Source organism: Muntiacus reevesi, chromosome 2 (assembly GCF_963930625.1).
Source record: "Muntiacus reevesi chromosome 2, mMunRee1.1, whole genome shotgun sequence".
Classification (NCBI taxonomy): Eukaryota; Metazoa; Chordata; class Mammalia; order Artiodactyla; family Cervidae; genus Muntiacus; species Muntiacus reevesi.
This window is the reverse complement of record NC_089250.1, coordinates 83,002,766-83,146,944: the sequence shown is the minus strand read 5'-3', so window position 1 is coordinate 83,146,944 and position 144,179 is coordinate 83,002,766. Positions and strand designations below refer to the sequence as shown.

Sequence of the window (144,179 nt, the reverse complement as noted above, 5' to 3'; positions counted from 1 at the left end):
ATATACAGCCTTGACATACTCCTTTTCCTGTTTGGAAACAGTCTGTTGTTCCATGTCCAGTTCTAAGTGTTGTTTCCTGACCTGCATACAGGTTTCTCAAGAGGCAGGTCAGGTGGTCTGGTATGCCCATCACTTTCAGAATTTTCCACAGTTTATTATGATCCACACAGTCGAAGGCTTTGACGTAGTCAATAAAGCAGAAATAGATGTTTTTCTGGAACTCTCTTGCTTTTTCAATGATCCAGCGGATATTGACAATTTTATCTCTGGTTCCTCTGCCTTTTCTAAAACCAGCTTGAACATCTGGAAGTTCTCGGTTCATGTATTGCTGAAGCCTGGCTTGGAGAATTTTGAGCATTCCTTTGCTAGTGTGTGAGATGAGTGCAATTGTGCTGTAGTTTGAGCATTCTTTGGCATTGCCTTTCTTTGGGATTGGAATGAAAACTGACCTTTTCCAGTCCTGTGGCCACGGTTCAGGTTTCCAAATTTGCTGGCATATTGAGTGCAGCATTTTCACAGCATCATCTTTCAGGATTTGAAATAGCTCAACTGAAATTTCATCACATCCACTAGCTTTGTTCATAGTGATGCTTCCTAAGGCCCACTTGACTTCACATTCCAGGATGTCTGGCTCTAGGTGAGTGATCACACCATTGTGATTATCTGGATCATGAAGATCTTTTTTTGTACAGTTCTTCTGTGTATTCTTGCCACCTCTTCTTAATATTTTCTGCTTGTTAGGTTCATACCATTTCGGTCCTTTATCAAACCCATCTTTGCCTGAAATGTTCCCTTGGTTTCTCTAATTTTCTTGAAGAGATCTCTAGTCTCTCCCATTCTGTTGTTTTCCTCTATTTCTTTGCATTGAATGCTGAGGAAGGCTTTCTTATGTCTCCTGGCTATTCTTTGGAACTCTGCATTCAAATATGAATATCTTTCCTTTTCTCCTTTGCTTTTTGCTTCTCTTCTTTTTACAGCTATTTGTAAGGCCTCCTCAGACACCCATTTTGCCTTTTTGCATTTCTTTTCCATGGGGTTGGTCTTGATCCCTGTCCTGTACAATGTCTTGAACCCCCATCCATAGTTCATCAGGCTCTCTGTCTATCAGATCTAGTCCCTTAAATCTATTTCTCATTTCCACTGTATAGTCATAAGATATTTGATTTAGGTCATACCTGAATGGTCTATTGGTTTTCCCTACTTTCTTCTGTTTAAGTCTGAATTTGGCAATAAGGAGTTCACGATCTGAGCCACAGTCAGCTCCTGGTCTTGTTTTTGCTGACTGTATAGAGCTTCTCCATCTTTGGCTGCAAAGAATATAATCAATCTGATTTTGGTGTTGACTATCTGGTGATGTCCATGTGTAGAGTCTTCTCTTGTGTTGTTGGAAGAGGGTGTTTGCTATGACCAGTGTGTTCTCTTGGCAAAACTCTATTAGCCTTTGCCCTTCTTCATTCCATACTCCAAGGCCAAATTTGCCTGTTACTCCAGGTAATAGTAACTTGTAATTTTCCCCAGTCAAGATTTAAATCAAAGTGATTGGAAATCAGATTGAGACACTGAGAGAGTAACTTAAAAAAATATCTGGGTAGATATCCTGCATTCTCACTTCAGGGTTGTCACCATTTTCCTTCACTATCTTGTGAGCATTAATTCTTCTGAAATGATATTGAGAGATTCGTAAAGAAAGAGAAAAAAATAAAGTAGTGACTCTTATCTAGGACAAAGAAGCACTGAGTAAGTTAAGAGAGGCTGTGCAGAGGTGATTCAGATCTGTTTGGTGAATTAAACCAATCAATGTATGCACCAGAATGAAAGAATGAATTTGTTTTGTAAATGCAAAGAATTATGATCAGGGCAAAGTTTGCTGAAAGTTAAATAGCATATTTACTTTTGGCTTTAGGCTTTGTGTGGGAAACATAAGACTACTGACAGAAATGTAACTGCACACAAGTGACTAATATAGAGAAAGTCCTTTGGAGATATTCTTGGACAAACGTCCAAATTATGTCTACTTCTATGTCAAACTATGGTTTTTGAAATGTCTGTATTCGATAAATCCATTTGTGACAATGAATACAAGAATGATTCCAAATTTGTAGGTAGAAAATAGTTATTATCTTATCTTGAGCTGAAATGAAAATAGCTGCGGCCAAAATAGTGCTGATAATGTTAATTCTTAGTGTTTAGTTCAATGGAAGGAGATAGAATATGGCTTCTGAAAATCAGAAGCTCCCTCTACTCTTTTCCACTAAATTGAAATGCACACCCTGAACACTGTTCTCAACGCAAAATTATATCCTGAGGGAAGAAAATAATGCTGTGGAAAGGGGGTGGCATATTTTGATTGGAAACACTTAGAAGTCACTGTAATCTTATTTGTCTCACCTCCACTTATTTCACAGAAAATAAGCTGAGCAACTCTCTCTATGGTAGCTTAAACTCAGTGATGATTAAATCACATGAACTAGAAAAGTAAATCAAATCCTTTTCCAGTCAGAGCAAAACCATCCTGAGCAAAAGACAAATCACCTACTAATTTAACAGTGAAATTAGTTATGCCAAATTCAAAACCCTAAATTATTTAAAAGTATGACACTTTCTAAATATGAAATTAAGAGCTACTAAACTCCTAAGTGACATGGTTTTGCTCTAACTTAATTTTTGCTATTAACTTTTTAAGCTAACATAATACCTTGTTAATTTCCTTTTTCTTAATAAAAAGTTTATATTAGAAACTCTTTTATCCTAGTTCTTGTTCTAGTTCTCAACATATGGAAAGCTTTAATCTTTGACTAATAACACTTCAAAGAATGTTTCACTTTTAAAAACTTATTGCTTTTACCACTAAGACTCTTATTTTTTAAATTGTAAACATTGGTATTTGATTTCTTTTTTTCTTTTGAAATGCACTTGAAAAGAGTTTATGTAAAATGAGGTTAGAGGGATGAAGTACTCTCAATAAACTGTTTTTCAATTAACATAAAACTGAATAATGATTAGACAAGCAAATGCAATATGGTTTTCCCTATTATCTTTTTTCCTCTTAATTGTTAATGTGATTCTTTATCTAAATATAGAGTTTGTTACTAAAACTCTTCTTTCCCCTGTCTACCCCATGTCAGTCAGTTCAGTTCAGTTGCTCAGTCATGTCTGACTCTTGGCGACCCTATGGACTGCAGCACGCCAGGCTTCCCTCTCCATCACCAATGTCTGGAGCTTGCTCAAACTCATGTCCATCGAGTCAGTGATGCTATCCAACCAGCTCATCCTCTGTTATCCCCTTCTCCTCCCGCCTTCAATCTTTTCCAGCATGAAAGTCTTTTCCAGTGAATCAGTCCATCACATCATGTGGCCAAAGTATTGGAGTTTCAGTTTCAGCATCAGTCCTTCCAATGAATATTCAGGACTGATTTCCTTTAGGATGGACTGCTTGGATCTCCTTGCAGTCCAAGGGACTCTCAAGAGTCTTCTCCAACACCATAGTAATTAGGTATAATTAATATAATGTGAGGAAATTGCTCTTTCATGTTGTTTAAGAAAACTTAAAAAGTCAAATTACTAAAATGCATGCAATAAATGTCTTATTTTCCTCTTTAACCCAATATTAATTAATCTAAGAATAGTTTCTCAGTGAGATAATTACTTCTTAATTTTAAGCAAATATTCTTGATATCTCTTTACATTTATATTTTAGAAATAAATAATATTTAAAAAATAACAGAATATACATTCTTTTTCAATACAGGAACCATTCTCCAGGCTATATCACATGCACAGCCACAAAATAGGTGTCAATGAATTTAAGAAATCATATCAAGGATCTTTTCCAATTATAACATATGAGACCAGATCAACTACAAGAAGAAAAAAAATGCAAAAAAAAAAAAAAAAAAAAAACAAAAAACCAAAAAACAACCCACCCTCACAAACATGTGTAGGATAAAGAATATGCTACTAAATAGTCAATGGGTTACTGAAGAAGTCAAAGAGGAAATCAGACAATATCTAGAGACAAATGAAAACAAAAACACAATGATTCAAAATCTATGGGACACAGCCAAAGCAGCACCAGGAGGGAAGTTTGTATCAATACCTATCTACCATAAGAAACAAGAAAAATCTGAAATAAATAGCCTTATCTTATACCTAAAGTAACTAGAAAAAGAACAAACAAAACCCAAAGTTAGTAAAAGGAAAGAAATCACAAAGATCCCAGAAGAAATAAATGAAATAGAGACTATAAAAGGAATAAAGCAGAACACTATAAATCAACTGTACTTCAGTGAAAAGACACTAAAGTTTTAAAAAGTAATCAAAGAAGTCAATGAAGGAATGAAGGTATGAGTAGTTTCTTTGAAAAGATAAGCAAAATGGCTAAATACTTAGCCAGACTATTAAGAAAAACAGACAGAGGGCTCAAAACAATAAAATTAGAAATGAAAAAGGAGAAGTTATAACTGTCATCATTGAAATACAAAGTATCATGAGGGATTACTAGAATTATTCATCATAAAATGGAAAAACTAGAAGAAATGAGCAAATTATTAGAAAAGTACAATCTCTTAAGACTGAACCAGGAAGAAACAGAAAATATAATTAGACTGATTACTAGTAATGAAAGTGAATTAGTAACAAAAAATATTCCCAACAAAAAATTCAAACACCAGACAGCTTCAGAGGTAAATTATACCAAACATTAGAGAAGAATTAGCATCTATTTTTCTCAAACTATTTTAAAAAATTGCAAAGGAAGGAATCCTTCCAAATTCATCCTCCATGGTCAACATCACCCTGACACCAAACCAGAAGGTATCACACACAAAAAAGAAAATTACAGGCCAATAGCAGTGCATTGATTTACCAAGATAAGAAAGAACAGTACATGTAGAAACTAAAGACATTGGTTGTTATTGGATTATTAATTTAGGGGGTTAGATGTCAGTGGCAAAACTAGATGCATAAACAGGGCCCAGATTTTTCAAGTTCTTACAAACCACATTCAATACTTTGGGGCTATTCATAAGAGAAATGGGGCAGCTATCGAACGAAGTTTTAAACAGAATGGGTATCATCCAATCTGCACTTTAGTAAGATCCTCATGCTAGCACCAAGAGATGCTAAGACAGGAAGTAGCAAGCACATTTGTATGGTGGACAGGGATGTCTTAGCAATCCAGGTGAGATAGGATGCAGATAGAAATAAATAGTAATGCAGAAGAACTGGCAACACTTTGTGAATTGTTGTTCAGTTGCTCAGTCATATCTGACTGTTTGCGACCCTATGAATTGCAGTACACCAGGCTTCCCTGTCCTTCACCATCTCCTGGAGTTTTTTCAAAGTCATGTGCATTGAATCTGTGATGCCATCCAACTATCTGATCCCATCAGCCCCTTCTTCTCCTGTCCTCAACCTTTCCCAGCATCAGGTCTTTTCCAATGAATAGGCTCCTGGCATCAGGTGGCCAAAGTATTGGAGCTTCTACATCAGTCTTTCCAATGAATATTCAGGGTTGACTTTATGATTTTATCTCCTTGCTGTCCAAGGGACTCTCAAGAGTCTTTTCCAACACCACTATTTGAAAGCATCTGTGGCATTCAGCCTTCTTTAAGATCCAACTCTCACATCTGTACACGACTATTGGAAAAACTATAGCTTTGACTATATGGATCATTCTCAACAAAGTGATGTCTCTGCTTTTTAATACACTATCTAGGTTTGTCATAGTTTTTACAGACTCACTAGCAGGATATTATAGACATGCCAATTAACCAATACCCAAGGTCAGGTAATTTGTCTTAATTCAACTTCTGGTCACTGTCATCTAAAATGAAACCTACATTAAAAGTATTCTAAGATAAGTTCTAGAGGTGCAATGTATAGTATGGTAGAATGGTGACCAAAGCAAAAGGAGGTATTATATAAATATTTCACAGGGAAACCCTGCAAGTATTTTGAGAGAAAAATAGAGACACAGTGAGAGGTCTAGAATGTTCTCTGATAAAGAAGAAATGGATTGGAATTTCAACATATTGTTCTTACTAATCTTTTCAACCACCTATTCAATCAGAAGTTAATGCCAATCTTTTAACTCCCTAAAAAGTTATTATATTATTTTTTTATTATTTTAGTTTGTTCTAGTCACTTTTTATTCTGTTCCAAAACCATTCTGACATGGTTATTTAAATGTCTGAATCTACTCAGAATATTTCTTAAAATATTTTCTTTTAATGTTTCTTAAAATATAAGATATCTCTTTTTTAGATATAATTATTAAGTATAATATTGTATTCTGTGAGAATGTTTTGGTTTGGTAGTTCATCTTCTCACTCAAAAATCTCAAAATAACTTTTATTTGTTTTGTGGATGGGATATGTATATAGGGAGCTCAGCTGGTAAAGAATCCACCTGCAATGCAGGAGAGTTTTTTGCCTCCTGCTCCTGGAACTAGTTTTCCTTTGGTGTTCATTGTACTCATGCTATTTAGAATCTCCCTTTTCTCTATCTAAAGATTCTATTTCTGTTGATAATAATAGCTGGTCTACGGTGATTGAGGTAGGTGGATGTGGAAAGAGCTGAAGTACAGAGTGTGCCCATGGACACTTTATTGTGTGGAGCCCCACAGGCACTTCTTTTTAATCCATTCACACACCACATGCCTTGGTGTAACTGGATCAGGTTGTTTTGAGTGGGAAAAGTGGGAGTTGGGTAGATATATGTGGTGGTGGAACTAATAAGAGTTCCCCCTAATGCTTCTCTTGTCAAGGAGATATGGCATGGTTATTAGCTGAGTGTGAGGATGAGAGGTAGGGTTGGAGCTCTAAGAAGAAAAGAAACTGTTAATTTTTTTTATAAAGTACAGAGAACACAGAAATAGCAACTATAATGTGTACAGCACTGTCTATATGCAGAACACTTATAAATGCTTTTCCAGTCATAATGATTCTGTGGCGAATTCTGCTTTTATCATCCCCATTTTGAGATGAAAATATGGTATAAAAGTTGATCAGGTAGCTCAAGTAAAAGCAGAGCCTCTAACCTCAATCAATAGGTCACACTGTGGTATATTGTTGAGTATGCAGCTGAAAACTGTAGTCATGAAATTTGAGTGAGCCTTGTCAGCAGACCAGTGTTTTGTTTTTTCTCTCCAGCTGCTTTTTTTATGTGGAGGCATTCTTCAGGATTGGGTTGTTGTGCAAGTACAATGGAAATTAAGACTTTAAAATATTTGTCCTTGAATCCATGCTGGTATGTGAGGGTAAAGGGGTGTGACAGATAAGAACATGCTACTGGCTTTAATGCCCTGGATATCTCAATGAAGAAAGATTGGTTGACAGTGTGAAATGTGTCAGGATAAGAGATGGGAAATAGAAAGAAAAGATTGGAAGTCAGGATTTCAGAAGCTCATAAAGATTTACAATGATGAATCTTCATAGGAAAAAAAACAACAACTTGGTAACATCTAAAATGTTTATTTCCAGGGAGATAATTATAGAAATTTCATTATAAAAGTTTATTTGGATACTGATCACTGGAAATATATGAGACTTTAAAAAATTCTACATAATTTTAAAAATTAAAAAAAAAAAAAACCCTGAGAAGTGTGATGAGAAGGGCATTATCATAGAAAGATGATGGGAGGTTGCATTTCACATGTTTATGAAGAATCTTAAGAATTTTTGACTCAATGATATTAACAGGGATCTACTCTAAAACAATAAAGTATTTAATTTCAGAGGAAAGCCTTTTTTTATTTTTCCTTTTTTTTTTTTCTTTGAGGAAAATCTTAATGTTAAGCAATAAGAATACAAAATTGTAATATAGGACACATATTTTCTAAAAATTTACTGTTTTAATTATAGAATAGATAAAAGATAAAATATAGTCACTTAGATCAGGATAAATTATTCCAGAAGTCGAAGAAGAGGGCTTTTTGTATTGGAAGTAATTCCTTAATGAAGCTTCAGACTTCTTTTTCTCAAAATGTAGTACTTGTAGATCTCAGCCAGATCTATTGAAAATTCTCAAAGCACATTGTGCCTTAGTCCATTAAGACTCCTGTGTGAAATATGAAGAGACAGCAACTCCCCAAATTCTAATTTTACTTGACTTTTTTATTTATTAGAATATGAAATAATTCTTAATATCCTATTTTCATCCCCTAGAATATTAAGCATTGAAAATGCATTTAGTATATTAGAAGTATGGTGTAAAATTCTCTAGGTCTACACTATGACACAGTGAATGTTAATATCAATTAAGTAATATTTTGTCACAGACACTATGTGCTGTTTTGAACCTTTGTTTAAATTTGGTAATGCCTCAGTAGTATCTGTTTCAATTGTATTCACCCACCAAAAAAAAAAAAAATGTCAATTGAAATATAAATACCTTGTACGATTTTGGTTGAAAAATGTCTATATCTGAATAGATGGCTTAACCATAGCATTTTTACTATTTGTTAGGTACTTCATCACTCTTCTCTAGACTTTTAACATAGCAAAAATGATGGCAGACATGGAACAAACAAATAAGTCAATGATTCGTATTTGTTAACTGTCAGTGCTATAGCCATGGCTAAATCAGTTTGGGGCTTATTCTAGTTTGGACAGATGGATACATAGGAAGAAAATAGAGTCTGAAGTCCTGAAGTAGCTAAATATTCTAAAGACTTTTGCTACTGACTGATTATTGCTTAACAACAGAAGCAACAACAAAAACCCTTAAATTATTTTTAAAAATTTTTTTTAAAAATTGAGATATAATTGACATATAACACTATATTAGTTTTTAGGTGTACAACCTAATGATTTAATATATGTATATAATGAAAAATGATCACAAGACCAAGTTTTGTTAACATCCATCACCTTACATAACAATAATTTTTTTCTTGTGGTGAGAACTTTTAAGATTTATTTCTTTAGCATGTATAATAGCAGTTAACTATAGTCACCTTGCTGTACATTACATCTCAGGACTTAAGTTATCTTATATTTGGAAGTGTGTACGTTTTCATCACCTTTTTCCAAGTTAAAATTTTTTCTACTTAAAATAGTCCCAAATGTTTTATTATTTTCCAAAGCATCAGTGATTACAATATATTTTCAAAATCATTTAAAAATTTTTTTATTTTATTGAAGCATAGTTGATTTACAATGTTGTGCTATCTTCTGTTGTATAGCAAAGTGATTCAGTTATTTATATATACACACAGGTTTTCAGGAAATTCATTTCTAGTGGTAATATGGTATATCAAATAATTCACCAGTTCTTTCACTGAAAACAATAAAAACTGGTCAATGAAATATTTCTAAATGTTAAATCATCAAAAATCAGACAAACCTGATTAGATGAGAAATCATCATTCCTCAATGTAGGTTAGGGCTAGAGATCCTAGAAGACTAACATCACTGAACTGAATTTGCCAACCTGACATTGGGAGTTGGTGGCCTCACTGGAGACAAGTACACTTTGAGACAAATTCCATGCTTGTCCATGATGGACAGTGTCAGGAGACGCTTGTCTCCCCATCTGTTAATCCGAGAGCTACACTTTTAGGGTAAAAAGAGAGCCTAAGTTAATCTTTCTACTCATCTCATCTAGGCAACAAAAGAGAGAGTTACCTTGGCATTGGACTGGACACAGAAATAAAATCCAATCAGTTTGCCTTTATGTGACTTCATATCACCTAGATCTTTCATGGCCTTAGATGTCTGTCAGAAACAAATCCTGTCTGGAAGAATACAGATAATTTATCATCGGTCTTAAAGATATCCTAAACTTAATTGTACAAGGATCCTTGTCAGTGCAAATGCCAGTTAGGCCACCTGTGTCTGCCAGCTGAAAAACCCCAAAGTTAGGATTCTATACTCTTTTACAGAGACTGAGAGACAAAGGCCCCATCCATCCTGATTATTACATTCCAGAGAAATGACTTTCAGGTCCTATAGGACATTCTTGAATTGCAAGAGGTACAGTTCAAGGGGACAAAGGGAGAACTCACAGTTGTAAGCCCTTGGTAGAAAATGTTCTAAGAAATGTGAATAAGCTGTAAATCAAGGACAGTGTTATATATTTTACTGCGAACAAATAATGAGTTTTTAAAAAAATGAGTTTCTGACATTAAAATCCTGTTGTAATAAAAACTAAACTACATCACAAAGCATTACTAAATAGTTTTATGAAAACAATAGCTCTCACTTACTCCTGGCCAGAATTACTTGGTTTTTAGCCTCTGTTTGACTACGCTATGTGTTTTGCTTGTTTGAATGGATTTGACCTGCCTGCAGATCTCACTTATAATAATTCTGCTGCAGGTGACAAGGTGACAGAGTGGAGAATTCCCACATTTATCATTCTGTGTGCTTCCCCTGACACCTGCAACTCCTGACAATTCCAGTGCTATAAAGCAATTACAGTGAGAAACTATGTGGGGAAAATGACTTAGGTGCAATTCCAAGGAGACAGAGAAACTTGAGACGATGGACTGGAAGATCAGAGCAGAGCAGTGCAACTGGGGATGAAGCTTTGTGGATGTGATCTCTGTTATAGGCACACAGATCTTGTTAGCAATCACAGTTAAAATAACATACACAAGACAGTTTCATATTAAATGTGGAATAGTAAAATTTCTTATATCTCTGAAAATACTGTAGAGAAATTTAAAAGTATCACAGAGGGTGAGACGACCTTTGGAATAATTAGGAGATCATGAGTGCATGCTCAGTCCCTTCAGTCATGTCTGACTCGCTGTAACTCCATAGACTGTATGTACCTGTTGGGCTCCTCTGTCCATAGGATTCTCTAGGCAAGAATAGTGAAGTGGGTTGCCATGCCCTCCTCCAGGGGATCTTCCTGACTCAGGGATTGAACCTGCTGTCTCCTGCATTGAAGGCAGATTCCTTACCCACTGAGCCACCTGGGAAGCCCTAATTGGGAGATCATTGCTTCATTAATACCATCAACACTGTTCTCTTTTTACGATCTGACTTGCTAAGAGACAATAGGACTGACTCTTCATATTACTACTGTATATGGATAAACTCTATACCCCCTTAAGCCTTAATTTTATCATCAATAATAAGGTGATAAATATTTTAATAATCTAAATAAATAGCATAGTAGAGGAGTTTGCAAGTCATAAAATTCCCAAACCATAGAGCTTCCTTTTGAGTTTCTGACTCATAATATAAATGAAGTTAAATTATTAAGTTGTAGTTTCATTTTTGGAAGCAGCTCTGTAATTCACAGAATACACTCTGCTCTGTTTTACACACACACACAAATATACATCATGTATTCATAGATTTTATATTTGTAAAAGTCTTTACACTTTTAGTTATAGGCATCAACCAACACATTCTAAGGAAAATTTACCATTCTGAAAAAAATGTAATAGCCTTCTAGCTGATAAGATTTATGAAAATCAGAGATTCAAAACACCAAAGACACTAAGCAAGAATCAGTAGAAATAATAGAAGGCACCAAAACACTTCACATATTGGAATTTTGAGATATAATTTGTTTGTTTTAGTGACATGAGTTGAAGTTATAAACTTACTAATAGATGAGAAGGAAATAATAGGGAAAAGTATATATTTATAGAACATAACTATGAATTTTCCAGTTGATTTAAAAAAGGAAAAACAAACAAACAAAAAAGAACAAAAAAATGAAAAGAAACAAGCAAAATCTAAAATAGAAAAAGTATAAAGAAATCCACATGTAGAGGGGCAGTTCTAAGATGGTGGAGGAATAGCATAGGGACACTACTTTCTCCCCAGCAAATTCATCAAAAGATCATTTGAATACTGACCAACTTTCTCAGAACAACTTCTGAATGCTGGCAGAGGACACCAGGAACCCAGAAAGGCAGCCCATTCTCTTTGAAAGGAGGTAGGGCAAATTATAAAAGACAGAAAAAGAGACAGAAGAGTTAGGGACAGAGACCTGTCCTGAAGAGGGAGTCGTGAAGGAGGAGAAGTTTGCACACAGTAGGAAACCCTCTCACAAGCAGGTCTTTGGGGAGTTTTGGAATCTCAGATGGCAACATAATTGGGAGAGGAAAAAAACAAAAACAAAAACAAACCCTCAGAATATGCACCTAACAGCTACTGTCAGTGGAGAAGTAGTCCAGATGCTTGTGACCACCACCAGCCAGCGTGGGCTAGACAGGGAGGCACGGGCTGTGTAATCGGTGCTTAGGGTAAGGACCGGGCCTGAATGCCCTGAGAACAATCTAAGGGAATTAAAGTGAGAAAACAACCCAAACAGTGGGATCACCAGAGAGAATAAAGAGAACTTTCCCATGAAAGGCTCTAACGTGTAGCCTGGGCCACTAACAGAACAAACGATTGAGCAATCGATGAAAGAGACCTAGCCAGCTGCTTACCGGCCTCTCCCTGTTCTGCTTCCCGCCACCGTTGGAGGCAGAGAGGCAGGCATGAGACAGCCAGAGCCAGAAGGCAAGGGGCTGCTGCAATCTCGGCCCCGGAGACCAGCATCCTCCACAAAACTGTGAACAGGCTCCCACTTGCTAATCATGTCTCCCTGGGATCCTGGATGGTTGACATCTGCCAAGAGGTTTGCATCCCGAGATCAGGTCCCCAGAGGAGACACGTGGCACACCTGAGGCAGTGCTATAACGGCGCACCTGGGACACTGAGCAGCTCGGGGGGAGGTGATTAAGGCACTCGGCCCAGCTAGGACAGTGCGCTCACAAAGCACCTGGTCTCCTGAGCTGCTGGAAGCTGGGAAGGGCACAAAACGCATGCCTAACCAAATCTGTGCCCTTGCAGAGGACCTGAGAACCTGAGCAGCTTGTACCTAGGAAGTGCATGAAATGCAGGGCCTGCTTTGGACAGTGCCCCTGCAGAGCACCCTGGAGCCTGAGCAGTGTAGACCTGGGAAGCACATACCACCTTGAGCTGGGGCAAACCCAGTGAGGTCCATAAACTTTGAGCACTCCCTACACACACCAGCGGTATTTGTTTGCAGTGTCCCTACCTCCCCACAACACAGCTGAAAAAGTGAGCCTAAAGAAGTGACCACCTTTGTACCCTTGTGTCAGGGCAGAAATTAGACTCTGAAGAGACTTGCAAACAGAGGAAGTCAAAATAAAGAAGAGGGAACTGCTCTGGAAGTGACAAGAGCAACAGATTAAAACATTGACTAAGTAGTCAACATTGACTAAGTATTGCAGGGGGCCTAAGACCTTGAAAAAGAGTGCAAGCTAGAACAAGGAACAATCTGAAACTGAACTGACCCCACACTGCCCACAACAGCTCCAGAGAAGTTCCTAGATACATCTTCACTATCACTTTTTAATTTATTTAAGTTCTTTATTACTCCTTTTTCATTTTTATAATCTACTATTACCTTGCAAAATAAATACCCTATTTTAAAGCAGATTATATAAATATATATTTTATAATTTTTGTGATTGATTTTGTCTTGTATATTTAATGTTGTATTTTTGAGAGTTTAACTTCTACTCTACATTTTTAATCATTGCTTTTTGGTATTTGTTATCAATTTTGTCCCTTTAAGAATCCAGTCTTCAGTATCCATTTTCTCTTAGGAGTGTGATTATTGGCTTGATTGCTCTCTTCCCTTTTGACTCTCCCTTTTGTCCCCCAGTCACCTCTATCTCCTCCTGCTCCTTCTCTGCTCTACTTAATTCTGTGAATTTCTCTGGGTGTACCAGGCTGTGGATAACACTTAGGGAACTGATTACTGGTTAGATTGGTCTCTCCCTTTTTGACTCCCCTCTTCTCCTCCTGGTCACCACTATCTCCCTCCTCCCTCTTCTCTTCTCCAAGTAACTCTGTGAAACACTCTTGGTGGCCCTCACTGTGGAGAATTGTTTCACCATTAACCTAGATGTTTTATCACTTGTGCTGTATGGATGGAGATGTCTTGAGGCTACTTTAAGAATAAGACTGAAATCCAGAGGCAGGAGGTTTAACTCCAAAACTTGAGAACATCAGAGAACTCCTGATTCCAGGGAACATTAATAGACAAGAACTCACCCAATAGCCTCTGTACCTACACTGAAACCAAGACCAACCCAAGAGCCAACAAGTTCCAGAGCTAGACATACCATGCTAATTCTCCAGCAAAGCAGAATCACAGCCCTGAGCATTAAAAGACAGGCTGCCCAAAGCCATGCCAAACCCATAGATGCCCCCAAACTCACTACTGGACACTTCATTGCCCTTCAGAGAGAAGAGATCCAGTTCCACCCACCAGAACACAGACACAAGCTCCCCTAACCAGGAAACCTTGACAAGCTACTAGTACAACCCCACCCACAGAAAGCACACTCCACAGTGAAGAGGGACCATGAATTCCAGCCTACAGAAAGGGCACCCCAGACACAGCAATCCTAACAAAATGAAAAGGCAGAGATATATTCAACAGGTAAAGGAACATGATAAATGCCCACCAAACCAAACAAAAGAGGATGAGACAAGGCATCTACCTGAAAAATAATTCAGAATAATGATAGTAGAGATGATCCAAAATTTGAAAACAAAATGGAGTTACAGAAAAATATTTAGAGACAAGGATTGGGAAGATGCAAGAAATGTATAACAAGAACCTAGAAGAAATAAAGCAGAGTCAATCAATAATGAATAATGCAATAACTGAGATCAAAATCACTCTGGAGGGAACCAACATAGAATCACCAATGCAGAAGATAGGATAAGGGAGGTAGAGGATAGAATGGTGGGAATAAATGAAGCAGAGAGGAAAAAAGAAGAAAGAATTAAAAGAAATGAGGACAACCTTGGAGATCTCTGGGATAACGTTAAATGCCCCAACATTTGAATCATAAGAGACCCAGATGAAGACAAAAAGAAAGGGCATGAGAAAATACTTGAGGAGATGATAGCTGAAAACTTCCTTAAAATGAGTAAGGAAATAGCCACCCAAGTCCAAGAAACCCAGAGAGTCCCAAACAGGATAAATGCAAGGCTTGAAATACCCTAAGACACATATTAATCAAATTCATGAAGATCAAACATAAAGAGCAAATATTAAAAGCAGCAAGGGAAAAGCAACAGATAAGACACAAGGGGATTCCCATAAGGATAACAGCAGATCTTTCAACAGAAACTCTTCAAGCCAGAAGGGAATGGCAGGACATACTAAATTGATGAATGAGAAAAACCTACAATCAAGATTACTATATCCAGCAAGGATCTCATTCAAATATGAAGGAGAAACCAAAAGCTTTACAGACAAGCAAAAGCTGAGAGGATTCAGCCCCACCAAACCAGCTCTTCAACAAATGCTAAAGGATCTTCTCTAGACAGGAAACAGAGAAAAGGTTCATATACTCGAATCCAAAACAACAAAGTAAATGGCAATGGGATCATGCTTATCAATAATTACCTTAAATGTAAATGGGTTGAATGCCCTAGCCAAAAGACAAAGACTGGCTGAATGGATACAAAAACAAGATCCCTATATATGCTGTCTACAGGAGACCCACCTCAAACCAAGGGAAACAGAAAGACTGAAAGTGAAGGGCTGGAAAAAGATATTTCATACAAATGGAGACCAATAGAAAGCAGGAGTAGCAATACTCATAGACTTTGAAATAAAGGCCTTGAAAAGAGACAAGGAAGAACACTAAATAATAATCAAAGGATCAATCCAAGAAGAAGATATAACAATTGTAAATATATATGAACCCAACATGGGAGCACCTCAATACATAAGGCCAATGCTAATAAGTATGAAAAGGGAAATTAATAGTAACACAGTAATAGTGGGAGACTTTAATACCCCACTCACACCTATGGATAGATCAACCAAACAGAAAATTAGCAAGGAAACACAAACTTTAAGTGATGCAATGGATCAGTTAGACCTAATTGATATCTATAGGACATTTCACCCCAAAACAATGAATTTCACCTTTTCCCCAAGTGCACATGGAACATTCTTCAGGATAGTTCACATCCTGAGCCATAAATCTAGCCTTGGTAATTTCAAAAAAATTGAAATCATTTCAAGCATCTTTTCTGATCACAATGCAGTAAGATTAGATGTTAACCACAGGGGGGAAAATAACTATTAAAAATACAAACATATGGAGGCTAAACAACACGCTTCTGAATAACCAGCAAATCACAGAAGAAATAGAAAAAAAGAAACCAAAATATGCATAGAAACAAATGAACGTGAAAACACAACAACCCAAAACCTATGGAATTCAGTAAAAGCAGTGATAAGGGGAAGGTATATAGCAATATAAGCTTACCTCAAGAAACAAGAGAAAAACCAAATAAATAACCTAACCCTACACCTAAAGTAACTAGAAAAAGAAGAAATGAAGAACCCCAGGGTTAGTAGAAGGAAAGAAATCATAAAAATTAGGGCAGAAACAAATGAAAAAGAAACAAAAGAGACTATAGCAAAATTCATCAAAACTAAAAGCTGGTTCTTTGAGAAGGTAAATAAAATAGACAAACCATTAGCCAGAGTCATCAAGAAAAAAGGGAGAAGAATCAAATCAACAAAATTAGAAAAGAAAACGGAGAAATCACAGCAGACAACACAGAAATACAAAAGATCATAAGAGACTACTATCAACAACTATATGACAATAAAATGGACAACTTGGAAGAAATGAATGAATTCTTAGAAAAGAATAGCCTTCTAAAACTGAACCAGGAAGAAATAGAAAATCTTAACAGACCCATCATTGGCATGGAAATCAAAATGTAATAAAAAATCTTCCAACAAACAAAAGTCTAGGACCAGATGGCTTCACAGGCAAATTCTACCAAAAATTTAGAGAAGAGCTAACACCTATCCTACTTAAACTCCTCCAGAAAATTGCAGAGGAAGGTAAACTTCCAAACTCATTCTATTCTGCCACCATCACCCTAATACAAAAACCAGACAAAGATGCCACAAAAAATAAAACTACAGGACCTGATGAACATAGATGCAAAAATCCCCAACAAAATTCTAGCAGACAGAATCCAACAATATATTAAAAAGATCATGCATCATGACCAAGTGGACTTTATCCCAGGGATGCAAGGATTCTTTAATATTCACAAATCAATCAATGTGATACACCACATTAACAAATTGAAATAAAAAGCATATGATTATCTCAATAGATGCAGAGAAAACCTTTGACAAATTCCATACCCATTTATGAAAAAAACCCTTCAGAAAGAAGGCATAAAAGGAGCATACCTCAATGGCTGCTATCAAAAAGTCTACAAACAATAAATGCTGGAGAGAGTGTGGAGAAAAGGGAACCCTCTCACACTATGGTTGGGAATGCAAACTAGTACAGCCACTATGGAGAACAATGTGGAGACTCCTTAAAAAAACTGGAAATAGAACTGCCATATGACCCAGCAGTCCCACTTCTGGGCATACACACTGTAGAAACCCGAACTGAAAGAAACATGTGTACCCCAATGTTCATTGCAGCACTGTTTATAATAGCTAGGATGTGGAAGCAACCTAGATGTCCAGTGGCAGACAAATGGATAAGAAAGGTTGGTACATATACACAATGGAATATTACTCAGCTATTAAAAAGAATGCATTTGAATCAGTTCTAATGAGGTGGATGCAACTGGAGCCTATTATGCAGAGCAAAGTAAGCCAGAAAGTAAAACACCAATACAGTATAGTAACACATATATATGGAATTTAGAAAGATGGTAACGATGGCCCTATATGTGAGACAGCAAAAGAGACACACATGTAAAGAACAAACTTTTGGACTCTGTGGGAGAAGGCGAGGGTGGGATGATTTGAGAGAATGGCATTGAAATATGTATATTATGATATGTGAAATAGATGACCTGTCCAAGTTCAATGCATGAAACAGGGCACTTAAAGTTGGTGCACTGGGACAAATCAGAAGAATGGGGTGGGGAGGGAGGTGAGAGGGGGTTTTGGGGATGGGGGACACATGTACAGTCATTGGCTATTTCATGTCAATGTATGTTAAAAACCGCCACAATATTGTAAAGTAATCAGCCTCCAATTAAAATAAATTAATTAAAGAAAAGAAAGCCACAAAATAATACACAAAACACAAAAGACAATCCATATATTTTAAGATAAATCTTAGAAATAATAAAAAGTATTTTAAAAGGTATATAACTCTGAAGAGATACTAATTATAAGAACAAAATATATATATTGAACATTTATAACTTTCTTAAAACATACTGACAAAGACTCCCTCCTTGACAAAATTAGAGGCATTCTTTTAATAAGAATGATCCTACACTGACATAATAATCAAAGTCTATCGTCTAAAGATTCACTCTTGCGTAATACTCTATGGATTTTAACAAAAATATAATGATATACTCTCTCATTAATATAGCATACAGAGTATTTGGCAGACCTAAAATCCTCTGTGCTCTGTTTATGTATCTTCTCTACCCTCTGCAACCTCTGATCTTATTATTGTTATCATAGTTCTGCCATTTCCAAAATGTCATATACTTGGATTCAAAGTATATAGCGTTTTCAAATTGGCTTCATTTTGTAATACGCATTTAAGATTCTTCCATGTCTTCTCATGGCTTCATTTCATTTTAGTGTCAAATATATTCCATTGTTTGAATGTTCCACTATTTTTTTAGCCAATTCACCTACTTATAGAACATCTGATTCCAAGTTTTATAAATTATGAATAAAGTTGCTATAAACATCCATTTGTAGAGTTTATGAGGATAAGTGTTCAACTCCTTTGGGTAAATACCAAGAAGTGTGATTATTCTATCATATGGTAAGAAACTATTCTGTAAGAAACTTCCAAAACTGTCTTCCAATGTGACTGTACCATCTTGCATTCTCATCAGCAATGAATAAGAGTTCTTGTTGCTCTATATCCATGTTGCAACACTAGTAGGTATCTAATGGTATCTTGTTTTAATTTGCATTTCCCTGATGTGAAACATTTTTTCATATCCTTATTTCCCATATGTATATTTTATTTGAGGTATATATATATAGCAGCTTCAAGCTTTGGTTGCATCAAACACAGCAATTACTGATCAAGAACCTTCAAATAAATATGCAACTAGAACTGCTCATCTTGAGCATGGTAGGATCAGATCCACAAATTCATGACTTTGGGCCCCAATAGTCATGTACAGACATGAGAGTTGGACCACAAAAAAGGCTGAGTGCAGAAAAGCTGATGCTTTTGAACTGTGGTGCTGGAGAAGACTTCTGAGAGTCCCTTGGAATCAGTCAATCCTAAGGAAATCAACCCTGAATATTCATTGGAAGAACTGATGCTGAAGCTCCAATACTTTGGCCACGTTATGCAAAGAGCCAACTCATTGGAAAACACTCTGATGCTGGGAAAGATTGAAGGCAGGAGGAGAATAGGATGACAGAGCATAAGATGGTTGAATCACACCACCAAGCCAATGGGCTTGAGTTTGGGCAAGCTCTGGAAGATGGTGAAGAACAAGGAAGCCTGGCCTGCTGCAGTCCATAGGGTTGCAAAGAGTCAGACATGACTTAGCAACTGAACAACAACAAGGCACAACCACAATCCATCATGTGATGGAAATAGTACATTAGAAACTCATTCAAAAAGGTTTAAAAGGCACTGATGAGAACACAAACAGGTGTCACCTCTCCTATTGCACAGACATTTCTTCCCTAGTTCACATTTAAGTCCTTTTTGCAGGATTACAACCAGATGGTGATGAAGAAGTAAACCTGGTTTACAGAAAGGTAAGTTCTGTAGAATGATGTGAGCAAAAAATGGTTGTTACTATACTGCTACTGCTAAGTCACTTCAGTCATGTTTGACTCTGTGCGACCCTGTAGATGGCAGCCCACCAGGCTCCCCAGTCCCTGGGATCCTTCAGGCAAGAATACTGGAGTGGGTTGCCATTACCTTCTCCAATGCATGAAAGTGAAAAATGAAGTCGCTCAGTCGTGTCCGACTCTTAGTGACCCCATGGACTGCAGCCTACAAGGCTCCTCCATCCATGGGATTTTCCAGGCAAGGGTACTGGAGTGGGTTGCCATTGCCTTCTCCGGTTGTTACTATAAAACAGCCCAAATCAGAGGTGTCCCTTAGAGAAGGACGTAACAGGAAAATTCTCTTTACATGATGCAAATGGAAAAATGGTTTGAGAAAAAGAAAAATATACACTGACTCTTGGGCAGGGGTAAATTGCTTTGCCTCAATTGACCAGGGTCTGAAAGAACAAGATTGTAAGATTGGAAACAAGGAAGACAGAGTAGACATGTACATGGAGCCATGGGAGTGGGTGGAAAATGAGTGGATCTTTATACTTCCCATCAATGTCCACCAGAAAGTGTTCCCCACGGTGGAGCCACTGAACAACCACATGGATAGAATGACTTGAGTATAAAAGGTCATCCAACCTCTACCTTCAGTCAGCTTCAAACTTAGGTATTGTACCTATAAATGGTGTAACATTTGGAGGGCACAATTGGAGTCCATGATGTCAAGCGGTGCTGAAAGTTGGAAAAGAAATTTAGAACAGCTGATAGAATATGGAGATCATGGCTATTAAAATTCATTCTCAGAATCTACTGTCTTTCATATTACAAGCCATTTTTCTGGAACTTTAACAAGCCATTAATAGGAAACCTCTCAGAGAGAAATCAAGTGGACTTAGCAGGGGTCATCAATGGATCTGAGTAGTAGAAAGTGTGGGCTGTAGCAGATGCTATAGGTACTTGGCTTCTGGCCCCTCAGCACACATCTTCAATGCTGAAGGCTTGGCTGAAAACACCTGAACACAACTCTGACTGAAGTTTTTTTCTTTTTCTTTTTTTCTAGTTTTCAGGAAAAAGCTGCCCTTGAGCACAGGGGAAACCGTTAGTGCCAGAGATCTAATTCTGAAACTGGGTTTCAACTTTAAAAAGATGGTAAACTGGTTGATCAAAACTCCAGTGTCTTCATCACTCCAAGACATGAGCTCTCTTTTCCCCAGAATTCTCAGTGGTATTGAGCTCCAGTTACTCAAAGTGATACCTGACTTGACAAGTACTGCCCTTCCCTTTCCTTCTTGGGATCACTTACCAAATAAACCACTGTAATAATTTCCTCATCTCAACATCTTGGAGAATCTAACCCAAGGCACACACTTATGAACAATGTATCCTTTGCAACTTGAGAAAACATCCATTTAAAATTGTTTACAAATAACTCAGTTTCATACCTGGGTAATTCACCTATGTCCTAATTTTCCCAACTAGATTCTTTTTCTACTACTCCCCTATCAGTGACATCAAAATATGGAAGACTTGAAGTTCAAAGTAACAGTTCAAGAATGACCAAAATCACCATAGTGTGGTCAAACCTGCTGCAAGAAGAATAAAAATCATAAATATTTACATGAATATTTTTCAATTTTTCATCTTTCAAGGATTGATGTTTATGTTCAAAAAGGCCACAAGGGCTTCAAAATACTTCCTCACTCTATTGTCATGCTTAGTCATGTCTGACTCTTTGCCACCCCATGGACTTTAGCCTGCCAGCCTCCTCTGTCCTTGGAATTTTCCAGATAAGAATACTGGAGTGAGTTGCCATTCTTTTCTCCAGGGGATCTTCCTACCCAGGGGTTGAACCTGAGTCTCCAACATTGCAGGTGGATTCTTTACCTCTGAGCCACCAGGGAAGCCCTCCCTACTCTATAGCTATGTTCAGTTATAAAGTGTAGTTACTCAGTCATGTCCGACTCTTTGTGATCCCATGAATTGTAGCTCGCCAGGCTCCTCTCTTCCTGGGCTTCTCCAGGGAAGAATACTGGAGTGGATTGCCTTGCCCTTCTCCAGTTATAAGGTAATATAATTTGACTTTCTGCATGTATACAGGAATGGCTACTTGAACGTATGTATATTTACATGAAAGCTAAAAAACATTTTTTTTAAAAAAAATTGGGGGTACAGTTGCTTCACAATGTTGCTTTAGTTTCTTCTGTACAGCAAAGTAAATCAGGCACATGTACACGTATCTCCCCCCTTCCTTGGATTTCTTTTCCATTTAGGTCACCACAGGTCATTGAGTAGAGTTCCTTGTGCTATGCAGTTTGTTCTCATTACTCCTCTTGGTATTGGTATAAGATGTATGCTGAATACAAAAAGTATTCATAGGAGTTAAAATTTTCTGATCTAGTCTTCCAAACAGCATTTTAAACTCTAGAAAAATTTTCTCTTAAAAAATTTTTAAGAGAACTTCTTTTGTATTCACATGTGAGTGGCTCTTCAAGTCAGTACTTTTTAATGTGCATTTGCCCTATATAAAATGAGAAATTTACTTTACGTAGCAGTAATTAAAATGTTGAACATGTTTGTGAAACTCCTGTTTTTCATGATTTTGTGCAAAACTGGGGCTGTAATTAATTTTAGAATTGCAAAGATAAATGTCACTGTCCATTAAAACTTATAAAACCCTACCAGCTTGACAGAAACCAAGTCACCAGGGACTGGAAGTGAAGTGCTGATAACTTTCACAGAAAAGGTTTGAGAAAAGTTATGAGCTATTAATTTTACATATTTTACTAAGCAAATAGAAGTACTAATAGAGAAGAGTAAAAGTCATTGATCTTTTTGAGAGGGCAACAGGAAGGAAGGCCAGGGGTCTTCAAATGGAGGAAATAGGCTGCAAGTGTCAGACATTTTTAATCTCTCTTAAGCGGCAGGAGGAAACAAACTAGCGATACTTTTTTCCTTCTCTATACAAATTTCAAGGAGGTTTCTCTTAAAATACTGTGTTGCCATAATGACATCTGGTTTCACTTGAAGTTAACTATTCTCAAACCTTGAGTTAACCAATGCATTTTTCTTATGAGAATGTTTGTCTTAAGCTATGTTAATGTACTATGCATTTACCCCAGACTCTGTCTTCAAGTCAGTTCCGCCTAATGACTCAGAACCTACTTGACAAACCAGTATGTTATATTCAGATATTGTTCCCCGAATCTATGTAAATGAAACTATTTGTATGGTAATCTGCCCTTCTACAAGATTCAAGTCAATCATTTTATGGCCCCGGATGAATCATCTGGTGCCAAGATTATCCCAAAATGCATCTTAGGGATGAGGGGCCTGGTGCCATTCTGAGTTTTAAGACATTCCTTTCTTTTCATTAACAGACATCCAGCTGAAGACTAGCAGGGGGGTACTCTTTCTGCCCCCTTCTGATGCCTATGTCAGAAGCTTTCTCTATCTCCTTTATACTTTAATAAAACTTTATTACACAAAAGCTCTGAGTGATCCAGCATCACCTCTGGCCCCGGATTGAATTCTTCTCTGGAGGCCAAGAATCCCAGCATCTTTTCGTTCAGCAACAACCTTTTATTTTCAGCATAAGTTAGATTTTGTTAATGAAACCAGGCAAGTTCTTTGAAAAGGTAAAAAGCTTGAAATGTATATCCATCAAGTAATTCTTACATGTTCAAAATTAAAATCACTTTCTACTAACCACAGGGAGATAATTTTTCTATTGAAATAAAACATTAGCATGATAGTATTGGAAAATTTTATTTCAGATCATTTTCTGTTTGAATTTGAAAATCTGTTGTTTTTTAATGTGGAATCTATCTTGGGGATTTAAATTACATTTTTCTTTCCTATTTTCTTGTTTCTGCATTCATTTTCCACGGATTTTTCTTGCAATGGAAGGTCCGGTGGGGTCTGGCTCTTCAAATGGGTGACGTGGATTTTTACCCTCATTGACACCTACTATCTTTTCTCCATCAATCCCCACCTAATTTCATTTTCTTCTTGTAAATTATACATTTCATGATTTATAACCTCAACTACTCCCATGTCACTATTATAACTTTCTTCCATCATTGTTCCAATGACACCAGCACCTGGCAAGAAGACATCTGAGGAGAATTTAGACAGCTTACAGACTGTATCTGACAATCTGGGATTGTATCAATATCTTACATGACTTGAAAGTCTTAACATTACATTATCCATTTTTCCAAAATTTCAAGGAGCTATTTTAAACTCCCGCGTTATTGTCAAATACATCTCTGCCATCTCTATTATCATATTCAGTAGATGATTCTACATAGAACTTCACACACACACACAAAAAACAGCATTTCCATGGTAGCATTTCCATGAACTATTGAACTGTTTAACTGTACAAACTCTTCCTTTATCTTCAGTGATTCTCCTTACTTTTATTTATCAGTTTTATTTTTTTTCCTTTATCATTATTCTCTTTTTTAAGCATATCTGGTTACTAAAACCAGTTCAATGCCTAGGATTCTTTATTTTTAATATTTATTTATTTAGCCAGTTTTGGCTGTGTCAGATCTTAGTTGCAGCATGTGGGATCTTTCATTGTGGTGTGTGGGCTTTTCTCTAGTTGTGACGCACAGGCTCCAGAGCATGTGGGCATGTAGTTGTGTCACTTGGGTTCTCTAGCTGTGGTGTGCAGGCTGAGTAGTTGTGGCATGGGGGCTTAGCTGTCCTGTGGCATGAGGGATCTTCCTAGACCAGGGATCGGACCTGTGTCCCCTGTCCTGGAAGGTGGATTCTTAACCACCGTACCACCAGGGAAGTTCCATTTATCATTATTTTCATTCATCAGTTTTGTTTATTATCATTATGACTCTGGCTTTGTCACTGAGTCTTCTTTATTATCTTTTTGATTGTGCTGTCCCTTTCCTTTGTCAATCTAAACCTACCCTGCTGGCAAACTTCTTTCATTCTAAGGCTTTGTCACTTCTGGACTTAAAAACACATTTGTCTCTCCCAGACTGCAGCTGTCAGTCTTCCAGACCTGCAGCAGGTCTTTGTTGCTTGATTAACAATCAACTCAAACAACAACTGAAAGACACAGTTGGTACTGGATTCTCTTAGAAGAATGAAATGATGGGAATCACAGCATATCTGCATGTCATTTATGGGAGCCATCGCAACAGTCCCACAGTAATGCAAGGACTATTGTCTCTGAACGAATCCTTTGTAACTTTACACCTGGTTCAGTTTACTAGTTGTATGTCCTAGGGGGTTATTCACTTTGTCTAAGTTCCATCATTAGAAACATCAAGGTAAAATCATACTTCACGTGGGAGAGTTTTCCCAGGAACTAAATGAGGTAAGATCATGTAGAAGAGCCTTAGTAAGTGTATGTGTGTGCTCAGTCCCTGAATCATGGCCAACTCTTCATGACACCATGGACTGTAGCCCATCAAACTCCTTTGTCATGGGATTTTTCTTGGCCAGAATACTTCAGTGGTTTGCCATTTCCTTCTCCAGTGGATCTTTCCTACCCAGGGATTGAATCCATGTCTCCCACATTGGCGGGCAGATTCTTTACCACCTGGGAAGTAAGCATACAACAGGCATTGTTAAAATTATTGGGCTGTACTACTTACAATGAACTTTTCACTATTTTGCCTTTACTCATGCTAAATCCTTTCCTCTAGGTCTATGTGAAAGGTTGCTTTCTCTGTAGCTTTTCCTGATGGCCTCTTCAATTTTATTTTGACAGTTCATAACCACATCCTGACTCTATCATTTTTTTAACTGTTTTGTTTATTTTTAATATGCATACACTCACTCAAAATGACTAGCTCCTAAAGGTTTTTGTGGACTTTAGAAGCTAGTGGCTTTTAAGTGAGTGTTTGCATATAAAAAAGAAACATGTATGATAATAGTTTATACATTGTATATGAAAGGAACTAAATAAATATTTCCAAATAAGCTAACTTTAACTCAAGAATCCCTTTTCAAAGCTGTGTCAAATGAAAAAATAAGTAGAGAGAAAACTATTGATTTTGAGAAATATAATAGAATCTGTACAGAGTAAACATTTAGAACCTGCCTGTAATGCAGGAGAGCCGGGTTTGATCCCTGGGTTAGGAAGATTCCCTGAAGGAGGCATGACCCACTTCAGTATTCTTGCCTGGAGAATTCCATGGACAGAGGAGCCCAGCTGGCTTCAGTCCATGGGATGGCAAAGTCAGACACAACTGAGTGACTGACACTTTCACTTTCATAGAACTGTTAGTTACTTGGAGGGCAAATGACCAATTCATAGGCACAACATGAAATTTTTAAAAGTATATAATATTTTGTATATAGAATGTTCTTATAATGAAGTCTTGTTCGAACTTAAAAAAAAAAAAAGTGTCTATTATGGCAACCACTAGCCGAACGTGGCTCTTGAGAACTTGAAATATCACTAGCAGCCCAAATTGAAGTATTCTATGAATGTAAAATAGACCATGAAGTTAGAAGATATATCAGGAATATAAAATATCTCATTAATAAAATTTTGTATTGATTATATATTCAAACTATGTTTTAAATACACTGAATTAAATATTATGCAATTAAGATTAATTTCAATTTGTCCCTTTTCCTTTACACCATGTTACCAGTAGAAAATATATCATTTCATACACAGTTTGCATTATATTACTATTGGGAAGTCTAAAAACAGCGAATCAGAAGTAAAGAGGAAATTGAGTTGATTTCCAGTAGTACAGGAATGTAAAAGGATTTAATTGTAAATATGGTATAAAAAAGAATTCAGACTTGTGCCCTCTTATTCATTAATTTTTTAAAACGTTTGAAGTGTCTATTAATCTTCTGTTTGTTAATTGATTTGGACTCTATTTTATTATCAAATTGCACATTTAAAAAGTTGGTTTCTTCGTCTTCATTTTCCAGTTTTTTTTGTTTCTTCGTGCCATCAAGTAAACAAAATATGGGTTGTGTTCTGTAGGAAAGTAAACTGTTCTAAACTATTTTGCTAGTGTAGTGTCTTAACGGTTCACACACTGTAAGCATTGAAAGTGAAAAAGTGAAAGTATTACTTGCTCAGTCATGTCCTACTCTTTGTGATTCCATAGACTGTAGCTCACCAGGCCCCTCTGTCTATGCTATTCTCCATGAAAGAATACTGGAGTGGTTAGCCATTCCCTTCTCCAAGGGATCTTCCCCATCCAGGGATCAAACCCAGGTCTTCCACATTGCAGGCAGATTCTTTACCATCTGAGCCACCAGGGAAGCCCTATATATTAACAAAAAAAACTTACAACACATTTGTTCACATTACCCTAGCAAAAATTATGGACTTCCCTGATAGCTCAATTGGTGAAGAATCCACCTGCAATGCAGGAGACCCCGGTTGGATCTCTGGGTTGGGAAGATGTCCTGGAGAGGGGAAAGTCTACCCATTCCAGTATTTTGGCCTGGAGAATTGCAAAATGTTAGACACAAATGATCAACTTTATTTTCAGTTTCACTTTAGGAAAAATTAGTTGAATTGTAACTGAGTTGTAAATGAGATGGTTGGATGGCATCACTGACTCAATGGACATGAGTTTGAGCAAGCTCCAGGATATGGTGAAGCACAGGGAAGATTGGTGTGCTGCAGTCCATGGGTTTGCAAGAGTTGGACACGACTGAGTGACTTTCTGTTCTCTAAGTATCACTAATTTAGGAAAATTTGAAACTCGTTTGAAAATATCATCAACAGTTTAACATGATTTTCTCTATATGTTGGAACTTGAGATCAGATATCACTATGCCATTTTAACTTTATTTTTGTTTACTATTCTTCTTTTTGGTACTGTTTTGTTGTTGTTCAGTCACTCAGTCATGTCCGACTCTGCAACCCCATGGGCTATACAGTCCATGGAATTCTCCAGGCCTGAATAGTTAAGAGTGGGTAGCCTTTCCCCTTTTCAGGGAATGTTTCCAACCCAGGGATTGAACCTGGGTCTCCCACATTGAAGGCATATTCTTTACCAGCTAAGCTACCAGAAAAGCCCTAGTGATACCTAAGAATATTGTCCTTTTTTTTTTTTTTTTCAATTACAGATGACTTCTCCTGCAAGGTGAATTCATATGCTTGGTTTTCAGAATTTTTAAATTACTTTAATAGAGATGATAACTGAAAAAAATGCTACAAAAATTTCAAACAAAAATCTCAGCTATGAAAAATCAGATAAATGCATGTATTTTTAGGTATATAATACCTGTACCATAAAATGTATCCATTTCCAATGTATACACTCATGTAACTGCCATAAAAAATGCAAAATATTACCATCACTTTAAAAAGTTTTTCTGTCCCCTTGAAGCCACTTTCCCTAAGTGCATGGTGTAGATAGCCAACACATTACTTTCTGCCGTTATAAATTCTACATCCTCTAGAATTTCACATAATGGTTACTTATGGAATAAAAAAGAGAAAAAAATCCAAAAGAATCTACAGAACAAGTCAAATCATAGAATAATGAATTTTTTTTTTTTTTTTTTTTTTTTTGAGTCACTGCTCTAGTGTTCTTTCCCTTGCTGGGAGTCATAGTCCACCTCATCTCCCTTGTATGCTCTCCAACACTGTGCTGATCTCTGGACATGTTTTGGGGCAGCTCAGATTCTAACCTGGTCCTACTCCTGTGTGTTCTTGCCTCCAATGTCCACAGCTATCAGAACTAGTGGGTTTTCTTTTGTGGGAGCTCTCAATGTCCTTTTATATATTCAATAGACAGTCTGCCTAGTAGATCATATGGATTGAATCTGCACCTTGTACAGCTGGTGGGAAAGTTTTGGGTCTTCTTTCTTAGCCACATTGCCCCTGGGTTTCAATTGTGGTTTTATTTCCACCTCCACATGTGGGTTGTCTACTGGGGTTTGCTCCTGAGTCTGCCCTAGAGGACTTGGGTTTACCCCTATGAGGACCAGGTGTGGAGGTGGTGCAGTTGCTTGGGTTTCAGGGCTTCTGGCAGCACCAGGTGCTCAGGGGAGTTGACAGCTAGGACAGCAGGAAATATAGTGCTCTTGAAGGGTATGACAACCAGTATTGGCAAATAGACTCCCTTATTCTTGCCTGGAGAAAATCCCTTACAGAGAAGCCTGGCAGACCACAGTCTACAGGGTTGAAAATAGTTGGACAGGGCTGAAGCAACTCTGTATGCATAGATGCAAGATTATTATTATTATTATTATTATTGCCTATGGCAGCTCTGCCTCAGTAAGAGTTGAGTGTGAAGGTGTCACGGCTACTTGGCTTGCAGGGATCCTGGTGGCACAAAGTGTGCAGGGACACAGACTGCCTCTTCCCCATGAGTTATGACCCCAGCAGAGTCTTTTTCTTTCGATCCTCTTGTAGCTGGCGATCAGAAGGCTTCTTTGGCCAGTCTTTCCTTGTAGCTCCGCCCATTCAGGCACTTAGAGGGCTCCTTGCCTAGGGTCCTTCTCTGTTGTTTGGCATGTCAGGCACATAGAGGGGACCCCCTGGCTGGGGTCCTACTGTAGACTGGCACTTCAGGCACTTAAAGGAGCACCCTGGGTGGGGTCCTGCTCTGTAGTTCAGTGCATCAGGTGTTTGATGGGCCAGCCTCTCTGTTGTTCAGCTCCCCGTGCTGATGTGTGGGGGCAGAGAGGCTATGGTATTGGCTCCACCCCCTACGCATGACTCAGCAGTATCGCCTTGCTTCCATGGCTGCCCAGTTTTCCTCCACTGACATATCACACCATAATCTCCTCCCTCACATCCCCTTGATTCATCTCTCTGCAGTCAAAAGCAGCCCTCATCCTGGGATTGCTCCACGATCCCTAAACTCTAGCTCCCAGCTGCTGCGCCTTCCAGGGGACCTGCATACCTGTCTGGGGCATGTATGAGAGCTGCAAGGACTGTCTGATTCTCATTCCATTTAGGCTGCCACAGATCAGTTGTTTTATTCTCAGTCTTAAAAGTTTCTCCTCTGATTCAGACAATTGACTGATGTGGGGATCAGACCCTGCTTCAGTTCCACTACCCACCAAGGGCAGGCCCAGTCCTACTAACACTCCTGTTTTTTCCCCTAGTTCCTTCATCCTACCGAGTTTTACATGGTTCTATATGTTCTTTTCCACTGGTCAGATACTCCTGTCCGCTCTCAGCTGGTGTTCTGCATGCATTTCTGTGTCTAAAGGTATATTCCTGATGTATCCATGGAGAGAGATGTACACCACGTCCACCTACTCCTCTGCCATCTTGTTCTCACATAATTTGTTTCTTATAGTCCTTATTTTAGACATAATAACAAATTTTATATTTTTGAATTTTAGTCATTCTAATAGGTGAGTATCTTACACATCTATTATAAATTAAAAGTTAAATTTTTATTTCTGAAATCACTTATTATGTAGTTATTTTCTTTTGAGTTCCAGGCTGATTGTAATTTTTTTTTTCTTCCACTGGGAACAAGTGAAACAACTAAAAATGAGATCAATAGGTGCCAGTTCACAGTTCACGGGAGGTGAGCAGCACTCCAAGCTGAATCCTGTTTCTACTGAGGGAGAGCTAACTAGAGAACAGTAAGCATTTCGATGGGAGTTGGAAAATGAAAAAAATATAGTGTGGCTTCTATAATGTCCTTGAATATCTGAAACATTTAATAAAGCAATATTTTTATTTATATCAGCATATGAATGTTAGAGATATCAATTTATTTTCTTAGGCCACAAATCACATGGCTTAAGAAACCACTGGAGAAAATCTAAACAGACATTTATCCAAAGACATACAGATAGCCAAAAAGCACATGAAAAGATGTTCAATATCACTAATTAATAGAGAAATACAAATCAAAACTACAATGATGTATCACCTCACACCAGTCAGAATGGCCATCACCAAAAATTCTACCAAAAAATAAATAAATAAATAAATAAATAAAATGCTGGAGAGGATTGGAAAAAAAGGGCCCCTCTTACACTTTTGGTAGGAATGCAAATTGGCACAGCCACTATGGAGAATATTATAAAGGTTCCTTAAAGAACAAAAAATAGAGCTACAGTATGATCCTGCAACCCCACTTCTGGGCATATATCTGAAGAAAACCATAATTTGAAAAGATACATACATTTCAATGCTTAATGAAGCAGTATTTATAATAGCCAAGACATGGAACCTAAATGTTCACTGACAGATGAATGTATAAAGATGTCATATGTGTGTGTGTGTGTGTGTGTGTGTGTGTATACACAATAGAGTATTACTCAGCCATAAAAAAAGAATTTCCCACAACACAGATGGGCCTAGAGATTGTCAAACTAAGTGACGTAAGTCAGACAGGGAAAGACAAATATATTGATCCACTACTCATCTATCTTAAGCTATCTTGTGCTTGCTCTGCTAAAAGTGAAGTCATTTAATGTTTCCAAATCTTTCCCCAATTTTCACCAAATGAAATGGACCATAAATGGACCATAAATACTAAAAAATGATTGATGAATGAATGCATATGACATACAAGATTGAAAGGATTTCACAAATTTTGGTTCAAAATCTTCCTACATAATATGAGGTATGAGAACCTGGATAATTTTGAGGTAATAACATCATGAGTACTACATGGGTTTATGGGCTTCCTGGTGACTCAGTGGCAAAGAATCCACCTGCAATGCAGGAGAGCAGGAGACATGGATTTGATCCCTGGGTCAGGAAGTTTCCCTGGAGGAGGGCATGGCAACCCACTCCAGTTTTCTTGTTTGCAGAATTTCGTGAACAGAGGAGACTGAAAGTCTATGGTCCATGGGGTGACAAAGTGTCAGGCATGACTGAAGCGAACTTAGCATGGCACAGAACATGAGTTTACAGTGCAGACATGAAGAAAACCTTACCTATGTTTAAAAAAACTTTGATTAATTTTATATTAATTTTTTGATTAATTATTTTTTTTTATTTTGGGGAGTATGGGCAATTAACAGTTATGTAAAACATTGTCTGTTTTACTTTGAATAAAACTCTAAGAGGCTGAATGCTGGGAAAAAAACATTGCTCCTCTGACTGAGCAACCTCGTTCTTCCTTTGAAGATATATAGATACCTTGTATAGGCAGAAAAAATGGTTATCTTGGAACTGAAGGAAAGAATCTAGGAAGATCAGCAAGCGTAATTTGATGCTAATTTGTGGTATGAGATTCTTAGAAGTTTTAGACAAACAATGGAAGGCACAATATGATTGAAAGCCCTTATTTTCTCCTCTTTAGTATCTGAAGGTCTTTGAATTGCATAGGAATCCAGATAAATTTGGAGCTAGGTAAAGATTTGATCTTGGAGTCCACAATGCTCAGCCATAATTTACTGCTTCTGAATTGAAAACCCTCCCTCCATGTAGGGACAGTGTGTGTGTGTGTGTGTGTGTGTGTGTGTGTGTGTGTGTGTGTGTGTGTGTGTGTGTATGCGCACACGGACAACTCAGGAAGACCCTTATTCTGCTATGAGTATAATCCTACTCTCATGAATTGCCTTCACAATCCCCATTTTCTATTTTAGTGTTAAACTTCACCTCAGAAGCTCTCACAAAGTAATCCTACCAGGTAATCTATAGGAACAATAAATTTCTATTGGTATATTTTCCAAATTTCAAGCTTACTTAGAAATATATATTCATTTTAAAATTTCATTTTTATAACTTTTTCTCCATTATTAAGTTAAAATAAATATTTGCATATTCTTCCTGTAATTTTCTGGGTCCTGGTTTCTGAATTTGGGAATAATTGCCCCACAAAGAATACAGTGATGGTGATACTCTGTCCAAAAATGATATTCAGAAGCAACTTTTGCATCATTAAAGTGACAGATTTTGCAGTCTCTACCATAGTAATTATATTTTAACAATTTTGAAGCTAAGTGTCAATCAAGTCCCTTCATTCCTCCAAAGATTTGGCAAGAAGAATGGCTTTTATAAGCAAAGATTCTAGGAATAAGATCTCATCCCTGAATGATATCAATGGAAAATCATCTTTTCCTCCTCTCACTTTTGTGAGAAAAGTGAGGCTCAGAGAATTTAAACTATTTACCAACGATCATAAGAATGGTGGAAGTGGGATTCAAAACCAGGTAACTCTTATTCCAGGGCCATCCACACTGCCTTATGTAAGGTAAGGCAATACTAAATGTAACTTCCCCTTAGCAACTTAAACCAGAAGTTCTACAGTCTCTGTGTGCAGGGAACTATGGTTTTTCATGGCTTTCAGATAAGTTATCTCAGTCCATTCACATACAGTTCAGTCCATTTATTGATCTCTTATTGGTTTCCAGTACTAGCTGCTGGTTATTTAGAGATGAGCTGGAGAAACAGAAGTGCTTTGGAGTGAGGGTAGAGGGATTATTTATTATTTCCCCTGACTCAGAGAGTGTGTCTCTTTCACATGACAGTTTTCCTGTAACCTGGTATAACTTTGAAATTTAGTAAAGCAGAAGTGACAGCCCTGTGACTCACAAGCTCCACTGAGACTGCTCTGGTATGACAACCTTGTCTCAGCTGTCTGTATATAAACTAGGAATTCCTAAAGCTTTCAATATGAAAGTTGCTATGAACTGCTTTGTTTCAAACAAAAGCCATTGAAATGATAATTAGAAAGCATTCTTTTGCCAAACTTTAAATGAATTTTGGGGAAAGTAAACCCATTTACTCTATTTAAAGTTTTTACTGGGAAGGTGTCTCCATTCTTCTTGTGAGAGGAGAATAGACATTTTTGTGAACTACTATAGGACTTGATAAATACATTTTAGAAGTCACTTTAAATCTTAGGATCTGACAGATAAAATTTTATACTGCATATATATACATATTCATTTATTGTCATATAGTTGACATAATATATTATATTTTAATGGAAAACCATAAATACAAATACATTTAAGGAAGAATTTAAAGATATTGGATGCCAGGTATTTATAAAGGGGAAGTAAAAAACATAAAATTATCATTTTAATTATTATCTTTTTTTTTTTCTGAGAATCTCAACCAACCCAAGATAGAAAATACTTATCCCTTTGGGAAAAGAAATAAATGTAATCTTCCTAAGGACGCACTCAATCTTGTTGCTATGCTTTTAATTCTTGTTTTTTCCCCACTACAGAATGTTTCTTTTTGTTTTGTTAATTGAAGTGTGAGTGACTATTGTGTGTGCATGTGTGCAAGTGTGCATGCATGTATAGCAGGGAGCCGTATGTTCTGGAGAATCTCTTGGAGATTTGTTTTTAAATCATGGCATGTTTCTAGGGTTGCTGCTGTTGTTGTTTAGTCATTAAGTCCTATCCAACTCTTTGCAGTCCTGTGGACAGCAGCACATCAGGCTTCCCTGTCCTTTACTATCTCCCATAGTTTCCATGTCCACTGAGTTGGTGATGCTGTCCAACTGTCTCATCCTCTGTCACCCAATTCTCCTGACCTCAATCTTTCCCAGTATCATGGAGTCAAACATTACCCAATTTTGAGTGTGGCAGCAACATGGCCATCTTCTCTCAAATCTACATCTATTCTACTTATGATCTTGCAATGGCATAAGTAAACAATTGTAAAATTCGAAGACACAGGAATCATTTAAAATTTTTTATCATAAATTCTCCAAACTCCTTCTCAGTCCAGTTAACCAAGTAAAGGTCCACTTAGTCTTAATAATATCTCCAAGTATCAAACATTTTCATTTACACTGATATATTTTATGATATATAATCTGCATATAATTTTACCATATCATTTTTTATCACATTGTACATAAAATATGTGCAATATGATATATATATATATAAATGTCTATTTAATATTATATATAAGGGGTTTTTATTTTGCTATATGGGTATTTGCTGTATTAGTATATGAAGCAGAAAAGGAAAGAAGGAAAAATAATTTTTATAATAATTATACTTTAGCATTCACTATTATAAACTGCTATGTATACAAAAGTATCTAACTAATACTTATTTTTTTCTGTACACATGGAAAACACAAACACATTACAACATTATGATAAGCCATAGAAAATGATAATAAAGGCTGCCTTTGTGTAAAATAGTGAGAGGAATTGAGAGAAAACAGTATTAAGAAAAAAATCAAATTTACATACATAACATGTATTTACATAAAAAAATTTGTTTCCTGTTAAATATATTGAATCAAATGCTCTATTTAATCTGAACAACTAATACAAAAGATAATTCAATTAATAGTGAAACAATGACATTTTGGGGAAAGTTAAAGTTGCTGCTTAGATCTAAATTTATAAAAGTAAATGCTTTATTGTAGTAGGGAAGATGGCCGACTAGGAGGTGGATGTAGAGTACATCTCTCTCCATGGATACATCTGGAATACACCTTCAGACACAGAGGTGCATGCAGAACACCAGCTGAGAGCAGACAGAAGTACCCGGCCAGCAGAAAACAATATATAAAACCACACAAAATTTGAGATCAAGCCCTGAGATTTGGGAGTGGGAGCACTGACTCCAAGACCCTAGGCTACCAGAGAACTACCCCTAGGGAGTATCAAATAGCAAGAACTCACACAAAGGAAACCACTTGGACACAAGTCCTGGCATCACTCAACCACCAGTAGCACACTGTGCAGGATGCCTCGTCTAAGCAACAAACAAAACAAAAATACAAACCCAACCTTCAGCAGATAGGATTAACACCTATGGTGTTAATCCTTGCCCATCAGAGGAAAAACAAACAAACAAAAAAAAAAAAAAAAAAAAGCATTACCACAAATCTCACCCTATATGAAGCTTACACAAACCACTGGACCAAACTTAGGAGGGCAGAAGCCAAAAGGAAGAAAGAATTCAGCCTCGAAGCCTGGGAGAAGGAGACCTCAAACACAGTAAGTTAAAAAACAATGTAATGAAAAGGCGGAGAAATACTACACAAATGAAGGAACAAATTAGAAACACAGAAGTTCAAATAAATGAAGATCAAATAGGCAAACTGCCTGGAAAAGAATTCAGAATAATGATAGTAAAGATGATCAGAAACCTTGAAAAAAGAATGGAGAAAATGCAAGGATCAATTAACAATTAACAAAGAAGAATTAAAAAATAAACACACAGAGACAAACAACTGAAATTAAAAATACTCTGGAAGGAATCAATAGCAGAACACCTGAAACAGAAGAACGAATCAGTGAGCGGGAAGATAAAATAATGGAACTAACTTCTGAAGAGCAGAATAAAGTAAACAAAATGAAAAGAACTGAGGGTAGTCTCAGAAACCTCTGGGACAATATCAAATGCACCAACCTTTGAATTATAGGGGTCCCAGAAGAAGAAGGGAAAAAGAAAGAAAATGAGAAAATTTTTGGAGAGATTATAGTTGAAAATGTCCCCAACATGGAAAAGGAAATAGTCAATCAAGTCCAAGAGAAACAGAGTCCCATACAGGATAAATCCAAGGAGAAACACGCCAAGACACATACTAATCAAACTAACAAAGACTAAACACCAAGAAAGAATATTAAAAGCCACAAGGGAAAAGCAACAGGTAACAGACAAGGGAAACCTCATATGTTTAACAGCTGATCTTTCAGCAGAAACTCTGCAGGCCAGAAGGGAATGGCAGGGTATATTTAAAGTACTGAAAGGGAAAAATCTACAACCAAGATCACTGTAGCCAACAAGGATCTCATTCAAAATTGATGGAGAAATAAAAAACTTTTCAGACAAGCAAAAGTTAAAGGAACTCAATACCACCAAACCAGCTCCGCAACAAATGTTAAAGGGACTTATATAGTCAAGAAACACACGAGAAGAGAAAGATCTACAAATCAATCCCAAACAATTAAGAAAATGGCAGTAAGAACATATGTATCAATAATTACTTTAAATGTAAATGGATTAAATGCTCCAACCAAAAGACACAGCCTGACTGAATGGACACAAAAACCAGACCCATATATGTGCTGTCTAGAAGAAACCCATTTCAGACCTAAAGACACATATAGACTGAAAGTGAGAGGATGGAAAAAATACATTCCATGCAAATGGGAAGCGAAAGAAGGCTGAAGTAGCAATCCTCATATCAGAAAAGATAGACCTTAAAATAAAGATTACAGGAGATTAGGAAGTGAGAGAGTCAAATCCTAGGCAGATTGATAAGAAGTCCAGGGGTCCCCACGGAGAGAGGGGTCTGGAATTCTCAAGGAGGAAGAAAGGACAAATTTTTTGTCCCTCTGCATTCCTTAGGATTATGTAGCAATAACGCATCCTGCCTGAGGACAGTCTCTGGAAAAGAGACTCCTGGCTGTCCCTGTTATCTTAAGGTGTGAATTATGGGGGCAGGCCTAGTGAGGTCTTACAGCCTCCAGACATCCTTTTGATTCACTGTAATAACTAATTAGAAGGTATATAACTTCATGGCTAACACTAGCAAGGGGGTACTCTTTCTGCCCCCTTCTGATATCTACCTCAGAAGCGTGCTCTATCTCCTTTATACTTCAATAAAACCTTTTTACACAAAAGCTCTTAGCGACCAAGCCTCGTCTCTGGCCCCGGATTGAATTCTTTTCCTCTGGAGGCCAAGAATCCCAGCGTCTATGCGTGGTTCAGCAGCAACCTTTCAGAAGGACACTACATAATGATCAAAGGAACAATCCAAGAGGAGGACCTAACAATTCTAAATATCTATGAACCCAACATAGGAGTACCTCAATACATAAGACAAACACTAGCAGACATAAAAGGAGATACTGACAGTAACACAATCATAGTAGGAGAGTTTAGCACCACACTCGTACCAATGGACAGATCACCAAGACGCAGGGTTAATAAGGGAACACAAGTCTTAAATGATACATTAGATGAAATGGATCTCATTGATATCCTCGGAACAGTCCATTCAAATGCAGAAGAACACACCTTTTTCTCAAGTGCACATGGAACATTCTCCAGGATAGACCACATCTTGGGTCTCAAATCAAACCTCAGTAAACTTGAGAGAGTTGAAATTGTATCAGACATCTTTTTCAAACACAACACTATAGGCCTGGATATCAATTACAAGAAGGGAAGTGTAGAAAACACAAACACGTGGAGATTAGACAATACCTTTCTAAATAACAAACAGGTTGCTGAAGAAATCAAAAGGGAAATCAAGAAGTTTCTAGAAACAAATGACAATGAAAATATGACAACTCAGGACCTGTGGGATGTGGCAGGGACAGTTCTGGGAGGGAGATTTATAGCAGTGCAATTCTACCTCAAGAAACAACATAAACATTGAATGGACAGCCTGGCTTTGCACCTGGATCAAGTGGGGAAAGGACAGCAACAACAACAACAACAACAACAAACAAAATTAATAGAGGGAGGGAGATCATGAGGATGAGAGCAGAGATAAATGAAAGAGAGATGAAAGAAACAATAAACAATAGTAAGGATTAATGAATGGAGCTAGAGGCTGGTTCTTTGAGAGGATGGACAGAATTGACGGGCCTCTGGTTAGACTCATCGGGAAGAAGGGAGAGGAAACGAAATCAACAGGATTGGAAATGAGGGAGGAGAGGTTGCAACAGAGAATGCAGACATGCGGAGGATTATGGGAGACTATTGTGAACAACTATATGGCAATAAAATGGATAACCTGGAAGAAATGGACAGATTATCCTAGAAAAGTTCAATCTTCCAAGACTGAACCGGGAAGAAATAGAAATTATGAACAACCCACTTAACAAGCACTGAAATTGAAGCTGTGATTAAAAAATCTCCCCAAAAAACAAAAGCCCAGGACCAGATGGCTTCACAGGAGAATTCTATCAAACATTTAGAGAAGAGCTAATGCCTATTCTTCTAAAACTCTTTCAAAAATTTGCAGAGGAAGGAACACTCTCGAACTCATTCTATGAGGCCACCACCACCCTGATACCAAAACCAGACAAAGACAACACAAAAAGAGATAACTATAGTCCAATATCACTGACGAACATAGATGCAAAAATCCTCAACAAAATTTTAGCCAAGAGAATTCAGCAACACCTCAAAAAGCTCATATACCATGATCAAGTTGGGTTCATTCCAAGAATGCAAGGATTCTTCAATATATGCAAAGCAATCAGTGTGATACAGCATATTAAAAAATTGAAAGATAAAAACCATATGATTATCTCAACAGATGCAGAAAAAGCCTTTGACAAAATTCAGCACCCATTTATGATTAAAACTCTTCAAAAAATGGGCATAGAAGAAACCTACCTCAACATAGTAAAGGCCATATATGATAAGCCTACAGTAAACAGTATCCTCAAGGGTGAAAAGCTGAAAGCATTCCCCCTAAGATCAGGAACAAGACAAGGCTGTCCACTTTCACCACTTATTATTCAGCATAGTATGGGAAGTCCTAGCTGCAGCAATCAAAGAAAACCAGAAATAAAAGAAATCCAGATCGGAAAAGAAGAAGTAAAGATGTCACTGTTTGCAAGTGACATGATACTGTACGTAGAGAACCCTAAAGATAGTATCAGAAAATTACTAGAGCTAAGCATTGAATTTAGCAAAGTTGCAGGATACACAATCAATACACAAAAATCACTTGTATTTCTACATACTAACAATGAAAAATCAGAATGAGGAATTAGGGAATCAATTGCACTCACCACTGCAGCAAAAAGAATAAAATATCTAGGAAGAAACTCACCTAAGGAGATAAAAGAACTGCACACAGAAAATTATAAGACACTGATGAAAGAGATCAAAGATGACATAAACGGATGGAGAGATATTCCATGTTCCTGGGCAGGAAGAATCAATCTTTTGAAAATGATAATACTACAAAATGCAATCTACAGATTCAATGAGATCCCTATCAAATTACCAATGGCATTTTTCACCAAACTAGAACAAAAAGTTTCACCATTCATATGGAAACACAAAAGACCCCAAATAGCCAGAATAGTTTTGAGAAAGAAGATTGAAACCAGAGTAATGAACCTTCCCAACTTCAGATTATACTACAAAGCTACAGTCATCAAGACAGTATGGCACTGGCACAAAAAGAGAAATATTTGCCAATGGAACAAGATAGAGATCCCAGAAATAAACCCATGCACCTATGGGTACCTTCATTTGACCAAGGAAGCAAGAATATACAATGGGGCAAAGGCAGCTTCTTCAATAAATGGTGCTGGGAAAACTGGAGAGCTACATGCAAAAGAATGAAATTAGAACACTTCCAAACACCATACAAAAAGATGAACTCAAAATGGACTAAAGACCTAAATGTACCCAGAAACTATAAAACTCTTAGAGGAAAACATAGGGAGAATACTCGGTTACATTAGTCAAAGCAAGATCCTCTATGATCCACCACCTAGAGTAATGGAAATAAAAACAGAAGTAAACAAGTGGGACCTGATTAAACTTAAACGTTTTTGCACAGCAAAGGAAACTAGAAGCAAAGTGAAGAGAAAATCCTCAGTGTGGGAGAAAATAAGAACAAATGAAACAACTGACGAAGGATTAACTTCCAAAATGGACAAGCAGCTCATACAACTCAATACCAGAAAAGTGAAAAACCCAATCAAAAAGTGGGGAAAAGACCTAAACAGACACTTCTCCAAAGAAGACATACAGATGGCGAACAAACACATGTAAAGATGCTCAACATCGCTAATTATTAGAGAAATGTAAATCAGAACTACAATGAGTTATCACCTCACACTGGTCAGAACGGCCACCATCAAATAGTCTACAAACAAATTGCTGGAGAGGGTGTGGAGAAAAGGGAGCACTCTTGCACTGTTGGTGGGAATGTAAATTGATACAGCCACTCTGGAAGACGGTATAGAGATTCCTTTAACAAACTAGGATTAAAACCACCATATGTTCCAGCAATTCCACTCCTAGGCGTATAATCTGAGGAAACTAAAATTGAAAAAGACACATGTATCCCATTGTTTATTGCCGCACTGTTTGCAATGGCTAGAACACAGAATCAACATAAATGTCCATCTACATATGAATGGGTGAAGAGGTTGTGGTGTGTATACAGAATATAACATTACTCAGACATCAAAAGCAACATATTTGAGTCAGTTCTAATGAGGTGGATGAACCTAGACCCTATTATACGGAGTGAAGTAAGTCAGAAAGGGAAAGGTAAATATCATATTCAAACACATATATATTGAACCTAGAAAAATGGTATGGAAAAATTCATTTTCAGGGCAACAGTGGGGAACCAGACATAGTGAATATACTTATGGACATGGGGAGAGGGGAGGAGAGTGTGAGATGTATGGAAAGAGTAACATGGAAACTTACATTACCATATTTAAAATAGATAGCCAAAGGGAATTTGCTCTATGACTCAGGAAACTCAAACAGAGGGCTCTGTATCCATCTCGAGGGGTGGGATGGGGAGGGCGATGGGAGGGAAGTTCAAAAGGGAGGGGATATATGTATACCTATGGCTGATTCACGTTGAGGTTTAACAGAAAGCAACAAAATTCTGTGAAGGCTAAATGAGGCCATTAGGGCAGATCCTAATCCATTTTGACAGATGTCTATATAAAACTTGAAGAGAGAAGACCATTTAGCCTTCAATTTAAAAAAATCAATAAATTTATATTAAAAAGGTAAATGCTTTCTAGGTATGAGTTGGAGTCTCTTCTTATACAGATAAATAATTTGACCATGTCTTGGTTTATGTGCTTTCATTTTGCTCATTTGGTTGGTGTTTTCTTTTATTATTTTTTAAAAATTTACATCTGGTAAGGAATTTGGAATCTGTAATTTTGATGTATATGCTTCTCCCAATTTGAGATTTAAAAATATTCCAAAATAAATTATATCTGTACAGAAGTTTGAATTCAGTGATTTTGTCTGGTTGGTGTTAAGTTCATTGTTAACTAAATAAAATATAAATAAATTAATAGGGCTATTTTATAAAGAAAATGACTTTCATGCAAGGTTACTTCTAGTAATTAATATATAAAACTAAATATAATTTTTTATGATAAAATATCATTTAAAATAGACTGCCATTTTTCATTATTAATTACCATTGGCATACATGATCTGGTAAAGAAGAAAAATTTTAAATGTTGATTTGGCATTCTAGTTGTGGAAAAAAGAAAATTCTTAGCTTTGCATAGAATACTAATACTTTTTTGTTTAAATGTAGTATAAAATTCAGTGATTTATTCTAACATTCCAACATTCTTTTATATTCATTCATCAACATTCATTTATTCATTATATTTTTCTTTCATGACACATGATTGTTAATATTTATGTTATTTAGCTCTGTATTCCTTTAGATCTTATTAAAATTGCCTTTATTTTTGAGCAAATATGTAATTTTATTTGAAACTATTATAATTTTATTTTTAAATTAGTTATAATATTGGTATGCTAGGGCTGCCATAACAAAATACCACAGAGTGGGTGAGATAAACAAGAGAAATATATTTGCTCCTAGTCTGGAGACTAGAAAATTAAGATCAAGATATGGATAGGTTTGCTGTTTTCTGAGGCTTCTCTTTTTCCTTGCAAATGACCACCTTCTCTATTTTCCCACACAATTGTCTTCTCTCTTCATGTTTTATATAGACATCTGTCATATTGGATTAGAATCTGCCCTAATGGCCTCATTTAGCCTTAATTATCTCTTTAAAAACCCTATCTCCCAATACAAATCACATTGTGAGTTACTGAGAGTTAGGACTTCAACATATGAATTTGAGTGAGTGAGTGAGTGAGGAGTGAAAGTCGTTCAGTCGTGTCTGACTCTTTGCAACCCCATGGATTATACAGTCCATGGAATTCTCCAGACTGGAACACTGGAATAGCTAGCCTTTCCCTTCCCCACGGGATCTTCCCAACCCAGGAATCCAAGCTGGGTCTCCTGCATTACAGGTGAATTCTGTACCAACTGAGCAAGAATTTGGAGGGCCACAATTCAGCCCAAAGCAGTAATGATAATGTAATTGCTTTAGAAAATAAAAGTTCTTAGCAGCAGCATCTACTAGATTTCTTCTCCAGTCATTTAAGATATATCCCTGGAATCCTCCTGCAATGCAGGAGATCTGGATTTGATCCCTGGGTTGGAAAGATCCCCTGAAGAAGAAAACAGCTACCCACTCCAGTATTCTGACCTGAAGAAGTTCATAGACAGATGAGCCCAGTAGGCTACAGTACATGGGGTCACAAAGAGTGAGCGACTATCACTTTTAACTAGGTACTCATTTTTTAAAAAATCACTGTTTTATTGAGTCTGTTCTTTTATCCTTAGAAGCTCTCAGAATGACTTTCTATCCTTAATGTCCCTAAATATCATTATAATTCATCTAAACACACAGATAATTTTTATTAAAAACAATCTTGCTAATTACATGGTGGTGGTGGTAATTTAGTTGCTAAGTCGTGTTAGACTTTTGCGACCCCATGGACTGTATCCTGCCAGTCTTCTCTGTCCATGGGATTCTTCAGGCAAGAATACTGGAGTGGACTGCCATTTCCTTCTCCAGGGGATCTTCCTGACCCAGGAATTGAACCCTGGTCTCCTGCACTGCAGGCAGATTCTTTACCAACTGAGCTACGAGAGGAGCACAATTACCTAGTAGATAATCTAATTTACTGAGTTTTCATCAATGTGTATCTTTCCTCCATTAACTCATTTGTCCTAGACTACCTAAAAGAAATCTGCCCAAGTTTGGGATCTTACCTCCAAACTTTTAAAGTTTATATTTGCTATTCTTATTTACATTTTATTGTTTTCTGTTCATGAAGAATTCCTCACCCAGCTAATTTGTATTTCTTTTTGTACATTTTGTAAATCAGTCCATATATTGAAATCTTTTAAACCTAACAACCATAATTTTATCTTTAGTGAAATCATAGTAATGCTGTTTGATGAATCTAAGACTTATTTTAAAGTCTTCTGCTTATCCTGTTAAAATTTTCATAGGATGTTATGTCACCTGCTTTACTGGGGTGTCTTTTTTTAAAATTATGTCCTTATTCTTCTTAGAAAGTAATTTGGGGAATTATACATCCATTTAGAGAAGGTGCCATATACATGTATTCTCTGTATTCCATCCTATTTGATGAGAATGAGATGGAATCTTCTATTCCACCCTATTTTAATAAGAATGAGCACATATCTGAGAGTGTTTGCTTAGGATCTGGCTTGGTACCTTGGTTTCTAGAGCTCAATCTCTCTCTCCTGGGTGCTACCAAGTATAAGGAGAACTGCCCGATCTGTCTAACTTAAGCTCATATACACACCCCCTGTAACTGCCTGGAGGTAGAACATCCTGCTAGTTAGTTGGACAAGTCGGATCCAAGTATATGGTGTGAGTTCTGGAGATAGGGTGATTACTTATTTGCAGTTTCTCTTGCCTTTCAGCTAATCATCTGCCATCTGTTTCAATTCTTTCCTTTTTCCTTTCTCTCTGGTACTTCTGGGTGCATGAAGCACATATATAAGTACTCTAACTGCCATTCCTTGTTTACCACCAATATTTTCCAATGGGAAACTAGTTTAAGGCTCAATTCCTTAATCTCTTCTGATATCAATTTTCCAGGTATATCTCAAAATTTCTCAGTCTTGATACTTCTGTTCTTTTTACCCAGCTTGTTTAGAAGGTTTTATTATTATTATTATATTGTTTAGGAGTGTTGTGTATGTTTAGTGTGTATATGCTTAATTTATTATTATTTGTTGTGGGATGAGAGACAGTATAAACTTAGTTTACAGACTATACCTAGAAAATCTACTTTTAATTAAAAAGCATAATTAGGACAGGCTTCTCTGGTAGTTCAGTGGTAAAGAATCTGCCTGCCCATGCAGGAGACCTAGGTTCAATCCCTGGGTCAAGAGACCTCCTGTAGAAAGAAATGAAAATCCACTCCATTATTCTTGCCTGGGAAATCCCATGGACAGAGAAGCCTGGCGCTCTGCAGTCCTTGGGGTGGCAAAAGAGTCTGACATGACTTAGCGACTGAAGGACAGCAACAATAATTGGGATACCTACATGGAGACAACAAGGTGAAAACATTATGTGAAGAATATTTTTATGTATGTGGTTCTAAAAGGATCATGTTGACATTTGTCTGAGTTTACAGCTGTCTGGCTAACTAGCTTATCACAGTATAAATCTTTCAACACTGAGGGATAAATGGTTAACAAATCCTGGAACTTTAAGTGACAGTATTTTGTTTTAGCATGTAAAATATTTTTCCAAAGAAAATTATATACAGCATCTCAATATCTGGGACCTTAACGCAGAGTACTCTGGTTTAAGTTGGAGAAGGTGATGCAAACCCTGCTAGATGGTCTTCTCATTTCTAACATAACATCACACCCTGAGGCTACCCTGAGGAATCCCTGGGCTCCAAAGGGCACTGTTTGAAAGACTTTGCTGTAGACCATCCAAGATGATTAAAATGAAAATAGTTTTTTTTTGGAAAATATACAAGCATTCAAAAATGAACCAGAAATATTTTAATTCCAGAATTCTTTTACTGAATATTGCAAAATACTTTACACTTGTATTGCTTTTAGTTTTTACGAGGTCAAAACTTATATAGAGAATGAGAGTCTAATCTTTTCCCTTTGAACTTCTTTGCAGGTGTTCTCAACCTTACTAACAAGACCACAAGAGACAAGACTGCCCAAGGAAACATATAGAGTGCTAGTTAAAAACAGCAGTGTTGTATTCTTACCATAATGGATGAATACTTTTTGAGTAGCCAAACATGGGAAGAAGTTTCCTAGGCATTTTAAATGTTCCTGGTAAAAACTAGTAAAGATCTAGAGTAAAAGATATTGATTTACACTAAACTAAGTTAATGTAGCCATGATTTTGAAATTTGAATACTACTTTTGAAGCTGAATTGGCAATCCTTGAATAACTGATAAATAGATTACTTCAAAAATTTTTTAGGCAAAGCATATTTGAGCTATCAAATCAGCCAGCAGTGTCAATACATTAATTATTATAATTATTAACATTGTTTAAAGAACATAGTTCTTAAGAAATAGTAATATTCCAATTGCACTTTATTCTTTATTATTTTTATAATTTCCAATCTAATTCTGCCATTGCCACTTAATGTTTACACAAGCTCACCCATGAACCAATGCAAATGACAAGGACATCATCTTAGTTTATAGACTCCATATCAACCTAGGAAATCTTTCAACAACCAAAAAATGCTGGAACGTTTATATGGAAACAATAACTTAGAAGTTAGCACACTTTTTCTGTAAAAGACGAAACAGTCAAAATTTCCAGGCATTGCAAAATATATGGTCTCCGTCTCAGTTAGTCAACTCTGCTGTAGTAGCAATAAAGGAACCATAGACAATACACACATCAGTGACCAGAACTGTGTATCAGCAAAACTTTGTTACACAGCAGAAGGTATGTAGAATTTGACCTGAACACCATGTTTTGCTGATCCCTGATGCAAAGTATTTATTCATTTTGCACGTATTCATTCAACAAACATCTATTGAACACCTATTATATGCCAGAATAGGAATTAGATCCTAAAGAGAAGAAAATGATGAAAATATGTGAAACATTTCAAATTTTAAGTTGATTACGTGTTGGTATAAAATACATAGGTAAGGTTAAACACCTGTGATTAGGGTTTTCCCTGGTGGCTGAGAAGATAAAGTGTCTACCTGCAATGCCGGAGACCTGGGTTTGATCCCTGGGTCGGGAAGATCCCCTGGAGAAGAAAATGGCAACCCACTCCAGTACTCTTTCCTAGAAAATTCCATGGATAGAAGAGCCTGGTGGGCTATAGTCCATGGGGTCACCAAGAGTCGGACACGACTGAGCGACTTCACTTCACTTCAAGATTAAACAATAGATAAAGAAGAGAGTGATGAAGTCCAGGATACAGACTTGCACAGGGAGGAAACAGCTTCTAGCCATCTTCTGTATGATGAAATCAACTGGTCAGAAGATGAGGAGAGGGACAAAGATATTTTCAAGCCCTGTGACAAGTTAATAGAATCTGTGTGTGTGTGCTCAGTGGGTCAGTCGTGTCTGACTCTTTGAGAACCCCATGGACTGAAACCCGGCAGTCTCCTCTGCCTATGGCATTTCCCAGACAAGAATCAAGTTGTCCTTTCCTACTCTAGGGGATCTTCCTGACTCAGGGATCAAACCTTCATCTCTTGCATCTCCTATATTGGCAGACAGATTCTTTACCATTGCTGCTGCTGCTGCTGCTAAGTCGCTTCAGTCGTGTCTGACTCTGTGCGACCCCATAGACGGCAGCCTACAGGCTCCTCCATCCCTGGGATTCTCCAGACAAGAACACTAGAGTGGGCTGACATTTCCTTCTCCAATGAAGAAAATGAAAAGTGAAAGTGAAGTCACTCAGTCGTGTCCGACTCTTAGCGACCCCATGGACGGCAGCCTACCAGGCTCCTCCTTGGTAGGAGGAGCACTGCAGTGGGTTATCATTGCCCTCTCCACTTTACCATTGCACCAACTGGGAAAGTCAATAGGTAAACCTACCCTCTCTATATTTCCACTTGACTTAAAAACCTAGTATATAGTATGAGAATCCACTCAGGCAATGCAGCTACAAAATATCAGCATGTGTGTGTAGACTATACAAACAACCCCTTAGATACGATTTCTAGACTCATAATGAACTACATTTAAATGAAATTCTCCCTTTAGTTACAATCCCTAAACTTAGAGTAGTTGCTTGTTATTTAGTAACTGAAGACATAGTATTTTTTGCTTTGGAATTATCTTTTTGTATATTTTACTTTTGTGTGTAAAATAGTCTTTTTTACACCTTATTTCTATTTATCCTATGGCAGTTACCACATAAATTATGACTTATTGTTTTACATATTTGTCTTTCCTTCAACTTGGATCTTTCCTTCTCCAAAAGACCGTTATGTCATTGGTTATAAGGTCTAGTAAGTTCTAAATAACAACAACAACAACAAAAAACCAACTCTCAAACTTGTGTAATAAAAGGGAAAATTTAGTGGAATATGACCTTCTATTTTTCAAAATTGAAAATAGAGACTGAGAGACCTCTGGTTCTCTTAAGGACTGGGACCAGGGCTGGGGCTCCACGAACCAAGACATATCTACCTCTAGAACCATAGGCTTGCTTCTCTTTGCTTGCCTATACTTTACTATGATATCTTCTGCAAACTGATGTATCAGATATTCTGTGGTCATACATGGTATTAAAGAGTTGCCTTGATCCATGTTCCAACAGACCTTACAAGAAATCACTCTGTCCTATATCTGGGTTCCTGGGACTGAGGGTTTGTTTCCCAGTGAGGTTAAGACTCCAGCCCCGCGCCCTTCTTCCTTGCCCAAAGCAGCAGGGTTATACATAGTACAAACATAATTATAGACTCATTCCTCTTGACATGAGATTTAAGAGTATAGGCTCTTATGCAAGGTGGAGACCTTAAAATATGAATTCTATGGTGATCTTCTTGAGGGCCAGAACAACAGTTTTAACCATTTGTTTTTATCTCCAGGGCTTTGTACAATGCCTGGAAGACTGTAGAAATGCAGATTAGAAACAACTGTCTCAGCTAAGGCAGTGGCAGTGAAGATGGCTAGTAGGGGATTGGCTAATAAATATTCAAAGGCAGAGTAATAGAATTTCATGATGAATAGGAATGTGGACAGTGAATAAGACCAATGAATGAGAGAGCACTTGCATTTTGTAGAGTCAACAAACAAAAAACCCCATTAAAAGAAGTAAGTTTACATGAATTGCTCACTAGGAGATGGAATCTTAAATTTTGTTAAGTATTTCCCTAGTGGGTGAGATAAATGTACTGTGTAATATAGTCTGACATGCACTCTATTCTCAGGTGATCAGACTGAGTACAAGCTCCTTCTCTACCACTGTTCCTGCCTTCTTCTGGTACAATTTCACTCAGCAAAGGAAATTTCCCCCTCTAGATGCTCATGCTGTCAGAAATGGTACTATACAGAAAAACTTATCAGGAGAAATGTGAGCCACTATAGTTAAGCAAAGTAGGGGACTTAAGTGCTAGCACACTTGCACACCATACACTGGTATGTACGGTAGTAGCTAAATATCTTTCTTGATTTGACTGATAAGTGTCTGCTGCAAAAGCAATATTTAAATTTCTATAAGAACAGAAGAACAATTTTCATTGGAAAAGTTGTAGTTGTTGTTATTGTTGATGTTGCAGTTGTTGTTGTGCATGTATAGCTTGCCTGTGCAATACTGTAGGGTATACTTGACACTGATCCCTTTCTCCCAATTCAAATTTACAGGGTAGGACAATGTAAGATCTCTCACCAGGGCTCAGATCAGATCCATAGTGATCAAGTGTGGATAAAATCTTAGACATCAATGACCCGGCTGCAGCTTCCTACACATCATCCATGTACATAGTCTGTTGGGTCCCCTGGGAAAGTTAGGAGGTTGATTGCTCTAAGAGACCTTCATGGACACTCTCATGAGCATCAGCAAGGAGAGGCTGTTGAATATCTGAGGCCAACCTGGAAGTGAACTCAGGAATCCCTTTTTAATTTATCTCTCTAGATCACAGCTTAAGTTAGTTCTGCTGCAACATAATTGGGCATCTTCCCAACAAGAGATCATCTATAGTGTATTAGGAAGAATAGATGATATGCTTTTACATTAGAAGGAAAAATTAAATCTCCTAGGGCCTACTGCTTGGGAAAAAAAACATCCAAATGGCCCAGACTACTTGTCTCTGCCATATTTAGCTACATAAATTTCAATTCCTAATGTCCAAATTCAAGCATGTCATTTATGTATTTGTGTATCTATTCAACACATACAAAGTTTGGACAGATTTCAGAAGAAGCTATAATGCCAAAGGCATGATGAATTTTTTTTTGTAATTTCATAAAAGCATGTCATTACACATTAGTACACAAATCAAGGAATGAATCCATACATCTCCATGTGTATAGCTTCATGCGTCCTCTTTATAATGGTATATGATGCTGAGAAAATAAGACATAGAAGCATTTTCTCTTTTTAAATATTTCTGGAACATAGGTAAAGTTTCAGCAATATTACATACATTTATTTGCCTGAGTTAAAAATAGTTAAACAAGTCTCAGGCTATTTAAGCTAAATGAAACCTAAGCTAGAGTCAATTTTTCTAAATGCCTTAAGGTTAAGAAGTCAAAACTTAAGAAGAACTCATCGAACTAATCATAAACAGCCAACTAGATTTTCCCAAGTAAGGCAATTGCTGAAGTTAGAGCCAACCTAATAATTCCCTTGCTTTGCTTCCCAGTCTGATTTATTTTAAAAAGCTTTTCATGTATCCCCTACTCATGGAGCATCTCAACCACTTTTGAATTGGCTGTGTCCAGATCATGCTGATGTTTGCTCAAATAGACTCTTCAAAAATTTAATGTACCTCAGTTTATCTTTTAGCATCTGTAAAGGAAAGACTCTCTTCTGTGCAATTCCTCTACTTCCACTTATCCTATTCACTTCTGATTACCAAATGTGTGAGGATTTTCCCAGTACAAAGCAATTCTGCAACACTAGCTGGGTGTCAAATCAATTTGGTTCTGATTCAGTCTACCTAGGGATAATATCAGATCCCATAGTTGAACGGTTTAGTCCCACAGACTACTACCCGCCAATCCTCATCTAAGCCCTCTCCCCAAACCAGTCCCTTTGTTTCCTTTTAATTTTTCTGAAGGATGTACACCACATATCCCATGGGTAATAAAATTCATTCAATGTGTCTCATAAGCCAATCATTTTGTTTAAGCAAATACAAGTACAAAGTACAATAAAACCACAAAATAACAAACTGTGCTTATTATTTTTGCCAGTGGCCAGCAGTCAAGTCCAATTTTTTACCTATATCTCTGATTCACCAATTATAAATTGGAGGTTCCTACACTTGCTTCTAATCATGGATTATTTGTTAAAGTAGCTCATAAAACTGCTGATGGAAGAGATGTAGAGGGCAAGGTATGTGGAAAAGGGAACACAGCTTCTATACCCTTTCTGAGTTTCACTCTCCCAGCTCCTCCAAGTGTCCATGAACTCAGAAGGTCCCTGAACCCCATTCTTGTGGGGTTTTTTGGAGTCTTCATTACGTGGGCAAGTTGATTTAATCATTGGCTTTGGTGGTTGACTCAATCTGTAGTGCCTTTCTCCTCCCTAGAGGTCAGGGGATCAGGAGATGGGATGTTCCCATCCTCTAATACAGTTGGTTCCCCTGGCAACCAATCCCCATCTTTAGGGAATATCTAAAAGTCACCTTATTCACATAAACTCAAGTGCAGTTGAAGGGGCTTATTATGAATAACCAAAGAAAATTTTATGGCTCTTATCACTTAGGAAATTTCAAGAGTTTTTAGAGTTCTGTCCCAGAAGGGGATGAAGACTGAATGTATATTTCCTATTATAAAACACAATATCATATTACCCTTTTCTAAAATTTAGTATTTCATGCATATTAATAGTTTGTATGGGTATTCTATTTTTGTAACAGCAGCTCCTGGAGACTGATCCAATTTATTTAAATTTTTCAATTAGCTGATAATGGCAAGTTTTTATGGAAATAATAGTAATTATATTCTCTAAATGGACCTATTCTAAATTCAAATTAAGATAAAATCTGAGTGAGAACGACTTACTGAAAAAAAAACTATCTTGCATTCCAGAGCCTCAGTAACAAATTCATTTCACATTCAAAATTCATAGATAATATGGTGCTACTTAAATATTTTCTTTTATAATTTATGCTTCTATCATGATATAGATGTGTAAATTTAATAATGATGTACTAATTTTTGCTGCTAAGTCAGCCTGAAATAATTAGAAAAATCTGAATTAGGGAATGATTTTACATATATGATAAATTGCTTTCAAAATAACAGACTATTGAGAAGTAAAAGTGTGCTTTTCATAAAAAGATAAGGTACACAAATGCAAGAGTGATAGAAAACTTGTACTTAAAATTGTGGAAAAATTCTAATGATTTTTGACACACTCATTATATTTTAGGTCAATTATTTTGAATTTATAGTATGCAAATTTGTCTTTGGTAGGGAAGTGGAGAAGGCAATGGCACCCCACTCCAGTACTCTTGCCTGGATAATCCCAGGGATGGGGGAGCCTGGTGGGCTGCCATCTATGGGGTCGCACAGAGTGGGACATGACTGAAGTGACTTAGCAGCAGCAGCAGCAGGGAAGTAGTCAAACATAAATTATATTTTTAAATGTTTCTGAAACACGTGAGGATGTTGAGCAATAATAGTGTAATGTGTGGACTCCTGGGAAGAGAGCAAGTCTACAAATTAAAAATGCTGGAAAGAGTGGAAAGAAAAGGGAATCTTCTTATACTGTTGGTGGGAATTTAAATTTGTACAGACTCTATGGGAACAGTATGGAGGTTTCTTAAAAACTAAAAATAGAGGTATTATATGATTCTGCAGTCCTACTCCTGGGCATATATCTGGAAAAATTATAATTAAAAAAAATACATGCACCCCTGTGCTAATAGAAGCCTTATTTACAATAGTCAAGATATGAAAGCAACCTAAATATTTATAGAGAGAAGAATGGATAAAGAGCATTGTGTGTGTATATGTATATACATATACACTCTGGAATGCAATATTACTCAGCCATAAACAATGAAATAATGCCATTTGCAGCAGCATTGATGGATCTAGAGATGATCATACTAAGTGAAGTCAGACAGACAGAAAAAGGCAAATATTATATGATAGAGATTATATGTGAAAAATGAAATTATTTACAATAGAGAAAGAGACTCACAGACATAAAAAGCAAACTACAGTTACCAAAGGGGAAAGGAGGGAAGGGACCAATCGAGATGTTTGTCACTGATAGTTCAGCAGTAAAGAATCTGTCTGCCAATGCAGGAAATGCAGTTTCAATTCCTAGGTCAGGAAGATCCCTTGGAGAAGGAAATGGCAATCCACTCCAGTATTCTTGCCTGGAAAATCCCATGGACAGAGGAGCCTAGTGGCCTACAGTCTGTGGGTTCACAAAGAGTCAGACATGCCTTACAGGTTACAACATATATAAAATAACATATATAACAACAACATATACACCAACAACAATATATAAAATAGCTGGTCAAGAAGGACCTATTGTATAGCACAGAGAACTGTATTCAGTATTTTGCAATAAACTATAAAGGAAAAGATTCTGAAAAAGAATAAATATATATATATGTATGTAAACTGAATATACATATGTAAACATATATATATGCAAACTGAATCATGTATTATATGTGTACATATATATATGTGTGTGGGTTGTGTGTGTGTGTGTGTGTGTGTGTGTGTGTGTGTGTGTGTGCTTAGTCGCTTCAGTTGTGTCCAACTCTCTGCGACCCTATGGACAATGGCCTTCCATCTCCTCTGTCCATGGGATTCTCCAGGCAAGTATACTGGAGTGGGTTGCCATTTCCTTCTCCAATATATATATATGTGAACAGGTGTTTGGCTCTATACCTTAAACTAACATGTCATTGTAAATAAATTGTAATTTAAGAAAAAAATACTAATAAAAATAAATAAATGGTAGGCAATAATGGTAAGACAATCATTATAATAATGGTTTGGCAGATAAGCATAGTTGAAAAGAAGAAGAAAGAGAAGCAACTAAAATATTGGGTGTTTTTAATGTGCCAGACACTTTTTTAAGCTCTAAGTATTATATACATTATTTAATTTGAAAAGCAAATATGCATACAAAGAAGCAGAAAATATCCTTGTGGTATGGTTATACTTTTTACAACTATATTTTTACTCTTCCCTTCATAAGTGTATACTGGAAGAATAGTCCAAGTAAATTGAACATCCATTAAACTTTGTCAAAACACAACCAAGATGCATATTTCCTTGTGATCCAAACAAAATTCTTTAGTCAACATGTGCTGTTAGTTAAATGTTTTGAGAGATATTGAGATAATCACATGCATTGTTGGATTTCCAAGAAATGATGGCTGATGTTGCAGTGAAAAAGAAAAAAAAAAATGAGGAATGGAGTTTTTTTGTTCCCTTTCCTGAGAACAAAGAAGATAAAGAGAACAGTGAGCAGGTCTGAACATTCCTAGTTTTTTTTTTTTTTTTTTTTTTTTAACTTTAACTGCTCATAGCGCTGAATATCTGTAACTAAGTTTGCTTTTTGCCCCCTACCTCTGCATGGGCTGCACTTGGCACCTATTTCCCTTTGACTCTATGCTAAATACATCCTGTAGCTGGTGATTACCCTTACAACACTCTTCCCCTCATAGTTCTTCTTTTTACAGATCAGAAAGAAGGGCACAGAACTGCCAAACTGCCAGACTCAATTACTGGGTTACTGATGCCAGCCTATGACAATGCAATTGGAAGAAATCAAGATCCTAACGCTTTTGTTTCTCATCACCAACTCCTGACTGTGAGCCCTCATCTGATATAAGTCCCTCGACTCCTCATCAGTTCTTGTGGCATATGCCTATTGTGGCCCTCTCTTCGCAGGCTGAGAATTAAAGCCACATTTCTGTTTTCTCCAAATTTTGTCTCTGAAATTTTTATTTGACTTTGATGGGCAAAGAAAGCCAAGTTTTGGGCCAGCAACAGTGATGAGGTCTTTTGAAACAAGCACTAGACTGAGTGGGGATTCTACTCTACCACCAAGTAAGCAACCTTGGGCAAGTACTGGGACAGTATTGTTCCCTTACTGGCCTAATATCTAAGAGGTCTTCTACGTGTAAGAGACTATAATGGCAGAATTACGTAAGTGAACAATTGGTACTTTGCAAAATCTTACAAAATCATTTCCAGGCCTGACATTTACAAGGTTGGTTTTTTGTTTGTTTGTTTTGTATTGTCACAAGATCTTAGTCAAATTTTCACAGTGAAATGACAGTCAGTGACACTTGGCAGTTTTTAAACAAAAATAAAATGAAGCAAGGAACACCTATTACTGAATCTGTCTGTCATGGTTCAGAATGAAAATGGTCTGAGTTTGCTGATTTCCCTGGGTAAAGAACTGATAATTTTGAGTTTCAAGAAGCTTCACTGTCCTCAAAAAAGGTTGGGATGAATGCCAAGTTTTGCAGATGGGTCACATTTTTACATGCTAAAACAGAAAGCAGCTGTGTGCTTTAATAGAATAATTTCAGATAATTTTCCTCTAAAAAGATGCAAAAGAGTCAGGTGCCCACCACTTCGTGCTTTTGCCATTGATTTTTAACCACGGTCTGATAATGTGAGAAAAAAAAAAAAAAAAAGCAGGCTACTGATGTTTACCAGACAACAGTTGGGAGTTAATACTTAAGTTTTTGCCATTATTATTAAGTATGTGCCATATAGACATACTTACCAAAATGTTTTACAATATTTTTCATACTGATAGATTTCATATTTGACAATCTATGATCTCAAACTATTTTCTTCCTATAAATTATCTACTCATTACATTATAATAAAGTAATTGAAGGTATGCAAATAATATTAATAAATTTAACCTAATATCATGCAGAGTGTCACACTTAAGGGGAATTTATATATACTACAACAAAAGAGAAAAGAATCTTACTTAAAAATTCTTCTGTGTTCTAAGAAAACTACTATTGATGGAATAATTGAAGCAAATATTTTCCAGGTGCTGAATCTTACCTCCTTAAGCTTTAGTGTTCCAGTCAGATAGATGATCATCTGAAAGCACACTTGAAATAAACACATTCACAGGCACAGAATAACCACAGGTTTCCAATTCAGTGCTTTGTTGCAAATGTGACTGCCCTGCTATGGGGGCTTGGGTTTCCTGAACAGCTCTCTTCCCGTCACAGCACCGTCCACTGGCGAGTGCCGAGTCAATGAAGAAATGCAACACTGTCCGGAGGTGGTATCTGACTCTGTGGAGTGGCACCCAAGTTTAGGTTTGTGTGTGTTTACTTGGAGGTTACCAGCACCACGTAAGCCTTCACAATCTTTAAATCTCCACCTCCACTTTTCCGAATTCTTGTTTTCTTCCTCCACCAGGCATAATCCACCTGGGAGAACAGGATGGATAATTAAAAGGTATTTTAATGTTTCTCTCCACCAGAAAGGAAAGTATCAATACCAGATACAGTAGAATAAAGATCAATGAGATTTACTTATAAATATGATGAAGAAATATAATACACTGACAATACTGAGAACAATTCAAACTGCTTAATTAAATGTAAAACTGCTACATAAACAGATATGACATTAACTTTTACTTTGATAATAATGAATCTTGTGGTTACATTTTGTACTTATACAAATTTCATTTTTATATATAAAGACTTTATTGAAATGGGTATATTTCCATTTAAACTTCTAAAAGTCATATTTTTGTCTTAAGTAGGGAAAGCATCATTTCAAAAATAGCATCTATAGTATAATATAAATATATATAGAAATATTAAATTAACTTTAAATTTAAAATATTTTAAAACCATTTTTTTAGACTTTTTTTTTAAAGAACAACTTTGGGTTCAAGCAAAATGAGAAGGTAAGTTTTTCCACACACCCCTCACCTATACATGTGCATCAGTTCAGTTCAGTTCAGTCACTCAGTTGTGCCCGACTCTTTGTGACCCCTTATACTGAAGCACGCCAGGCCTCCCTGTCCATCTCTAACTCCCGAGTTTACTCAAACTCATGTCCATTGAGTCAGCAATACCATCCAATCATCTCATCCTCTGTCATCCCCTTCTCCTCCCACCTTCAATCTTTCCCAGCAGCATCAGGGTCTTTTCAAATGAGTCAGTTCTTTGCATCAGGTGGCCAAAGTATTGGAGTTTCAACTTTAGCATCAATCCTTCCAATGAATATTCAGGACTGATTTCCTTTAGGATGGACTGGTTGGATCTCCTTGCAGTCCAAGGGACTCTCAAGAGTCTTCTCCAACACCACAGTTCAAATGCATCAATTCTTTGGCACTCAGCTTTCTTTATTGTCCAACTCTCACATCCATACATGACTACTGGAAAAACCACAGCCTTGATTAGACAGACCTTTGTTGGCAAAGTATAAATATGCATAGTCCTTTTGATTTCAAGATCCCCCTCCAGAGTGTTACATTTTCTAAAATTTATGAGCCTATATTGATGTACTGTGATCACTCAAAAGCATAGTTTAAATCAGGTTCCCCCCTTGGTTTTGAATATTCTCTGGGTTGAAACAAATTTATACTGACATGTATTCACCATTATAGTATCATTCAGAATATTTCCATTTCCCTAAAAATTCTATGTGCTCTGTGTATTCATTCTCTCTCCCTCTTAACTCCTCGCAACTAGTCATCTTTTTGCTGTCTCCATAGTTTTGCCTATTAATCTTTTTCTTTTAATAGGACATAACTTCAGCATAAGGTGCAAAATTTGGATAAATTTTCTCTCACACTTGGTATAACCAAAGTATGTGCATTGTGTATGAAATCTCCAAGTAACAAAGGAAATATGCTGGTGGAAAGAAGAACTGAAAATCTTTTTTTTTAAAAAATATTACCCAGTATTTTCCCACTGTGGTATAGTATTTGTTTCATATATTTACTTCAAGATCTCAGCTGACACTTGCAAAAATTTTATGAATCAATTGGTCTTATTTCTTATTATCATATTAACATGGAGGAAATTTTATTAATTGATTTTAAAATATATTTATATTCTGCATTGTTAGAAAAAATATATTTTTTTTCTGAAATTCTTCAGGGATTATCATTTAAGAGGGATTTTCAAACAAACAATTTTTCTATTAAGATACTGATTTGTTTTGAAATGAACTTTTGCATTAAATTGGGAAAGAGGGTACTATTTGGGTGGTGACCTCTCAGCAGGGCAATTAATTTGTCCCATATAGGCTTACCTGGTGGCTCAGAGGGTAAAGAATCCACCTGCAATGTTGGAGACCTGGGTTTGATTCCTGGGTCGGGAAGATCCTCTGGAGAAGGGAATAATTACCCACTCCAGTATTCTGTGAGAACTGCATGGACAGAGGAGGCTGGCAGAGGTCATAAGACTTGACACAACTGAGTGACTTTCAAATTCACTAACTAAGAAATGCATGTGAGGTGAAATACAATTTTTTACTTCAAGTAAACTGTACTTAGGAATTATGTGTATAACCATTGATGTTTCATAGCTTTGTTGTCATTAAACTGGGTTTCTGTTCAGTCACACAGTCATGTCTGACTCTGCAACCCCATGGACTACAGCAAGCCAGGCTTCCCTGTCCTTCACCATATCCTGGAGCTTGCTCAAACTCATGTCCATTGAGTTGGTTATGCCATCCAGCTATCTCATCCTATGTCATACCCTTCTCCTCCTGCCTTCAATCTTTCCCAGCCTTTGGGTCTTTTCCTATGAGTCAGCTCTTCCCATCAGATGGCCAAATGATTGGAGCTTCAGTTTCTGCATCAGTCCTTACAGTAAATATTCAAGATTGATTTACTTTAGGATTGACTGGTTTGATTTCCTTGCAGCCCAAGAGGCTTTCAAGAGTCTTCTCCAACACTACAGTTCAAAAACATCAATTCTTCAGCACTCAGCTCTCTTCATGGTATGACTCTCACATCCATACATGACTACTGGAAAAACGATAGCTTTGACTATATAGACCTTTGTAAGCAAAGTATGGTCTCTGCTTTTTAATATGCTGTCTAGGTTTGTCTTAGCTTTTCTTCTAAGGAGCAAGCATCTTTTCATGGCTGCAGTTACCATCTGCAGTGATTTTGGAGCTCAAGAAAATAAAGTCTCCCGCTGTTTCCATTGTTTTTCCATCTATTTGCCATGAAGTGATGGGACCATTTGCCATGATCTTCATTTTTGAATGTTGAGTTTTATGTCAGCTTTTTCACTCTCCTCTTTCACTTTCTTCAAAAGGCTCTTCCTCTTTACGTTCTGCTATAAGGGTGATGTCATCTGCATAGCTAAAGTGGTTGATATTTTTCCTGGTAATCTTGATTCCAGCTTGTGATGTATCCATCTGGGCATTTCCCATGATGTAGTTTGCATATAAGTTAAATAAGCAGGGTGATGATATACAGCCTTGACCTACTCCTTTCCCAATTATGAAACAGTCCCTTATTCCATGTCTGGTTCTAACTATTGCTTCTTCATCTTCATACAGGTTTCCAAGGAGGCAGGTATGATGGTCTGGGAGTTCCATCTCTTTAAGAATTTTCCACAGTTTGTTGGGATCCACACAGTCAAAGGCTTTAGTGTAGTCAATGAAGGAGATGTTTTTATGGAATTATCTTGGTTTTTCTATGATCCAGTGAATGTTGGCAATTTGATCTCTGGTTGCTCTGCTTTTTCTAAATCTAATTTGAACATCTGGAACTTCTCAGTTCATGTACTGTTGGAGCCTGGTTTGGAGAATTTTGAGCATTACTTTGCTTGCATATGAAGTGAGAACAATTGTGCTGTAGTTTGAACATTCTTTGGCATTGCCTTTCTTTGGGGTTTGAATGAAAACTGATCTTTTCTAGTCCTACGGCCCCTTCTGAGTTTTCCAAATTTGCTGGCATATTGAGTGCAGCATTTTCACAGCATCAACTTTTAGGATTTGAAATAACTCAGCTGGAATTCCATCATGTCCACTAGCTTTGTTTGTTGTGATGCTTCCCAAGACCCACTTGACTTCACATTCTGGAATGTCTGGCTCCAGGTGAGTGATCACATCGTCATGGTTATCTGGGTCATGAAGATCTTTTTTGTAGAATTTTTCTGTGTATTCTTGCCACCTCTTCTTAATATATTTTGCTTCTGTTAGGTCCATACCACTTCTGTCCTTTATTGTGCCCATCTTCACATGAAATGTTCCCCTGGCATCTCTAGTTTTCTTAAAGAAATCTCTATTCTTTACCATTCTATTGTTTTCATCTATTTCTTTGCATTTATCACCTAGGAAGGCTTTCTTATCTCTCCTTGCTATTCTTTGGAACTCTGCATTCCTTTTCTCCTTGCCTTTCACTTCTCTTTTCTCAGCTATTTGTAAGTCCTCCTCAGACAACTGTTTTGCCTTTTTGCACTTCTTTTTACTGGGGATGGTTTTGATCACTGTCTCCTGTACAATGTTATGAACCTCTGTCCATAGTTCCTCATGCACACTATCAGATCTAATCCCTTGAATCTATTTGTCACTTCCACTATATAGTCATAAGGGATTTAGTTTATACCTGAATGGCCTGGTTGTTTTCCCTATTTTTTTCAATTTAAGTCTGAATTTGGCAATAAAGAGTTCATGATCTGAGCCACAGTCAGCTCCTGGTCTCATTTTGCTGATTGTATAGAACTTCTTCATCTGTGGCTGCAATGAATATGATCAATCTGATTTTAGTATTGACCACCTGGTGATGTGCACGTATAGAGTTGTCTCTTGTGTGGTTGGACGAGTGTGTTTGGTGTGACCAGTGTGTTCTCTTGGCAAAACCCTGTTAGCCTTTGCCCTGCTTCATTTTGTCCAAAAAGGACATCTTTTTTTGGTGTGAGTTCTAGAAGGTCTGTGTGTCTTCACAGAACTATTAAGCTTCTTCATCATTAATGGTTGTGGCATAGACTTGGATTACTGTGATATTGAATGGTTTTCCTTGGAAATGAACAGAGATCATTCTGTAGCTTTTAAATTGCACCCAAGTGCATTTCAGACTCTTTTGTTGACTCTGAAGGCTGTTTCATTTCTTCTAAGGGATTTTTGTGTACAGTAGTAGATATTATGGTCATCTGAATTAAATTCACCACTTCCAATCCATTTTAGTTCATTCTCTCCTAAAATGTCAGTGCTCACTCTTGCCATCTCCTTTTGACCACTTCCAATTTGCCTTGATTCATGGACCTAACATTCCAGGTTCCTATTCAATACTGTTCTTTATAGCACTGGACTTTGCTTCCACAACCAGACATGTTTACAAATGGGCATTGTTTTCAGTTTGGCTTAACCTCTTCATCCCACCTGGAGCTACTTCTCTGCCCCCTTCCAGTGGCATATTGGGCACCTACAAACCTGGGTAGTTCTTCTTTCAGAGTCATATAATTTTCATATTGTTTATGGGGTTCTCAAGGCAAGAATACTGAAATAGTTTGCCATTCCCTTCTCCAGTAGACCTCATTTTGTCAGACTTTGAGAAACTAGATCATCAGTAAACAATCCCTGAGACTAGCATCTGTCCATCATGAAAAAACCACCAGACAAAACAGGAGTACAGTGTTCAGTCAGTGTACTTTTATATTTTAATTCAAAACCTAAGATATGGGTAAAGGAAATAACCCAAATTTTGATCTGACTATCCTGACCACCTGAGGCCAACCAAAAGAACTGAAGACCTTGTTCTCCACCAGGAACTAGTTGTGAAGAAATACCATAGTGGGTAATTCCAAGATCATGTGCTTTTCCACTATGCAGACACATCATTTTAAACAGGGTAGAAAATAAAAATAATGAAACAATGATTCTCCTAATCACTTACTACATTTGAAGAGCCCTTTTAGATAGACACTCAGAAGTGGAATAGCTGGATAATATGGTAGCTTGAATCTTAAATTTTTGAAGAATCTCCATATCTTTTCCCCATAGTGACTGTATCAATTTATATTCCTACTGACAGCACATGAGGATTTGTTTTTTTTTCCACATCCTCGCCAACACTTGTTATTTGTTTTCTTTTTGATAACAGCCATTCTACATGCCTGAGATAACATGTCATTGTGGTTTTGATTCACAATTCCCTGATGATTAGTTTTGTTGGGCATCTTTTAACATGCCTTCTGGTCATCTGTACATCTTTGGAGAAATGTCTATTCAGCTCCTTTGTCCAATTTTTACTCAGGTTATTTGTTTATTTGTTGGAGAGATGAATTCTTTGTGTGTTTTGTATATTAACCCCTTATTAAATATATGATCTGAAAATATATTTTCCCATTTAACAGGTTGTCTTTTCATTTTGTTGATGGTTTCCTTTTTGATGCAGAAAGGATAAATTTGGAATTGGAAGAGAAAAGTAGAAGGAAGACTAGAACTACAAATATATGCAATGAAGCTGTTGTTGAAGGAGATGAACTAGAATAAAAGCCTAGGTCTTGGGGAAGAAACTCAGTTATGGAGCTGAGGCAGTGAATATGGAATGGGATCCTGGCCAAAGTAGTCTGAAAACTAAATATTCAAATATACATGTGAAGCTAATATTTCAAAACTAACTTGGGGAAGAGTGGTGAATAAGTAACATTTATTTGACTTATTATTTCTTCCTTAGCTATGCTAGGCTAATGAAACTAATAAATTTAACCTTAATTGCTTTTATATTAAGCATGAAAGTGACCCTAATTAGTGCCAAAACAGAAAGAGAGAACAGAAATAAATATATGCAGGGTTAAACATGCAAAATATGATTTTTTTCATAAAAATAATAAAATGTATTTTATGCAGATTATTTCAAACAATGGAAGGTAGCACTTCATTTTACATTTTTACCCATCAAAGAGGAAAAAAACAATGAACTGATCCATCTCTTTATAATGTTTTCACCTTGTAAAAATCATTAGTGAATGAATTAGCTATCCTCTTTGGTTTAAAGTTTTTACTGATTTATTTCCATTATAAGTTTGTATAATTAATCTGTTCATATTTAAAAGCATTTTAACAGTTGAGAATTTGTTGGTATTTATTTTAATACACCTAATTAATTTTCCTCATTTCCCTTTGTCCACAGTAATTCTCACATGGAGTCTTGACACAATTAAAGTTAATTTGATGGTAACATTATAAGTAACAAAATTCCAGAAAAACATAAAAGTATTTCAAAAATTTCATGAACAATTAAAGCTCATTTATCCCAGATTCAAAATAATAATTTTTGAAATATAATTGATACAAATGAGAGTTTATGAAATACGTATATCTGCCTTATTCAGAGACTGATACTCGATATTGTCACATATCTTTCATTTTTGCCAGTCTGGTATGTATTAAGTATTATTTCATCATGATTTTAGAATTTTACTTCCTTAATTACTAATTGCATATAGATTCATTTGACAGATAGTGTCTGTAACATAACAGTTAACTAACTTTGCCAATTTTTTTTGCATGTTTGTAATTTTCTCTTTGATTTACAAATGATTTTACTTTTAAAAAATTTGTGGTTTTTTTTTTTTTGGCTGTGAAGCTCATCTTGTGGGATCTCAATACCAAAACCAGGGATCAAACCTGCATTGCAAGTGTGGAGTCTTAACAACTGGACTTCCAGGGAAATCCCTACAAGTGATCTTTAAAACTGCTATAATACAAGAAATATTTATTGAACCTCTGCTATGTTCCAGGCAATGATTCAAGTTCAACAGGTATACACCAGGAAATAATGCAGAAAAAATATCAGTGGCCTCACAAACTTACATTCCAATGCAGGAAGAGACAAAAATCATCACAGTAAGTATAATGACAAATCAGATGGTGCAAAGTGGAAAATGAAACAAGGGTAAAGGTTCTTCTGAAGGGTAAGGTGATGTCTTTTGCAATTTTGCAATAGATGTCGGGGGAAACTTCACTGAAGAGGTGTCATTTCTTAGAAGATTCGAAGGAGTAGTTCAGAAGTAATCTCTGGAGAAGATTTCCCAGAGTGAGGAACTGTACAGTGCAAACCCCAGCAATGACTGAGTGTTTGGTGCATTCAATATAAGTAGGTCCATGGGAGTGGAACTGAAAGTACAATGGTAGGAGTTGTTGGCCATGAAGAAGAGGTGATGGAGGAGCCATCTCACACTAGGAAGAAGAGGACATTGTGGAGACTTTGCTTTTACTCTGAAGAGAATGAAGAGTCTTAGAAGATTTTAAGCAAAAGAATGCTGCCATTTGCATTTTTTTCCCATCCTGATTTTGAGGAAGGTTGTAGAGGACCAGAGAGGAGGAAGCATGGAGACCAGTTAGGGGTGACAGAAAGATCCAAAGGAGAGCTGCTGGTGGTTCATAACAGGATGGAAGCAAGAACAGTGTTGGGCAATTGTCGTGCAGAGGAGCAAAACGTTCCTCTCCAAAATGTCTCTTTGCCATGTGGATTGTTTTTTTTTTTTAAAACATTCAAGTCCAAATATACTCAAGAAGAAACTTTGACCTTTCCCTTAAATACCTAAAAGAATTGGGTAGATGAGCTATTCCCAAAATAGAGCTATCACCAGAGGAATCTGCATAGAATTTGGGCCTAGAGATAACAATCTGTGCTCCAGTCTGCATGACCCAGCAGACATTTGTTTACCAACCACTTCCTTTCCATCTCCATGTAAATTTCCTTCCTTCCCTTTTAAGTCACAGACTACTTCCCAACATTCTCCTTTGACTTTAACTGAAGGTAATATTTAACTAAGGGTTTCACCATTTTGGTGAAATACTCTTTTCTCCTGAGGCTTTCCTGTGTACACATGATTTTAAACTTCTGTTATATTTTCTCCTGTTAAATTATCTTCATTGTTATTCAGTCACTCAGTTGTGTCTGACTCTTTGTGGCCTCATGGACTGCAGCATGTCAGGCTTCCCTGTCCTTCACTATCTCCTAGAATTTGCTCAAACTCTTGTCCATTGAGTCGGTGATGCCATCCAACCATCTTGTACTCAGTCAGCCCTTTCTCCTCCTACATTAGGCTCTTTTCCAATGAGTTGACTCTTCACATCAGGTGGCCAAAGTATTAGAGCTTCAGCTTCAACATAGGCCTTCTAATGACTATTCAGGTGTGATTTCCTTTAGGATTTACTGGTTTGATCTCCTTGCAGTCCGAGGAATTCTCAAGAGTCTCCTCCAACACCAAAGTTCTGTCAGTTTAATTCTTAGACCAATCAGAAGAACTTAGATGTGCAGAGAAAAAGTTTTTCCATGTCTGGAAGAAATTTACAAGAACTTAGATATGAGAGGAAAATTTTCTTTCTTCTTTTCCTAATAACCTGTACATATTTGGAGGAAGAGCTTTCCCAAGATTGGATGTAGTGTGTGAGCAAGAGGAGACTACAAAGTTTTTACCTGCCAGAGTAACTGTGAAAGGGACAGAGTAGAGATTAAATAGTTAATCCCACTGGGGGGTTGGAAGCAAAGAAAAAAGGTATGAGGAAGTTAATGATCAATCAAGAGAGCAGGTTTGCTTAACCACAAAACCAAGCAGATTTGCTTAGCCACAAAACCATGCAATAGAAGCATGAAACATGCCCCCAAATCAATAAAACAGTGGTGGCATGCTACCCACATCCTATTGAGTGAGCTGAGTAAACTAATGATCCTAGGACATGCTACTCTAGAAAAGGAAAAGTTAATTTTTTGTTTATCTGTTTTTTTCATTTATGTACAGTTTTTTTAAAAATTTTATTTGGTTTATCAGCCATGGATGTTAATGTGTTCCCCATCCTAAACTTCCCTCCCACCTCCCTCCCCATCCCATTCCTCAGGGTCATCCCAGTGCACCAGCCCTGAGCACCCTGTCTCATGCATCAAACCTGGACTGGCAATCTATTTCACATATGATAATATACATGTTTCAATGCTATTCACTCAAATCATCCCACCCTCTTCTTCTCCCACAGAGTCCAAAAGTCTGTTCTTTATGTCTGTGTCTCTTTTGCGGTCTTGCATATAGGGTCTTGCATTACCATTTTTCCAAATTCCATACATATGTGTTAATATACTGTACATATTGTATATATATTCACTATGTTGAGTCTTCTGATCAATGAACATGGTATATATTTCTCCATCTAGTTGTGTCATCTTCTATTTCTTTCATCAGTGTTTTATTGTTTTCTATATATAGGTCTTTTGCTTCTTTCAGTTCAGTTCAGTTCAGTTCAGTCGCTCAGTCGTGTCCAACTCATTGTGACATGATGAACCGCAGCACGCCAGGCCTCTCTGTCCATCACCAACTCCCGGAGTCCACTCAAACTCATGTCCATCGAGTTGGTGATACCATCCAACCATCTCATCCCCTGTTGTCCCCTTCTCCTCCTGCCCTCAATCTTTCCCAACATCAGGATCTTTTCCAGTGAGTCAACTCTTCGCATGAGGTGGCCAAAGTATTGGAGTTTCAGCTTCAACATCAGTCCTTCCAATGAACCCTCAGGACTGATCTCTTTTAGGATGGACTGGTTGGATCTCCTTGCTGTCAGAGGGACTCTCAAGAGTCTTCTCCAACACCACAGTTTGCTTCTTTAGGTAGATATATTCCTAAGTATTTTATTCTTTTTGTCACAATGGTGAATGGAATTCTATCCTTAATTTCTTTTTCTGTTTTCTCATTGTTAGTGTATAGGAATGCAAGGGATTTCTGAGTGTTAATTTTATATCTTGCAACTTTACTATATTCACTGATTAGCTCTAGTAATTTTCTGGTGGTGTGTTTAAGGTTTTTTATGTAGAGCATCATATCATCTACAAACAGGGAGAGTTTTGCTTCTTCTTTTCCAATCTGGATTCCTTTTATTTCCTTTTCTTCTCTGATTGCTGTGGCTAAAACCTCCAAAACTATGTTGAATATTAGTGCTGAGAGTGGGCACCCTTGTCTTATTCCTGATTTTAGGGGAAATGCTTTCAATTTTTCACCATTGAGGATAATGTTTACAGTGGGTTTATCATATATGGCTTTTATTATATTAAGGTATTTTCCTTCTGTGCCTGCTTTGTGGTGGGTTTTTATCATAAATGGATGTTGAATTTTGTCAAAGGCTTTCTCTGAATCTATTGAGACAATCATATGGCTTTTATCTTTCAATTTGTTAATGTGGTGTATCACATTGATTGATTTGCAAATATTGCAGAATCCTTGCATCCCTGGGATAAAGGTCACTTGACCATGATGTATGATATTTTTAATATGTTGTTGGATTCTGTTTGCTAGAATTTTGTTGGGAATTTTTGCATCTATGTTCATCAGTGGTACTGACCTATAGTTTTCCTTTTTTGTGGCATATTTGTCTAGTTTTGGTACTAGGATGGTGGTGGCCTCATAGATTAAGTTTGGAAGCTTACCATTCTCTGCAAATTTCTGGAAGAGTTTGAGTAGGATAGGTGTTCATGCTTCTCTAAATTTTTGGTAGAATTCACCTGTGAAGCCAAATCATCCTGGACTTTTGTTTGCTGGAAGGTTTCTGATCACAGTTTTGATTTCTGTGCTTGTTATGGGCCTGTTAAGATTTTCTATTTCTTCCTGGTTCAGTTTTGGAAAGTTATATTTTTCTAAGAATTTGTCCATTTCTTCCAAGTTGTCCATTTTAATGGCATATAGTTGCTGATAGTAGTATCTTATGACCCTTTGTATTTCTGTGTTATCTGTTGTGATTCCTCCATTTTCATTTCTAATTTTCTTGATTTGATTCTTCTCCCTTTTTTTTTCTTGATGAGTCTGACTAAATGGTTTGTCTGTTTTATTTATCTTCTCAAAGAACCAGCTTTTAACTTTGTTGATTTTTGCTATGTTTTTTTTTTTTCATTTATTTCTGCCCTAATTTTTATGATTTCTTTCCTTCTAACCCTGGGGTTCTTCATTTCTTCCTTTTCTAGTTGCTTTAGGTGTAGAGTTAGGTTATTTATTTTATTTTTCTCTTGTTTCTTGAGGTAAGCTTGTATTGCTCTAAATCATCCCCTTAGCACTGATTTTACTGTATCCCATAGGTTTTGGATGGTCATGTTTTCATTTTCATTTGTTTCTATGCATATTTTGATATCTTTTCTTGATTTCTTCTGTGATTTGTTGGTTGTTCAGAAGCATGTTGTTTCCTGTAGTTGACATCTAATCTTACTGCACTGTGATCAGAAAGATGCTTGGAATGATTTCAATTTTTTTGAATTATCAAGGCTAGATTTATGGCCCAGGATGTGATCTACCCTGGAGAAGGTTCCGTGTATGCTTAAGAAAAAGGTGAAAATCATTGATTTGGGGTGAAATGTCCTATAGATATCAATTAGGTCTAACTGGTCTATTTTATCATTTAAAGTTTGTGTTTCCTTGCTAATTTTCTGTTTAGTTGATCTGTCCATAGGTGTGAGTGGGGTATTGAAGTCTCCCACTATTGCATTACTGTTATTTTCCCCTTTCATTCTTGCTAGAATTTGCCTTACATATCACGGTGCTCCTATGTTGGGGGCATATGCGTTTATAATTGTTAAATCTTCTTCTTGGATTGGTCCTTATATCATTATGTAGTGTCCTCTTTGTCTCTTTTCATGGCCTTTATTTCAAAGTCCACTTTATCTGAAATGAGTATTGCTGCTCTTGATTTCTTTTGGTCTCCATTTGTGTGAAATATCTTTTTCCAGCCCTTCACTTTCAGTCTGTATGTGTCTCTTGTTTTGAGGTGGGTCCCTTGTTGACAGCATATATAGAGGTCTTGTTTTTGCATCCATTCAGTCAGACTTTGTCTTTTGGTTGGGGCATTAACCCATTTGCATTTAAGATAATTATTGATAAATATGATCCAGTGGCCATTTACTTTGTTGTTTTGGGTTCAAGTTTATATACCTTTTCTGTGTTTCCTGTCTGGAGAAGATCCTTTAATATTTGTTGAAGAGCTGGTTTGGTGGTGCTGATTTCTCTCAGCTTTTGCTTGTCTGTAAAGCTTTTGATTTCTCTTTCATATTTGAATGAGATCCTTGCTGGGTACAGTATTCTGGGTTGTAGGTTTTTCTCTTTCATCACTTTAAGTATGTCCTGCCTTTCCTTTCTGGTCTGAAGAGTTTCTCTTGAAAGATCAGCTATTATCCTTATGGGAATCCCATTGTGTATTATTTGTTGTTAAATTTTACATAACCTCCTTCTCCTTCTGTCTCTGTAGCTCAGTTTGCCCCTTGCAAAGCCTAGATCATGTAGGTCACATAGTCTCAGAAAGTGGGCTCTTGCAATACTAGGAACTGGAGTTTATCTCACTCACTCTTGTCCTGCTCTTGGCAATCTCACAGCACCTGCAAACCTGTTAATCATGCCTTTCATGGCCAGGCACCCCCAATCCCATTTTGACTGCTATTCCTGCACTCGCAAACCCCTTAGTTTAAACCAGCCTATTAACAACTAGTGTTGCCCACTACAGTCTGTCTATAAAAAGGCTGTAATCCCTTTGTTCAGGGCTCAGAGCTTGGAGTGTTAACTCCTCTGGGCACACCGGCATAATAAAGCTGAATTCTCCAACTCTCTAAGTGTGGTGCTTGGTTTCTTGAGTACTGGTTTCTGAAACACTCTGAGCACACTGAAAACAAAAGCATAAGGAAAAGGTGATATTATACTGAAATATGAGATGATTTACCATTTTTAGTATATATTACCACATTTTTGCTCATTTCCATCATGCCTTGACAGTCCTGGCTTGACCATATAAAGCCAAAATACTTCCCCACCCAGTGTAAAGGAGGAACTGATGATGGAAACTTGATGTCTACCCAAGAACGAGGGAGAACATGTCTTCCCTCCTCTCCACTTTTCCTTTGATTATAAAACTGTAGCCCACTAAGTTCTCAGGCCACAGCACCCTCTCGCCCACTCACTTAGCTTCACAAGCATCCTATTCTAATAAATCACTTCTTATCTATCACTTCGCCTCTTTTTGAATTCTTTCTTCACTGAGACACAAAAGACCAGAGCTCCTCAGAACCCCCTGAAAGGCAACCTAGCAGTTTCAACTGAAGGATTGAAGTTGCAGCTATGAAGTCTGATAGAGCTATAGCTGACAAACCTATGCATGAACACAGTGTTACTTCTACTTATAATATTATGAGATATTTGTGGTTGGATTTAAAAAATAAAACAGAAATAGTAGAAAAGCTTACATGCTAGTTAATGTAACTAAAAGATTTATATGGTTATCACACAATTATATAATAATCTAGCAAATTAGTAAAATTAATGTTGTTTAGTTGCTAAGTCATGTTTCACTTTTTTTGCAACCCCATGGATGTAACCCACTGGCTCCTCTGTCCATGGGATTTTCCAAGCAAGAATACTGGTATGGGTTGTCATTTCCTTCTCTAGGGTATCTTCCCAACTCAGAGATGGAACTGTATCTCCTGCATTGGCAGTCAAATTCTTCACCACTGAGCCACCTGGGAAGTGAAGTCGCTCAGTTGTGTCCTACTGTTTGTGACCCCATGGACTGTAGCCCACCAGGCTCTTCGGTCCTTTAGACTTTCCAGGCATTCATACTGGAGTGGGTTACATTTCCTTCTCCAATACAGAAACAGAAAGTCTATATAGACCTGGGAAACCCAGTAAAATTAATAAAACCGTATAAATACTTCTCATTAGCTTTCCAAAATGGTGTAAGGAAAATATTTGTATTCAGGATTGTACCATGTCTTTTTTCTCAATTTATCATTGTACTACACTTAACGACCTTATCTGTATCATAGAACCCACAGTAGTCCTTTTCAGAATCATTCAGTGAGTATATGCAAATGAGTCACAATTTTCCTTCTTTAATTTTTCAACTAACACACTTTTATTGCAACACCATCAATTCTGCTTGGAAAAAGGTTGCTTTTTCTCTGATATTATTTGCAATTATTTGTGTGTATAGGATGAACATCTTTATATTTCTGCAAGACAGTTGTGCATTACTCTTTTTCTCAAGCATTCTCTGTGCTCCAAATGAAATAAAATTATTCCTTACTCTAATCTTGGGAAGGAGGAAGCAGTTTTTGGTTTGTAACTCAAATTTAGCTCGCCTACTGAATTCTATGAGAATCCCATAAACATTACTGAGCAGCACTTATCAATAATTTACTGTTTAATCATGTTGTGCAAACATTCATAAAATTTCATCATAGCTATTTAGATAAAGAAAACAAAATGAGTAATAATAGTGATCTAAGGAAATGAATTGACTAGTTCTGCAGGTATAGAAGGCTTCCCTTGTGGAGCTAGTGGAAAAGAACATTCACGCCAATACAGAAGATGTAAGAGATGCAGTTCAACCCCTGAATGGAGAAGATCCCTTGGAGAAAGAAATGACAACCCACTGGAGCATTCTTGCTTGGAGAATTTTGTGGACAGAAGAGCCTGGTGGCTAGAGTCCATAGGGTCACACAGAGTCGGACACGACTGAAGTGATAGCACGCTCTTATGCAGGTAAACGAAGCCTAGCATTTGCTTTTATAAAAGATACTCAGCAAGGGCTTTGGGGTTTCTCGAGAAATATGTTTTGCCTGTGCATAATTCTATCTAAAAATTATGTATTCACATATTCCCAAGTGTTTCTTATATGTCTATTTTTGTATAAGGATGAACCTGTTTTTTATAATATTACTAAGCATCTTTCTGTTGTTATAATCATAACATTTGTGCCTTTACCATTTTTTTCTGGAATTGATACTGATTTTGCTGCAATGCAATAGTTTCTTGTTGATTTTTACTGGAAACGTTGTCCTCCTGTGGATTGAAATATCTTACATCTCTGTGTTTTCACTTGCTGCTTTCCTTTGCCACTTATGCTTCCTGGCTTCACAGCGAGTGTTTCCGGAATCACAGTTTAGTAAATTGCTGCTCACAAAAATGAAACTGTCAAAGTAAAAAATGCTTTTCAAGAAAGAATCTAAAACTGTGGTGGAATAGCAGCAGACAAAGTTGTTCAACAAATACTGCTATAACCTTTCTTTCATTTTGCCTTTTACTTTAAAAATGGTTTGCAGAACCTTGCTTTCTTTGATTCATTCATATTTATTCTTAGCACCTATGTTTCCAGTTACCCATCTAGTAAATTACTAGAAATTAACCAATATTAGAAAATGTTTATTCTTTTTCTGCTATCTCTTTATTCCCTCTTCATCTTTTTAATTTGATTATTAATAGGCATAATACATTTTGAAGAGATATTGGTAATACATAACACATACTTCAGAAAAGAGCATATGTATTATGTTAATAATCTGATTTCTTAAAATATGTTCTAAGAAAATAATCAAGCAAATTTCAGCATATTCATTAGTAAGTGGTTTATAATTAGCTTCTTCTACCTCCACCTCCTCCATCATGAAGAAAACAATCCAAATGTTGATGAATATAAAATAAATTTTAACTTTAAAAGTTATGGTGTGTGCAAATAATATGCAAATCATTTGCTTTAAAATTTGTGATACAGATATATAAATACACACATACACATATGCACAAAGATGTACAATCTGTAGGGTTGGTTGTGGTGCTTTAGTAGCTAAGTCATGACCAACTCACGGTGACCTCATGGACTGTAGCACACCAGGCTCCTCAGTCCATAGGACTTCTCAGACAAGAATACTGGAGTGGGTTGCCATTTCCTTCTCCAGGCTATTTTCTTAACCCAGGGAACAAATACAGGTCTCCTGCATTGCAGATGGATTCTTTACCAACTGAGCCACCAGGGAAGCCCAGTAGAGAATGGTTTACAAAAATCTATTTATATTACACTGTTGTTTAAAAATATAGTATATGTATATGACATATACATATATAAATGTATACACAAATAATTATATAGAGTGTATCATTATATCTTTTAACATATATACATATGTAATGAAGATAGAAAACAACACAGTATTATATGTATTATTATTGTGCTGAACTTTCTTCTATTATTAAGACTGCAAGAGAATAGATTTTTTTTTTCAGGTAGCTGCAATAAGGTCAATATTCAAATACAGAATGAGGAATTAAAGGTGATTTATAGGAGGCAGAAATAAAAGTATAGATTATCAACAGTAAATTTGGTTGACAGACCAGAGAGGTACTGCAAAGTTCTTTTGCTTTATGATTTTAGCCATTTCAGTCAGTTATATTCTGTTTTCAGAATTGCTGATTCAAAGAAGACATTTAGTAAGAGTGGGTTAGTCCTTAAAAACATGGAGCAAGTGTGTCAATGTAAACTTAGAGAAGCAGGAAATCTGATAGTTTTCCACATGTATGTTAGTGAGTTATAAGAATATAGGTAATTTTTGCTATCTGATTGACATTTTCTAATTTCCTAAAAAAATTTAAAATTAAACTATATATTCTATAATAAAATATTTTAATAAAATTATGCATACATTATTTTCTCTGGAAAAATTTATCATGAAAACAAATTGGGCACATTAAGCACTGAAAATAAATGGTTAGTCCAATGAAATGTGTATGGGCTGGCCATTCTGAAGTTATTACTGTAAAATATTGAAACCTTAAAAGTAACATGCTTTTTTCAAATAAAAGGACAATTTCTGTAGATTTATTTTCATTTTGCAAGTCATAGCATGACTGTGGGAGTGTATATATGTCTGTGTGAGTATATGGATGTTAGAAAAAACTTTGATTTAAAACCAAAATTCAACTTCACCATTATCTTTCACTAAAGTTTCCATCAATGCTTGATTCAGATATAAATTAATTTTAAGAATGAGTATTTACATACATATGGTCAACAGGTACATGAAAAGATGCTCCAGATCACTAACTATTCAGTTCAGTTCAGTCGCTCAGTCGTGTCCAACTCTTTGTGACCCCATGAGCCACAGAATGCCAGGCCTCCCCGTCCATCACCAACTCCTGGAGTCCACCCAAACCCATGTTCATCAAGTCGATGATGCCATCCAACCATCTCATCCTCTGTTGTACCCTTCTCCTCCCACCCTCAATCTTTCCCAGCATCAGGGTCTTTTCCAATGAGTCAACTCTTCGCATGAGGTGGCCAAAGTATTGGAGTTTCAGCTTCAACATCAGTCCTTCCAATGAACACCCAGGACTGATCTCCTTTAGGATGGACAGGTTGGATCTCCTTGCAGCCCAAGGGACTCTCAAGAGTCTTCTCCAACACCACAGCTCAAAAGCATCAATTCTTTGGTGCTCAGCTTTCTTTATAGTCCAACTCTCACATCCATACGTGACCACTGGAAAAACCATAGCCTTGACTAGATAGACCTTTGTTGACAACGTAATGTCTCTGCTTTTTAATATGCTATCCAGGTTGGTCATAACTTTCCTTCCAAGGAGTAAATGTCTTTTAATTTCATTGCTGCAATCACCATCTACACTGATTTTGGAGACCAGAAAAATAAAGTCAACCACTGTTTCCACTGTTTCCCCATCTATCTGCGATGAAGTGATGGGACCAGATACCATGATCTTAGCTTTCTGAATGTTGAGCTTTAAGCCAACTTTTTCACTCTCCTCTTTCTCTTTCATCAAGAGGCTTTTTAGTTCCTCTTCATTTTCTGCCATAAGGGTGGTGTCATCTGCATATCTGAGATTATTGATATTTCTCCCGGCAATCTTGATTCCAGCTTGTGCTTCCTCCAGCCCAGCATTTCTCACGATGCACTCTGCATATAAGTTAAATAAGCAGGATGTCAATATATAGCCTGACGTACTCCTAGAGAGATGCAAATCAAAACCAAACCACCTCACATCAGTCAGAATGGTCATTACTAAAATGTCTACAAAGAACAAATGCTGGAGAGGATGTGGAGAAAAAGGCACCTTCCTACACTGTTGGTAGGAATGTAAGTTGTCACAGCCACTATGCAAAACAGTATGGCAGTTCCTCAAGAAACTAAAACTAGAGTTCCCATAGGAGTCAATAATTCTGCTCCTGCACATATATCCAGAGAGAGAGAGAGAAAAAAAAAAACAAAAAACAAAACCCCTCTATTTCAGAAAGATATATGCACCACTATATTCATAGCAGCACTAGTCACAATAGCCTGGACATGGAAGCAGTCTAAATTTCCATCAACAGATGAATGTGTACATATATATATATATATAAATAAATGATATATATGTATAAATATATATAATATTTATATAATATATATAAATATAGAAGCTTTAACCCTGGAGGATGGACAAGGACACCTGTTAAGGTCAAACCCTTGAGACACATGTCCACAGTTTGTGTCTATGACTGAAGTTACTCAGAATTTCAGGGAATGCTTATCCTCTCTCACCTTCAATATCATACTAACAAGCCTCCCCTCAAATGACAAAGGAATACAGTTGAAGAGAAGCAAAAAAAGACTCTGAGGATTAAAACAAAGTAAAGACCCAAATCAAGCAAGGAAACAAACATGAAGTACCGCTATAGGGGTTTGAAGTCTCTGGTGCTCTTAGCAACAAGTGCTATCTCTGGTAACCACAGCACAACAAAAGTCAAATACGTACAAAATCCTGACAAGGTTGACACAAACTTCATACTAAAGCCCTAGTAGAAGGAAGTCTACTCATCTCCAAATCTAAAATACACTACCTCAGTATTCATGTTCACAAATATTATATAAAATTTCAACAAGAAAAAAATCCAAGCATAGCATAACAAAAAAACAACATACAATGTAGCTAAAAGAAATAAACTATCACTGGAACTACTCTCAAATAATGACTTGACAATTCTAAATATGCACTTTATAATTATAATTATAATAAATATGCTAAAAACTTTAATGGAATAGGTAGATAGCATGCAATATTAGATAGATAAATTTGATTCAAAGTTAGAAATTATAAGAAAGAGTCAAACAGAAATACTGAAACTAGAACAAAGTAACTGCTTATTTAACTTATATGGAGAGTACATCATGTGAAATGTTTGGCTGGAGGAAGCACAAGCTGGAATCAAGATTGCTGGGAGAAATATCAATAACCTCAGATATGCAAACACCACCCTTATGGCAGAAAGTAAAGAGGAACTGAAGAACCTCTTGATGAAGGTGAAAAAGTAGAGTTAAAAAGCTTGCATAAAACTCAACACTCAAAAAACTAAGATCATGGCATCCAGTCCCATCACTTCATGGCAAATAGACAGGGAAACAATGGAAATAGTGATATACTTTATTTTTTGGGGCTCCACAATCACTGCAGATGGTGACTGCATCCATGGAGTTCAAAGATGCTTGCTTCTTGCAAGAAAAGCTATGACCAACCTAGGCAGCATGTTAAAAAGCAGAGAGATTACATTGTCAACAAAGGTCCATATAGTCAAAGCTGTGTTTTTTCCAGTAGTTTGTATGGTTGTGAGATTTGGGCCACAAAGAAGGCTGAGGGCTGAGGAATTGATGCTTCAATTTGCAGTGTTGGAGAAGACTCTTGATAGTCCCTTGGACAGCAAGTAAATCAAACCAGTCAAGCCTAACGGAAATAAACCCTGAATATTCATTTGAAGGACGGATGCTAAAGCTGAAGCTCTAATATTTTGACCACCGTATGTGAAGAGCTGACTCATTAGAAAAGACCCTGATGCTGGGAAAGATTGAAGGTGGGGGAGAAGTGGACAATAGAGGACAAGATTGTGGGATGGCATCACTGACTCAATGGATATGAGTTTAAGCAAGCTCTGGGAGATAGTGAAGAACAGGGAAGTCTGCCATGTTGCAGTCCATGGGGTTGCAGAGAGTAGGACTCACATGAACAACTGAACAACAGAAATGAAGAATGTTTTTGACAAGCACATCAGTAGACATTGTCATGGAAAGAATTAATTAATTTGAAGATAAGCTGAAAGAAATTACAAAGAGAGAAATGGTCGGTGGGGGGGAAGGGGAAGGAAAGAGACCAGAGCATTCAAGACCTGTGGGTGATATCAAACATTCTAACAGGGACATAATTGGACTCTCAAAATGAGAAAAAAGAGAGTAGGACAGAGGAAATATTTAGAGAAAGAGTGTTAGAAATTTACACTGAGAGTGTCTAGAAGAAATTACACCTCAGCAATATGCCGGCAAATTTGGAAAACTCAGCAGTGGCCACAGGACTGGAAAAGGTCAGTTTTCATTCCAATCCCTAAGAAAGGCAATCCTAAAGAATGCTCAAACTACCGCACAATTGCACTCATCTCACACGCTAGTAAAGTAATGCTCAAAATTCTCCAAGCCAGGCTTCAGCAATATGTGAACCGAGAACTTCCAGATGTTTAAGATGGTTTTTAAAAAGGCAGAAGAACCAAAGATCAAATTGCCAATATCCGCTGGATCATTGAAAAAGCAAAAGAGTTCCAGAAAAACATCTATTTCTGCTTTATTGACTACGTGAAAGCCCTAGACTGTGTGGATCACAACTGTGGAAAATTCTGAAAGAGATGGGAATACCAGACCACCTGACCTGCTTCTTGAGAAACCTGTGTGCAGGTCAGGAAGCAACAGTTAGAACTAGACATGGAACAACAGACTGGTTCCAAATAGGAAAAGGAGCATGTCAAGGCTGTATATTGTCACCCTGCTTATTTAACTTATATGCAGAGTACATCAGGAGAGACGCTGGGCTGGAAGAAGCACAGGCTGGAATCAAGATTGCCGGGAGAAATATCAATAACCTCAGATATGCAGATGACACCACACTTATGGCAGAAAGTGAAGAGGAACTAAAAAGCCTCTTGATGAAACTGACAGAGGAGAGTGAAAAAGTGGGCTTAAAGCTTCGCATTCAGAAAACTAAGATCATGGCATTTGGTCCCATCACCTCATGGGAAATAGATGGGGAGACAGTGGAAACAGTGTCAGATTTTATTTTATTTTTTTTGTTCCAAACTCACTGCAGGTGGTGACTGCAGCCATGAAATTAAAATATGCTTACTCCTTGGAAGGAAAGTTATGACCAACCTGGATAGCATATTAAAAAGCAGAGACATTACGTTGTCAACAAAGGTCTGTCAGGTGAAGGCTACGGTTTTTCTAGTGGTCACGTATGGATGTGAGAGTTGGACTGTGAAGAAAGCTGAGTGCTGAAAAATTGATGTTTTTGAACTATGGTGTTGGAGAAGACTCTTGAGAGTCCCTTGGGCTGCAAGGAGATCCAACCAGTCCATCCTGAAGGAGATCAGTCCTGGGTGTTCATTGGAAGGACTGATGCTGAACCTGAAACTCCGATACTTTGGCCACCTCATGTGAAGTGTTGACTCATTGGGCAAGACCCTGATGCTGGGAGGGATTGAGGGCAGGAGGAGAAGGGGACGACAAGGATGAGATGGATGGATGGCCTCGATGGGCATGAGCTTTTGAGTAAACTCCGGTAGTTGGTGATGGACAGGGAGGCCTGGAGTGCTGTGATTCATGGGGTCGCAAAGAGTCGGACAGGACTGAGTGGCTGAACTGAACTGAACTGAATAAGCATAACTGGCATCTAGGTCTTGATTTTTAAATACCATTGTACAACAAAAGGAATCTTGGAAAGGTCACAGAAGCCAAAGTAAAAGAGATTCCAATAATCAAACCTAGGCAATTTGGGTAAAAAAAAATGTTATAACTCAAAACATAAAATATACATGAGTCCATAGTGAAACAAATGATTAAATAAAAAAGTGAAAGAGAGAAAACAAATTTTCCTTAAATTATAATTCTAGTTAATATTTACAGAGACCCTCCTCTAAGAAGGAGAGCGTAATCCACTCTCTTGCACCCTTCAAGTGTATGCTGTATTTAGTGGCTTACTTCTAACCAATAAAATATAGAAAGGGAAGGAAACAGGAGAAATTTGACAAGCACTGCCTTAATGAATGGAGAAGGCAATGGCAACCCACTCCAGTACTCTTGCCTGGAGGATCCCAGGGACGGCGGAGCCTGATGGACTGCCGTCTATGGGGTCGCACAGAGTCGGACAAGACTGAAGGAACTGAGCAGCAGCAGCAGCAGTCTTAATAAAGTATCAAAATCAACATTAGAAAGATGTCATGATGACATTACACACCCTGGGTGTGATATGATAATGAGATGTGTAGTCTTTCTGTTAATTTTTCTCAAAACTCAATCTAATCTAATCATGAGAAAGTATTAGAAAAACTCAGATTAAATGAATTTATGCAAAACACCTGACCAGTACTCTTAAGGTTGTGAAAAATGAGAAAAGACTGAGAAACTGTCATGGACCACAGAAGGCATAGCAATTAAAAGCAATATGGTATCCTTCTTGGGTCTAGAATAGGAAAAAAGGCATTGTAAAAACTAATGATATCTAAATAAAGCCTGTAGTTTAGCTAAATAACCAATATTAAGATCTTAGTTTGACAAATGTAACAAGGACATGTAAGGTATAAACATTAAGGGAAACTATATGGATGATCAGAACTGAGTAATATCTAGCTGTACTGTCTCTGGCACTTTTCTGTAAAGCTAAAATTATTCCAAAATAAAATAAGTTGCTTAAAAATTAAGTGGATCAAAATATATACATATATTATGTGATCCAGGAAAAATATAGCTGCCAGTAGTTGTTGAATTATTGAGATATAACTTATTTTTTCTTACTATAAGGTACAAAGTTACCCATCTCTTGGTAGCTGATTTAATTATTTCCCAATAAACAAGACTGATTTCAAACAATTTTATGGAAGACATCCGAGTTCTAAAACAACCTCAGAGGAAATGGCACTATTGCTTTGAGAATGAGCATTTCTTGCAAATTGAAATGTGTGAAATCTGATTTATTCTTTAAAAGTATAAGTTAAACAAGATATGTGGTGTTTTAAATATTAGAAACTGTATTTCATGCTCTGCTCAAACATAATGCCATTAGAAAAAGACAGTGACTTTGGAATTATTGTTTTGGTTAATGAATTACCTCTTGAATGTGTTTTAGAATTTTAAAATTTGTGGCTATTGAGTTATAACATTGTTTCATAGGACCATTAACAATTATTAGGAAGAAAACCTAATTTATTGAGAGCATTTTTCAGAGATTACTAGGAATTATGTGAGGCTCTTTAAATCCCTCAGATTATCAGATCAAGTTAAAAAGAAGTGTGTAAAAGTTCAAAAAATAAAAACTAGGAAAAAAGAAACTTAAAAAAATAAATAGAGCTTCAGGCATCTCTTGGACAGTAACAAAATATCCAATATTGTTAACACTCACATACCAGAAGGAGGGAAGAAAGAAAATAAAATGAAAATATTTGAGGAATTAATAACTAAAAGATATTCAACTTCATGAAAGATACAAACCTACATGTCCAAAAAATTATCTCCAACCAAATAAGATTAACTCAAAGAAATCCTACCAAGGCACATCAGAATTAAACTTATGAAAACTAAAAACAAATAAAAACACCCTATGCCTTTGAAATCACTAATAGTTAAACCAGCTCTGTTTTGCCCAACCAGACTTTTATAAGACTGATAACTAGGTTTATATCTTACATGAGACACATTATTTGAAAATGTCAGTCATTTCTAGCCAAAACTATTTCTAACATACCAGGCCAGAAAAACAAACCTAGGACTGGACTTCAAAAGAAGAAGAATGAAAAATGGTACCTCTGTTCAGAAACTTACATTTCAGAATTTTGTAGAGTTTTCATGTTATTCTCAAATATTTTCCTAGAATGTCTCATTCTTCAGATTCCCTGTGAATAGGAAATAGGATAAATTCACTCTTATGTCCTTGTAAGTGAATAGCAACTGCTATTATTTGGGGAAAAACTGAATGGCACATCTTCCACCAATTAAAAAATAATGCATTGATTATAAGAACAAATGTTAATTTGTAGATAAATTCAGTTTTCTGCATAACTTTGGGACAATGACATTAACTACAAAAAATGGTCCTGTCTATTACTCTCAAATTGTAAAATGGATTGTGTGTGAAAAAACAAAGCAAAGCAGGGACAAAGTACGCCAAGCTTGCAGAGCTAGAAAGTTCAAAATTGTAGATTCTTGAAGAATGTCAGAACATAATGTAAATCAAGCCTCATTAACTCTAATTAGGCTTCCTGCACAGACCTAAATTTCATTGCAGGAGGCTTCTTAGGTGGCTGATTCTTTGCAGTAAATGACTGTTCAGAGTTTCTTAACAAAACAGACTAAATTTTGAGAAGTCTAGTATATTCTGTCTTATTGAAATCTTTCAACACTGTATTTTTTTGATCCAGCAGCTTTACCTTCATAAAGTATGCATGACTCACAAAGGCAGAAATCAGCTATATAGTCTTCCTTATCAAATATTTTTTCTACATTTTACCTCTTACACAGTTCAACAAATCAAGCAAGGTTGGTTAATTTCATTGGTGCAATAAAAAATGGCATAATTAATTTAAATTATTTACTAGAATCAAATCACCATTACCAAATATGTGAGGTTTCCTTGTACAGTCTTAGCCTTTATTCTGTTCTGATTTATGGTTGAATTACTTGTTGATTTTCCTCATTAGGGTGTAAATTCCTTGAGGATAAGAGAATTTCTCTCTCATATTTTTCTTATTTCTTCAGTACCTTGATCACTGTTTTACACACTGAATTCCAAACTAAATCAACCTTTAAAAAGCAGGAGTGAAATTAAAAATGAAGAAAAAAAACCCACCATCGCACATTGAGTAACTTGCAAATCCTCTAAGTACAGCTTATCACTGAGCCAGACTAATGCTGCTCACTCTTTTGTTCCCTTTTCAATAAAGGAAGAAAAATATACAGCTCATGGAGGCTGAACTAGCATGGATAAGTGTGAGAGCACTGCATCTTTAGAGTCAGTGTCCTTTGGGACCTATCAATGTCTGAGCTATGCCAAGTGGTCAATATTAGACTATAACTTCTTCAGTTTATTCTACAAAATCCAATAAGGCAATGCTGAACAGCTCACTGGCGAAGATTAACTTGATGCTTATACTAATATTTATACATTGTACATTTCTAAATGGTCAGTACTTGGCTAGAAGACAACTAAAAGATAACAAAATTAAAAGTGTTTAAGTAGTAAAGCTACTTAAAGCTATGAAGCACAAACTTTATTTCTATCTTTCTCAGGCCATGTGGTAGAAAGTGGCTTTATCACACAGCTCTGATGTTAACAGCTCTGTTGAAGGGAGCAGAAAAACCAAGTCTAGTTTATTGCAGTCTAATCTCAAAGTTGGAGAGTCTTTGATTCAGGGGCCTATCCTGGGATCCATCACTTGTGCCCAGTTAGTAGGTTCATGATATATGGTATGATTACTTCTGCTGAAACCCTGAGAAGTGGGTAGGAGACAGGATCCCAGAAAGTGATGACACAATCTACAGAAAAGGACAAAGCTTTCTGAAAACAATAAAGGAGATGCCCTACATGATGGATATTTGGGTATATATGCCAATCTTCCACCCTCAAACAAGAAGTCCTCCTTTTACCCGGAAGAAGAATTACATAGGAGTGCATCCAGCTCATTTATCAAGGAAAACCAGATTGATCCAAAATATAATTTTTCAGAGGAGAGTCTGATATTAATGTAAGGATGATCTCAAAACATCTTTCTTGACTTAATTTTACCTTTTCACTTGGCTGAAGTTGACAGCTAATAAATGAATGTAAATATATAATTTAATTAATTCAATTAGCAAATTTAAATTAAATTAAGTTTCATGGAGAGAAAGGCAATAGATATGTTATACTTATATGCATGCACACAAACTCGGACATCTAAGACATCATCTGGAACAATAAGAAAAGTGTTGATTCCAGAATCAAGGTAATCCTTTAATTAAAAATGGACTATTTTGTTCTAAATTTGTAAAGCAAATGAATAGATGCTGAAAAGCCCATGACCTTCTTTTTATTACATCCTCATTACTTTGTTTCTTTCTGACTCTTAGCAAGTAAGTTTGAAGTATTATCAAGAAGAAGTAGCATTTTAGCAATGTTCAAAAGATTGGTTTTCAATTCTAGTTGATAATGCCAGCTCCCAATACACGGCTGTTACATCTTTCAGTTAATTCCTTTTGTAATACACCCCATCATAGTTTTCTTTTAAAGCACAAATCCAATTTTCTTTTTAGCAACACCAGAATTACCTAAATGAAGATAAACATTTTCAAATGAATTAAGATATCAGAAAGATGATATTTTCAGAAAGTTATATTTTTTTGTTCAGATTTGAGCTAAAATGACAACTCTTTTTGGAATATAAGCTTGGAATGAAACTATTTTTTTCTTAACACTAAAAGATATTTGAAATAGATTCTGTAGGGAATTGGTTTTAACAACTAATGTTTTTAAGAGAAAGAGACATGAATAAGAATGTGTTTTTAACTAATGCTATTCTACTTATAAATAGCTTTTTTTGTCAATATATGCTTTTGAGTCTAGATTTCTTATATGAAATAGAAAATCAGTGCTGTCTTAGGTTAGTAACAATATGATATTCTTTCATTAATACATTGGGAAAACTCAGAAATTTACCATTAGCAAATATTTCAACTTGCAGCTTATACCTAGCTTAACTTTTCTGGCTTTGTTTCCATCTCCATGTTCTTTGCTGTTGCATTTGTGGATTGTTTCTTAAGAACACCATGGACCGGATTGATCTGAGATGCTTTTTGACAGTACGGATTCCTGGACCCTACCTCAGGCATCCTATCCTACAATATTAGAATTCCTGGGGCTAAAACTTGGATGGGAATTTTAACAAACTTCCAAGCTGATTTTCTGAAAAGTGAATTGGAGTGATTGTACTTACAGATAGAGTCTAAGTGTTAAAGCTTTATGAACTTGAAGGATCTATGAAAATATATTGAATTTAATCAAATTCCCACCTGGTAGGTTTTACTAATCAGTGGCATTCATCTAATTTAATTCATGGTTTCACTTATTTAAGGATTTGATTATTTGGCTCTCAGAGTAGTACTAAGATTAGTTTTATATTAGTATTGTAATACATTGGAGGACTGGGTATTTTCCTTTGAGAAGTGAGTTGATTATATAGCTCAGTTGTCTGTATTAAATTTTGTTACTTACTTGCTTTTGCTTCATGTTTTTGTTTTTGACCCTAAATTATGTGAGATCTTAGCTCCCTAACCAGGGATTGAACCTGCACCCCCTGCACTGGAAGGCAAAGTCTTTTAACCACTGGACAAGCAGGAAAATACCCTGTATTGGTCAATATTTATTGCAGAAATATTCTCAAACTTACCCTAATAATTGTGCGAGTACCTCTATTTCAACATTTTTCTCAAAAGCAAAGATGTGAACTATTTCACATCCTCTGGGGTTGTCCCCTGATCCAAATAAAGATATCTGGAGAATTAACAATAACAATTTGAAAACCAACAAAAATCCTCCCTGAACACTCTTAAATGCTGCAAAGAATTGAGATGATCATCCAGCTCTTTTTTCATTCTGGTGTTTGAACTTCCTCTCTGAATGCTTTCAATCTGCTTACTCATGAAATCTTTGCAGCTATGAAGGTCCCTTTTCAAGTCACTCTAATCATTGTCTAGATATTCCTCCTGTTGAGTTCAGTCTTTCTCTCTTTAGCTTCTATATATTAAAACAAGTTTTCAAATCCAAAGAACATGAAACAAATGCAGTGTTTATTTTATATAATGGCTTTTATATGTATCATTAGAAATTTTTCCCTCTTGATTTTTGCTTCTTCAAATGCATATGAGTATCTTTTTTCACTCTGCATTTTATAACCCTAAGATCTGCATGTATTTGATCACATGGTATGAACTTCAGTTTTTCATATTCCTCTTAAAGCATGTCTTACTGAAAACATTTTATCAGAAAAAGAAAACTGTGTTTATTGTATCATTTAACCTATAATTTATACCTCAGTTAAGACAATCTAAGACAGATATTTAAAAATTTATTTGCTCTTTTTTGAAATTGTTGTTACAGTTTATTTTTATTTTCCTAGTGGCTATATCACACTAATTTACTAATTTTTGCCTTTACAGTCAAAGAAAATGGAATCATTTTGCTGTTATTTGTATAACTGTATATTTGTATTAGTGGTGTTATGGACCTACTGAAATGATTAAATGTATCTTATTGATCTGACCACATCTTTCTTGCCAAAATTTACTTATTCAGTGCTTATTTATGAATAGCACTTTATTATTATCATTGAAATAAGCAAGTTATATATGAAAAAATTCCAGACTGACAAAGATTTATGTTAAAATGAAGGAATACAATTTCATGTGATATACAAATATGAGAAAAGGAGAAACCATGTGATAAATACTCTAGTAGATTTCCAAGCAGATTCCATTGGGGACACAATGGAAAGAGCAGTTCACAGAATGAAGACAATGAGGAGGAATTTTGAAAAGACTTCAAGTTCAAAGAAACTATACACACAATAGTTTAGAAATATATAATATTTAACTGAAGTATAAAATTTGGTTTGTCTTTGGTCTTCTTCCACCTCCCAATAACCCCATGACCACCAAAGGGGAAAATCATAGGCCAGCAAAATCTGGTTAATTGATCCTTTGCAAGCACTCCAGAGGAACCAAGGGGCATCTCACTAAACAAAGGATCAAGATAGAAGTTTTGTAGGATTTTAGGTTGTTTAAATAAATCAGAGTTTTTAAAAAAGAAAACATTTGTTTGACAGACTCAGAATAAAGTTCAGGCTTTGTAATGACATCTGTACCAGATCTGGACTGCAAAGTGAAGTTAGTTTCCCGTTTCCCTGGAAACTGCAAAGTTACAATAGGTATGGAAGTATGTGTGCAGAGACCTCATTATCTGAAGCATCTGGGTTGGAGATAGAATCACTTTTATGTGTCAAATAGACTTAGATCTTCTAGTCACGCCAAAGTTTCTGATGGCCCATGACTTCAGAGAACTAAGTTATGTGATAAGAAAGCAATGATTAGGCAACAAAGGGTTTATCGTGGTACTTTATATTAATACATGTGGTATGTATTTAAAAGCAATATGTTTCCTATCAGCTTTGCTACTGGCTTTGCTACTGGCTTTATCTTTGTTAAGTATTCCTATCTGGTGATAGACTAAGCAGATCTTTACTTCCTCCATCTGAGCTAATTTTTGCTCTTTTATAACATATTCCCAATCCCACCTATGCTATGACAGTCCTAAACACCAAGCCATTTCAAACCTTCTTGATTCTGCATCATCTGTCTTCATTTGTTGTGTGGACTACAACTCATTTTCCTGGTTTTGGTTAAGCATCTCCTGTTCTGTGAACACTTTCTGAACTCCCTCCCCACCACCTCTCCTGCCCTCTGGCCATCTAATCTGATAGTGTCATCCTTGGTATTTTGACCATTTTTGCTGATTACTCTCCTTTCACAGTTCAGATCCAGTTCAGATCTTACTTTTTTTTTTTTAAGAAAAAGTTTGATAGTGTGAGCAAGACTAAATTGACATCACTTTCCCATTATATGATGAAACTTTTTTTCATCTCTTCTATACTCAGTACACAACTTCTTTCAGCTGAAATCAATTAAGGACAAGAACAAATGAAATCAAATAGCACAAGTACTGACACAATTAACAAGCTGTTTGGATTGTTTTTTCTTTGTCTCCTGACCCTTTTTTTTTCATTTGTTGCCCTGATGCTTGTTCTATGAGGCTGATCTGACTTAACTTGATTAACTCTACTGCTCTTTAGATTACAGTTTGACTCACACCATTTTGAATTATGTCTTCTTACCTTTCTGATTATAGCTTTAGTTGAGTGGTTATTCTTTGTTAGCTCAAATTCACAGGGAGCTCTTCTTGATATTTCAAGCTGAGAGTCCCTAAGAGTTGTCTGCTGTTGCTAATTCCTGTGAATGTCACCATCCCTTAATGGTTCCGCTAAATATGCTCACATCACCTTAAGTGGCACCTTTATTAAATCATTGTAATTAACTTTTCTGAGTATGCCATTTGTTTCCTACTGTGATTCCAACTGACATACCTCACTTCAGCATATATTACTGATCTCACTGTTCAGTGTTACTCATATGGTTATCTATTTCCATGAGTATTTTGAGGCCTTGATGATAGTAAGAACAGAGATTTGACCTGACCTATGCAGAATGCTTAACATGTTGAAAGAGCTAGAGCAATATTATTGAATGAATGGCTAAGTGAATGAATAAAGTACAGTTGGCATGTTCATCAATGTCATTGAAACTGCAGAGAGTCTTTACGGATGTTATGACAGATGAATTCTAACACTGACCATTATCTTTTGGTCTGGTGATTTAATCAGTTATTAGGTATAATTCAGTTGTTAGATTCTAGCATGTTTTTCTATCTGATTTTCAAGACTCTTATGAGAGAATTTATAAATATATGCATATTTCAGATTCACTAGGACATGAAGATAATCTGGCATGATTTCCCTTTTTGTGAATGCCCACACCATTCACAGAGTCTATTTAGAACCATGCCCTGGTTCTAAACTCACCTGTCACTGATATTCAGAATCTACCTGTGGTGACTGAGATTATTCTTTCACTACCTCGGTTCCATAAAAATACCAGGCTACTGCTTTTTTGAAATCAAGTTGAACGTGAATCCATGATCCTATCTTAGTGAGTCAGCAGGAAATTCAATCACAATCATTATTTAGACTCACTACCCCACACCTGGAAAAGTCATGCAATGGTGGTAAAGACCTTGTATAGCAACATGGTATCTAACCATCTGAGTACACTGGGTTTCCTGAAATGTCCTTTGTCCAAAGCTATAAATCACTTTACGGTGGGGGATTCTGTTGCCTCTGCTCTACATGTGGCACAGAATATTTTGCCAGGACTGGAAGCAGTCAGACTTAGAGTTCAAGCTCTCTATATGAACCCTCTATTTCCCTTCTAGACACAAAATTTCTTCATTGCCAGGTTCAAAGAAATGAGCCTCCCTTCCCTCCCTGCACCATAATCCAGTCAAATAGCTCAAGATTAATTTGAAAAATCAAGATATTAAGATTGATTGTCTGCAATTAGAGTCTGAATTTAGTTTTGCATACCAAAGTTCCTCTGAGTAGAAGGAGGGAGCATAAGGAAACTTGGTATCCTGGAATGGAAAAAGATCACAAAGAGAGATAAATGCATGATAAAGGGTTTAACTCAAAGCATAATGATATGTCGTGAACTGGTTGATAGGTATACTTGTATGTTCTTTGTAGATTCAAAGTTACCCCAGTAGTTTACAAATAAGCAAATGATTAATATACTAATAAATCAAATTGCCAATATCCCCTGGATCATCGAAAAAGCAAAAGAGTTCCAGAAAAACATCTATTTCTGCTTTATTGACTACACAAAAGCCTTTAACTGTGTGGATCACAATAAATTGTGGAAAATTCTGAAATAGATGGGAATACCTTACCATCTGACCTGCCTCTTGAGAAACCTGTGTGCAGGTCAGGAAGCAACAGTTAGAACTGGACATGGAACAACAGACTGGTTCCAAATAGGGAAAGGAGTATGTCAAGGCTGTATATTGTCACCCTGCTTATTTAACTTATATGCAGAGTACATCATGAGAAACGCTGGGCTGGAAGAAGCACAAGCTGGAATCAAGATTGCCGGGGGAAATATCAATAACCTCAGATATGCAGATGACACCACCCTTATGGCAGAAAGTGAAGAGGAACTAAAAAGCCTCTTGATGAAACTGACAGAGGAGAGTGAAAAAGTTGGCTTAAAGCTCAACATTCAGAAAACTAAGATCATGGCATCTTGTCCCATCACTTCATGGCAAATACATGGGGAGACAGTGGAAACAGTGCCAGACTTTATTTTTTAGGGCTCCAAAATCATTGCAGATGGTGACTGCAGCCATGAAATTAAAAGACGCTTACTCCTTAGAAGGAAAGTTATGACCAACCTGGATAGCATATTAAAAAGCAGAGACATTACGTTGTCAACAAAGGTCTGTCTAGTCAAGGCTATGGTTTTTCCAGTGGTCACGTATGGATGTGAGAGTTGGACTGTGAAGAAAGCTGAGCGCCGAAAAGTTGATGCTTTTGAACTATGGTGTTGGAGAAGACTCTTGAGAGTAGTCCCTTGGACTGCAAGGAGATCCAACCAGTCCATCCTAAAGGAGATCAGCCCTGGGTGTTCACTGGAAGGACTGACGCTGAAGCTGAAACTCCATACTTTGGCCACCTCATGCGAAGAATTGACTCACTGGAAAAGACCCTGATGCTGCAAGGGGTTGGGGGCAGGAGGAGAAGGGGACGACAGAGGATGAGATGGCTGGATGGCATCACCGCCTTGATGGGCATGAGTTTGAGTAAACTCCGGGAGCTGGTAATGGACAGGGAGGCCTGACGTGCTGCGATTCATGGGGTAGCAAAGAGTCGGACACAACTGAGGGACTGAACTGAACTGAACTGAAATGTGTGATTAATGAATGAAATGAAATAAAGCAAACAAAGGACAAATAGCAGATTATATCATAGGCTTTATTGCTTTTGTTTTGCGTTTATGAAAATGTATCATGCAGAAAATGTGTGTATAGTGATAAAAATGTATGTAAATATTTGGTATTGTATAAACTAGATAATAGTTATTTTTGCTTTGCATAGTTGTTTGTGTGTTTTTTCCTTTTGTATTTTATATTTTGACATATAACTGACTTAAAGTACTGTTACTTGCTGAAATGTATACATAAAATACATTTACATTACAAAGAGCATGAATAATATATTGTTCTTTTATTATGTATTTAGATATATCCAACATTTTGGAATTACATTAGAGATAGATTTCAAATTTTGACAGTTAAAGTTTTAGAGGCAATATAAATTTAAATACACTAAAATTTACTTCAAATGTTTATTTTTTAGAACCCTCTTGAATTATTAACAAAAATTATTTTCAAAAAGTACTTGTAAACTGTATGTGTGTATATGGATTAGGAAAAATTAATATAAGAAAATATAGCTGATTATACTGATAATGTTTTAGTAAATGAGGATTTGTTAAGGATGTCTCAAATATAATCAAGATAATATGATGAAGGACAGATATTTTATAAAATTGAAAATTTCAGCTTGTCATGAATGTCCTAAAATGAATATAACAAAAATTGATTAATAAATACGCTATATAAATGCCTTTTCAAATCAATAAGAAAAAAATGAACCTCTGTAGCATCAGATTGAACATAAACACAGATAGATAATCTATAAAAGGCGTACAGATCCTTGATATTAATTTCTCATTTTTATATTAATTTCTCATTCAAATGCTTTCCTCTCTGCAATTGCCCTCTGTGTTTTTTCAATCTTTTAACCTTTGTGAGGCTTTCAATGGTCAAGTCAAAGATCTCTCTTTTAAATGTCACATTGCACTTGAAAATATGTGGGTTATTTTAAAATATCTCTTGACACTGATTTCTAACATAATTCCACAGTGATAAGAGAACAGACTCTATGATTTCAATACCTTTAGACCATGAATTCCTTAACTTTGTTTTATGTCCCTGGATATATTCCCATGTCTCCAGGTTTATAGTCTGTGGAACTTGAATAGAATTTGTACCCTCTGTTGTGTGAAAATTGTATAAATCTTAACTATGCTGAATTGGTTGATAGGGCTTTTCAGGTCTACTTTTCTGTCTATTCATTCTATTAATTTTTGAGACTTTGATATTGAAACTCCAACTAAAAATCTTATCTACTTAAAAATAATTGTAATATGTAGTGGCATTATATGTAACACTGTTCTGTATTTTCCAACTCCTATAAATGTGTTATCATCCTTTCATAATTTAAAAAATAAAAAACTAAAAAACAGATACAGAAATCCTCAATATGTATATAAAAATGCTCATCTTGTAGGCATTCACAGTAATATAAATAAAAATAATAATGCAAAACTGTCTGTCTTCTATCACCTTGGTAAAGATGAAAAAACTAAATATTTAAAATTGCATATGGCAACTATAGAAAAACACATTCACATTGATTAAAATGTGATTTTTTAAAAATTATTTTTGTGAGAAGTTAATTTCTGCCATTAGTATTTTGCATATCACATGCCTTCCAAGTATAAATATAATTTACATAATACCCACCTAGAAATTGAGACCTTGAGAATTTAAAGTTTTAAAGTTTTTATTTTGTATTGAGGTATAGCCAGTTAATGTTCTGATAATTTCAAGTGAACAGGGAAGGGACTCAGTCATATGTGAACATGTATCCATTCTCCCCCAAACTCCCCTCCCATCCAAGGTGCCAGGGTAACATTCAGCAGAGTTTCCTTGTGCTATACAGTCTAGACTGTGAGAATATAGAGACACAAGAATAAAGAAAAAATAACTTGAGCTTTCTTCTGCGCACAAGTAACTCTAGACAAATTTTTGAACAGTTAATTCCTTGTAAAATTTTATAGTGAGAAAAAAATACATATGAGACAGGCCTGAGACCTGGGATGCTTTGCTGCAGAGCTTCAATGCTTGCACCTGGACACATCTATTCTTCAGCAACAAAATACAAAGAAACTATATGGGACTAAAAATAACTGGGTACATAAGCAGCTGGGGCAAAATCTGAACCCTAAAGATACTGCTGCTGCTGATAAGTCACTTCAGTCTTGTCCGACTCTGTGAGACCCCATAGACGGCAGCCCACCAGGCTCCTCCGTCCCTGGGATTCTCCAGGCAAGAACACTGGAGTGGGTTGCCATTTCCTTCTCCAGTGCATGAAAGTGAAAAGTGAAAGTGAAGTCGCTCAGTCTTGTCTGACTCCTAGCGACCCCACCGGCTGTAGCCTACCAGGCTCCTCCTTCCATGGGATTCTCCAGGCAAGAGTTCTAGAGGGTTGCCATTTCCTTCTCCAACCTAAAGATAAAAAGAGACAAAAAACCCAACTGCCTCTTTTGAAGAGCCTGGAGCAAAAGCAGGGGTTTGGAAGCCAAAACAGAGTACTGACCTTGCTTCCTGCATACAATCCACCTAAGTGCTGAGCAAAACACCTAAACCACGCCTCTGGCCTTATCCCTGGACACATCCTTACCCTCACTCTCTATATAGAACAAGCTTGCACCCCTCAGGGAACAAGCAAAGCCTGGGAACCTGTTTTATGTTCTCATCGTCCCCCTCACCCCACTCCATACATCAGGAGTTCCAATAAAGCTTTGCATGAATTACTGGCCTCTAGTCAATTCCTATTAATTGGGGAAGGTCAAGAACCTTGGTGGTAACATAAATATATATTAATATATATGTAAGTGGATGTAGGTATGTGTATGTACATTTGTGCATGTATTATTTCCAAAATTTTCTCTATCACCTTTAAGTTTAATATCCTCAATTACCAAAATCCTAGTTATCCTCATGTCCCATTAAGAATCCAGATATGAATTGTTCAGTATTATAATATGCTTTAAGTTACAATATCAGCTGTTTAGTGCTGTTTATCTCAATCAGGAGAAAAAAGAATATGCTGTAGTTAATTCAGTACTTAAGACATGGCTGGAACCTTTTATTATTTCAACAATTAAGTTAAAAATATTATATGATTTATGATCTTCTAGATACTAGGATTTTAGGCATAATAGCACAAAGTAAAGAAAGATGTCTTGTGACATAAGAAGCTACTCTTTGAGAGGAAAACACAATCCCTTCAATAAATGGTACTGGGAAAAGTGGATATCCACATACAAATGAATGAAATTGAACCTTTATCTTATACATACAAAAAATCAATTCAAAATGGATTAAAACATTAAGCATAAGATACGAAATAATAAAAATTCTAAGAAGAAAACATAAGTGCAAAGACCCTTGACACTGACCTTGTAAAGAATGTTTTTGGATTTGACACCAAAACTACAGACAACAAAAGCTAAAATAAATAACCGGGACTATCAGTTTAAAAGGACTCTGCATGGCAAAAGAAACTATGAAATGTTCATCACGTTTGTAACATATCAACAAAACATTTGTCACATTTTAGTTTCTTTTTTTTTTTTTTTTTTTTGCCTTGTCAAAATCTCTTTGGAAGCAAAAGAGATAGGGAAGGAGAAGTAAATAAATCAATAAATCAATTAGGAAACTAACGTCTCCATTTCCTGGGTGACTAAGGGCAAAGTATCCACCTGTCAATGCAAGAGATCTGGGTTCCATCCCTGTGTCAGGAAGATGCCCTAGAGAAAGAAATGGCAACCCACTCCAGTATTCTTGCCTGGGAAATCCCAAGGACAGAGGAGCCTGGTAGGTTATAGTCTGAGGGGTCGCAAAAGGGTTGGATATGACTCAGCAATTAAACACACACACGTACACACAGGACATGACTCAACAACTGAATAACAACAACTAGTGTCTGAAAGTTGGGAAATGTCCTCACAGAGAAAATTTATAAATCAATAAGATTTAAGTGAATTTCAACTATGTTTCGCCACATTGGAATTCAATACAGAGTTTAAGGGTAATTCCACAGTGTTTAGCAACACTGGTGCCTTTCTAATTGACTTTAATTTCATTGGTTGTCACATAAAATGTGCTAGTCCTAAATATCATTGATAAATTTGTTTAAAAATTTACTAAAAATTGTGAATTGGATATTTAGAAAAATTTCCATATTTTTTTTTCAAAAGTCTGAGATATCAAACATTTTAATATTTTATAGTTATAATTAGAAGTACAACATATAGGAAAGATAAATTTTAATTTAAAACAAGTCCTGTTTTTAAAAATTATGTATAACTCATATCTCTATGATTCAACAGATTCTACAAAAATTAGACTAATTTTAAAATCTATTTAAAAGCTCTGGAGAAGATAAAATAATCAGAAATTTTGAAAAGCAAAATTCAATATAAGTGCACACTCAGTCATGTCTGACTGTGACCCTTGGGACTATAATACATTAGGGTCCTCTGTCCATGGGATTTTTCAGGCAAGAATACTGGAGTGGGTTGCTATTTCCTCCTCCAGAGGTTCAAATCCCCAGGATTGAACCCTTGTCTCCTACATATTCTGCATTGCAGGCATATTCTTTAACAAAATGCAATATACACTTATGCAAATAATTGAAAATATATAGGCATGCTTGAGGGAAGAACCAGCAGAAGACTCGCAATTAATATACGTCATTGGCAACTGAATGCACTTTTGATTTCAACTCAGCTATATTACTTTTTCCTCAGCTTTTCTATATCCTAGAACCTGTTGGAGCTTTCTCTATGATGCTTAGTTGAAGCATTGGTGAACTATTTTTAGTTCACATATCAGGTAATTGCTTAAATGAAAGGTAAATCCACTAAGAACAAAAAGGAATGGTGAGACTCTTGTGAAACAATGAATGGAATGCCAGGATATAAATACTCTGTGTAGAGTATGTGTGTATGTGCATGTTCAGAGGGGCAATAGTGCTCAATTCCATGTAATTAATAATCTGTTTAGAACTAGTATATCCGAAAAAACACCATGACTTATTTTTGTCACAATTTAAGTCTGTGTGATATAAGAACTATATCAAATATTAGATGTAATTGAGAGTTTTCTCCCTTAATTTTAACCTTCTTTCATAAAATCTCACTGGCTGAAAATGTATATGTGAATATTCTCTCTGATCTTGAAAGAAATGGAAATCTTATCCTAACATTTACTTGATGGAGAAGGAAATGGCAACCCACTCCAGTATTCTTGCCTGGAGAATTCCAGGGACAGAGGAACTTGGCGGGCTACAGTCTGTGGGGTCGCAAGAGTCAGACACAACTTAGCAACTAAAGTACTACTACTAAAATTCACATTGGAGAAGGAAATGGCAGCCCACTCCAGTATTCTTGCCTGAAGAATTCCATGAACAGAGGAGCCTGACGAGCTGCAGTCCATGGGGTCACAGAGAGTTGGACACGATTGAGTGACTAACACACACACACACACAAAACTTACTTGAAGAAGGAAATGGCAACTCACTCCAGTATTCTTGCCTGGAGAATTCCATGAACAGAGGAGCCTGACGAGCTGCAGTCCATGGGGTCACAGAGAGTTGGACACGACTGAGTGACTAACACACACACACACACAACACTTACTTGAAGAAGGAAATGGCAACTCACTCCAGTATTCTTGCCTGGAGAATTCCAGGGACAGAAGAGACTTGTGGACTACAGTCTTTGGGATCATGAAGAGTCAGACACGACTGACTGACTAACACTAACCCTTACTAGTAAACTGAAATGAGATGGTGCCTCTCATAGTAGGAACAAAGATTCTTATTTCACCTCTAAATTATTTTCATAAAATTTCACTGGTAAAAAATACATATATTTTTCTCAGTCTAAATTTAAGATCTATGGAAGTTTAAGAAGATCAATGGTTGGCCATGACTCTAGGAAATTATGAAAAAACTGTCTTGAGCCTTTAGCATTTCCAATCTTGGTGCAATCATGTCATTCTACAAAAATATTTCAGTATATGAAAGCCTATTAATTTATAGCTTAGGAGAGCATGTAAAAGTGGAAACAAAAATAAATTTAACCTTTCATTATCTCCAATAATTGGCAAGTTTCTTGGTTTCCCTCCCATTGGGCAAAATTCACAGTGGAAACTACAATACTTAAAAAGGAACAAGTGATAGTAATTCATAAAAAATATGACCATTTTCAAGGCTAATTAGTACTACTGAAGTTAGTTCCAGTAGAACTTAAGTAGTCAGTGAAATAAATTTAACATTTAATAGTTTGAAAGAAATGATAATTGAGGGGTTTTAAAGTGTCTTAATTTGGATTAAGATTAAAGAAATATTTTCCTACATACACAAAGGTCTCTAAGGGGAGAATATCATGAATTATTTTTGATGATGCTTAAATTTCAGTTAGAATTTTAAAAGTTCATTTTTGTATTGGTTAAGATGCTAGAACATGTCTCTCTTAAGCATCAGTGTCTTCAATTTCTACAAGTGCTCAAAGAAAGTTTTTCACCTTTACCTTAGTCTTTGGTTATAATTCCTGAATTTTATGTGATACATACCTAGACTCTGTGTATATATTGTTAATATGTCTTCTTAATATTATTTCAAAACCAAAAATAAACCCCCAAAAACAAAACGCCTTGTTATGTGTATTTCAACTTAGGATATATTTCTTAAAGCAAGACACATGATTGAATTCATCAAGGTTTTATGATCTTTTTGCAAAGCATGACTTAGTCAAAGAGAATTACTTTTCAAGCCCAAGTATAGTCCATTCCTCCATTGGCTCTGGACTTATCATTGGGACTATCTATGAACAAATGGCAAATGAGAAAATATGAGAAAAAGTGGAAGTTATATTAGGGCTTGTGAACTGGTCTTAATCTCTTAAAATACTGCCAATAGACAACTATTTAAAGAAACCCAATCAAACCTACTGAAAGTTAAGAGATCACAAGAACTGAGGTGCTCAGTCCAATAGCCAGAAACAAAAGCCAGCCTCAGTTGTGAGTAAAAGTCTGGATGAGAAAATAAAAGAAAACTGCCTTTTAAAGCCCAACCCTGAATTTCCAGAATCATAAGTAAATGAATGAATGTTACTTAGAGTCAGTAAGTTTTAGAATTTTTTTTTTTTGTACCTCAATAGATAACTTGTGTAGATCCATATTTTCCTAACTTATGTTCCATCTTTCATGTCAATTACTCTAGTTGGATAGTCTGGCTATGCAGTTCATTTTCTTTCCTGGCTCATAATGGGAAAGAGATTCAAGGCATAAATGTTGGGAAAGAGGAAATGTAATATATGTAGCAGTAAGACTAAAAGCCTGAGTCATATACAACCTAATAAACTCAGAGACAATTCAAGACCAGGTAATGAGTTACAAAGGATACTAATCTAAGAATCCATGGAGCACAAATCCTGTGTATCTCTCACTACATCACATTATCTAAGAGACTTCTACTTTATCTCTCAATAAATAAATGATTTAGTTCCCCCTTTTTCTGCCACTGAAACCCTTTTATACTGTAGAATCATTCCATGGATTCTTATTGATATCTATTTTATGCTTCAAATTTATTTTGTAGTTGTAATATGTAAGCTGATTTTGTATAAGTAGTGAATCACATCTGCTTATGAAATGTTAAATGTCAGGAAATAATTATCTTAGAATGCCCTTCCACAACTAATTTGCATCTTATATAACTCTGCATATTGTAAAAATATAATGAGACTAAATCAGTAATATTTTAATTCAGTAATTTAATTCAATCAAGCTAAGATCACGGCATATGGCTTCTGAGATCAGGTAGAATTTGTGTAGGATTTTTTCATGATTTATTAAGAAATAAATGTGAGTACTTAGAGATATGATGAAAACTCTGGAAAAACTATTAAAAGAAATCAGCACTGATTCTTCTCCTACTTCTTTTTTGACAAGTTCAAAATTTCCCCCTTACAACTACCTACTGGTAGAAATGGATAGAAAGAAAGAAATTTATTTCCTTCAAATTAATGGAAAAAAAAAATCATCTCTAGTTTAGTTACTAAATCCCTTGCCTAATTTTAGCTAACACTTTATCACTCATTCACTGGTAGTTTTCTGATTTGGAAGGAAGAATAACTAGAGTAATGTGTGTCAGTAGGCTCTGATAAGGATTAATTCATTCATTCAACAATGTTTTTGAATGTCTGTAATTTCTCACCACTGCTCTATATCCCAAAGATACAGGATTGCACAAAGTGTCCAAATCTCTAATCTTAAAGAGCTAATATTTTAATTGTAATCCAAATAATAAATTGTCTTACAGTTGCTCCAAATTCTAATTATATTTCAAATAACAAATTCTAATTTTATTCTAAATAAGAAACTGTCTTACAGTTGCCCCATAGAAGGGAGGATTAATAATCCTCAGCCCAAAATTGGTTGAAATGCTAAAACTGATAACCCTGTATCTACACCATGAAATAGAAGAGATTACTCATATGTTGAGATTTTTCAGTTAGATCGGGAAAGGCTTTCCAGCTTGTAAAAAATGCTTCGAGTGAAGGGAGAAGAATGACTAGTTTTGGTCACAGTGAAGGGGTGAGGCTGGTGTGAAGTCTCATCATACCATGGGTTTCAGCTTTCCTAGTGTTCAGAAAAGGAGCACATGAAATTTCTTACTGGCTTCCCTGGATTCGGAGTAAAAAATATAAAGGAAGGTTGGAGTCTGAAAGTTTTCAGAACTCAAACATAAAATATAGAGTCAGAGTCTGTTAAAATTCACCCCTGATATTTAAGTGATGTGTAAAATATGTGATGTTTAATTGTATTTGAACTCATTTAAATAAACCATTATGATGCTCTAAAAAGCTCAGGACCTAAAGCTGATGAAGAAGGTAAAAATTCTATATAATGCTTCATTCTCCAGTCGATGGGCTTCCCTGGTGGCTCAGACAGTAAAGAGTCTGCCTGCAATGCAGGAGACCTTGGTTCAATCCCTGAATCGGAAGGATCCTTGGAGAAGAGAATGGCTACTCACTTCCACATTCTTGCCTGGAAAACCCCATGGACAGAGGAGCCTGGTAGGCTACAGTCCATGGGGCTGTAAAGAGTCAGACATGACTGAGCAACTAATAACACAGAATCAACATTGTGCCTTGAATATTTTGAGAAGTAAAGTGGTGGATTTCCCCTCTGGTTCAGTCGTTAAGAATCTGCCTTGTAATGCAAGGGACACGATTTCAATCCCTGGCTGAGGAGCTAAGATTTTATATGCCAGGGAGCAATGTGCTGCAAATACTGAAGCCTGTATATTCTGGAGCCCCCACACCACAGCTAGATCGTCCATTCATTGCAACAAAATCCCACATGATGCAATTGAGACCCAACACAAGCAAATAAATAAATAAATAAATAAAATATTAAAGAGAGAGAGAGAGAGAAGTATAATGGATTCCTTGGTCACATTAAAAAATGTCTAGAACTTTAAAAAGATTAAGTATCTGGTGAAGCCTTGAATTGCATCTTTGGTATCTCAGAGATATATGTGATTTTTTTTTTTTTTTTTTGGTATCTGTGAGAATATTCTCAGAATTCTTTACTGTAAATAGGGCATCTTTGGATAACGAAGTGCTGTGATTGGTTGGACCCAACAGCCAGACCACAGGCACTGTCTCAAGAGCCTGAAAATGTGCAGATGGGGTTGTTTTCTGGCCAAGCCATTTTCTAGTACTAAATGACTGCTTGAAATTTGGCCAACTGTGCTGATCATGAGATATTTCTCTTGGGCATGGGCATCATTTTAGAGATGGACAACAAACAAACCTCTTGTGATTCCATCACATGCAATGGTGACACTATTCAGTAAAGTATACAGATTACTTTTTCTGGTCACTCAGTTGATCCCAAGAGGCTCTCCAGGTGACCAGTTAGTCAAGGAGAGAGGTGACCTCCTCCAACACCACTGCATCTGACAAGAGACTGAGGACAAAGGAAGCCACTTCTTCCTGTAAGTAGGATATGGCAGAGACAATTCTGTGAGTATCATTTTCATGTCAATAAGAAGCCTTTTGTGATTGCACTACATCTGTGGTATTCTGTATCTATGTCCTAAAGCATAATAGGCACCTGGGTCCTAAAATTCATCAGTTAGGACCAGTTAACTTCATCTCCCAAAAGTTCAGGATGCAAACTACAACATTTGGGTTAGTGGAATATATCTGGGGCCAAAGAAGGCAGTACTTTGCACCAGAAGCCCATGATCAACTAATGGTCATCATGACTAACCCAGAGACTCCAGGGTGCTTGAGAGGAAGTTGCTATATCCTCTACAGTGAAGGAATGTCTGAGGAGTGCTAATGGGAACTCTTTATATCTTTTTTTTTTTTTTTTTATTGGAGTATAGTTGCCTTGGGTCTTCCCAGGCGGTCTTAGTGGTAAAGAACGCAGTTGCCAATGTAAGAGATGTAAGAAACGAGTGTTCAGTCCCTTGGTTAGGAAGATCCTCTGGAAGAGGGCATGGCAACACACTCCAGTACTCTTGCTTGGAGAATCCCATGAACAGAGGAGCCTGGCAAGCTACAGTCCATGGAGTTGCAGAGTCAGACATGACTGAATGACTTCATTTTCCTTTCCTTTCTATTTTTATTAGGTTTGATCATTGGCAACTTTGGACTTTTCAATGGGAAAGTAGTAGGAAAATGATTCCTTCCTTTAGTTCGACTTTAGTCACTCAATCGTGTCTGACTCTTTGTTACTCCATGAATTGCAGCATGACAGGCCTCCCTGTCCATCACCAACTCCTGGAGCTTGCTCAAACTCATGTCCATTGAGTCAGTGATGCCATCCAACCATCTCATCCTCTGTCATTCCCTTCTCCTCCTGCCCCCAATCCCTCCCATCATCAGGGTCTTTTCCAATGAGTCAACTCTTCGCATGAGGTGGTCAAAGTATGGAGTTTCAGCTTCAGCGTCAGTCCTTCCAGTGAACACCCAGGACTGATCTCCTTTAGGATGGACTGGTTGGATCTCCTTGCAGTCCAAGGGACTACTCTCAAGAGTCTTCTCCAACACCATAGTTCAAAAGCATCAATTTTTCGGCGCTCAGCTTTCTTCACAGTCCAACTCTCACATCTATACATGACCACTGGAAAAACCATAGCCTTGACTAGACGGACCTTTGTTGACAACGTAATGTCTCTGCTTTATAATATGCTATCCAGGTTGGTCATAACTTTCCTTCCAAGGAGTAAGCGTTTTTTAATTTCACAGCTGCAATCACCATCTGCAGTGATTTTGGAGCTCCCCAAAATTAAGTCGGACACTGCTTCCACTGTTTCCCCATCTATCTGTGATGAAGTGATGGGACCAGATACCATGATCTTAGTTTTCTGAATGTTGAACTTTAAGTCAACTTTTTCACTCTCCTCTGTCAGTTTCATCAAGAGGCCTTTTAGTTCCTTTTCACTTTCTGCCATAAGGGTGGTGTCATCTGCATATCTGAGGTTATTGATATTTCTCCCAGCAATCTTGTTTCCAGCTTGTGCTTCTTCCAGCCCAGCATCTCTCATGATGTACACTCCATATAAGCTAAATAAGCAGGGTGACAATATACAGTTTTGACACACTCCTTTTCCTATTTGGAACCAGTCTGTTGTTCCATGTCCAGTTCTAACTGTTGCTTCTGGACCTGCATATAGGTTTCTCAAGAGGAGGGTCATGTGGTCTGGTATTCCCTTGTCTTTCATAATTTTCCAGTTTATTGTGATCCACAGAGTCCAAGGCTTTGGCATAGTCAATAAAGCAGAAATAGATGTTTTTCTGGAACTCTCTTGCTTTTTCAATGATCCAGCGGATTCTTGCAATTTGATCTCTGGTTACTCTGCTTGAACATCTGGAAGTTCACGGTTCATGTATTGCTGAAGCCTTGCTTGAAGAATTTTGAGAATAATTGGTTCTTATATTATTGATTTTGATTTTGGTATACCTTGTTTTAATCTATGTTCAGGCATGTTAAGTAATTTTTTTATTTGCAAAAGTGGGTTTGACATTAAATGGATGTAAACTACTCCTCTGGGAGCTTATTTATGGCCATACAATAAGGACAGTTTTAATATTTCAGGTGATCTAAATCATTGTTCTGTTTTAAAGATAGAATAATGTGGTGAGAAAGTATAGGAAAATAATAAAACGTGGGGTAATAAATGGAACAGATGGACAATTCAAATACAATTATTCACCTGTGCAGAGGAACAGAAATGATAACCCATTAAATAGTGTATTTCTTTCCCTGACATATTTAAGGAAAACTTGGCAGAGATGTACTTGCAGTATATATTTAAAATTTTTTATTGTAGTATAATTGTTTTACAATATTGTGTTAGTTTCTACTGTACAGCAAAGGGAATCAGTTTTTTGTTGGATCCAAGTCTTCATGATGCCATGGACTGTGTCCTGCTAGGCTCTTCTATCCATGGGATTTTGTAGGCAAGAGTACTGGATGATCCAGAGGATCTTCCTGACCCAGGGACTGAATCCCAATCTCCTGTAATACAAGCAGATTCTTTAGCACTGAGCCACCAGGGACTTAATTCTTGAATTGGCTATATGTATATATATATATTCCCTTTCTTTTGGATTTCCTTCCCATTTGGGTCACCACAGAGTGCTGAGTAGAATTCTCTGAGCTACACAGTAGGGTCTCATTAGTTATTTATTTTATTCATCAATAGTGTATATATGTCAATCCCAATATCCCAGTTCATCCCACCCTCTCTGCCCCACCTTGTTATTCATATGCTTGTTCTCCATATCTGTGTTTCTGTTTCTACTTTGCAAATAAGATCAGCTATACCATATTTCTGGGCTTCCCAGGTGGCGCTAATGGTATAGATCCTGCCTTCCAATGCAGGAAAGATAACAGATTAGGGTTTGATCCCTGGGTCAGGAAGATTCCCTGGAGGAGGGCATGGCAATCCACTCCAGTACTCTTGCCTGGAGAATCCCATGGACAGAGGAGCCTGGCAGGCTACAGTCCATGGGGTCGCAAAGAGTCAAACACAACTGCAAGGAGTTAGCATGCACACACACATACCATTTTTCTAGATTTCACATATATGTCTTGTAAGATATCTTAATGTAGTCACGTTTTTACATTTCTTGGGAGCTCATTAGTAGAGGACCTGATTTCAGCCCAGTGTTCTAAATATTAGGCCTAATATCCTTATGCCTCAGTATTAATAATTAAGAAACAGTACAAGACATCTTAATATTTACCTCTTTGATTTTTCACCACCAAAGAAAAACTTATAATTTCTTATTTTCTTATTCTAGTTCCCATGTTGTAAAGGAGTTATATTGTTAATAAAGTGTACAATATAATATCAACACATCTCAAACTTACTTACTTACTACTCTTGTTAATTAATTTTTAAAACCCTTGGTATTCTTCATTGTGTTTCTTTTACCTCTAAATTCCCAGAGGTGAAATGTTCCACAGAGTTCCCAGTGTTGCTAGATATTTGTAATTATTCATTGTAAAAATATGAGGACATATAGTCCTCATTCTTATGAATTGTAATCTTGGGGAAAAGAAAATCCTATTGTTTGAAGACCTACTATGTGTCAAGTATTGTGCAAGATATAAACCGTTTAAACAAAAGTGCCACAAGACAACTGTTGTAGAATCAGGGAACTGAGGCTCAAAGAAAGTAAATACTTAGGACAGAATATGCAGCTAGTAAGCAGGAAAACAGGCTTTGGAGCCTAGGTTTGAATGATTCCACATCACCTCTTCTTTCATTTTCAGAGTGCTGCCTCCACTGTCAGTGAATCACTGTCATATTGCTGAAAGATAACTGAAGTTCACTAATAGCATATAGAGTGATCTGTCAAATTATTTGGAATTTTATTTTGCCACTATAATTACTCATACTCTGAGTTATGTCAAGAGATATTTGACAAATATAATCAAAGATTAGTCAGGAAAAAATCCACAATGCAAAAGCAATTATCTTGTAATAGGAATATATAAATCATAGTCTTGCCTGTACTGCTAGCCTCTAACTTATTGGATCCCTGTTCTGTTACAGTTCTGAAGTAACTTACTGCCTGCCTGAAAATTCTGATTTCTTATCAAAAGTTTACTAGACTTATCAATGATTACTTAGTGAAGTAAACTTATAAACTAACTTGCTTGACCTTTTTTTGAAGTATATTCAAGAACTTAATGTTTTTATATCTATTCATTGTGTTAATTTAAAAAAATACAACTTGCTTTTTATTGGCTTTTAGGTGGGAAAAAAAAATTGGCCCAAATCAAGAAGGTACTTTCAACTTTTCAACTCAGATTGTTACCTACCTCTGGGTTAAGTTCTTTTTGAATTTCTTGGTTGTCACATTGTCAGATAAGGAAAAACTAATGCTTTGGAAAGAGCAGTGCCCCACAAGGTTGAAACCCCAAAATTTAGAGATAGGTCAGAAATCCCATGTTCTGAAATTGAGAGAAGTAAATAGAAAATGAAAGAAATATAATTCTTAGTAGATTGCCTCCAATCAGATAAAGTGGTGAGTCATAGATGTATCTGTATCTGAAGATAATGAATTTTTAAAATTTAGTACTTGGAAAGATGAATGCATAAAAATATTATTTTAAATATTGGAATCACTTTGATTTTAACATGGGCAAAGTGAAGTAACATTATGAGGACAAAAACTATTGATTACTATTGCATTAAACATCATCAATAATTTTATATACAACACATTTTAACATAGAATTTCCAAAATCAGCTAATTGTGTTTATAAGGACCAGTGGGAGTTGAAACTATAATTTCTAACAGCACAAGCTATGCAAGGTTGTCACTTAAGTCTTTCTGACAGATATGGATCAAACTACTATAATTTTTAACACTGTTCCTTAAAAGCAGTCATATTCCATTTATTTGTATTCTATGTTAACTAAGGGATTTTCTCACAGCAATTTGATCTCCTAAGTAGATTTTTCTATTACTTGGTAATTTTGCTGATGAGCTCACTTAAGTATTCCAACCTGCTCGGCAGTTGTAACTCTTGAAATGAAACACTGGCTCACCATTTAATAGCAATTTATTCTCCATTGTTTTAGCATTCTGAGTTCACAAATAAAAGCAAACTCATCTCCAGTTGTAGACTTCCATTGATAATGTTCCAGAAAAAGTGTTAGCTTCCTTCTGTTTATGCAAATTACAACTTTTCAAAGACTGAAATGAAAAGATACTTACTCCTTGGAAGGAAAGTTATGACCAATCTGCTGCTGCTGCTAAGTCCCGTCAGTCACGTCCGACTCTGTGCGACCCTGCAGACAACAGCCCACCAGGCTCCTCTGTCCCTGGGATTCTCCAGGCAAGAATACTGGCGTGAGTTATGACCAAACTAGAGAGCAGATTGAAAAGCAAAGGCATTACTTTGCCAACAAAGGCCCATCTAGTCAAAGCTGTGGTTTTTCTAGTAGTCATGTATGGATGTGAGAGCTGGACTATAAAGAAAGCTGAGTGCCGAAAAATTGATGCTTTTGAGATGTGGTGTTGGATAAGACTTTTGAGAGTCCCTTGGACTGCAAGAAGATCCAACCAGTCCATCCTAAAGGAGATTAGTCCTGGTTGTTCATTGGAAGGACTGATGTTGAAGCTGAAACTCCAATACTTTGGCTACCTGATGTGAAGAGCTGACTCATTTAAAAATACCCTGATGTTAGGAAAGATTGAGGGCAGGAAGAGAAGGGGACAACAGAGGATGAGATGGTTGGATGGCATCATCAACTCAATGGACATGGGTTTGGGTGGATTCCAGGAGTTGGTGATGGGCAGGGAGGGCTGGCGTGCTGCGGTTCATGGGGTCGCAAAGAGTCAGACACGACTGAGCAACTGAACTGAACTTCTGAGAAGTCTGTAATTTTTTTTTCACATATAGTCTCTGTCCTTTACCTCCTTCAACCCATATTCTTCCATTATAAAGGAAAGTTGTGTGAGAAAGTTGATGAGTTAATTTTATAAACCTACAAATTAATTATTATCCAAGCTAGGCGAGAGAAGAAGATGAAAGATGGAAGTAGATGAAAGTAAATTGATTCTGTATGACATATCATGACTCAACTGGTCTGAATGGTTTAACTGCACTTCAGTTTTTCTTGTGAGAAGAAAAGCCCTTTCCCAAACATCACCAACTCAATGGATGTGAGTTTGAGCAAACTCTGGGAAATAGAGAAGGACAGGGAATCCCGGCATGCTGCAGTCCATGGGGTTGCAAAGAGTTGGATACGACTGAGTGACTGAACAACAACAGTGACTATCACTGGAAGGAGCAGAGTGGGTAAAGCAGCAATTCAATAGCAATTGTCTTAATAAAGAGGCAGTAAATATTTGACAGGTAGCTTAGGTACTGTTTAAACTAGAGTTGTAATTATGTAAACTTTACTTATTCAATATATCATTAATTTTAATCAGACATATTTGTTGTCATCTCTACTAGAGGGAAGAAACAATATAATTACATTTTAATGCAATATTTACATATATATCTGCATAAGACCAGATGCAGTGTTATTCTTCTGAAATACCAATCTTTCTGACAATCTGATAATGAAATGATCTAATATTGACTGACTTGATACACAAAACTGCTGTAGATGCATATTTATATACTGATGTTGTTATATTAAATTGCAAGTCACTTTTCTCTTAAGATACACTGAGAGTGCACACATCAAGCCTGTTTTGAGTCAAAATGGAAAAAGATATTTCATTCATATATCTGAATTATGACAAAATTCTCATAGCTCTAATAAAACAAAACAAGTTGGGAGAATGTTTAGGTGAAAAATAACATTAATAATTTTGTACTAAGATGACACATTAACCTGTAGAAATATGTAAAATAATCAATACAAATTAATTCTTCTTTATTAGCTTTTAGTTGAGATATAATTGTCATACTGCGTTATATTAGTTTCATGTGTGCAATGTAACCACTTGATATTTGTATGTATTGTGGAATGATCACCACAGTATGCTTAGTTTAACATTCATTAATTCTAAAATAAGTGTTCTTACTGAAATTGACCAAATTCTGCTATTAAAAAAAAGGATACTTTTCTCAAAGTTAAAATTTAGAAAATTCTATTTTTGCTGCTACTGTTGCTCATACTACCAATAAAATAGAGGATTTTTATCATTAATTTGAATTATAAAGATACTCCTTTCTGGGATAACACATAACATTTTGAGGCTGGAGAAACCGTATGGTATATGTGTGCATGCCCATTTAAACACACACTGCACGCATACACACTGCAAACACACTAAATGTTTCAACTTCATTGTTATCAAATAATACTTATAATTTTTATCCCCACCCAATTCAGAATTCATATCTCAACACTATTCTTGAGACTAACTCTGTACTTAATAGTTTTCCACTTCCCTGACCCTCCTTCTCAAGCCATTCTTGACTCTACCCTGTCTATCCATAAGCTGTAACCCATTATTTTCATATTCCTGGGAACTGAGTTAGAGAGATGATGTTTAAAACTTGAGTTGTGGGATGCTGCTTAGTTGGAGACAGCAAAGAAAGATCAGGAAAGTGTAATGGGTTGATTTTTAGGGGACCTGAAACTGGCCCAGACTGTACAACTAATGAAGCTAAAGAAGGAAGTACACATCTAAGCCAGATATGATGTGTGGATGGGGTAAGGTAGCAATTATTTTTATTGTTAGTAAAAATAACAATACATTGCTGATATGTGTAGGTACTTGTCAAGGTTGACTATTTGTCAAGCACTGTGCTAAGCAACATAATTGCATCATTGCATTCAAACCTTACAAAGCACATGAAAGGTAGTGCCACACAGAAAGTCCATGAGTTCAGGAACCAAATTACCTGAGTCCAATTCTAGCTTTACTACATGCTGAATATGTGACCTTGGGCTACTGTTTTAGACAAATAGAAACAGATAGACTTCTGACCATGTAGATCAGTGCTCCCCAAATGTTTTGGCACCATGCTATGTGGAAGACAATTTTTCCATGGACAGATGGATGTGAGAGGATGGTTTGGGGATAATTCTCATAAGGACTGAGCATCTTAGACCCCTTCCATGCACATTTCATGGTAGCATTCACAACCTATGAAAATCTAATGCCATTGCTGACTTGACAGGAGGCAGACCTCAGGTGGTAATGCAAATGATGAGCAGCAGCTGTAAATACAGATGAAGCTATGCTCACTTGCCTGTTGCTCAGCTCCTGCTGTACAGATCAGTTCCTAACAGGCCATGGGCTGGTAACAGTCTGTGGCCTCGTTGTTGGGGACCCCTGATGTAGATTACTTTCAATGAGGGTAATATTCAGTGTGTTCACTATTACTGTTGCTGTTATTAAATTCGTTTCTCAGATGAGGATAGTGAAGCTTAGAAATGCTCTGAATCAGCAAAGCTTATTTTCTCAGTATAAGGAAGTTTTGGCTGAGCCATAGAGTTTTGAAATAGTCATGACTAGAAAATAGGAAAGATAATGGACTTGAGATATGGAGAAGAATTTCTACTTGGTTAATGTAGAGACCATGAGTACATTTTAATACACAAAACAATTTTCAGGATATTATAATTCTTACAGTTACTTAGGCCAAATCCTTAGACTTATCCTTGATTATTGGTCACATTTCATAATCCATCAGCAAACTCTGCTGGTTGTGAATATAAAATACATTTACAATTTGGCTATGTTTTTTAATTTCCACAATCACCAGATGAGTTCAAGTTTATAATGATTCCACTGTGTTACTGTAATAGCCTTTCCCTTTTGCTCTCCTGTCATATTTCATGCTCTTTTCTCTTCTTTGTACACACCAAGGGCACTCCTACCACAAAGCCTGTCCACTTGTCAGGTGTCTTTATGGTTCAATCCATCACTGCAGTTAGTTGTCCTCTCAAATGCCACTTGACTTTACTTGATTGCAATATATCATATGGTACACACACCATTGACATTTTTTGCCTTTTGTTATTTATTTTGGATTGACAAATTTATTTAGCTGTTTCTTTGTGAACTGTCATTCATTTCTACTAGAATACAGGCTCTACCAAAGAAGGGTCTTTGTTTTATTCAGTGCCATTTCCTATTCTTAGCACCAGTGCAGTGCCCAGGTATAACAAATCATCAATATTAAAAAAAAATTATGAGTGAATGAAAGGTAAATTGGTGCAGTTATCTTGAGCTCTATTCAATTTATTAAGTGTGGCAGCACAGAAACAGATTGAATCACATTTTTTTCCTTTTCTGTTTCAAATTATACAAGAGAAGACCAAATATCTTGGGGATTGGTAATAAGTGTAGTTGGTAAGTTGAAGAGATGAATCATTCATTCTAAGTCAATAAAATTGAAGAGTGGATGAGATTAATAGCTTTGAGGACATAGATGAGCCTCAACAGGACTGAAAATACTTTGTAGGAAAACACTAAGAATTTTGTAGCAAAGAGATTGTATTTAGAACAAAGTGGGGGGAAAATTGTTCTTGTCAACACATGTACAGTATTTAATAGAAATTATTCATATGGAGTTAAAGCTCAATTTCTAAGCTTCTAAGCTTTAGGAATTGTTTAAATGTGCTGGATAATTTCTATATCCTTCAATCAAGCTGAATGTGTCCAGAAATTCTCTAGTTAGGTACTAAATATCTCACTGAACATAGGAGGAATTTGATGCTTGGGTTTCCTCAGTTCTGCTGAGGGCTCCATATGCTCTCACTGACTGTAGACATTTGGATTAGCTAATGTGGTTCAGGTCTTAGTGCACAGTCTTACTATTTTGATGGACACCAGTCATATGTTGCTATTTAAATTAAAATTCATATGTGCTTCTGTGAGGGTTAAGTTGCTTCAGTCATGTCTGACTCTGTGTGACCATATGGACTGTAGCCTGCCAGGCTTCTCTGTCCATGGGATTCTCCAGGCAAGAATACTGGAGTAGTCTGCTATGCCCTCCTCCAGGGGATATTCCCATTCCCAACACAGAGATCAAAGCCATGTCTCTTATGTCTCTTGCATTTGCAGGCGGGTGCTTTACCATTAGTGCCACCTGGGAAGCCCCTAAAATTCATATTCATTACAATTGGTGAAATAAAAATCCGATTCCTGAATCCAACTAGGTACATTTTAAGTGCTCAAGAACCTCATGTAGCTAGCAGCTACCATATTGAGCAGTGCAGATATAGAATATTTTCTTATTTCAGAAAGTACTATTGGAGAGTGCTAGTGGAGTAGTTGATTAACAAGACTCTGTGGGAGCACAGGAGAGGTAAGAAATTTCTATATCTATAGAAATAGATATCTATTCTATTCTATACCATTTCTATACCTATATTCCTAATATAAATAACCTTTTAGTCTGCTAATTTTGACATACTAGTTAGTAAGTTTATTCACTTGCATGACAAATAAATAGCCATCATCTCACCCAAAAGGTAGCAGCTGTATGCTTGAATAAATTGATAAACGATATGGTAATTATTAGGTATACTGAAGATCTCTGGACAGATATATTCCCCTGGACTCTAGTAACTGACTAATTAAAAAAAAGAAACAAAAACAGTTGACTAATTTTCCCCATAACAGAAAAGAGAGACATTCTTGGTACTTGATCATTTCATACTAGAAATGAAACTTAGTAAACAATTCCATGTCTTAATTTCAACTGAACAATATTTTATTCCTGTAATTTTCAGATGGTTTTGAAACAAAATGAGTCACTAAAAATATATCAGAGAATAGTATATTCAAAGATCAACATTATTGGGCAAATATATTTGCAGTGAATATTCACTGCAAAGTGTGAGGATGTTCAGTAGGAAGAATTTGGACCACAGGAGTATGATCTTGCCTGCATATATTCAAAGGCAGTAGTTATAAGATTGCCCTCTTACATCTCAATTTATGCTGCATTGTCATTCCTGGAATATATTTGAGTTGATAGGTGATTAGCAAATAATGCCCAATAAGATGAATGTTCATGAGAAAAGAGTCACAGGATCAGCGACCAGAGGGATTTAGAGGGGTTTAGAGAAGAGCCACTTTCCCAAAACATTCATAAGACATAACTGAGGGTGTACCTAGGTGCCCACATCTCTTATTGAGAGAAATGACTGATATCAGTGGATTACAACCAGTACTTCCTATACTTACAAGCTAGGTTTCATTAGGGAAGACTTCATGGGCTAATGAAACTGAGAAGTGTTAGTTCCTCAGTTGTGTCTGACTCTTCGCAATCCCATGTACAGTAGCTGGCCAGATTCCTCTGTCCATAGGATTCTCCAGGAAAGAATACTGGAGTGGGTAGCCATTCCCTTCTTCAGGGGACCTTCTCAACCCAGGGATCGAAGCCAGATCTCCTTTGCAGGTGGATTCTTTGCTGTCTGAGCCACCAGCAAAGCCCTCTCATGGGCTAGTAAAGATATGTGAATAATTGGATTTTTTTTCATTTATTTTTATTAGTTGGAGGCTAATTACTTTACAATATTGTAGTGGCTTTTGTCATACATTGACATGAATCAGCCATAGATTTACAAGTATTCCCCATCACAATCCCCCCTCCCACCTCCCTCTCCACCCAAATCCTTTGGGTCTTCCCGGTGCACCAGGCCCGAGCACTTGTCTCATGCATCCAGCCTGGGCTGGTGATCTGTTTCACCCTAGATAATAAACATGTTTCAATGCTGTTCTCTCAAAACATCCCACCCTCGTCTTTTCCCACAGAGCCCAAAATTCTGTTCTGTACATCTGTGTCTCTTTTTCTGTTTTGCATATAGGGTTATCATTACCATCTTTCTAAATTCCATATATATGTGTTAGTATACTGTATTGGTCTTTATCTTTCTGGCTTACTTCACTCTGTATAATGGGCTCCAGTTTCATCTATCTCATTAGAACTGATTCGAATGAATTCTTTTTAATGGCTGAGTAATATTCCATGGTGTATATGTACTACAGCTTCCTTATCCATTCATCTGCTGATGGGCATCCTGGCTATTATAAACAGTGCTGCAATGAACACTGGGGTGTCTCTTTCAGATCTGGTTTCCTCAGTGTGTATGCCCAGAAGTGGTATTGCTGGGTCATATGGCAGTACCATTTCCAGTTTTTTAAAGAAATTTCCACACTGTTTTCCATAGTGGCTGTACTAGTTTGCATTCCCACCAACAGTGTAAGAGGGTTCCCTTTTCTCCACACCCTCTCCAGCATTGATTGCTTGTAGACTTTTGGATAGCAGCCATCCTGACTGGCGTGTAATGGTACCTCATTGTGGTTTTGATTTGCATTTCTCTAATAATGAGTGATGTTGAGCATCTTTTCATGTGTTTGTTAGCCATTTGTATGTCTTCTTTGGAGAAATGTCTGTTTAGTTCTTTGGCCCATTTTTTCATTGGGTCATTTATTTTTTTTGGAATTGAGCTTCAGGAGTTGCTTGTATATTTTTGAGATTAATCCTTTGTCTATTGCTTTGTTTACTATTATTTTCTCCCAATCTGACGGCTGTCTTTTCACCTTGCTTATAGTTTCCTTTGTTGTGCAAAAGTTTTTAAGTTTCATTAGGTCCCATTTGTTTATTCTTGCTTTTATTTCCAATATTCTGGGAGGTGGATCATAGAGAATCCTGCTGTGATTTATGTCAGAGAGTGCTTTGCCTATGTTCTCCTCTAGGAGTTTTATAGTTTCTGGTCTTACATTTAGATCTTTAATCCATTTCGAGTTTATTTTTGTGTATGGTGTTAGAAAGTGTTTGAGTTTCATTCTTTTACAAGTGGATGATCAGTTTTCCCAGCACCACTTGTTAAAGAGGTTGTCTTTTTTCCATTGTATATTCTTATCTCCTGTGTCGAAGATAAGGTGTCCATAGGTTCATGGATTTATCTTTGGGCTTTCTATTCTGTTCCATTGATCTATATTTCTGTCTTTGTGCCAGTACCATACGGTCTTGATGACTGTGGCTTTATAGTATAGTCTGAAGTCAGGCAAGTTGATTCCTCCAATTCCATTCTTCTTTCTCAAGATTACTTTGGCTATTTGAGGTTTTTTGTATTTCCATACAAATTGTGAAATGATTTGTTCTAGTTCTGTGTAAAATACCATTGGTAGCTTGATAGGGATTGCATTGAATCTATAGACTGCTTTGGGTAGTATAGCCATTTTGACAATATTGATTTTTCCAATCCATGAACACAATATATTTCTCCATCTGTTTGTGTCCTCTTTGATTTCTTTAATCAATGTTTTATAGTCTTCTATGTATAGGTCTTTTGTTTCTTTAGGTAGATATACTCCTAAGTATTTTATTCTTTTTGTTGCAATGGTGAATGGTATTGTTTCCTTAATTTCCCTTTCTGTTTTCTCATTGTTAGTGTATAGGAATGCAAAGGATTTCTGTGTGTTAATTTTATATCCTGCAAGTTTACTATATTCATTGGTTAGCTCTAGTAATTTTCTGGTAGAATCTTTAGGGTTTTCTATATAGAGGATCATGTCATCTGTGAACAGCGAGAGTTTCACTTCTTCTTTTCCTATCTGGATTCCTTTTGCTTCTTTTTCTGTTCTGATTGCTGTGGCCAAAACTTCCAACACTATGTTGAATAGTAGTGGTGAGAGTGGGCACCCCTGTCTTGTTCCTGATTTCAGGGTAAATACTTTCAATTTTTCACCATTGAGGATAATGCTTGCTGTGGGTTTGTCATATATAGCTTTTATTATGTTGAGGTATGTTCCTTCCATTCCTGTTTTCTGGAGAGTTTTAATCATAAATGGATGCTGTATTTTGTCAAAGGCTTTTTCTGCATCTATTGAGATAATCATATGGTTTTTATCTTTCAATTTTGTTAATGTGGTGTAATACATTGATTGATTTGTGAATATTAAAGAATCCTTGCATTCCTGGGATAAAGCCCACTTGGTCATGATGCATGATTTTTTTAATATGTTGTTGAATTCTGTTTGCTAGAATTTTGTTAAGGATTTTTGCATCTATGTTCATCAGTGATATTGGCCTGTAGTTTTCTTTTTTTGTGGCATCTTTGTCTGGTTTTGGAATTAGGGTGATGGTGGCCTCATAGAATGAGCTTGAAAGTTTACCTTCTTCTGAAATTTTCTCGAAGAGTTTGAGTAAGATAGGTGTTAGCTCTTCTCTAAATTTTTGGTAGAATTCAGCTATGAAGCCATCTGGTCCTGGGCTTTTGTTTGCTGGAAGATTTCTGATTACAGTTTCGATTTCCTTGCTTGTGATGGGTCTGTTAAGATCTTCTATTTCTTCCTGGTTCAGTTTTGGAAAGCTATACTTTTTTAAGAATTTGTCCATTTCTTCCAAGTTGTCCATTTTATTGGCATAGAGCTGCTGGTAGTAGTCTCATATGATCCTTTGTATTTCAGTGTTGTCTGTCGTGATCTCTCCATTTTCATCTCTAATTTTGTTAATTTGGTTCTTCTCCCTTTGTTTCTTAATGAGTCTTGCTAATGGTTTGTCAATTTTGTTTATTTTTTTCAAAAAACCAGCTTTTAGCTTTGTTGATTTTTGCTATGGTTTCTTCAGTTTCTTTTGCATTTATTTCTGCCCTAATTTTAAATATTTCTTTCCCTCTACTAACCCTGGGGTTCTTAATTTCTTCCTTCCCTAGTTGCTTTATGTGTAGAGTTAGGTTATTTATTTGACTTTTTTCTTGTTTCTTGAGGTAAGCCTGTAATGCTATGAACCTTCCCTTAGCACTGCTTTTACAGTGTCCTATAGGTTTCGGGTTGCTGTGTTTTCATTTTCATTCGTTTCTATGCATATTTTGATTTCTTTTTTGATTTCTTCAATGATTTGTTGGTTATTCAGAAGCGTGTTATTTAGCCTCCATATGTTTGAATTTTTAATAATTTTTTTCCTGTAATTGAGATCTAATCTTACCACACTGTGGTCAGAAAAGATGACTGGAATGATTTCAATTTTTTTGAATTTACCAAGGCTAGATTTATGGCCAAGGATGTGATCTATTCTGGAGAAGGTTCTGTGTGCACTTGAGAAAAGGGTGAAGTTGATTGTTTTGGGGTGAAATGTCCTATAGATATCAATTAGGTCTAGCTGGTCCATTGTGTCATTTAAAGTGTGTGTTTCCTTGTTAATTATCTGTTTAGTTGATCTATCCATAGCTGTGAGTGGGGTATTAAAGTCTCCCACTATTATTGTGTTGCTATTAATTTCCTCTTTCATACTCATTAGTGTTTGCCCTACATATTGTGGTGCTCCTATGTTGGGTGCATATATATTTATAATTGTTATATCTTCTTCTTTGATTGATCCTTTGATCATTATGTAGTGTCCTTTGTCTCTTTTCACAGCCTTTACTTTAAAGTCTATTTTATCTGATATGAGTATTGCGACTCCTGCTTTTTTTTGGTCTCCGTTTGCGTGAAATATTTTTTTCTAGCCCTTCACTTGTAGTCTATATGTGTCCCTTGTTTTGACCTGGGTCTCTTGTAGACAGCATGTATAGGGGTCTTGTTTTTGTATCCATTCAGCCAGTCTTTGTCTTTTGGTTGGGGCATTCAACCCATTTACATTTAAGGTAATTATTGATAGGTATGGTCCCGTTGCCATTTACTTTGTTGTTTTGGGTTCTCATTTACACAGCCTTTCTGTGTTTCCTGTCTGGAGAAGATCCTTTAGCATTTGTTGAAGAGCTGGTTTGATGGTGCTGAATTCTCTCAGCTTTTGCTTGTCTGTAAATCTTTTGCATTCTCCTTCATATCTTAATGAGATCCTTGCTGGGTACAGTAATCTAGTTTGTAGGTTATTCTCTTTCATTACTTGAAGGATGTCCTGCCATTCCCTTTCGGCCTTAAGGATTTGTATTGATAGATCAGCTGTTATCCTTATGGGAATCCCTTTGTGTGTTATTTGTTGTTTCTCCCTTGCTGCTTTTAATATTTGTTCTTTATATTTGATCTTTGTTAATTTGATTAATATGTGTCTTGGGGTGTTTCGCCTTGGGTTTATCCTGTTTGGGGCTCTCTGGGTTTCTTGGACTTGGGTGGCTATTTCCTTCCCCATTTTAGGGAAGTTTTCAGCTATTATATCCTCTAGTATTTTCTCATGGCCTTTCTTTTTGTCTTCTTCTGGGACTCCTATGATTTGAATGTTGGGGCATTTCACATTGTCCCAGAGGTCCCTGAGGTTGTCCTCATTTCTTTTGATTCTTTTTTCTTTTTTCCTCTCTGCTTCATTTATTTCCACCATTTTATCTTCTACCTCACTTATCCTATCTTCTGTCTCCATTATTCTACTCTTGGTTCCCTCCAGAATGTTTTTGATCTCATTTATTGCATTATTCATGTTTAATTGACTCTTTTTTTATTTCTTCTAGGTCCTTATTAAACATTTCTTGCATCTTCTCAATCTTTGTCTCCAGGCTATTTATCTGTAATTCCATTTTGTTTTCAAGATTTTGGATCATTTTTATTATCATTATTCTAAATTCCTTTTCAGGTAGATTCCCTATCTCCTCCTCTTTTGTTTGACTTGGTGGGCATTTTTCATGTTCCTTTACCTGTTGGGTATTTCTCTGCCTTTTCATCTTGTTTAGATTGCTGTGTCTGGAGTGGGCTTTCTGTATTCTGGTGGTCTGTGGTTCCTTTTTAATATGGAGGTTTCCCTCAATGGGTGGGGTTTGACAATTGGCTTGTGAAGGTTTCCTGGTTAGGGAAGCTTGCATCGGTGTTCTGGTGCGTGGAACTGGATTTCTTCTCTCTGGAGTGCAATGGAGTGTCCAGTAATGAGTTTTGAGATGGGTCTATGTGTTAGGTGTGACTTTGGGCAGCCTGTATGTTGACGCTCAGGGCTACATTCCTGTGTTGCTGGAGAATTTGAGTGGTATGTCTTGCTCTGGAACTTATTGGCTCTTGGGTGGTGGTTGGGTTCAATGTAGGTATGGAGGATTTTGGATGGTCTCCTTTTCCTTAATGTTCCATGTAGTCAGGAGTTTTCTGGTGTCTCAGATTTTGGGCTTAAGTCTCCTGCCTCTGGATTTCAGTTTTATTCATCCAGTAGTCTCAAGACTTCTCCAACTATACAGCACTGATAATAAAACTTCTAGATTAATGGTAAAAAGATTCTCCACCATGAGGGACACCCAGAGAGGTTCACAGAGTTACATGAAGAAGAGGAGAGGGAGGAGGGAGATAGAGATGAGCAGGAGGAGAAAAAGGGGGACTCAAGAGGAGAGAGACAGATCTACACAGTTCTCTGTTCCCAAAGTGTTCTCCATAGCCCAGACAGTCACAGAGATTCACAGAATTGGATTGGGAAGAGAAGGGTAAGTGAGGTGATAGAGGTGTTCTGAGGTCGAAAACGGAGAGTCAAAAGTGGGAGAGAGTAATCAACACACTCCTGAGTAAAAATAGGTACTGAATATTGGATTCTTAAATGTCCAAAACTGATATCAAATACTGAAAAACAAAGATTAAAAATCTAGAGTAGAGGTTAGACTCTTAAAAATACAATATTAAAAACAAAAATAAAAATACAAAAAATTTTAGAAATATATATGAAGTTTGGTTTAAAAATAGGCCTTCTCCTTTTATTTTTTTGCAAGGTTATTGTGAAATGAAAAGGAAAATTAAGGAGTAATAGAGGAGTAATAGAGGACTTTAAAAGAAAATAAGAGAAAAAAAATATAACACACAAAAAAATTTTGTTCCTAATTAAAAAAATAGTAAAAATATATGAAAATTAAAATGAAAGTTAAGGAGTAATGGGGGAGTAATAGGGGATTTTAAAAGAAAATAAAAGAGAAAAAATAATAAAAGAAAAGAAAAGAAAAAAATTTAATTAAAAAAAAAAGTAAAAATATATATAGGAATTTCTCTGGAGCTGTTGTTGTCGTGTGGATTTCGTTCAGTTTCAGATAGCTCTTCGTTCCAGCTAACATTTCTCGATACCTATAGGCCCCTTTCCGTGTAGTTGGTGCTATCTACAGGGATTTTAATCTGTTGCACCCGTCCATTCTGAAGCGGTTCCCTTTGTTTATTTGGCTTCTGTTTGCAGATCTCTTCAGTGTCTAATTTCTGCCCTGACACAGGCGGGCAGAGCTGGTCTCTTGTTTAGGTTTGCTTGTTCAGTCGTGCTGCGGGGAGGAAGGGGCGCTGCAGACAGATATCGCTGTGTGTGGGTAGCACTCACAGTGCTCTGGCCACACTGGGTTTGCCCTCGCTCACGGGTGTGTGCTCTCCCCGTCTACACTGCTCAGGCTCCCGGCTGCTCTATATGGAGCAGGCCCTGCGTTGCGTGCGGTTCCAGTTTTCGGGTACTACACAAAAGTGCAGATTCGGTTGGGCCTGTGTTTTGTGCCTTACCTGGCCGGAGCAGCTCAGGCAGCCAGGAGCTTGATGGGCGCACTCTCCCTGGGTGCGGTGTGCCTTCTCCTCTCCGCGGTCCCAGCCTCAATTTCCACGTGCACCAGTCGGGTGCGTGCAGCTGGTGTCTATTCTCGGGAGCTGGCCTCTAGCTGTGACCCTCCCGGCAGATATCGACCATCCAGAATCTCAGGAAGTCTTTGGTTAGAAACTGGAGGCCTTTTGCAGTTTGCTAGGGGGTGCTGTCTCCGGGGCCGAGTTTGCCCCTTTCCCCTCCCCCCTGCCTCCTGCCTCCAGCGGGGATGGTGGGGATGGCCGGTCTGCCGCAGGCTAGCTCTTCTCTGGAATTGCTCATTCCCTTTGTTCTGCGAATGGCCGGCAGGTTAATTTTCTCTCTCTCACTTGCTATCCCACAGTTTAAGTTGTTATCTCAGGTTAGCTCCCTCTGACTGCCCTTAGGGCATTCGGGCCCGGTCCTTACCCTAAGCAATGCAGGGCTCCTCTCCGTTCCGCCCTCACTTGCTGGTGGCGGATGCGGGCGTCTGGGGTGCTTTTCTGCTGGGAGTTGCTTTTAGGCATGTAATCTGTGAGTTTTATTTATTTTTCCTCCCAGTTAGGTTGCCCTTCGAGATTTGAAAACTTCCCCCAGACCCGCCCGTGAGAGGGTTTCCTGGTGTTTGGAAACTTCCTCTATTATGATTCCCTTCCTGGAACGGGTCTCCGTCCTTAGCTCTTTTGTCTCTCTTTTTATCTTTTATATTTTGTCCTACCTCCTTTCGAAGACGATGGTCTGCTTTTCTGGGTGCCTGATATCTTCTGCTAGTGGTCAGAAGTTGTTTTGTGAAGTTTGCTCAGTGTTCAAATGTTCTTTTGATGAATTTGCAGGGGAGAAAGTGGTCTCCCCGTCCTAATCCTCCACCATCTTGGCTCCTCCTCCATAATTGGATTTTAACTGATCATTTATAATACTGAGGGCAAGGATCTGTCTCTGTCAGACTTATAGCTCTGTGTGCCACCCAGGGATGTAGAGAATAGTTAATAAAAACGCCACAAGTACAAGGCAGCATAAATTTGAAACAGTATTGAAAAGTAGGAGGAACAGCTGACAATTTTTTGTTCCATCAGTATTTTACTTAAGAATGAACTATATATGTGGAATCTAAAAAAATGGTACAGATGAACATATTTGTAGGATAGGTAGGATGCAGACTTACAGAATAGACATGTGACATGAGAACAGGAGAGTGGGATGAATTGGGAGATTAGGATTGACATAAATACACTGCTATGTGTAAAATAGATAGCTAGTGGGAAATTACTGTATAGCACAGGGAGCTCAGATCAGTGTTGTGTGATGGTCTAGAGGGGTGAGATGGATGGGAAGGGAGGGAGATCTGAGAGGGAGGGTGATATATGTATATGTATATATATATGTGTGTGTGTGTATATAATATATATATATGTATATATATATATATTATAATACACACACACACACACACACACACACACACACACATACAGCTGATTTGGGCTTCCCTCATGACTCAGACAGTAAAGAATCTGCCTGAAATGCAGGAGATACAGGTTCAATCCCTGGGTTGGGAAGATCCTCTGGGGAAGGGAATGGTTACCCACTCCAGTATTCTTGCCTGGAGAATTCCATGGACAGAGGAGCCTAATGGGCTACAGTCCATGGGGTAGCAAAGAGTTGGACACATCTGAGTGAATAACACTTTCACTTTCATGGCTTCCAGCCCTGCTCTGGCCAGAGTCCAATGGCAGCAGCAGCACTGAGGGACCCGCCTCAGGGTGGTGTGACCTTTGAGGCCATTGCCCTGTCCTTCACCTGGAAGGAATCGAAGCTTCTTGATGTGGCTCAGAGATGCCTGTACTGTGATGTGATGCTGGAGAACTTATATCCTCACTGGGTTTCTGCAGTGGAGAGGAGAAATTGAGGCTTCCTTTGAACAGAGTGTTTCTGTGGGAGTGTCACAGGCCAGGACTTGCAAGAAGCCTTCATCTTCTCAGAACATTCACCCCCTGAGAAGTGTGTGGTCCAGTCATGAGAGGCATTATCCATTTGGCTGAGAAGCAGGGAACACAACACAGCAAGAAACTACTGATTTGTAGGGCATGTGCAAATGATTTTATTTCAGTGCAGACCCTCAACAGCACCAGGAGCAGCACATGTAAGATAAACCATTAATAATCAGTATGAACAGGCTTTCATTTTTGAAGAGCTCCAATTTCCATGTGTAAGAGGAACCTTTAACCAGCAAGAAATTTAGGGATGACTTCTGAGCCACTTCAGAACATCTGAAGGAACAGGTCAGTCACATTGGGGAGAAGCCAAATACAGTCACCCACTGCATGGAAACTTTACAAAGCAAAAAAATCATTGTACCAGGGAAGAATGCAAGAAAGTCTTCAGCCCAAACACACACTTGTTCAGGACCAGACTGCCTACACTGAAAGACAATGTTTTGTGTGCAGTAAATGTGGGGGGAAACTCAAGTATAGATCATCATTTATTGTGCACCAAAAAGTCCACACTGGTGACAGGCTTTATGAGTGTGGTGACTGTGAAAATCTTTTAGAGGAAGTTCAGCCCTCATTCAAAATCAAAGAATTCATACTAGGGCAAGGCAGTACAAGTGCAGCAAGTGTGGGAAATCCTTTAGCCTAGAATTTTTCCTCATTTATCCTCAGAGGAGTAACACTGGAGAAAATTGCCATGGTTGCTATCATTGTGCACAATCTTCTGGCCATAGCTCCATCTTTATTCAGCAATGGACAGTTCACACTGGAGAAATGAGTTATGAATGCCCTGAATGTAGAAAGTCATTTAAATGAAAATCTGATGTAATTGAACATTTGAGGGTTCATACAAGAGAAAGGCCTTATGAGTGCAGTGATTGTGGGAAATCTTTTACTTCTAGCTCTGCCCTCCATTATCGTCAGAGAGTTCACACTAGAGAGAAGACTCATAAATGTGGGGAATGTGGAAAGTCTTTTACCTCTAGCTCTGGCCTGCATTATCATCAGAGAATTTACACAGGAGAAAGGCCATATGAGTGTACTGATTGTGGGAGGTCTTTTACCCAAATAAATGACCTCATTATATACCGAAGAATTCACACAGGAGAAAGGTCTTATGAGTGCAGTGAATGTGGGAAATCCTTTAGCCATAAGTCTTTCCTATCTCAACACCAGAAAGTTCACACTGGAGAAAGGGCCTTTGAATGTAGTGAATGTGGGAAATCTTTTACCTGTGGTTCTTCCCTCTGTTATCATCAGAGAGTTCATACACGAGAAAAACCTTATGAGTGCAGTGACTGTGGGAAATCCTTTATCAATGGACCAATACTCATTGACACTGTAGAGTTAACACAGGAGAAAGGCCTTATGAGTGCAGCAAATGTTTTACCTCTAACTCTTGATGCTTTTGGACTGTGGTGTTGGAGAAGACTCTTGAGAGTCCCTTGGACTGCAAGGAGATCCAACTAGTCCATCCTAAAGGAGATCAGTCCTGGGTGTTCATTGGAAGGATTGATGCTGAAGCTGAAACTCCAATATTTTGGCCACCTCATGCGAAGAGTTGACTCATTGGAAAAGACCCTGATGCTGGGAGGGATTGGGGGCAGGAGGAGAGGAGGAAGACAGAGGATGAGATAGCTGGATGGCATCATTGACTCGATGGACATGAGTTTGGGTAAATTCTGGGAGTCAGTGATGAACAGGGAGGCCTGGCGTGCTGTGATTCATGGGGACACAAAGAGTCAGAAACGACTGAGTGACTGAACTGAACGGAACTACCCTCCATTGTCATCAGAGAGTTCACACAGTAGAAAGGACATTTTACTGAAGTGAATGTGGGAAATCTTGTAGGGATAGTTCCCAACTGAATAACACCTGAGAGTTCACACTGGAGAAAAGCCTTATGAATGTACTGATTGTGGGAGATCCTTTAGCCAGAGTTCATACCTCTCTAAACACTAGAGAGTTCACACTGGAGAAAGGCCTTATGAGTACAGTGAATGTGAGATGTCTTTTACTTTTGTCTCTGCCCTTGGCTGTCATCAGAGGGTAGACAATGGAGAATGGCCTTATAAGTGCAGTGACTGTGGGAAATCTTTTACCAATAGCTCAGTACTCATTCGACATTGGAGAGTTCATACAGGAGTAAGGCCTCATGAATGTAGTGACTGTGGGAAATCCTTTACTCAAAGAATTCACCTCATTATTCATCAGAGAGTTCACACAGAAGAAAGGCCTTATGAATGCAGTGAATGTGGGAAGTCTTTTACCTCTCATTCCACCCTTCATTATCATCAGAGAGTTCATACCAGAGAAAAGCTATATGACTGCCTCAGATGTAGGAATTCTTTTAGCCAAAAATCTCTCAGCACGAGAGAATTCACACTGGCAAAAGGCCTTAGATATATAAGAAATGTATAGTTTCCTTGTTCAGTGTAATGACACTGGACAAAACCGCGAGACATTAGTTGCCTCATAAATCCAAACACCAAGAGTAAAGAGATTCTTCATAATTACATGAAGCACATGTAACTGTGTTGCACACTAATCTGCTCTTAATAGATTAACATCACTTGCAGTTTCTGTCACCAAATTCATTTCACCTCTAACCTGGCAGGTCTCCACAGTATCCATCAGTCAGTACCCCAGCAAGTTCAGGGAACTCCACCCTGTTCTCTCATATGTTGGAGGAAATTAGGATTAGCCTGAATCCTTGGAATGTCTTCCTTCCCTTTCTGAACAGTTTTTGCATTGGCCTGATGCAGTATTGGCCCAGAGAACATCAGGAGTTCATCTGGGAACATGCAGAGAAGGACCACAATTTCCAGGGACATGTTGGTATGAAGATACTTGTGATGAATTTTTCTAGCCTCTGAGTCACCAATTAAGAATTGCCAGGCATTGCTGGCAAATCTGCCTGACCATTGCTTTGGTTTGTACAATAACAAAGACTCTACTGTTTAAGTCCTCCTTAATCTTGGACATTCCATTTACCATGTAGTGTGTTTTATAAACTGAATTGGGCTCTACAAGCATGAAGAGGTGTGAAAATTTCATGTGGGTATCAAGCTTTCTGTGCCTCAGAGGAGTAAACCCAGAGGCAGAAATTAGCTTACTAGTTTTTGCCAAATTTGCATTTCTTCCCATGGCCTCCTGTGAAAGACTGCATAGCTTTCTTGTCCTCATTTCAGACCTGGATGCTATGATGAGTTTCAGGAGACTTAGATCACCCTGAGGAGGGGTCAGATGTGACAACATAACTGTTTCTGGGAACAGCATAAATATTTTCTTTTGTTCACAGGGGATGTCAGCAGTGCTGAGGGGAATTCCCACCCCCCACCCCCACCCCCAGATCCTACCAAGAGTGCGGCAGGTAGAAAAGAATAAAGATAGAGAAAAGGAGAATCTATTCCACAAATGTATCTGTGACCCAGGTCACATTCCTGTTGATTCAGGTGGAAGGTCCTTCATTGCTCACTCTATTTGCTATCTTTGAGGTAAAACTGATCCACAAAGGGCCTGAGAAAGTGGAATGAATGTAGGATTGCCAAACCTACTTTCCAGAAAGTTGGACATAGAGGTTTTTTTGTTTTTTTGTTTGTTTTAAAATTGTGGATAATTTCAAAAGCTATCTGATGAGTTCTGAAATACTTATGGAAGTAAAACCATTATCACAGTCATGGTAATGGCTATGTTACTGTATGTTTATTTCATGACCTTTTATACTCTCTCTCCTTGCCCTCCACAGCCCTCCATGTAACCATTGATTTATGTTCCATTATAACAGATCATGTTGCATTTTCTAGAATTCATATGATGGGAATCAAAGTATTCACTCTTTCTCCTGCTTTTATTTATGCTGCATAAATACTTGAAGAGTCATCAATAATGTATGAGTGGCTCAGACTTTTTTTTCTAAGAAATATTCTTGCTTTTGGATATACCACTATTATCCATTCATTTGCTTATGGACATTTTCAGTTTTCCTAATTTTTGACTATTGAAAAAAAAAGCTGGTAAAACATTTGTGTATAATTCTTTATGTGGATATATGTTTCATTTATCTTTTCTTCAATAACTCAGAGTGCAAGGTGTGAGTCATAAGATAGGTGAGTGTTAACTTTAACAAATTAGCAAATTATGGTCTGAACTAATTATACCTTTTCTTTCTTTCTTTCTTTTTTTTTTTTTTTTTTTTGCCACACTGCATGGCTTGTGGGATCTTAATTTCCTAACTAGGGATTGAACCTGGGCCCTGAGCAGTGAACAGCTGGGGTCCTAGCCACTGGACTGCTTGGGAATTTTTTTTTTTTTTTTCATTATTCCCAGCAGTGTTTGAGAGGTCCATTTCCTCCTGTATCCTAGTGAATACTTCACTTGGTCAATCTTTTTTTTTTTTTTTTTTAAGGAAGCTGTCACTTTAATATATGGTGCATATATGTATTTACATAAATAGGGTAGAGGATAAACTTCCAGGATATTAGTTTTTATTAGGAATATGCTTATCTTTTTAAAAAATTATTATTTTTCCTCTGATCCATTATTCTTAATTTCGATCCTTTTGATAAGTTTGTCATGCTATCTCACTGTTGTTTTATTTTCATTTCCCTAAGGATTCATGATCATTTTTTCAGATGTGTATTTACTATCTCTATATCTTTAGTGAAATGTTTATATTTGCCACCTAGTCTACGACTTAGGGCTATTTTCTTCCTTTCAGAAAAGAACAGTGAAACAGACAAATCATATAGGAATTTCACTCATTTTGTGACTTTTTAACTTATGCAGTATTTTAATACCAGAGTAATGTGTTCTATTTTTTTCAGTTTTTTAATGCTATGTCCAGTGTATTGGACATCATCACTTTTAATCTGTTATTAATGTACTCTCCATCACTTTCTAAAGTCCAGGCATTTAACAAAACCAAAAATCTTTCCTTAAAAAAACAAACAAACAAGCAAAAACACTAATGACAAGTGTTACCTGAAAATATCCTATAAACCTGCACTGCCCAATACAGAGCTGTTAACCACTGTCCCTACTGAGCACTTGAAATGTGACTGATCCAACCTGAGATATACTCTCAGAGTAAAATGCACTGTAATCCAAAAGTAGGATAACAAGATGTAAAACATGTCCTAGTAATATTCCATTAATTACATGTTAACATAATAAAGATTTGGATATGTAGATGTGCTGGTGAGGGACTGATTTGATCAATAAATTATTTTCTATCCAATTTGATCAGTAATTTCTTTTCTATTCAATTATACCAATGCCTATCCTAATTGGCCCACTGCAAAATGTAGCCAATTATATCACTACTGGTAAAAAATAAAAGTCCAGTTGTTATTACAACATAGTGCATTAAGATCTAGCTTGACTCTGAAAGGTTTACTTTTCCTGTATATTAATGACTTTACTTTGATTTTAAATAATAAAGAATAAGTGCTTTTAGATAAAAGTTGGATAAGAATCCATATACCGAAATGTGAGTGGGAAATTAATGCCTAATACTTAAAGTTCTGCCCACTGGGCAGGGGGAGGGGGTGGGGTGGGGGACTTCCAGAGACACTGCCCAGCAATCTGTGAATTAACAAGCCTTCTGGGTTTCTCTGACATCTACTAATTTTTGAAAACCTCTGCCCTCAAAGTAATTTGAAATCATTTCTTCTGGAAGAAGAATCCCAACCTTGTAGAAATGGCTGGATAATTTGATGATTGTTTTACCAGAGATTTCCATCTCAGTAGTTTCCTTTTAACAAATTGGGGGTGTGTGTGGGAGAGGAGGTTGGCCCCAAGATGGCAGAGGAATAGGACAGGGAGACCACTTTCTCCACCACAAATTCATCAGAAGATCATTTGAATGCTGAGAAGCTTCCAAAAAACAACTTCTGAATGCTGGCAGAGGACACCAGACATCCAGAAAAGCAGCCCATTCTCTTCGAAAAGAAGTAGAACAAAATATAAAAGACAAAAAGAGAGACATTCTGGGGAAGGAGTTGTGAAGGAGGAGAAGTTTCCAAACAGCAGGAAGTCCTCTCACCAGTGGGTCTTTAGGGAGTTTTGGAATCTCAGAGGGAAACATAACTGGGAGAAAAAACAAAAAAAAACAAAAACAAATTGCCTAACTGAAACCCAGCAGAGAAGTAGCCCAGACGCTGTCTTCCACCACCAGCCAGCTGGGGCTGGACAGGGAGGCGTGGGTTGTGTACTGAGGGTAAGGACTGGGACTGAATGCCCTGAGGGCAATCTGAGGGAGCTAACGTGAAGTAGCAGCCCAAACTGTGGATAGCCAGAGAGAGAGGAAAAAGAGAGAGAGAACTTTCCCATGAAAGACTCTAACCTAATACACAGCCTGGCTCACTCACAGAACAAAGGATTGAGTGAATATGAAAGGAGAGCTGGTCAACTGCATACAGGCCACTCCCCCATCACCCAAGGCAGAGAGGCAGGCATGCAACAGCCAGAGCTGGAAGACAAGGGCAATCTCGTCCCCAGAGACTGGCATCCTCAACCCAACTGTGATCAGGCTCCCAGTTGCTAACCACGTCTTCCTGGGATCCTGAATTGTTGACAACTGCCAGGAGAGTCTAAACCTGAGATCAGCCCCCCAGAGGAGACACATGGCACACCTGGAACAGTGTGCTTGCCAAGCACCTGGTCATCTGAGCGGCTCAGACCTGGGAAGGTCAAAGAATGCACACCCAACCGAGTCTGTGCACTTGAGGAGTACATGAGAACCTGAACCTGAGCAGCTCAGACCTGGAATGTGCATGAAACGCAGGGTCCATTTTGGGCAGTACTCCTGTAGAGCACCCTGGAGCCTGAGCAGTGTAAACTAGGAAAACACACGCTGCCATGACCCAAGGAAAACCCAGTGTGGTCCATACAGGGTGAGCACTCTTGGTACACACCAGTGATATTCGTTTGCAGTGTTCCTCCCTCCCCACAGCACAACTGAATAAGTGAGCCTAAATAAGTGAACACCTTTGCCCCCTTGTGTTAGGGTGAAAATTAGACTCTGAAGAGACTTGCAAACAGAGGAATCCAAAATAAACACAGAAGAGGGAACCGCTCTGGAAGTGACAGGTGCAACAGATTAAAACCCTGTAGTTAACACTGACTAAGAATTGGAAGGGGCCTATAGAACTTGAGAACAACTACAAGCTGGAACAAGGAACTATCTGAAACTGAACTGACCCCACAATGCCCACAACAGTTCCAGAGAAATTCCTAGATATATTTTTACTATTTTAATTTTTTTATATTTAAGTTCTTTATTACTCCTTTAATTTTAATTTTATAACCTACTATTGCAAAATAGTAGACCCTATTTTTAGTAGGGTCTATTTTTAGTAGTTTATTTTTGCAAGTAGACAACCTTGCAAAGTAAAGCCCAAATTTTAAAGCAAATTTCATACACACACACACACACACACACACACACACACACACACACATTATAATTTTCATGATTGATTTTGTTTTGTATTTTTAATATTGGACTTTTGAGAGTGTAACCTCTACTCTAGATTTTTAATCTTTGCTTTTTGTATTTGTGATCAATTTTGTACCTTTAGGAATCCAATCTTCAGTACCCATTTTTACTTAGGGGTGTGCTTACTGTCTTGATTGCTCTCTCCCCTTTTGATTCTGCCTCCCCCCACCAACCCTGGTTGCCCCATCTCCTCCCTCCTTCTCTTCTCTTCTTAACTCTGTGAATCGCTCTGGGTGATCCAGTCTGTGGAGAATACTTAGGGAACTGATTACTGGCTAGATTGGTCTCTCTCCTTTCGATTCCCCTCTTCTCCTTCTGATCACCTCTATCTCTCTCCTCCTTCCTCTCTTCTCCATGTAACTTTGTGAATCCCTCCTGGTGGCCCTCGCTGTGGAGAATTGTTTCACCATTAACCTAGATGTTTTATCATCTGTGCTGTATGGATGGAGATGTCTTGAGGCCACTGTAAGAATAAGACTGAAACCCAGAGGCAGGAGTTTAACTTCAAAACTTGAGAACATCAGAGAATTCCTGATTCCAGGGAACATTAATAGACAAGAGCTCACCCAGAAGTCTCCAAACCTACACTGAAACCAAGACCAACCCAAGAACCAACTAGTTCCAGAGCAAGACATACCATGGTAATTCCCCAGCAAAGCAGGAACATAGCCCTGAGCATTAAAAGACAGGCTGCCCAAAGCCAGGCCAAACTCATAGATGCCCCAAAACTCACTACTGGACACTTCATTGCACTTCAGAGAGAAGAGATCCAGCTCCACCCACCAGAACACAGACACAAGCTCCCCAAACCAGGAAACCTTGAAAAACCACTAGTACAACCCCACCCACAGGGAGCAATCTCCACAGTAAAGAGGAACCATGAACTTCCAACCTACAGAAAGGGCACTCCAGACACAGCAATCCTAATGAAATGAAAAGGCAGAGAAATATTCAGCAGGTAAGGGAACATGATAAATGCCCACCCAACCAAACAGAAGAGGAGGAGACAAGAAGTCTACCTGAAAAAGATTCAGAGTAGTAAAGATGATCCAAAATTTTGAAAACAATATGGAGTTACAGATAAATAGACTAGAGAAAAAGATTGAGAAGTTGCAAGAAATATGTAACAAGGACCTAGAGGAAATAAAGAAGAGTCAATCAATAATGAATAATGCAATAACTGAGATCAGCATCACTCTGGAGGGAACCAACATAGAATAACAAGGCAGAGTATAAGATAAGTAAGGGGGTAGATAGAATGGTGGAAATAAATGAAGCAAAGAGGGAAAAAGAAAAAAAGAATTAAAAGAAATGAGGACAACCTCAGAAACCTCTGGGATAATGTTAAGTGCCCCAACATTCAAATCATAGGAGTCCCAGAAGAAGAAGACAAAAAGAAAGGGCATGAGAAAATACTTGAGGAGATAATAGTTGAAAACTTCCCTAAGTTGGGTAAGGAAATAGCCACCCAAGTCCAAGAAACCCAGAGGGTCCCAAACAGGGTAAACCCAAGGCAAAACACTTCAAGAACACATTAATCAAATTAACAAAGATCAAACACAAAGAGAAAATATTAAAAGCAAAAAGGGAAAAGCAACATATAACACACAAGGGGATTCCCATAAGGGTAACAGCTGATCTTTCAATAGAAACTCTTCACACCAGAAGGGAAAGGCAGAACATACATAAAGTAATGAAAAGAAAAACCTACAACCCATATTATTATGCCCAGCAAGGGTCTCATTCAAACATGAAGGAGAAATCAAAAGCTTTACAGGCAAGGAAAAGCTGAGAGAATTCAGCACCACCAAACCAGCTCTTCAACAAATGCTAAAGGATCCTCTCTACAACACAGAAACACAGAAAAGGTTTATAAACTTGAACCCAAAACAACAAAGGAAATGACAATGGGATCATACTTATCAATAAGTACCCTAAATGTAAATCAGTTGAATGCCCCAATGAAAAGAAAAAGACTGGCTAAATGGATACAAAAAGAAGACCCCTATATATACTGTCTACAAGAGGCCCACCTCAAAACAAGAGATACATACAGACTGAAAGTGAAGGGCTATATAAAGATATTTCATGCAAATGGAGTTCAAAGGAAAGCAGGAGTAGCAATGCTCATATCAGGTAAAATAGATATTGAAATAAAGGCCATGAAAAGAGACAAAGAAGGACACTACCTAATGATCAAAGGATCAATCCAAGAAGAAGATATAACAATTATAAACATATGCACCCAACATAGGGGCACCATGATATGTAAGGCAAATGCCAGCAATAATAAAGGGGAAATTAACAGTAATACAATAATAGTGGGGGACTACAATACCCAACTCACACCTATGGATAGATCACCTATACAGAAAATTAGAAAGGAAACACAAACTTTAAATGATAAAATAGATCAGTTAGACCTAATTGATATCTATAGGACATTTTACCACAAATCAATTAATTTCAGCTTTTTCTCAAGTGCACACAGAACCTTCTCCAGGATAGATCGCATCCTGGGCCATAAATCTAGCCTTGGTAAATTCCAGAAAACTGAAATCATTTCAAGCATCTTTTCTGATCACAATGTGATAAGATTAGATATCAACTACACACACACACACACACACACACACACACACACACACACATTATTAAAAGTACAAACATGTGGAGGCTAAAAAACACTTCTGAATAACCAACAAATCACAGAAGAAACAAACAAACAAAAAAGAATAAAAATATGCAAAGAAACAAATGAATATGAAAACACAAGAACTCAAAACCTATGGGATTCAGTAAAAGCAGTGCTAAGGGGAAGATTTAGAGCAATACAGCTTACCTCAAGAAACAAGAGAAAAATAAAATAAATAACCTAACTTTATACCCAAAGCAACTAGGAAAAAAAAAAAGAAGAAATGAAGAACCCCATGGTTAGTAGAAGGAAAGAAACCATAAAAATTAGGGCAGAAATAAATGAAAAAGAACCAAAGGAGACTATAGCAAAAATCAACAAAGCTAAAAGCTGGTTATTTGAGAGGATAAATAAAATCGACAAACCATTAGCCAGACTCATCAAGAAACAAAGGGAGAAGAATCAAATCAACAAAATTATAAATTAAAACGGAGAAATCACAACAGACAACACAGAAATACAAAGGGTCATAAGAAACTACTACCAGCAATGATATCCCAATAAAAATGGCAACTTAGAAGAAATGGACGAATTCTTAGAAAAGTATAACCTTTCAAAACTGAACCAGGAAAAGATAGAAAATCTTAACAGACTAATCACAAGCATGGAAATCAAAACTGTAATAAAAAATCTTACAGCAAACAAAAGCCCAGGATCCGATGGCTTTACAGGTGAATTCTTCCAAAAATTTAGAGAAGAGATAAAACCTAACCTACTCAAACCCTTCCAGAAATTGCAGGGTAAGGTAAACTCACAAACTCATTCTATGGCCACCACCAGCCTAATACCAAAACTAGACAGGGATGCCACACACACACACAAACATACACACACACACAAATAAATAAATAAAAAGAAAGAAAAGAAAAAAGAAAACTACAGGCCAATATCACTGATGAACATAGATGCAAAAATCCCCATAAAATTCTAGCAAACAGAATCCAAAAACATATTAAAAAGATCATACATCATGATCAAGTGAGCTTTATCCCAGGGATGCAAGGATTCTTCGATATTTGCAAATAAATCAATGTGATACACCACATTAACAAATTGAAAGATAAAAGCTATATGATTATCTCAATAGATTTAGAGAAAGCCTTTGGCAAAATTCAACATCCATTTATGATACCCCCACCCCTCCCAACAAAGCAGGCATAGAAGGAACATACCTCAACATAGTAAAAGCCATATATGGTAAACCCACAGCAAACACTATCCCCAATGGTGAAAAATTGTAAGCATTTCTCCTAAAGTCAGGAAAAAGACAGGGGTGCCAACTCTCATCATTACTATTCAACATAGTTTTGGAAGTTTTAGCCACAGCAATCAGAGAAGAAACAGAAATAAAAGGAATCCAGATGGAAAAGAAGAAGTAAAACATCCTCTGTTTGCAGATGACATGATGCTCTACATAGAAAACCCAAAAGACACCACCAGAAAATTACTAGAGCTAATCAACAAATAATGTAAAATTGCAGGATATAAAATCAACACACAGAAATCCTTTACATTCCTATGCACTAACAATGAGAAAACAGAAATTAAGGAAGCAATTCCATTCACCATTGTGATGAAAAGAATAAAATACTTAGGATAAATCTATCTAAGGAAACAAAAGATTTATGTATAGAAAACTATAAAACACTGATGAAAGAAATCAAAGATGACACAAATAGATAAATATACCATGTTCATGTATGGTTCATGGATCAGAAGACTCAACATAGTGAAAATGAATATATTACCCAAAGCAATCTGTAGATTCGATGTAATCCTTATTAAGCTACCAACAGTATTTTTCAGAGAACTAGAACAAAGAATTTCACAATTTGTATGGGAATACAAAAAACCTCGAATAGCCAAAGCAATCTTGAGAAAGAAGAATGGAACTGGTGGAATCAACCTGCCTGACTTCAGGCTATACAACAAAGCTCCAGTCATCAAGACAGTATGGTACTGGCACAAACACAGAAATATAGGTCAATGGAACAGAATAGAAAGCCTAGAGATAAATCCATGCACCTATGGACACCTTATCTCTGACAAGGGAGGAAAGAATATACAATGGAGAAAAGACAATCTCTTTAACAAATGGTGCTGGGAAAACTGGTCACCCACTTGTAAAAGAATGAAATTAGAACACTTTCTAACATCATACACAAAAACTCAAAATGGATTATTGATCTAAATTTAAGACCAGAAACTAAAACTCTTAGAGGAAAACATAGGCAAAACACTCTCTGACAAAATCACAGCAGGATCCTCTATAACCCACATCCCAGGGTAACGGAAATAAAAGCAAAAATAAACAAATGGAACCTAATTGAGCTTCAAAGCTTTTGCACAACAAAGGAAACTATAAGCAAGGTGAAAAGATAGCCCTCAGAATGGGAGAAAATAATAGCAAATGAAGCAATTGACAAATAATTGATCTCAAAAGTATACAAATAGCACCTATAGCTCAATTCCAGAAAAACAAACGACCCAATAAAAAAATGGGCCAAAGAACTAAACAGACATTTCTCCAGAGAAGACATACATATGGCTAACAAACACATGAAAAGAGGCTCCACATCACTCATTATCAGAGAAATGAAAATCACAACCACAGTGAGGTACCATTTCACGTTGGTCAGAATGGCTGCTATCAAAAAGTCTACAAACAATAAATGCTGGAGAGGGTGTGGAGAAAAGGGAACCCTCTTACACTCTTGGTGGGAATGCAAGCTAGTGCAGCCACTGTGGAGAACAGTGTGGAGATTCCTTAAAAACCTGGAAATAGAACTGCCATATGACCCAGCAATCCCACTGCTGGGCATACACACCAAGGAAACCAGAATTGAAAGAGACACATTTACCCTAATGTTCATCGCAGAACTGTTTACAATAGCTAGGGCATGGAAGTAACCTAGATGTCCATCAGCAGATGAATGGGTTAGAAAGCTGTGGTACATATACAGATTGGAATATTACTCAGCTTTTAAAAAGAATGCATTTGAATCAGTTCTCCTGAGGTGTATGAAACTGGAGTCTATTATGCAGAGAAAAGTAAGTCAGAAACACACACACACACACACACACACACACACACACACACCCACCAATATATATTAACACATATATATGGAATTTAGAAAGATGTTCATCATGACCCTATCTGCGAGACAGCTATAGAGACACAAATGTAAAGAACAGATTTTTGGACTCTGTGGGAGAAGGCAAGGGTGGAATGATTTGAGAGAATAACACTGAAACATCTATATTACCATATGTGAAACAGATTTCCAATCCAGGTTTGATGCATGAGATAGGATGCTCAGGGCCTTTGCACTGGGATTGCCCTGAGGGTTGGGAAGGGTAGGGAGGTGGAAGTGGTGTTCTGGATTGGGGACACCTGTACACCCATGACAGATTCATTTCAATGTATGGCAAAAACAACTACAATATTGTAAAGTCATTAGCCTCCAATTTAATTAAATAAATTAATAAAAAAAGAAAAACACCTATACAGTGTATATATATATATGGAATTTAGAAAGATGGTAATGGTGACCCTATATGTGAGACAGTGAAAGATGTACAGATATAAATAACAGACTTTTGGACTCTGTGGGAGAAGGTGAGGGTGGGATGATTTGAGAGAACAGAACTGAAATGTGTATATCATGACATGTGAAATAGATGACCAGTTCAGGTTTTATGTATGAGGTAGGGTGCTCAGGGCTGGCACACTGGGACAGCCCTGACTAATGGTATGTGGAGGGAGCTGGGAGAGGGGTTCAGGATGGGGGACACATGTACACCCATGACTGATTCATGTCAGTGTATGGCAGAAACCACTACAATATTGTAAAGTATTATGCCTCCAATTAAAGTAAATTAATTAATTTAATAAATTACACAGAGGCCATCATGGGAAAGAGGAGTTAAGGAAATGATATTCATAATCTGATGTTCTCCCAAACCAGTTCTGAGCATTTCCACTTAGAAGTCCATCACTAGGGGTATGGAGAGACTGTGGTGGCCACTGCAGAAAGTTTGAATGGCAATGTGAGATTAAGAATGTCCTGTGCTTGTTCATGAAATACTCCCTCACATCTAGTCTTATGTTAGAGGTATTTGTGGACTGGGTAGGTATTATTGTCCTTAATTATTAGCAGCAAGATGTTTTATAATTCTGTCATTTAGTTGAGGAGCACTTCTAATTGGAAAGAACATATTGGATAACCAAAACTTCCAATATTCTCTGAAAAACATTATTTGTATATCTCGATATCATCTTTAAGATGAATGTTTCTTGTTAAAATGATCATACTTAGCTATTTACTGTTATTACTGTCACCTGAATCTCACACATGAGGTAATATTTCTCAAATTTCAATGTTCATGAAAATCACCTGGGGAATTTGTTAATGCAGATTCTGAAACAGTAGATCTGAATTTTTGTGTTTCTAACAAGCTCCTGGGTAATGCTGGTCTATTGACTACACTTTGAATAGTAAAGCACCTCCATGCAGATCTTGGGAATCTAAATCTGTATTTTTAACAAGATGTTGAAATGTTGTTGCTGAACCATGAAAGCCGGGATTCTTGGCCTCCAGAGGAGAAGAATTCAATCCGGAGCCAGAGATGAGGCTTGATCACTCAGAGCTTTTGAGTAATAAAGTTTTATTAAAGTATAAAAGAAATAGAGAAAGCTTCTGACATAGACATCATAAGGGGGCAGAAAGAATACCCGCCGGCTAGTCTTTAGCTGGATGTTATAGAGTTACTAGCAGTCTGTTAATGAAAGAAAGGAAAGTCTCAAAACTCAGAGAATGGCACAGGACCCTCACACAAAAGATGCATTTTGAGATAATCTTGTCACCAGGTGAGTTATCCAGGGCCATAAAACGATTGACTTGAATCTTGTACAAAGGCAGATTACCATACAAATAGCTCCATTTACATGGATTAGGAGAACAATATATGAGAATAAGATACTGGTTTGTCAAGTCAGTTCTGAGCCTTTAGGCAGAATGGACTTGAAGACAGAGTTTGGGGTAAATACATAGTACATTAACATATCTTAAGACAAACATTTCCATAAGAAAAATGCCTTGGCTAGCTCAAGGTTTGAGGAAAGCTAGGGGTTGCAGTGAGGAGATACCCCTAGTTCAAGGTAAGGAGCAGCCGCTAAGCTTTGCTGGAGCAGCCGTAAAGAGATACACCACGTCCAAGGTAAGAGAAACCCAAATAAGATGGTAGGTAATGCAAGAGGGCATCAGAGGGCAGACACACTAAAACCATAATCAGAGAAAACTAGCCCGTCTGATCACACGGAACACAGTGTTGTCTAACTCAATGAAACTAAGCCATGCTTTATGGGGCCACCCAAGACCGATGGGTCATGGTGGAGAGGTCTGACAGAATGTGGTCCACTGGAGAAGGGAATAGCAAACCACTTCAGTATTCTTGCCTTAAGAACCCCATGAACAGTATGAAAAGGCAAAATGATAGGATACTGAAAGGAACTCCCCAGGTCGGTAGGTGCCCAATATGCTACTGGAGATCGGTGGAGAAATAACTCCAGAAATAATGAAGGGATGGAGCCAAAGCAAAAACAATACCCAGTTGTGGATGTGACTGGTGATAGAAGCAAGGTCCGATGCTGTAAAGAGCAATATTACATTGGAATCTGGACTGTCAGGTCAATGAATCAAGGCAAATTGAAAGTGGTCAAACAGGAGATGGCAAGAGTGAATGTTGACATTCTAGGAATCAGCAAGCTAAAATGGACTGGAATGGGTGAATTTAACTCAGATGACCATTATACCTACTACTGTGGGCAGGAATCCTTTAGAAGAAATTGAGTAGCCAGCATGGTTAACCAAAGACTCCAAAATGCAGTACTTGGATGCAATCTCAAAAATGACAGAATGATCTCTGTTCGTTTCCAAGGAAAACCATTCAATATCATGGTAATCCAAGCCTAGGCCGCAACCAGTAATGCTGAAGAAGCTGAAGTTGAACGGTTCTGTGACGACCTACAAGACCTTTTAGAACTAACACCCAAAAAAGATGTCCTTTTCATTATAGAGGACTGGAATACAAAAGTAGGAAGTCAAGAAATACCTGGACGAACAGGCAAATTTGGCATTGGAGTACAGAATGAAGCAGGGCAAAGGCTAATAGAGTTTTGCCAAGAAAACGCACTGGTCATAGCAAACACCCTCTTCTAACAGCACAAGAGAAGACTCTACACATGGACATCACCAGATGGTCAACACCAAAATCAAATTGATTATATTCTTTGCAGCCAAAGATGGAGAAGCTCTATACAGTCAGCAAAAGCAAGACCAGGAGCAGACTGTGGCTCAGATCATGAACTCGTTATTGCCAAACTTAAACTTGAAGAAAGTAGGGAAAACCACTACACCATTCAGGTATGACCTAAATCAAGTCCCTTATTACTATACAGTGGAAGTGAGAAATAGATTTATGGGACTAGATCTGATAGACAGAGTGCCTGATGAACTATGGACAGAGGTTCATGGCATTGTACAGGAGACAGGGATCAAGACCATCCCCACGAAAAAGAAATGCAAAAAGGCAAAATGGCTGTCTGAGGAGGCCTTACAAATAGCTGTGAAAAGTAGAGAAGTGAAAAGCAAAGGAGAAAGGGAAAGATATTCCCATTTGAATGCAGAGTTCCAAAGAAAAGCAAGGAGCGAAAACAAAGCCTTCCTCAGCGATCAATGCAAAGAAATAGAGGTAAACAACAGAATGGGAAAGACTAGAGATCTCTTCAAGAAAATTAGGGATACCAAGGGAACATTTCATGCACAGATGAGATCAATAAAGGACAGAAATGGTATGGACCTAACAGAAGCAGAAGGTATTAAGAAGAGGTAGCAAGAATACACAGAAGAACTGTACAAAAAAGATCTTAAGACCCAAATAATCATGATGGTGTGATCGCTCACCTAGAGCCAGACAACCTGGAATGTGAAGTCAAGTGGGCCTTAGAAAGCATCACTATGAACAAAGCTAGTGGAGGTGATGGAATTCCAGTTGAGTTATTTCAAATCCTGAAAGATGATGCTGTGAAAGTGCTGCACTCAATATGCCAGCAAATTTGGAAAACTCAGCAGTGACCACAGGACTGGAAAAGGTCAGTTTTCATTCCAATATCAAAGAAAGACAACCCCAATCAAAGAAAGAATGCTCAAACTACTGTACAATTGCACTCATCTCACACACTAGTAAAGTAAAGCTCAAAATTCTCCAAGCCAGGCTTCAGCAATACGTGAACCGAGAACTTCCAGATGTTTAAGCTGGTTTTAGAAAAAGCAGAGGAACAAGAGATCAAATTGCCAACATCTGCTGGATCATCAAAAAAGCAAGAAAGTTCCAGAAGAACATCTATTTCTGCTTTATTGACTATGTCAAATCCTTTGACTGAGTAGATCACATTAAACTGTGGAAAACTCTGAAAGAGATGGGAAACCAGACCACCTGACCTGCCTCTTGAGAAACCTATATGCAGGTTAGGAAACAACAGTTAGAACTGGACATGGACTAACCGACTGGTTCCAAATAGGAAAAGGAGTACGTCATGACTGTGTATTGTCACCCTGCTTATTTAACTTATATGCAGAGTGCATCATGAGAAATGCTGGACTGGAAGAAGCACAAGCTGGAATCAAGATTGCTGGGAGAAATATCAATAACCTCAGATATGCAGATGACACCACCCTTATGGCAGAAAGTGAAGAGGAACTAAAAAGCCTCTTGATGAAAGTGAAAGAAGAAAGTGAAAAAGTTGGCTTAAAGCTCAACATTCAGAAAACTAAGATCATGGCATCTGGTCCCATCACTTCATTGCAGATAGATGGGGAAACAGTGGAAACGGTGGCTGTCTTAATTTCTTGGGGCTCCAAATCACAGCAGATTGTGATTACAGCTATGAACTTAAATACACTTACTCCTTGGAAGGAAAGTTATGACCAACCTAGAGAGCATATAAAAAAGCAGACACATTTCTTTGCCAAGAAAGGTCCTTCTAGTCAAGGCTATGGTTTTTCCAGTGGTCATGTATGCATGTGAGAGTTGGACTGTGAAGAAAGCTGAGCACCGAAAAATTGATGCTTTTGAACTATGATTTTGGAGAAGACTCTTGAGAGTCCCTTGGACTGCAAGGAGATCCAACCAGCCCATCCTAAAGGAGATTAGTCCTGGGTGTTCATTGGAAGGACTGATGCTGAAGCTGAAACTCCAATACTTTGGCCACCTCATGCGAAGAGTTGACTCATTGGAAAAGACCCTGATGCTGGGAGAGATTGAGAGTGGGAGGAGAAGGGGACGACAGAGGATGAAATGGTTGGATGGCATCACCACCTCGATGGGCATGAGTTTGAGTAATCTCCAGGAGTTGGTGATGGACAGGAAGGCCTGTCGTGCTGCGATTCATGGGGTCACAAAGAGTCAGACACGACTGAGCCACTGAACTGAACTGAAGTTCAGGTGGAATCAGGTGTCATTATGGCAACACAGTATTTTAAGAGAAACATTTTTTTAAATTTGTATAGAGAAGGGGAAAATTATATCATTAGTTTGTTTTCTCCTGCAGCTTAAGAGAAAGGGAACCAAAAAATCTGTGACACTTCCAGCCTATTTCCTCCGTTTGGAGACCCCTGGCCTTCCTGTTATTTACCCTGTCAATGTGTGTGTGATTCTCAGGCACACATAAAATTCTGAGAACCACTGATAGCAATGATCTACTGTGATTCACAACTCTGGCTATAGTTTTAATCACTTAGAAAGCTTGAATAAAATCTACTTTTTTTGGGGGGGGGGGGGAGGACGATTAGCCTAGAACAAATAAATTAGAAATTGTGGGATATAATCTAAGTAACCATATATTTTCAAAAGTTCCTCAAATAATAACCTCTTGAATATATTCACGTCCTAACTCTTGGAACCTGTGATTACCTTATGTGGAGACAGTGACATTGCAGATATGACTAATGTTAAAGGGGTTTTAAAATAGACAGTCCATTCTGGATTATCTAGGTGCATTCACAAGAGTACCCTGGATTCTTGATAGCACAAGAGTTTGTAAAAGCAGAGAATGATTCCCAGTAATGGTCAGAGAGACTTCATGACAGAAAAAGGGAGCTAGAGGTGCATGCGAAAAGGTCTCTACCAATTCATTCTTGCAGACTTTGAAAATGGATAGATGTGGCCATCAACCAAGGAATGAAGGCAGTTTCTAGAAGCTGAAAAAGACAAGGAAGTGGATTCTCTCCTAGAGACTCCAGAAAAGGATTCAGCTATGTCAACAGCATAATTTTATCCCTGTGATACACCTATCAGATTTCTGCCCTGCAGAATTGCAAGAAGATCCAACAAGTCCATCCTAAAGGAGATTAGTCCTGGGTGTTCATTGGAAGGACTGATGCTGAAGCTGAAACTCCAATATTTTGGCCACCTCATGCGAAGAGTTGACTCAGTGGAAAAGACCCTGATGCTGGGAGGGATTGGGGGCAGGAGGAGAAGGGGATGACAGAGGATGAGATGGCTTGATGGCATCACCGACTGGATGGACATGAGTTTGAGTAAACACCAAGAGTTGGTGATGGACAGGGAGGCCTGACGTGCTGTGATTCATGGGGTCACAGAGAGTCAAACACGACTGAGCAACTGAACTGAACTGAACTGAACTGAATTGTAAGATAATACATTTTAAGACACTCTGCCTGTGATAATTTATTACAGCATGATAGATACATTGGTAACACTAATACACAGTCACTGCACTAGTGGTCTAGGAAGAAGCCAGCAGATGGTTTTTGGAGTTCCCTGTATAAAATAAATGTTCCTTAAGACTGAGAGGTCTTAAGCTTCCAAGAATTTCATGACCAGCCTAACCACTCAGATCAATGTTTGCCATACAGCAATCTTTGAAGGACTGGGGAACCTTGAAATTAAATACAGATTTCTAATGTTGATACATTCTTTTCTTTTTTATGCACAACACACTACACAGATCAAGTTGTTTTTTTTTTTAAGACAGTGTTGCAGCCACGCATTTTGGGAAGCAAACTCACTCAGAAGGACAATGCAGATAGTAGAGTGTAGTTTATTGGGCCCAAGGCAGAGTCTCCTCTTCACCAAGGACCCTAATCAGGTTTTGTGAAAACCTTATATACCATAAGTGTATAAGGGTCCCTGAAACTCGTCTGAACAAAGGAGAAAGAAAGATACAATCAAAGTTAACCCACGATCATATCCCTTAAGCCTAGGTAGTTAACAGTGGACAATTATCAATAGTCTTGTGGTCATACCCCCATAAGCATAATAAAATGTATGATTCTATTACACAGATAATTAGGGTATTCTTTTAGGCATCAGAGAGCCCTGGGGCTCTTCCTTCTGGAGGCCTAGTTTTCCAGTTGGTATGTCTTTTCCATAGATACTGGGCATATAGTTAAAAGTCCACACTCTGGCCCAAGATGGAGTCTTGCTTTCAAGATAGAGCTTATTCTGTTTCCTCCTTCATTCCCCCCTCTTGATGCTCTTAACTCATAGTATCAGCATCATTCATAGGGATATATTGCACGCTGGCTCTCCAACCGCCAATTTGGGAGTTCGACACCAACTTTTGGGTTACAAAGTTCATATCACATTGTAAAATGCAACGTCCACAAAACAGAACTCTCAAGGCAGTGATAACAATGGTAAATATAGTTTTCCACCAATCACCTTTCACCCAAGATAGTACTGAAGTCCAGAAAAGAACGTTTTCATTTCATATTGCTTTTACATGATTTTTCATGACATCTAAAGCAGCTGATACATTGCCAGATAAATCAGGAATATATACACAACATTCAATCTTAATTATAGCACAGGTCCCTCCTTGAGCAACTGTAAGCATGTCCAAAACTATTCTATTTTGAATTACCACTTTTGTTACTTCTATGAAACTGGTGTTTACATAATATGTAACCCCATGACCCAAGTCTATTGACTGTAGGTCTGGCTTACACCCAGGGAACAGGGAGAGATTATGATTGACAAGAGAAAGGAAAGTCTCTTTTTGTTGTCCCAGAAAAGAGTAGAAGAGTAGAGTGGTTTACAATTTCCTTGGCAGAGCAGTGACAGCAGCCAGAAAAGTCTATCCATCACAGACAGAGGCACAGCCCCATGTATCCAACAGTTGGAGGTGTTGTGGAAGTCAGTGTAGGAATGTGCATGTTGATGAGGTTGATTTTGCGGCTTCATCCTGAAGGGGCTCATCCGGGATCTTCTTTTCCTTCTTCTTCTTAAGGATGATCTTAGTCTCTCGAGGATTAGTGGGGTCCCTCTGTGCAGTCCACTCAGCATTTTCTGAGTCTGCATGGTATGTTGTCTTCACCCTTATATGATGGATCCAAGGGGCAATACCTGCAACTTTAACTGCAATAGGGGTAGTTAGAATAACAGTATAAGGGCCTTTCCACCAAAGGGCTAGTAAATCATGTTTCCAATCTTTGACCCATACTTGGTCACCAAGTGTAAACTCATGAATCTGTTCCCCAAGGGGGAACGGCACCCTTTCTTGTACAAACTTAGCTATCTGATTTACTACCTTACTCGGTTGTTCCATCTGCTGTGAAATCTCCTCCCTTCTACCTGAGGCAAATTTGTTGACACCTGTTCTATTATGGGAGGGGGCCTCCCATGCACAATTTCATACAGAGAATAGCCATGGGACCGTGGGGTCATCCTGAGTCTGAGCAGAGCCGTCAGAAGCAAATTCACCCAGGAGCAGTCAGTTTCTATGATCCATTTGGAGAGTGTCTTTTTAAGTATCTGATTGGTTTGTTCCACCATCCCAGAACTCTGGGGCCTATATGCAGTGTGCAGTTTCCATTTGATGTTTAAAGTTTTGCTTACTTTGTACTAAATCAGCTATGAAAGCTGGGCCATCGTCTGATCCATTGCTGGTAGGAAATCCAAATCTGGGAACTGTTTCCCTAAGCAGGCAAAGGGCTTCTGATGTTCTTTCAGTCTGGGTAGGAAAGCTTCTACCCATGCTGAGAATGTACACACCATGGCAAGCAGATAATCATAGTGTTGGTGAGGTTTCATTTCAGTGAAGCGCACTTCCAGGTCTTCAAAGGGCAGCGTGCCTTTCAGCTGAATCCCTGGAGGCTTTTTTCTATGCCAAGAGGCACCATTAACCTGCAAGCAGGCAGTGCAGTTCTGAGATTCTGTCCTGCCTATAGAAGAGAGGTGGGGAACCTAGAAATATTTTCGAATTAGCTCTTCCAGTTTATCATGGCCTAGTTGGGATGCTTGGTGTGTTTGGCTTACCAGAGTGGGTGCCAGCTCCTCTGGTACCAATAATTTCCCACTTGGCAATTCCCACCATCCCTTTTCAGTCTTGATGGCCCCTTCTGCTTTGGCTAGTTGGTTTTGGACTTCAGTATATTTTGGAGACTCCAGCGTTAGCTCAGGCAGCTCCACCAATATGAGAGCTTTAATAGGGACTTCACTTGTCACCCCCAAGCCCTCAGCTGCTTGTTTAGTGGTCTTATCTGCCAGTCTGTTTCCCCAAGCCTGGGGGGCATCCTCTTTCTGATGTCCTTGGCAGTGTATGACTGCAACCCTTTCTGGTTCCCAGACAGCATCTAATAGGGTCAGAATTTCTTCTTTATTTTTAATGTGCTTTCTGTTGGCTGTCAGAAGATCTCTCTCTTTATATAAAGACCCATGTACCTGTAAAGTTGCAAAAGCATATCTGGAGTCTGTGTAAATGTTTGTCTTCTTACCCTTTGACAGGTAGAGGGCCCAGATTAGAGGATATAGTTTGACCTGTTGAGCAGAACAGTTTGGTAGCAGACAGCTAGCCTCAACGATGGTTTCTTCCATGACGACTGCGTATCCCAACAGTCATTGACCTTGTTTCACCAGGCTGGTGCCACTGGTGTACAGGACCAAATCTGGGTCCAGGATTTGCTGGTCTCTCAAGTCAGGTCTGCTGGCATAAACTTCTAGTATTTCCTTGCAATCATGTTGAGGGCCTACCTTCTCCCATAGGAAGGAGAGTGGCCAGATTCAGGGCCTGACAAGGCTCAGTAGTAACATGGGGGTTCTCACATAACAGTCCCTGGTATTGAGTAATCTGGGATGTCAATAGCCATTTATGGGGGCCCCCTCACAGGAGAGTGTTGGCCTCATGAGTGACTTTTGTGATCAAATCTTGGCTCAAAGTCAGCTTGGTTGCCTCCTGGACCAGTAAGGCAACTGTAGCAACTGCCTGTAAGCATCCTAGCCACCCAGTGGCAACATTGTCCAGCCATTTCAAGAGATAAGACACAGGTCTGTTCCATGTCCCCATAGTCTGGGACAAGACTTCCATAGCCACCTTGTCGTTTTCAGTCACAAAAAGAGTAAATGGCTTAGCAAGGTCTGGCAGGCCCAAGGTGGGTGCTGACATAATTATACCGGGTTTGAGTTCTATTACCATTGGGACTTGCTTTGCAAGCCTGGGAGGGTTGTCTTCTACCCAGACCTCAGGGAATTGTTGAGTTAACTTTCTCTCTCGACTGTTTAGTCCATCAGGTTTTACTTCTGGGAGATTGTGCAACCTCCATTCATCTTGAGGGGTTACCTAGAGGAAGAGCAAATAAGTGGTTGAGCCCATTCAAAAAGTGGGTCTTTCATGGCGGGAGGGGAGGTCACTTGTGCCCCCAATTTAGACAGCAATTCTCTTCCCAACAAAGGTACTGGGCATTCAGGGATGTATAAAAATTCATGAGTCACTTGGTGTCCCCCCATCTGACATTTTTGGGGTAGGTTTGAAACACAAAGCCTGCATTTATCACCATCTGAGACCCAGCAACCTCTGGATCTCTTGGTGTATAAAGTATACAGGCCTCACACAGTCTTCCGTAGAACTCAGAGGGTGATTTGCTTTCCCTTTGAATCACTTTGGAGGGTTTTGCCCTACTTCTAGGTTTTTGGGCCCCTGTCTTGAGACCTTGTAAAATAGTTGCCCAATATCTCTCCAGGCGGCCCCTCCCTTCCTCTGTGTTACAGTCCTAATTGGGTCTTTGATTGGAGGTGGCTAGTTCTGCCCCTCACTGCAGGTTTGCAGTACCCTCAGGTGCCATTTGTCTTAACCATTGAACCATTTTCTGGCCTCAGTTAGGATCCTGTGTCTGTCCTCAGTGCTGAAGAGGGAGACTAGTAGTCAGATTATGTCATTCCATGTAGGGAAGTGGGTTCGAAAAATAATCTTCATTAGCCTAATCTAGTAATAATAGGCTACGGGAGGCTGATCATAGTGGCCATCTGACCCTGAACCGCAGGTTGCTGTAACTATCTGAGGAGCATTTGTAGCAGGGCCCTTTCCTCTGGCTCCTTAGCAGAGCGTGGCCTCTGTTTGATTCTGGTGTCTCCTTTCCCCTTCCTGTCAGTACTCATTGGGAGAGGCGGGTATAGCTTGGGCAGCTGGCTGGAGCAGATCCTGGAAGTGTTTGTCAGAGGCTTCTGCCACTGGGATCAGAGCCTTCGAGGTGGCGGTTCTATGACCTCTGGGAGAGTTGGCGGAGGAGCAGCAGCTGCTGCAGGAACTTCATCTGGCCCGGGATGGTGCATTAAGGTGGCCTCTGGTCCTAGTGGAACACTGGGCGGCAGGCACGTCATCATCCAGTATGTGTGTTGGTGGGGAGCAGGTCATCCTCATCCAAATCCTGCCAGGTCCCAGAGGGAGAA

At 37.5% G+C, this 144,179-nt stretch overlaps 1 protein-coding gene across 1 annotated transcript; it reads left to right on the top strand.

The window, feature by feature from the left end:
- Positions 1–38,976: 38,976 nt before the first annotated feature.
- On the top strand, positions 38,977–122,619 carry LOC136157210 (zinc finger protein 154-like). Its single transcript, XM_065919201.1, is given in 6 exon segments — positions 38,977–39,236; positions 117,087–117,395; positions 120,075–120,578; positions 121,113–121,228; positions 121,295–121,570; positions 122,534–122,619. Coding segments are annotated over 6 exon segments (1,551 nt in total).
- Positions 122,620–144,179: the final 21,560 nt, after the last annotated feature.